Source organism: Sciurus vulgaris, assembly GCF_902686455.1.
Source record: "Sciurus vulgaris genome assembly, chromosome: 1".
Taxonomy (NCBI): Eukaryota; Metazoa; Chordata; class Mammalia; order Rodentia; family Sciuridae; genus Sciurus; species Sciurus vulgaris.
Window position 1 is genome coordinate 47,222,293 of NC_136461.1, and position 144,179 is coordinate 47,366,471.

At 36.2% G+C, this 144,179-nt stretch overlaps 2 protein-coding genes and 3 pseudogenes across 9 annotated transcripts; 3 read left to right on the forward strand and 2 right to left on the reverse strand.

The window, feature by feature from the left end:
* Positions 1 to 4,979: 4,979 nt before the first annotated feature.
* On the reverse strand, positions 4,980 to 47,708 carry LOC306664703 (deubiquitinase MYSM1-like; the record flags this gene model as incomplete). Its single annotated transcript, XM_079145740.1, is given in 28 exon segments — positions 4,980 to 11,008; positions 11,011 to 11,145; positions 12,505 to 12,562; positions 12,741 to 12,846; positions 16,638 to 16,770; positions 17,436 to 17,624; positions 18,220 to 18,294; positions 18,989 to 19,039; positions 19,377 to 19,431; positions 22,168 to 22,256; positions 26,357 to 26,434; positions 27,704 to 27,807; positions 29,032 to 29,149; positions 29,155 to 29,161; positions 32,170 to 32,383; positions 32,386 to 32,784; positions 32,787 to 32,919; positions 34,871 to 34,969; positions 37,705 to 37,749; positions 37,751 to 37,784; positions 39,068 to 39,091; positions 39,182 to 39,259; positions 41,028 to 41,098; positions 42,725 to 42,803; positions 46,827 to 46,906; positions 46,909 to 46,937; positions 46,940 to 47,020; positions 47,696 to 47,708. Coding segments are annotated over 28 exon segments (2,598 nt in total). The 3' UTR covers positions 4,980 to 10,987.
* On the forward strand, positions 22,486 to 24,202 carry LOC306638765 (S-adenosylmethionine decarboxylase proenzyme-like; annotated as a pseudogene). The gene has a single exon. The product of its transcript is annotated as an S-adenosylmethionine decarboxylase proenzyme-like (transcript).
* A 12,005-nt stretch (positions 47,709 to 59,713) lies between the features above and the next one.
* Positions 59,714 to 100,852, reverse strand: LOC306638554 (deubiquitinase MYSM1-like). Of its 5 annotated transcripts, none has more exons than XM_079101777.1 (20): positions 100,729 to 100,852; positions 96,625 to 96,724; positions 94,919 to 94,989; positions 93,069 to 93,146; positions 92,955 to 92,978; positions 91,589 to 91,667; positions 88,746 to 88,844; positions 86,045 to 86,796; positions 82,906 to 83,036; positions 81,574 to 81,677; positions 80,234 to 80,311; positions 76,043 to 76,131; positions 73,255 to 73,309; positions 72,867 to 72,917; positions 72,098 to 72,172; positions 71,316 to 71,504; positions 70,524 to 70,656; positions 66,639 to 66,744; positions 66,406 to 66,463; positions 59,714 to 65,053 (listed from the first exon to the last, which is right to left on the reverse strand). In XM_079101777.1, the coding sequence occupies exons 1-20, from the start codon at positions 100,800 to 100,802 to the stop codon at positions 64,901 to 64,903; spliced, it is 2,499 nt and encodes an 832-aa protein (XP_078957903.1). In that variant the 5' UTR covers positions 100,803 to 100,852; the 3' UTR covers positions 59,714 to 64,900. The 5 variants fall into 5 exon arrangements, 4 of the variants coding, with proteins under 4 accessions (XP_078957903.1, XP_078957900.1, XP_078957902.1 ...); XM_079101774.1 differs by having other exon boundaries at positions 96,625 to 96,703; positions 100,729 to 100,834; XM_079101776.1 differs by lacking the exon at positions 92,955 to 92,978 and having other exon boundaries at positions 96,625 to 96,703; positions 100,729 to 100,834.
* LOC306638736 (S-adenosylmethionine decarboxylase proenzyme-like) lies at positions 76,548 to 77,549 on the forward strand (annotated as a pseudogene). The gene has a single exon. The product of its transcript is annotated as an S-adenosylmethionine decarboxylase proenzyme-like (transcript).
* Positions 100,853 to 113,024: 12,172 nt separating the features above from the next.
* LOC306664709 (serine/threonine-protein kinase Nek3-like) lies at positions 113,025 to 114,189 on the forward strand (annotated as a pseudogene). Its single transcript has one exon. The product of its transcript is annotated as a serine/threonine-protein kinase Nek3-like (transcript).
* Positions 114,190 to 144,179: the final 29,990 nt, after the last annotated feature.

The window sequence follows — 144,179 nt, forward strand, 5'->3', positions numbered from 1 at the left end:
TCAATTATACGCTTGTTTTCTTATGCATGATTTTCTTTAATTTAACCAGACGTCTCTGGCTAAATTAATGTCTAAGCAGCACTTGGTTAGAGGACCCTCCCATTTTTAGCTGTTGATTGCCTGAATGGCTTTTCACAAGAAACACAAAGATACCCATCTCTAAAGTGGCACCTGACACCCTCGAGGATCTTACCCCACTTCTGCATCTCATTCTGTGGCTCCTGATTAAGTCACGCACGATCACCTCATGGGAATCTTCGTTTCTTGGCTGCCACTGCTCCACTGGACCTTTGGCCTAGTATGCCCCTTCCTCGCTCTGCTTGTCTAGATCCTGTTTTCCATTTTTCTGAGATTCTGGCTAGAAATCCAGGGCTCCCGCTGCATGGCCCTGCCTCTCTGCAAGACCAAAATAAAAGTACATGCTCCTTGCAAGACTCCTGGTTGGACTCTGGGTGCACAGAGCAGGAGGTGGGGCTGCTGTACTTCTAAACCACAAGCAGATTTCTTTTCCTTCTGCAGCAGTAAAAAAGCCCCCATCCTTTCAGCCTTGTTTTTATGTTGTTATTTTATTGTTCTCTCTCCTAAGGAGGAGGGGAAACTCCATTCTGGGTACAGAGAGCTAGATCTGCCCTTTTGATGGCTATTGAACCCCATTGGCTGAAGGCCGACAGGCCCTGGGTGAAAAGGAAGTACAGTCCAAAGGACTCTTTCCAGGTGGAGAAAGGGTGGGGCCTGAGCTGGACCTGCAGCTGCTCCCCCTCCTGTGTTCAACCAGGTCTGAGGCAGATGCTCTTTCTAGTCCTCACATGCCCCCAATAAACACACTTGCCCCAAGAATGCAAAGTCTGCTTCTTATTTGTCCAAACTCAAGTCATCTAGGCACTTGTGCCATCTTAGAAGGGATGCCACCCCACTGCCCGTTTTTCCATTTCGTTTGTCTTGTTTTATATGGTCTTGTTTTATATGGTTACCTTCTATTGTCAAGGTAAGAGACATGGTTTCATGTCACATTGGGGTAAAACATGGCACAGAATTTACAATCACAGGATTTCTTTGGTTGTTCAGGGAAGGCAGGGATTGCTATGAGGTATGATTCAGGAGACCTCAACTTCACAACCTGGACTTGACTGGGTCTGTGACTTGGACAAGTTACTTCTCGTCTCTGGGTATCATTTCTTCCATCGCAAAATGAGGAGATTGAACTAAATCATTCCTTAGGTTCCTTCTAGCTCTGAAATCAGTAACATGATGGTTTAGTCAGCTGGTTTTAGAATCATGTGACTCAGTTTGAATTCTGCCTCTGCCTTCTGGCTGCATGACTTGGATTAGTTACTTAAATCCTCTAAGGCTAAGTTTAAAATGGTGATAAAAAAACTATTCTTGCAAGGTTGCTGTGGGGATTAGATATGATACTGCATGGAAAGCTCTTAGCACTGTATGTATAAATGGGTGGGTATTATAATAAATGAACTTATAAAATGAAGTTGGCTAACCTAAAGAGATTAGGGAACAAGGAAATGCACTCCTAGATCACAGGACGACAAGGAATTAGAGAAGTGAATATATAACACCATTTACAAATTCAGCCACACACATGTGCAATCTTTTCTGACTCAGACCAACATTCAGGGCCTAAGACTACCATGCTAACACTGTGATGGGGCGCCTTCTAGTGGTTACATGTAGACATTAACATTTTCATTAAAATGATTGAACAAGTGTGGCTTTGTGGACATATAGGAAAACAGGGAGAATTTGGGGGCTCTTTAATCTTAGATAAAGCTAATAAAGCTAATCTTAGAAAAAGCTAGTAAAGTCTCATTAATTATATCATTTCTAAGACTAATTCCTTAGTCAACTTTTCCATAAAAAGACATGTTCTTCACTTTTATAAGAAAAATATTGCAGTTCTAAAAGAGAAAATTACATTTTAAATTAAAACATAAATTATCTTGAACATTTGAATTGCACATAAAATTTTTAGGGTAGTTCTTTTGTCATAAAATTGAAAATAATTTGTAATCACCCAAAAGGACCATGCAATAGCATTTGGGTTAAATGGAGGAACTCGGGTCTTGTTCCAGAGGTGACCCTGCAACAAACTTGACTACTTGACTTTGGTCAAGTGACTTCATTTCCATGGACCTCAACCTTCTCACATTAAAATATAGAACTCTACACCCAAACATTTCTAAGGTCATTCCTAGCTTTAACATTTCTTTGATTCGAGGGGAATGTTAATCTGTTTAAATATTAGGGTTCAGGCTTTCAAGAAAGTTGATGTCAACTTTCCTTTTTGAACACTGAGTCCCAATTATAGTAATTTAAGGCCTTTTAGAGAAGTGTTTTAACATTTTATAAAATCAACAAAGGCCATCTGGAGTAGAGGTGGCGTTTCCAAACTAGAGTGTCAGGTGATTTTCTGTTCTTCTTTTACCTTGTCCTTAAATGGGGAACTTGCATTACTTATTCATGAAAGGGAGATGAGCTGCCCATGAGAGCCACCCAATCAGGAGCACCTGCACTGGATTTTGTGAGTGATGGCACCAAACATCAAGGGTGGTGTGTTACAGCAGCCAGTTGAAACTGCCCTGAGACACTGTCCAACTTCATGATGCTGGAGTCCAGTTTAAGGCCCAGTATAAAAGCAATCAGATCTCTCAACTGATTGCATTAAAGCAAATTCTGAGGAGGATAAAAGTGAGGGAGAACTGGGGAAAAAAATGAAAAGTAGGGAAAGATTAGTCTGGTCTTTATTTTGTGATCAGGGAAACAACTCTGTTCTGAGAAAGGTCTTGTCAAAGGATTATTTTTTTTCATTACAGCTTTGCATTAGTGACCAAAATATCCAACAAGAACAACTTAGAGGAGGAAAGTTTATTATTTGTTTGGGGCTCATGGATTTATTGGTCAGCTGACTCCACTGCTCCACTGCTCTGGGTGAGGCAGAACATAATGGCAGAAAGATGTGGCAGAGGAAAACTGCTCAGTTCATGGCAGAAGGGAAGCAGAGAGAGAGCATGGGGACAAGGACAATCATTCCCGAAGCCACACCTCCAAGATACTTCCATCTGTCTACAGTTAACCACTCAACACTTTATTCCAAGTTTTAAATGGATTCATCCACTGATGAGTTTACAGTTCTTGTCATTGCCTACAAACTCTACCTTCTTTCTGCACTGGGGATCATAATTTAAAAACACGAGGTTTTGGGGAGACATTTTTAGATCCAAACTGTAACAGTTACACAAAGGGAGTCTGACATACACCACCTTCTACTTAGTTACCAGTGAGTATAGAAGGCACAACTATTGCTGATTATACCAGGAATGATAGAAGAAATTTCAGTAATCATTATCCAGATAACACAAGCTAAGCAGTTAACTTGTTTTCCAAAAATTTCCAATTCTTCTGCATTTGGGGGTGACCCTGTTAATGGGGGGGGGTGGATGGGAGAATCTTTGATTACACCCAATAACAGATACTAGATAACTGATGTCTCGTTTTTGACAATAGGAAAAATATGGAAATATGGAGGACAAAAAAGGAGTATTTTATTTAGTTACATCTTTCTGAAAATGGAAGACACTAAATAAGTATATATAGCATTCAATGGAAAGATTGATTTGAGAATCAGTGATGTAAATATAAGCAAGAGTAAAAAAAACATCATAGTATAAACAGGACTTGCAACTGATGCTGGGAGATGGGAATATCTGACCCAGTTGCAGAAATGAAACCAAAAAGCAGGAACACAAAAAGCTTTAGTTGGCAGCTTTGCCTCAAGGAGACGGGCCACAGCACTGATAAGAGATCACGTTGCTCACATAACAGAGGAAGCGGGGCAAACTTTCAATCATTAGTAGGGGCTTGCAGAGGTGAGCTAGCATTAGAATTTTTTCCCTGGTCAAACATCCTGGCCAAAAGGAATGGGCGGTCAGTTTATTCCTGGAACTGCTGTATTTCCTCTATTGGTGTTGCCAGCCTGCACAAACGTCCTGGCTTTGTGGTAAGGTTGGGTTTTTGTAGCTGTTAAAAGCACACAGGTGTGGGTGGTTCATGTTTTTAACGACAGACAGGTTAAGGGCCCACGAGTTTGTTTGCCCTTTGTAGTGATCGTCAGCGGTCTCATTCTCCCATGTGGCTTTTTTTGGAGGTGTTACAGCAAAGACATCCTATCTTTTATGATGTACCTGGTCCCTGTGGGTGATAAAATTGTTTGGGAGAGTGAGTTGGCAAGGAAGAACACATCCCATACTTTTAATGGATAACAGGTCATGAGTTAAGGCCTGGGAGTACACCTCCCTTTTGTCCCCATGATGGTCCCTGACTCAGGACAATACTGACCTCTGATGTCATAGGCGGAGTACAATGCTGGCCACGATCAGAAAATTACAACAAATGCTTAATGAGCGAGAACCCACAACAACTCCATAGAAGAATGAACTTCTAATGAAATAAATGCCTCATGGAATTTAAACTCTCAGGATTTCACTGTAATTTGCAACCTAATTTATTATTTTTAGTTAGGTACCTGAGTTTAAATTGGTTCTGTAAGTAAAATGAAATGTCTATACTACTATGAGAAAAATCAGTTTATAGGAATTAAGACTTTTTCTGATATTAACAAAGGGTACCAAGCTCTTGATCCAGCAACTAAGCTTCCAGGAATCTATTTACAAAGTACTGATAGTGGGTAAAACTTTTTTTTTTTTTTTTAAATAGAAAAATAGAACAACCTTAAGTTCTTTTGTAAACTGATCAAATATGACAAATTTGTACTGTAGAATGCTATGCACCTACTACAAAGAATGAATAGATCTTTGTGTGCATATGGAAAGATGTTCCTGAGAAGAGAAATATTTATTTTTATTTATTTTTTGGGGAACTAGGGATTGAACTCAGGGGTACTTGACCACTGAGCCACATCCCCAGTCCTATTTTTTTTATCTTTATTTAGCGACAGGGTCTCACTGAGTTGCTTAGCACCTCACTTTTTGTTGAGGCTGGCTTTGAACTCATGACCCTCCTGCCTCAGCCTCCTTAGATGCTGGGATTACAGGCATGTGCCACCACACCCAGCCTGATGAGAGAAATATTGATGTTAAAGATGTGATCTTGTTTTTCATATATTTCTTATAAGCTAGAAATAAAAACTGAAAAGTTCAAAATCAGAGTTAATGTTGATTTTAAGGTGAGGTCTGTCCTTTGTACTTTCTATAGCTTAATTTAATTGGTTGCATGTGTGCTGCTTTCATATATCCTATTCTGATCAAAACATTTTCCTGTTCTAACATGTGCACACCTACACTAAGATAAGGTCAAGCCTCTCAGTAACATCATCCCTCAAATGCCATTTAACCAAATCCTGCCAGGTACCTCTTCTAGGAGACTGATCTCACTGCTCACATTCTACAGCATTCTCTTGTCTAACCACCCAATACCCTCAAGGCATTTATAATCAGTTCCAGCTTGTATCTGAGCTCTTAGCTATTGGTGTTCTTTTACCTGTTCTCTCCCTTGTTAGGCAATAGACTTCTTATGGGAAGAAACCAAGATTTACTCATCTTTGAGTCCCCTGCAGAGTTCAACCTACCAGATGCTCAACAAATGGTTACTGAATTAATGTTTTTCTTTTTGTAATTCACGATGCATAATATTGCTAATAATTTAGAGACCAAATGATTACCACATTGTTTTCAAAATTTTATTTACACTGAATCCTCAGTATCTTCCCTTAGTTTTTTTTTTATCAGAACATAAAATTCCAAAGCTTAAAATCAGATATCTTATAGTATGTCACAAATGATTATGGAAAGAACAGTCTGATCATTTTTGAAGAAAATCTTTTGTAATTCTACAAACACTGATATTTACAATATTCTTTAATATAGATATGTACAATATGTCATATTTTAATTTGTAAAATATTTAAATCATTAATTTTGTTACAGAACATTCCAAAATTCAAACTAATGAAAAGAATCCAATGACACTGATAATATTTCGAAAAAATGATACCAAGAGATTTGTCAAGTCATGCAATACATATAGTAAACTTACACACAATACATACTATACATGTCAAATTCAGAAATTTAAAGGTATATGATTTAAATCATGCTAGAATCCAAATACAAGTGTATAACTCATAGACTGAAACAAGTGCTTTGTGGTAACCTATGAAACAGGAATACAAACTGAAAGCACTTGAACAGACTTCATAATTCCAAAGAGACTATCCTAGGAAACCTCAATGATAGCAAATCAGGCATTTCCTCCTAAAGTTAAAGTTTTTAGGGGTACATTCATAAACACTAACAGAAGAAAATAAAAACAAACTCAGGTTTTATGAACTAATTTTACCTATTCAAATTTAGTTCCACATAGAGCCCTAATCATAATCACAGCTTCTCTGGGAATTTTCCTTTTCTCCTGATGTAGCAGGAACATATTTATTATCTCCCCTGTTCCAGGAAGAATTTAAGGTAGAAGACAGATCCAGAAATACCAAAAAGTATAATTATAGGTTAAAGAAAAAAACAAAAACAGAGTTTGGGGGAATGGCACACACAAAAACATTTAAGAAAAGGTCAGGAAATAACCTAATAAGTATGTTATTCTATATATTCCCACAGTGATATTCTAGCTATATTGAAAATTAATCTGTGAGAAAACAAAGTATTGGTGAATTAGAGATGTGGATCAAATCTCTTTGTTCAGGTTTTGTTAATCTTGACGGAGCACATGATTATCAAAATGTGTGTGCTGCATTGGGTGCTTCACTGAAAGAAGTTTTTCTTACTGCCATACTGTGTGACACTAGATTTAGTCTCTAGTTATTATTGGTAGAGGAGAATGTTGGTGAAAAACAAAATGTGGGTACACTGCCTTGATTCATTCCCACTGAGAAGGCCATCAGCTGGATGCCGCTGATGACTTGAGGATAGGAAGCTACAAATTAGGCCAGATGACATGGCTCTTTTTTGGGCACAGGACAGAGCACCGATTCTAGGTTTTCTAACTGTAGCAGCTCATCCTTCAGCTCCCTTTTTAGGACGCAGCAAGGTAAGTGGGAAGAAGTTAAAGAACAGGAGGCTGGCTCAGCTGGATATGTTGAGGCCATAGTCTCCTCTGCTGCCCAAAGAGCTGCAGAGATTCTGATGGGGCTTAGAGTGCGTGTCACAGACATTCCTGTGGTTGGGGAAGGAAGAACATTCTGGAGAGAAGGCTGAGGCAGCACTAAAACAATTTCAGGGAAATATGAATACATCTATTCATCTTTATTGTATAGGAGTAGCTTTCAATAAAAGATCTTGTTCATATAAGAGGTAATTGGTAGAGGAAGCAAGGATAAAGGAAAGGACTTGGGAGAAGTGAGGCAAAAAAAAAGGCAGTAGGATGCTCTCCTTAGGTGTGGCACAAGTCTTAAAACTAGACTAAGGACCAACGAAAAACCATCGATCTAATGACTAAAATTAACTACTTGCCTTCTTTTTTTTTGAAGATCAGTGTTCTCAAGTAGTACTGCTGAGTTTTGGTTAGGCTGGGATTCTTCATAACCCAACTCCATTCCTATGAAGTTCAAGTCTATCAACCTTTAACAATGGGAACTGCAGTGCTCTTGGGTGGGGTGGCAATGACTACTCTAGCACAGTGATACCTTCAGAACATAGACAGGGTCAACCTATCCAATGCAATGCCTCAGGTTCACAATATTTTGAAAGGCCCACAAAAATGTTTTAATATTTTTTTTAACTTCATGAGAAAAAAAAAAAAAAGCGGAGCTTTAAGACTAAAAGAAACATTTTAAATCTAAATATAAATAAATTCATTTTATACAAACATAGCTTTAAAATAGTTTTAAATTTTGTATGGAAGAAGGGATGCAAGAAGGCAAAGTATCTGGGGCCAAGAAAAATCACCAGATAGCTCTGATTATAGGGTCTAACCAACTGTAGAAATGGAAACTGAAGATCATTTAAAAAGATTAGAGACGAATGGTTTAAGGTTAAAATAATGGAGGGGAGAAGAGAAAGAGAGTTTGATCTTCCTGATCTTTCACTGATTTTTCTTGTTTTGACTATTTCTTTGGAATTAAATTTTTAAGGAAAGCTGTCTAATAGAAGTATTTACAGCCAAGCCAGAACAAGAAACAAAGTTAAGCTCATTATGTTATAATCATGTGCAATAATATTAAATAACAGACTCAGGATGAAGAGACTGGGATATTTTTGAGTTCTGTCTCTACTTCTGCAAACATTATTAGGGGCAGGTTTTTCTTTTGGAGTCTGTCTCCTGAATTTCCTATATTACATGCTCTCTCAATTCTAGATTTCCTCTTTGATTCTCCAAATCCATGGCTGCAACTGCATAAAGTTGGCAGTGTGTTAAGAATATGAGAAGAGAATAAAAGAAGCAAGCAGAATGACTAGCAAAGGAGAGGAGAAAAACAGTAAATTTTCTGTATATTTCTCTGTATTTAAAAAAATATTTTATAAGATAAAAGTACTCAATATAAATACTAATGCTATAAATATTGTTTTAAAATTATTTTTTAAATTGTTCTTTCAAGGCTCTAAACTATGCCAATTACCATCCTTGAGTTCCTTATAGTATGGCTTGATTAGTAAATATGGTTAACCACTGACATTTAGGAGGCCCAGAATTGAGAACAGTACTTTTAACATTTTCTATCATCCAACTTCATCAGTATTATAGGGATATATATCAAACAAGGGAGCTAAAAATTACCACTTTCTAGTGTCCATTCCTCCATGTGTAATGGGGAAACGGATCCAAAGGAAGATGAGCACAAACTAATTATTGCCTTTCACAGAATCATATACTTCTTGTGCTTGAAGGGAAAATCAAAGTCATTTAAAATTCATACCCTTAATTTACAACTGAAGAGACTGGGGCTCAGAAAGGGATGTGATTTAAGTCACATGGCAAATCTGCTAGAAGAATTAGGGTGAGAATCAGATTTTGTGATTTTTAGTCTAGCATTCTTACATTTCTAACCCTTAATGTATTTATCTTTGTAAGTTTTGTCTTATCATTTATCCTAAATGCACAGAGAAAAACTACCACTCTTCTTTTAAAATGTTAATTTGAAAACTGCACAATTTCAAAATATAAAATTAAAAATAAGTAGTCCAATAAAATAAATCATAAAATTTTAGACCTGGAAGGATACCAGGAAGTTAATTTGGACCTTGGCTACACAAAAGAAGTTAGGCCAAGAGAAGATTAACTATACTTCCCTAAAATCACAAGGTTGAGACAAGACTCAGACAACCTAAAACTGCAAAGCTGCTTCTTTCAATACTGCCTTATTATTCCTTGGCTAATGATTACAACCAAATAAAGCAAAAATACAGAATCACATCCACTCTAGATAATAACTGTTAATATGCCTGGAAAATAGGTATAAATCAATTCTCTGCTCAATGGAAATAAACTAAAATCTATTAAATTTCAATAAATGAGGCAGAATGCTTGTTTCATTTGAAAACTTAAGTGTGGATAAAAATTCTAAGTTTTGTGGTTGTTCAAAGATGAAGCAGACTGAATGGTGTCTTAGACTCAAGAATCTAACACTAAATTTGAAAGTTTGCAGTTCTCTAGATCAGCAGCCTGTTTTTTGTGAAAGATATGACCTAAGAATGGTTTACATTTTAAAAATGTTATTAAAAAATATGAAGAAAGTCTGACAGAGACCACACGTAGCCAAAGAGCTGAAATTATATACTAACTAGTCCTTCACATTATAAAAGTTTGCTGAATTTTGACTGTTCTCTGAGTCAGGGCTATCTCTTTCACCTTGAAGTGAAGACCCTCTCCCCCTTTTCTTTTCAATTAAAGCTTTGCCTATAAATTCATAAAAAAGAAAAGACAAAGGTTTGCTGGGCTCCATTCAGAAAGGACATGAAACTGGGGTGGAATATGTAAAGATACTTGAAGGCTTTTTTGCTTGTTTTGCTTCTAAAAGCTAAATCTCTACTTAGACTTTATTGTAATTTATCTTCTCACAGTAGACAGTGGAGGAAAAAAGTCTTGTTTGAGGGTTATTAAAATGACTAGATCTAGTAAGATGTTTTATCACAGACTAATGGAAAGTGAACATATAATTGGAGCTAATTATTTTATGCATGTGAAATCCATAAACATTTCAGAAAACTGAGAAAACTATATATTCTAAAGTATGGTTGGCTTTTATAAAACACAATGGAAGCAAATATCTATGATTAAAAACCGGCAATTTAGGACTGAGGATACAGCACAGTGGTAGAGCACTGACCTAACATGCATTAAGCCTTGGGTTTGAGCCCTAGTACCAAAGGGAGGGAAAAATTGAACAAAACAAAACAAAACAAAACACCAAAACCAAACCCTGGTAATTTAATTCTCTTTCTCTGGTTTCTTCTGTTGGTTTTTAAGGTTTTCTCCTCATGCCTCTCCTGGTTCCCTTACAGCATGTTGTTATTTATTAATCATAGTTCTCCACTATGTTAATTATCTCAGTGACCACCCATCCATATCTCATTTGCAATCCCAATAACAAATACTCAAATCTCACCAGAACATATGCAAAGAATGGAAGTGCTTCTAATGAGATATGAAATGCCCAAGTGAAAAAAAGTGACTAGTTCAGGGAAAAAGCAAAAAGTAGGGATATTCCACTTATCAATATGAATATTTAACAGTAAAGCAGACCACCTGCATAAGTTTTCATAGTCTACTGCACTGCTTGATAAAGGACAGGAACACTGTGGTAAGCCCTGGTTTATGCAACACTCTAATAACCACTATATGAAAACAAGTCCATATCTCTTCCTTTTCATAAATTTATGTGGAAAAGTGTAGATTTTTGTCCACTAGAGAAAAATATCAGTCATGCCACAGTTAAATTACAATCATGTCAAGGTTATAACTTTAAAAGTAGGACCTATTTTGTAGCGATTAAAATGTCTTACTTTAATAATTACATTAAAAATTGCTTTGCACAGTCTCTTCAGTCACTCCATTTTCTTGCTTGCTTTTGTAATTGGAAAGGAACAAATTTTCTATTTGAGTCAAGAATTCCTCAGCAATGAAGCAATTAGTTACTTTGCTCAGAGTTTTCCTCAGACACTCCAAAAGCTAGTTGAAAAAAAAATTTTTAACAAGTTAAGAAGAGGATCTACCTTAAATATCACTATTTTATCTCTTTCCAAACCTCACATTTCTTAATGATCAAATGAGAAACTCTCCTAAGTATGGCTGAAGACTGATTTATGTTCAACTGCCTGCTGAAGTACTAGAAACCAGTGAGGAATGCTTAGTTTGGTTCCCTTGCAACTTTACCAAGATAAACCCATGATTGTATATGTGATGATCTCTACTTTGGAAAAATTCGTGATTTTTGCTACATTTTTTTAATTATTACATTTACAGAGTAAAATAATACTGGGATATTAAAAGAAAAGCTATGAATCTAGTGATTTGGTAAAGTGCCTGATTAATCCATTTTGTCTCAAATGTAGAACACTTAAGAAAACTTAAATTGAACAACAAATAAACTAAGATAACTTTGAAATAATTACATTTTAGGGTCTATTCTTTTGATAAAATAGGTGAATGATTAGTGTTTGAAAAACCATTTTCACACACACACACACACACACACACACAGGATATCTAAGCTCTAGATTATACCTTTCAATTTATCTTAATGCTTATGTACCAATTTCATTGAAAGATTTGCAAAATTGAAAACTTGGGACTTAATGGGCTAATGTGCAAGGCCCCAGGTTCAATCCCCAGCACCACAAAGAAACAAAACAAAGCAAAACAAAAAATCATGTAGATAAAAATGTTTAAGTCTCTACTTTTCAAAATTTTAGAATGTTAGGATCTATTTTCTGGGAAATGTGTATATTAGTCTTTCAGTAGCATGTGGAAAAATGTGGATATAAAATTAAGAAGTAAAAAGATATTGAAAATTAATGCTTAAAAATTTTCTATTCCCAAATTGCTACCAAAAAAGATTCCAAGACAAAGGTTGCCAGTCTACTCATTATAAAAGCAAAATTAGAAGTGAGATAAAATAATTCAAGGCTCTTATTTCCTACTAAAAATTTAAATAAAAAGATCATTTAAATTTGTTAGGTTTACACTATCATTCTTAAAAATGGTCAATTGTTAAGGCTAGAGGGAAAACATGGTGCTTTTGAATTTAATAAAAATATTCTCCATTGTGCACAATAATAATCTGCTAAGAAATTCATCAGTCAACACTGACAAATTTATTCTAAAATAGTATTATTTCTATGTGTAAGTTTGGGCAACAAAACACATGACTAATTATCTTCTAGAAATTAATTTTAGAAAGGAAAAAGCAATAAAGAAACTACATAGAAAATGTATCCACAAAGCATTAGGCATCAAGGGAAAACACATCTAGATGAATAGCTTTGGAATCTGTGAACAACAGAATCAATTAAAACAAAGGCAGCTTACTTTCTGCAAACAAGTCAGGTCAGAATCCCGGCGAAAGATTTTATCCATGGGGACACTGCTATAGGAAGAAATACGAAAACAAACTGATGAAACAAATACTATAAGGTAATCAGTTGTGTAATAAACTATCACTGATATCATACATCACAATTTTATATTTAACTTGGGTTTTCTCTAAAATATAATTTAATGAGAAACACTGCAGATGTGCAACCATCTCAAACCACAGCACATACCTATGGGAGAGCCTGTATTTTTCTATTATCCATCTTGTCTTTTCAAACACTAATCCCCACCGAGGTTCTTCTAACATCTGCTGTACTTCAAATTTGTAAGGTAAACCTAGAAAACCATAAAGAAGCATATTTTTAACTATTTCTTAAATCTCCAGTCTCCTTTCAATTACTTAAAATTCCCTTCAGTGTTTTAACAACCACAGCTTGGCAGACCAGCTGAACAGCACTTTAAACATAAAGGACAGTCATTAAATATTTGTTGCCTGACTGTACTTGGTCCACCAAGCATATTAATGCCAAGCTATTAATAATAATGAAGAAAAGTAAAAGTGACACTTTCTTGACAATTCTACAAAAGGCACTGTGAGAAGTGGAGTGATCACATAATTTATCATCCAAATCAAAAGACTATTATAATGAAAGGGGACAAAAGTAATAACTATGCCTGAACCGCAGGCTTAAACTGGGACTGTCCTAGGCAAGCCAAGACATATGGCCATCCTAGTGATAATTTGTTTTTTCTTTTTTTACACGTTATCAAGCTTACAACAATGCTATAAGTTAGGCAGCATTATTCCTATTTATCAGAGGAGAAAAAATGAAGTTAAGCTAGGTTAAATACAGTCTTCAGGTCAGCAATGTTGGAACTTAGATTTCAAATCACCTCTATATAGGTGCTAGTCTAAGACTAGACATGGAATGGGATCAACCTTGGGTAGGCAGCAACTGCAGATGAGTCACAGTTATCACACCAAACTCTGGAGGAGGGGAGCCCAAAGGGTGGACATCACCACATGGTGAGCCATCTAAGCAATCTGTCACATATCCTTCAAGACTGTCATGTAAATCTATCTACAGTATACTGAAAGAACAGCTATAGTTATTTATTACCAAAGGTTTACCATGTGCCAGGCATTAGGTGCTTCAAATATGTGAAGTCACTGAAATGAAATAGTTACTATTATTGTCCCCATTTTTCAATGAGGACACTGAGCCAGGAAAAGGTTATAAACTTATTTATGGTCATCTATAAGAAGGACTTGAACCCCCAGGTAGTCAGGCTTGATGATTTATGTTTCTAACTTTTACATTGTATGACCTCTCAATTGAGGTTTTTTGCTATAAGAAGGCTTTTCAAGTTAACAAAAATCCAGCAAATCAGAAGGCAAAAGAATGAGAGGCGAAGGGAAGAAAAAAAAAAAAAATGATATTCTTCACAATGAAACAAAAGACGCTCCAAAAAAGGCTCCTCCAACGCCACTCCCAGCTGAGTTTGGAAAGAAGGAAGAGGACAGCAAGTCTACTGATGACTTTTATTTTTTCCCTTTTCCATTTCTCAATTGCCCTACCCTCCATTTTATTTCTCCCCTGCAGAAACTTAAGAAGACTGATATGTTATAGTACAGGAGTTATTAAGCAAATTCTTCTGGTGATAACAACAGTTTACTGACATGTTCTGATTACCAACTAAGCAGATACCAGCTATAATTGTAACCACTTATTGAAAACCTATTATTTGCTAAACACTTCACATACATTACCAACAATCCCTCAGCTATCTACCCTGTAAGCAAGGTAATATTTTTTTCTCATTTTACAGAAGTGGCAAAAAAGAATGAGAGGGCCTAAGTAATCTGCCCAAGGTAAAATAACTAGTCAATGTCAAAAGCTGATATCTGATTATAGATGAGTGATGTCTACTCCTAATGAAAATTGAAAATGGGAATAAAGAAAGGTAAATAATGCATTTCCAATCAGGGCTGATGGAAAAATACACACACACACACATATACACACAAACTATACAGAGATCTATTTGGCATCAAGAAAATTTTTCTAAGTTAAAGGCACTAACGTAAAAATTTCCTTTTGTATAGAATATTTTTATCCACTGAAATATTAGAAAAAAACTAATCAGTAGATATATTTCCTGACTGATACAAGTACAAAAAACACTTAACCAGTAGACATTTTAAAGATAGGAACAGAGTTAAAAGCACTGTAGCACAAGGTATCCCATGACTTCTGTAAAACCTTAATTCTTGTACCAAAGGATTACCAAGAGAAACAAAGCAAAGAACCTAAGATTAATCTTGCATGCAGTTCTAACAATGGACAAGTCACTAACCAGGCAGCTCTATTCAACAGAACTTTCTGTAATGATGAGTGCTGAATTCGTATGCTGTCCAAGGAGAGCTTATCAAGTGGTTCCTGCCCTTCCTGAGCTAGTTCCTTCACACACACTGATCTGTATTTTGCTAAATACCTGAGGGGCCCTTCCATAAATCTTCAAAATTCACTCTCAAATTATTTGGCTTTCTGTTTGTTCTCTAGGAACTTAGCTGCCTTGGACTTCTTCTAACCTCCATCACCTCAACTCAGTGAGCTAAGTTCTGGTGGCTTTCTACTCCTGTGCCATATCTAGAAACTCTTTTAAGTCAGTAAGTCATGGTAATTGGGGCTCAATTCCTTCCTTTCCTATCTCTAGGAATCATCTTTCTTTGGTGCCTGAAGTTGCGTCCTAAATACCATTGTTTGATATATTTGTCTAGTGTTTTGGTTGTTTCAGACAGGTCTCTGTTACTTCATTTTGGCTAGAAGCAGAATTACATGAAGTGAATTTTAAACTTCATTTAATTCTAATGAAGTTTAAAGTCACATGTATCCAATATTTATTGTATTAAATGGCATCAGAATAAAGGCTCTTAAGCAAAATCTAGCCAATTATAATAGGAAGTGGTTTAAATTGAGAACAAGTTGAAGGTGTTTCTTTTGTAAATCTTTGTAAAATTATACTAAGCCAAAGAATGACATATATCATGTGTTTTGCTCAAATGGGCATTTTAGACTAAAGTTAAAATCAATGTTATCCATTCAATAAAACCCAACAGTGTTGCCCACCTCCTAGATGCAAGACAATTGATCAGGTGCTACTGGGGATGCAAAGACAATTAAGACAATAGTCCCTGCTCTTTAAAGAAAGTAAAATTTTAACAAGACTCACAAAACAGAGAGTATCTAATGGTAAATGACATGGGGATAGTGCTGGGAAGTCTAACAAATATAGGACATCCAAGTGAGATGATTAAAAATGAAATGATTCAACTAATATTCATTTAGTTTAAATGCCAGGTCTTGTACTAGTAACAGGATAGAAAAATGAGTGCAATATACTACATACCCATAATGATACTCATGATTTAATCTCAGTATTCAGAGAAAACCTGAACTTGAACAGTGGTAGTAAGAACAAAGAGACAAAAACATCCTAGAAGAGCCAACTGCTTCCTCCAACCATTTCATTTCCATATATGTTCCCTTCCTTTTCTAGTCTGGTATACTAATTCCCTATCCAGCTAAGGATGGCTAGATCACAAGTAGACATAAAATCCAGAGGAAACTAGATGTCTGATGGGATAAGCCAACAAAATTCTTTCATGAGACAGAATGGGAATTAAAAGATATTAAAAGAGTTAGTCATTGGTAAACCTTTATCACTACAAGATGATGGAGAGCGAGGGTTTTTTTACCCCTTTTCCATTTCCGATACAGAGAAAGCCAGTCCGCATTTATAAACATACTTTCATGAGATCAGGGACTTTGTCTGTTTTATTGATTGCAGTTTCTCCAGCATATATAGCATTCTCCTACCACATATACTGCTTGCCCATAACTTTTCTCCACATTTTAAACCTTGTACCCAGTTGTCATGGTAACACAAGGGGCTATTATATAAAGAAGAAAGTGGTTACACTAGATGGGACAAAAACAGTGATTCCCTAGTTAATGGACAAATTTTCCATAAGATAGTTTTGCATAGCTGTAAATTCTTTGATTTGCAGAATTCAAAGAAATGAGAACAGAAATAGTAGGAAGCTGTTATTGTTGAAAACTTACGATATGAGCCATCTGGACTAATTTCCTCACTTATAACCAGGCAGGTAATCTGGGAATATGGTAAAGGATTATTTCGATTATAGGGACTAATAATCATCCCAATGAACTTTGCACCTCCTCTGGAGAAGTAACTCTATAAAAAAAGTAAAATTAGTTTCAACTACATAAATTTTAAAAAGTCAGTATTTATCCACACTAACATCTAATGGGGGGAAGGAAACAAAAAGGTATATTACGAACCTCATATCCAAACATCGACTAAATGAAATTCTATATGTATTCATTTCACACTGTAAAATTTTTAGGCTAAAATGTGTTGAACCCAATCTGAAATGACCCTTTTTTAAAAAAAAATCACATAGCCTACAAAAATTTACATTGGCCATTAATATGTTTACTAATTATAATGAGTATTTTTCAACTACAATCTACAAATAACTGTCCACAGCTAAAACACTCATACAACAAACATAAAATTACAGAAAAAAAAAACAAAAAAAAACTTGTTTTCTTCAGATGGGTAAATTATATGAATGTTTCTACTTTTTTCCTATTGTTTTTAGAAGGCTCTGGGAATATCAGTGTTACTTTTGTGTCTTGTCTATACTAAAGAAAACTGCTGACTTTCCAAATGCTTATACGAACAAGTATTACTCTAACAATCAGAGAAAAAAAATCCAAGTTACTTCAAAATCCCAGATGTAAAGACTATAAAAACAATATATTTATTTAAATAAAAAACAATGGGGGATGTGTAATCATGTACAGCAGACAAATATACAATACCTATAAACACACCTGGTATTTGGCTTGTGTGTCAATATCTCGTAAGGAAGGATTAGGATCAAATGCAGGATGAGAATGATACCACCCAATAACACTGTAACCTCTTACAGCCAAGGTTTCTGAGGCCTGTGTTTGTGATACAGGATCCATCTCACATTGCAGTCCTGTACTCAGACTGTTACATGGTTCTGCTGCACAGACCTATAAAAGATTGAGCTTCATATGATTTACTGAAATCATCTTAATTCTATTACTTGCAAATGAATTACACTCCCAAAGTGTGATTGTACACTACAAACTTACCATGCATTTTTCTATTGTAACAAGATCATGATAACGACTAGTTTTCAGGATCACACCATATAATACCTGTGCAAAGGTATTCTTTCAACAGTGCCTGTTATTTATAATAACAATTTCAACTTGATATGCAACAGAATAATATATATTGACTTTGAACTAAAAGTATCAATACATATTTTTGGCCTCTTAAAAGTTATAGCTTTTTATTGATAAAGGTAGTGAGAGGCCAAGGTTTGGCAGTACTCTTTCTTGATGAAAAAAACAAACAGGAGCTCATTATATGAACTGTAAGTCACTTCTGGGAATAAATAACTTCTACATTTGCATAATCTCACAATACAATAAGGAAAGTCTATTTTAAGATAAATACTCCATAAAAATATTTAGTGTGGCAGCAAGATTAAATAGTAATTAAAACACTTGAAATTTTTAAAAATTTGATCTAATTAGTTGCACATGACAGAACTTTTTTTTTTAAAAAGAAAGAACTTACTTCAACTATCTTATCAACTTCTGAGTATCTTCCTCCTAACAGACCAATTACTTCTGCCATAGAAACATGAGCATGCTAAAAGAAATACAACATAGACTTAGTTCAAACGCACAAACCATTTGATGAAAATCAGAATTAAACTCACTATTACAGGATAGTCACTTGTAAGTATTACTATGCTTTTCTAAAATAAGGTTCACACAGGTTAACTAGATGTGAGGCCCAGCAGAGATTTCAGCTCGCTCTTCACTGCTGACTGAGAAGTTTTGAAGCAAACAATTTAACATCCCAAGATGCCACTTTTTCACTTAAAAATGAAGACATTATTTGTTCTCCCTATTCAAGAAAAGCATTACAAGGATACAAAGTAAAATTTACTCTGGGTCCTTCTATAGAAAAACACCACAAACTTACACAACTGTTAGAGGTATTGGTAGTTTAGTGCAAACAAGGAACCTCCAAATTACAGAAGTTGTGCTTTGTTTCAGTAATCCAAAAGGCAGCAGACATGAGATATTAGGAAATGAAAATAGGGTTAATGATGGCAAACAGTCTGCAAAACTCACATTAATTTATTTTTCTCTAAAATAGGGAAACATGCAATTGTCTGGCTTTTCTTCAAAAGAAAAGACTTATTTTTAGATTCCTTGTCTTAAAAGAGGATAGTTAAGATCCAAAATACACGTCTTCCATACTCTCTCTTATGCCTGCAATAAAAATACAACAAGAACAGAAATCAGAATAAGTCAAGACAATAGATTATCCTTACCAAATCCATTATTAAAAGTGCTTCTGAAGCCACTTTCACCTGAAATGGCTCCTGAAATATAAAAAAAAAAAGGGGGGGAGCATAAAAATAAGAGACTGTGTTCTCCCCAACTCAAATGTCCACCCTTTTCTCCTTTACCTCTCCCACCAAATTCTCACCACTAATCAAAGCTCAATGCAAGCTAGACTTTTTAAGAAAATTACCCTACAAAACTCCAGCAGGAAGATATTTCCTCTCATTTTCCATCTGTACCAATCATCTGACCTTAATATATCTCACCTTGTCTGATCTTTTATATACATATTCCTTGTATATACAGAATAAGAAAAAACATTTCTTGTCAGACAGGGGCATTACCTATGGTTAGTCAATGATATATAAATAGTACCTGCTTTTCTTCACTGAAAAAATTACAAGGTATCAGCTGGAAGGGATCAAATGAGCTGAAAAGAAAAAAAATATTCATTTTTAATGTAATCTCAATAAGATTAGGAAAATTATAAAATTATTTACAAATTTGAAAATGTATATCAATAATCTAAACTCGAATTGTCTGAGAAAAATATTAAACTAGAAAAAATTTCTTAGGACATTCCATACAACCCTTTTTAAAGAAATCATAAGCAACTTAATTTTCTAATACCCAAAGAGAACAAGATAAACGGTCAAAAATGTTTCCTATACTGAAAGCAGAATTTTTAAAAGTTCCATGAAAGGTAACTAATTTCCTGACGTTAAGACATCAAAGTTTGTGGATGTTTCTCAAAAACACTTCTGTCAGTACAGTGTGCCTGCCACAGAGCAAATTCAAAGAATATTTTTAAAATAAATGAGTAACAAATAGTTCTGTTAAAGAAATTAACGTACATAGGAAGTTCTACAATAAGCTCTTATTTTATCATATAAAGAGATTAAAAGGGGGAACCTAAGCAAATCTAAATAAAAAGCCATGTGTAAACCTGAAGGACGTGTCAAAACTACGTTGACCAGTAAAAAATTTGAGGTTTGAGAAAAAAACTGAACACATTACAAGGTTATTTTAGGCTATGCTCACAGAAAGAAAGATGTTCAAGATGAAAAAGATTTAGACTATTATGTTTCCATTCTACCAAAGAGACTATTAGTATCAAAAGGACATTGTATATTGCTTAATACTGTATCCCAAGGGCCTAGGACAGTGCCTGAAACACAGAAGGCATTAAAAAATATATGTTGAGTAAATAAGAACTTTAAATTAACTGAATAAAAAGGAACTCAAGGACAAGACAGATGAGAAAAATAAAAAGAACAGAGGAAGAATGTCCCAGAACACTTAAGAACCTTGAATATGGAGCCTCTGTCAATGCTTCTTGATGATTAGAGGACTATAGATTGGCATTGGGCTAAAATATTAGAAAGCAGACATCAGAATTGAGAATTAGATGCTGACTACTGGGAAAACTCTAGAAATGATTTTTAAACAGCTGATTTGTGAGGCTTTACTGCATGAAGGGGTAAATTAATGGGTTTAGGAAAACTGAAGTCATGATAAAGAGATTTTTCATTGATGTGTCTGATAGGAATAACTGGGTAGAAACCAGCAGACTACATAAAGGTTCAAATTATTTTATCCAAATTTAAGCAAGACACATGCTATCATTACTTTTCTGAATAAGATGAAGAAATACGGGTTAATTATGGTAATAGATGTATCTGACTGAACAATGATGTCTGACATTTATTTGTATTCCATTTAAACATTTTATGTGGCAATTAACACCAGAAAAGGCAAACTTATTGAAATGTTGATGATTCAGTGGCACAAAGACTAAAATGTGAAAAGTAGATCTGAATTTGAAAAAGTCCTGACACACTGGAATGACTTGAAAATCAAAATAAGCCTTAAGTTTCATAGATTCAGAAAATCAAATGTTTGAAACTCAGTGAAGACGCCTGGCTTACAGATGACTGTATCTTTTTTACGTAGCCTAATATATGTTCTTAACAGTTAAGTTTTAATTTCTACTTCACAAAAGCAATATATAATGTAGTGAATTATATATTACTAGAAATATGGATTCTTTTTTTTTAATTTTTTTTTTTTTAGTTGTAGATGGACACAATACCTGTATTTATTTATTTTTATGTGGTGCTGAGGATCAAACCCAGTGCCTCACATGTGCTAGGCTAGGTGAGTGCCCTGCCACTGAGCCACAGTCCCAGCCCCAGGAATATGGATTTTTAAGCCTTACTGTCTGGGCTTAAATCCAGCTCCAACACTAAGCATCAGCAAGTTACTAAATTGTCCTTTGTCTCTCAGTTGTTGATTTGTAATATGAGAGTGATAATATTAACTATTGCAGAGGTTATTATAAGGATTAAATGGTTTAATATATGTGAACAGCTTAAAACACTAACCCTGTTAGCTATTAATTATTACTTCATAAATGAGGAGATGAGGTCTACCCAAGGGCATATAACTTCCAAGAAAATAACCTAGTAGCATTCCTGGATATCTTGTTTTAAAAGGGACAGTGATGAAACTATGGTTTATTCAGTGAGGAATCTGTAGGAAGTGAGAGGTCTTCTAGAAAATCAAGGCATTTAACTTACTTGGAGACCCTTAAATTTTACTAATTAGTCTCTCTATATATGTATGTGTGTGTATATATATATATATATATATATATATATATATATATGAAGATTGAACCCCGGGGCACTTAACCACTAAACCACATCCCTGGCCTTTTTTACTTTTTATTTTGAGACAGGTTCTTGCTGAATTGCTTATGGCCTTGCTAAGTTACTAAGTCTGGTTCTGAACTTGAGATCTTCCTGACTCAGCCTTCTGAGCTACTGGGATTACAGGCATGCACTACTGCACCCAGCCAGTTCATGTGTATTTTGAGAGAACTAGTCACTTCCTGAGGTTACTTGACCATTTCTGGAGGAGTTGAAAGACCGCATGTCAAAAACAAGGTCCTTTTGTAACATGTGTTGGATCCTATGTTCACTCAACCTGAAGGTTAAAAAATTTGATTATCAGTGGAAAAAAAATTCTAAAATTTTATGATTCTTTTAATTAAAAATCTTTTAACTGATCAATCTTAGTGAATAGCATAATGCGGGTATTAGACATTTGCCCATACATTTTCTGTGTGGTAGGTTAAAACAATTACAATTACATAATACTGTACCTTTTTGTTGATCTTGACACTTTTGAAGATTTAACAGGTTTGCCCTTTTCCTCTTCTCTTCTTTTTGCCAACTCTTCAGCAGAGAGATGCTAAAACAAAACACCAGTTGTTATCATATTCCACCAACTACACAGATGGAGAAGTAACAAAACAAGGTCCTTTAAAACCAAATTCAAGCTTATACAGTATGGCCAGTGACATTAGCTAGCACTCACTCTATTCTCTGTAATGGGAAAGCAGCATACTACAAGAGACTGAACTGTAACTGCCTCTATTTCCAACAGACGCAACGTTCAACTTTTGCCCCCCCCCCACAAAGCTGGGAAATTTTTATTAATCCTTTTTTAAAAAAATGTAACATAAAATTACAACAAATTAAAAAAAAAAAAAGGAACCTGAATTTTAGTAACAATTTGGAACAATCTGCAGAAGTGGCAGCAGCAGGAGAAAAGATTTAATTTAGTTGATTTTCTGTGGTGGATGGTTGTTCACAGTCTCACAGTAATGGAAGCTGCACATTTTTTTCGAAGGGACTGAGAAGCTGTTGGAGGTTTGCTTCTCCAGGCAGCAAACGACACAAACCAAGGGTCTGGGGATCTTCACACTATCCCAAGATCTGAGTGGGATGTACTTTTGAAGGATGTGCAATGCTCAATCTTAAGTGTGACAAAAACTGACAAGTAGGATGTTTATGTACTCAGGAAGAGCAGCATTATTATCTCCAAGAGATTTTTCATTTTGAATACCTGAGGCACCACCCTCTTGCTGAAAGCACTGGTTCCCCTGTTGAAGCTTGCTAGGGCTTAGAGTGGGTCTGACTCAATTCAAAGCTTCTTTTATTCTCTTAAGAATTTCATGAAGCCTTCTCATCAAGGATACCCACACCAGAATTTCCAGGAAGAAACGATTTCTTAATGCATTTTTCCAAATGGAGCAGCATATTGTATGGGATGTACAAATTCTGACTATTGGTACTAGAAGACTGAATTTCCCAGAAAGTCAGGTAATAAGTCAACCAGCTCAAACCCTGGAAATTTTAATGAGTGAACTTGACCCAACAGTTATGGACCAGTTCTATATGAAAGATGAAAGATGAAGGATGTCACTCATCAGAGTGGAACTTGTAACCTGATACCAGGTTCTGTCATTGATGCCACATCGTTCAATCCTTTTGAGTATTAAATGAATGGAATAAAAATCAGATGGAATTTACTGAGTATTCATATCACTCCATAACCAGAATTTTCTTATGTTAGCTTTGAAACAAACTTAAGTCAGATCTCTTATGATGACCTGATCAACAAAGTTGTGGAAGTATTCAAACCAGGAAAATCTGTGACCACCTTGTTCGTTAATCAGAGTTCTAAATGTCACACAGTACTTTCTTCACCCCAGAAGATTGAAAGTTTTAAACATCTTGATTCTCAGAGTGCTATGTTCAATGATTACAATTTTGTTTTTACCAGTTTTGCCAAGAGACAACAGCAACAGCAGAGTTGATATTATTAAGGAAAATGAAGAAAAAAACACACAAAAAAGAACACACATAGAAGATGGTGCCTGTTTTCTAGATTTTGATACTGGGAGCCATGCTTTCCATAACCACCACCCTGTAGCTACAGAAAGCCCTAGATATAATGATAGTGTAATCATTGTGAAGTGTATGCATTATTATATAAAGGAGTCAGATATCTTGTGTGAATGCTCTCTTCTGTGTTTAGGTATTCTATTCCACTCTTGCTGTCAAACTGAAGTGCATGTAGAAAAAAACTCTTACTATATGAAACTTTACAACACTTGTGAAAACACTCAATTTGGTTTATGCACAGTGTATTATTGCTGCAGGTACTGTCCAAAACTTCCCACAGACAAGGACTTCATCCTCATTAGGTGTTGGCATCAGCATAACCATCTGGAACTGTTCTATAAAACTGCTGCCAGAATTTTATATTCAGTTCTTTCACTTTCTAGAACATATTCTCTTCTGTTATTGAAACCAGTTTCTACTTCATATAATGCTTTTTTGCAATAGCAATTAAATTTTCTTTTACAAGTCCTTCAGAAAATGATACCAATTACTCATTTTGTATATTATTATTTTAGTAATTATTTCTGTGTTTGTAGTCCTTTGATTTTTTTTTCCCTCAACCTGGTGTCTTCCCCTCCAGTTCCATAAATGAAGCAATACACTTATACTGTGGTTTTATATGCTAATCTTATGGGGAAATGGGGAAAAGTCTCTGGGCTTAATTTTCTTTTAAGGGCATATTAATTTGGCCTCCTTTTTATTGGCAAGGGCTCTTTTGGAAGGTAAATGACAAAATTAAATGCTTCCCACAAAAGAATTTTAAGCATCTCCAATGTTTACTGGCAGGGAGGACACATAGTTATAGATTGAGATTAGTGTGTGCTGACTGACTTGTATACCCTAAGCTATGCTGTGCTCTTTAATAAATAAGATTAGCTTCTAATGGAGTACCCTGTATTTACTAACTTGCTAAATAGTGGTATAAAAGGATTTTTATCACTAAGTAGATAAGTAGGGAGATTTAGCATATAGATTGTCCTAGATTCATTAAGACCTGTCAGCTTGGATCGTCCACTTTAACTTTTACTTTTAGTAGCCATTGCCACTAATTTCCTTTAATAGTGTACTGTAAATTTTGGTTCAAAGCAGAATCAGTGGTTGTCCACTTTAAGACTTGAGAAATTCTGTGATTCAGTGATACATACATGTTCAGACTTCATATATTCCTATTATCATCTTCCTTCCACCAAGGTATTCACAGGATCAAATGAATGACTGCCCAGAAGGAAAACTGTCCAGGTTATTCATATATTATTATGTAGCAGAATGTATGGATAGATTTAAAAAGCATTAAAATTCTACAAATATTCAGTGGGAAATGACAATATAGGCTTTCAAGAGTTGCGATCTTTTTAGCTTTATTTGCGAATACTGTGGTAGTTAAGCAACTGAGAGAACAGCAAAAGTGACCACATTTTGTGTCTCTTGAACTTCAAATATTTCTTGATAATTTCTGGATTGATGCAGTGAAGCTTTGTTCCTTCCGTAATTATAAACAAAACACATTTTTCAGTGTTACTAAACATAAAATCTACTTGGTTTGAAATCAAGTGGTTGGAACACTGTTTGACTTACATCTCAAGCATGCTGATGATGGAATGTTTCATTGAGGAAGCTTTCAATCACCTTGATCTGTTTGATTCTGTATTGAGCACAGCACCTAATGCTTTGACTTCTCTGTGAGGACCAAGGTGGATTTTGTTTTGGAGCAGTATCCCAGTAGACTGGTCATGTTTGTGGGCCTTAAAATTTTTGGACCAACCCTATGGAATTTGGCATAGGTTTTGTCTTTCCTAACAGAAATATAAGTTCCTTATGGTAAGAAACCATGTATTACTTATTATTATGCCTATAAGAGTGTTCAAGTGCTAAGGTTGGGGGCAGGAAATGGAAAGGGACAACATTTATCTAGTACCTTATGCATGTCGTCTTAGTGAGTACCTAACAGTAAGACCTTTATATATTTCATCTCATGTATTTCTTACAAAAAATCCTTTCAGGGAAGTACTTTTAATCAAGTATCATAAATTAAAAAAACACAAGATTTAGTGAGGTTAAATAGTTGCTCAAGGTAAGAGCCATTGAAAACACATTCGTGCATTCCTTCCATTCTATTGTACTGGCTATTTACAACAAAGTATATATTTAGAACAGGTGTGTGCATGTGTGTACACACAAACACATTCATTGCCTGCATTTTCATTTAAGAATTATTAGAAAAACATTTCAATATTTGTATTTCAATGTGTAACGTTTAGAACAACATTTTAACATTTTAAATCAGAACATCATTCAATAAGTATTTAATGAAATAGGCATACCAACTCTTTGGCTTGGCATATATTTTTGAGCTAGAAACAAGACATGTACAGAGAGAGAACCGAAGTGCTAAAAATAAGTCAAAACTCCTAACTAACTGCACAAACAAAGCTTTCCATTTTTGTGGCTTCCTGAAAACTTCTAGACAAACAAATTAACATGTGACTAAAGATGTCTATGTGTAAACACATGAAACAATTGTAATACATATGACATTAAAATATACAAATGTATATTGACAAAAAGTATTCAGGGATAAGCCATGTAAAAGGTCAAAATTACCTCAAATGTTTGTCCTTCTAAGTCCTTCGCATCACACCAGTTTCCCCATGGATCTCGAACCCTTCGTCTCCTTGTACGCTATGATGAGAATACAATAAAGCAAAAGGTAACCAGATTAACTTGGAGAAATTACTGCACATTAATACACAAAACCAAAACAATAAATATCAAAACTCCATTTATCAATTTAAATATTATGATCTCTGATCACCAATGACTCACTAAACTTTATTTATGTTCAGTTGGTACTCTACTTAGAAATACATCAGTAATTGTGAGCTAAAGGTGAAAGCACTGGCAGCAGGTGAGGAGAGTGTGGGCTAAGTGATGAGACAGAGGCATTGTTTAAAAAAAAAAATTAGTGATGATTTTCTGTACTTTACTTGTATTTCTTAATTTTCATTTCCGTTCACCATTTAGAAGCTAAAAACCTAGGATTGAAAATATTTTAAGACCAGAAAGAACCGCCCAGGAATGGCTTCCCTTTGTATTGCAGCTTTAGAAGAGACTATGAAGTTAATACAGTGAAAAATTACAGAATTTGACATTACTAATATCCAGTTTTCAAACCTCAACACTGAGACCTTTAAGATGGATCAGCTATGAAAGGGCAGTATGACATATATTTCCAGAAAGAAAAACATTCTATCTTAAGAATGAACCTAGGTAGAAAGTAGTTTGCAGCCTCAATACTGAGAAAAATAGCACTGAATAATACTTTTTTTTTTCCATTATTTTACCTATTACCAACTTTACCTACTGTCTTATAGGAGACTTTATGGAAAACTTATTTTTAAATCAAGATTCACAAACTTTTACATATTATAAAATTCACTGATTCTAAGAATTAAAAAAAAAAAGGTTATTTCAAAAAGCTGATTCTTAAGGTAAGAATTTTTAAAGACACAAAAATAACAAAATGAAAGAGAAAAATAGAACTGAACTGTAGTTTTTTGTTATTGTTTTTGGTGGTGCTAGGGATTGAGCCCATAGTCTCCTGCATACTAGGCAAGTACTCTACTACTGAGTCACATCAGTAGCCCCCTGAACTGTGAAATTTTAAAAAGACACATTTCTAAATCAAAATTAAACAGTCCCAAACCACTTTAACAAAACATTATGGTTTTGCATAATGTTTATCAATGCATTTTAAGGCTTTTATAGTTTGACTCATAAATCACCATGAAATTGAACAGAAGCTAAAAAAATATATGTCTAAGGTAAAGTGCAAGAGAAAACATGTGCTTCCACTAAGTGGCCATTTGTTAAGAGTTAGAGAAGTAGGCATACTTTACTAAACTGATAAGGAGTAATGTAGAGGAATTATTTAGAAAAATGGTTGTTTACCATAGACTGCAGACGCTGGGCAAGCTGGTATGCTTCTACTGCATCTTTTCTGTCTCTGATTCGTACTTTATCAACTGGTTGTGGTCTATTATATACAGCCTGTTCTATTGGAGTTCAGGAAAGATAAAACAATATATTATTTTGGGAAATTCACTCGTTAAAGAGGAAGACACATTTATAAAGACTTTTTAGCTGAGCACCTATGATTTTTATTCCATAATCATACATTTGATGTATGTACTATGCTGTAGTTCCCAGATAAAAGTAATGCTAATTATTAAAAGGGAATTTCAGTAAAACAGATTTAGGAATCAGTAATCTATTTAATTTTTGATTCCTGAACTTACTTTGCTCACTTTGGCAGTCTAATACAGATCATTTTTCTTTTAATAGCTAAGGAAGCTAAAATGTCTTCATTTTCCTGAAAAGCTGATTTCTAAATATAGGGCTTTGGGGCAAACTGAGCTACTGCAATGAAAACAGGCCCCCAGACTATAAATTCTCTGCCTATATAAAATGAAATAAAATTACTATGAGTTTTCTGGTGAGTTGTCTCACTTTCAACAGATAAAAACAGATATACTCCTCTTAAATAAACCATGGGTTTTAAAAATCTAGTTATCTTATGCAACTGTGGCTATAAGCTTTCTTCAGAAAGTTTTGTTGTGTCAGCTCAATGAAAGGATGGAATACATTTTGAAATACACATATACCTCAACTTTAAATATTAAAAAAAAAAAAAAAAAAAAACTGGGCAAAAGAACTTTCTTCCATTAAAATATTTGGCACTTTTAATACATTTAAGGATTGAGGCTCTTAAATTATTTCCTTTATTTAATCATTACTATCATAATGCAGTACAGGTAGAATAACCCTAATCCCAAATGCTCAAGGCCAGAAGTACTTTAGATTTCATACTTTTTTCAGATTTTGGAATATCTGCATAGAAATGCTTCCAATGTCTTTAACTTTTTAAGCCATGTTGGCCTCAACCTGTATGTATAAATTTAGTGAACCATTAATAGACTTTTCGTAAAATTATTTACTTTTGTGTGACAAAGGACAACATTCTTAAATATTTCTATTATATTATTTTTCCTCTAAAATTATACCTTCAGTGTTCATTGTAGATCAAAAAGAAACACAGTTTAATCAACAAAAAATCTGTTTTACAGCAAAATCTTAATTATTTATCTATTCCATAATGTTATCTCTTTGAATTCTATATACTTAAATCTACTTGAATTCTAATCATCATAGGAAATTAATGGGTACTATAAGGATAAAAAAATGTTGAGTAAAAGATGTTGTTGGGTTTTTATTTTTACCACATCCAAAATTGATTGCTCCTATCAACTCGAGGTATGTATGAATCCGTCCAATACAATTAACATCCCCACAGTTCTTCAGGCCAGGACGTACTGAGGTCTTATTTAAGTATTTCGGTTGCATATCTCCCTAATTAAGAGATGGAAGTACAATTATTTTGGATAATAAAAACATGAAAAAAGATTTCTGGGGAAAACTTTATTATATGAAATATCTTAAAATTTTACCCGTCTCAATGTATAAATGTGTATAGCAAATATAATACATAACCCAAGTGCACTTTTTTCTGAAATCTTTAAAAATCTTTAAATGATACAATAATTTACAGGTACCTGTACTATGTGAGCTTTACAAGTACTATTCTTTTCCCAATAAAAAAGTCAATAGATTCCAGTTACCCAGGACCTTTAATTTAGAAGCTTATTTATGTACTGATCCAAATTCAAGTATAAATCTTTAAATAAAAGGGCACTTTGACAATATATTAAAAAGATTTAGTATTAACCCTATCCCCCTTTTTTTTCAGTGCTAGAGAACGAACTAAAGTCTCATACATGCTAGGCAAACATTCTACTACTGAGTTATATCTTCCCCTACACCTTTTCCAATTTTTAACTTAACATATTACTTACTAACTTCACCTTTTTGTTAGATCTCTTCATTATTAGTTATCTTATATTTATTTTTTTATATTCATTTTTAATAATGAATGCAATAAGTATATTATTCTTACTCTCAGTGGAAACAGAAATCGATATTATAGGGGATTCCAAGGAATCAAGATAATCCCCAAACTCCAAACACTCCCTTCCCTGAACTTCACAGAATTTATCTTAAATTTGTGTATTTATTTGCATTAAGGTCTATAAAGTAAATAAAACCCAAGGTAAGAGAATGAAGAGTAACAGGCAAAGACATATCTGGGTGGTCAGAAGCCTCTCATTCCCTATGCAGACCTGAACTGAGATGAGAAAGCAAGATACTCCACGAGCTGGAGGAAAGCAAGATCTAAGACAGAGTGGTCAGGTTCTGAGCCGGAACTGTGCAATCGTGAGTCAAGACTCCAGACACTGAAATCATTTCCCCTAGTTGGACCTGGAAACAAGTTCCTTGTCCTTTGTAAACCTAATTGTTCTCATATGCAAAATAAGGACAAAGATGTCAAGAGGACTACAGAGGACTTAAATATAATGCCTGGCATTTGGTAGAAATTCAGTAACTATATTGGTTACTGCTTTAATAAAAAATCCTGTAAGCAGGGAGGGAGACAATTAAATCTATTTTATGGAAAGGATTTATCTAAAACAAATTTGACAGACTTCTTTTTATTTTGAAAACATTAAGTCTTCCTTTTTTTTTTTTAGCACCACCTCCAGTCACTAACCAAAATTTCAGTTCTGCTGAAAACAATTCATTTAGCTTACACACTGTACTGCTAAATTACCATATTTAAACAGCATTACCAAATTGGTTTCAAGAACTAAGGTAAATGACTTAGCAAACTATTGTCATATCATTTATATATCTACATAATTATTCTGCCTTACTTAGAATCCAAAATTCAAAGTAACTATTTGATTAAACTAATATTAATTATATATTGATCATTCGTATAGACATTTGAGGTAATTATTGTTCTGAAGTCCTTCAATTTTGGTTATCCATCCTCTTACTTCCAAAAAACAAAGGTAGAGACCAACAGAAAACTAATTTCATTGGTCTTTTAAAATATAAGGGCAGAAATGTAGCTCAGTGGTAGAATGCTTGCTTAGTATGGAGCCCTGGATTCAATCCCTAATACTACAAAAATAATTCAATAAGTAAATTCACTTAAAAAAATAGTGTCAATTAGGTAATGTAGAATAACAAAAAGAGTGATTTAGAGTTAAGACTTGCACTGACATCTTTCCTAGTCACTGATTGGTTATGTAATCAAAGACAAGCCCCTTAATGCTCTCCTGATCTCAGAATTGTTCTCTATCAAGTAAGATTATACCATCTGTCTGTTTCAAAGTATTACTCTGATGAAATCAAATGAAATGATGTAGGAAAGCTTTCTGTAAAATGCAAAGCACCACATAAATGCCAGGAGTTATTCTTCAAAGTATTCTTTACTATGATAGCAATCTTATCCAGAAGTTGTACTTTTAACACTTTAACCAATGGAAGATAATCATGAGGCAAGAACAAGAACAAAAATCCTCCTGTTGGAATATGTCTGTCTTTACAAGCCAAAAAATGTAATACTGTCTGAGTAAAATGAAGCTATCTGATTCAAGTTATGTGTTTTCTTTTGAAAACATTCCCAGGTTACAGCAGAAAATTACTGCAATAGGATGGAAAAACCTGATAAAATGGAAGAGAAAAACAAGGGACACAGCCAAATCCCCACCCAAGGAACCTAATTGGGGTGCTCTCTGTGAAGCTGGCCCTACACAATTCAGTGTTCTTGAAACAATAATAGTAATTTTGAATATTTAGTGATGACTTAACTGATAAGCCACTAACAAAAATTCAAAAAGGTTTTCAGTATTTAGGCTAATAAGATGATAAGTATTTTGGCTTGTTCCCTATTCCACATTAAGTAATTCAATTAAAATATACTGACAATTTAGAAGGTAACTCCATATGTTGTTAGAAAATTCCTGTATCCAAAATGAAGGTGGATGAAGAAAGCTTTACCTTTTTATGTCACAAGTTCAAGCTGGAAACATTTAGGACTGCTATTTAGGAGAACAGTTTATGCTATCTAGCTACATTTAATGACACTATATTCCTCTGTCATCTAATTTTTCCTTCTTTATACTCAAGGTACATAAGATTTCTGGAAAGAAATTCTCTATGTACATCTTCCAACACTGTACCAAGAAGTTGCTTCTTAAAGGAATCATCAGTCCCTTTCTTTCCAGGCTCCAACACTATGAAGAATAGATGGGTCATGAGAGCCATAGGTTACAGTGTTTAGCAATGCTTTTAAAAAGATTCACTATGAGAAATATTCAGTCTTGCCTCCTGAAATGATAACACATGTGAAAACTTTTGGATCACTAGCACAATTTTCAATTCTACATAGGTCTAACTAAAATACTTCACAGAGTATCAGGTTTTCAAAGCAGCATCTAAAATGTAATTCTTACCACTGATCCAAAATGTAATTTCTAATTTTCAAATAGCGTTCTGGTGTTTTTAGCTTGGCGCCCCTCAAAAACTCAGGAATTGCTTGTTTTTCTTCTTCCTGTATGACATTTCTATCTATTTCTACTTCTTGTTCTGGTGGCTTAAGCTCTTCTTCCTCATGGTTTTCCTCTGCCATTTGGCAAGAATGAAAAAGCGTATCATTATTACTAAATCTTTCTGAATTTCACAAGGCTCTGGAAAAGCACACTGCCTGGCATCATCTATTCCATTTCCACCTTGCTTGTCACAATTTTTAATCAGTTCATTGCATTTCTGATCATTTATGTCAACTGAGTTATTGTCAATGTTGCTCTGTTTTTTGGTCCACAATGTAATTTCTGAGCTTGAAAGTGTTTTCATCTCTTCTTGTTTTCTATTCTGAAGATATTCCCTGGAAGAATGACAAAAGGGAACTTCCTGGCTTCTGACTTCTTGACTGAATTCATGTGTTTTATTATTAGGAATGTCTAATGAGGTACCACTGCTACAATTCTTATGTGATGTCTGAGAAGCCCACTCATCCAACTCATCTGTGATGTCTACTTCTTCGTCATCAGATAACTTTTCAATTTTACAGCATTCAGGTTGGGATCAGCACGTCCCCTTAAAAAGGACTGTGTCCATGCCTTTGTCCCTTTATCTTCAGTTTTAACCTGATGATCACTGCTGCTCTTCTGATTTGGTGGTTCTTTCTCCGGACTCCACTTTACCTTATTAAAAATCAGAGTAAGACACTCATATTAAGGTTTTAAAATTTAATCAACTGATACAATAAATAAGATATAATATTATTAAACTTCATACATGTTAATGGTACATTAGACCTTCCCTGTGCTTCTCCTTAATGGGTTTAAAGTTGCTTTTTAAATATAAAACATCACCATTTTAAATTCCCATATACAACTCATCATCTGGTACTTTTAAAATAATCATGATCTATATAGAACTACCACTTATTTATTTTCCCATATTAAGTTTAAAATAGGTATCTGGTTTGGACTAACCAGAGGAAAAAAACCAATAACTTTCACATTAAGGTGTTCTGTAAGATAGTAAAAATTATTTATAAAAGCTTATTTTCAAAAATATCTGATAATCTCTGCTAATCATTTCTTACAATGTTAAAATAATCCTTTATTGGGAATTTATATCACATATTTTCACTCAATAAATTAAATCTATCTTTCATTTAACTACAGAAACCTATTTTTTTGCAAGTTAACTTAATGCAGCTTCAACATTAGAGTTTATGTTAAGCCATGATATTATCTTCTATACCTGCTAATACCTGATAACATAAGAAAAGGATGAGAGTCAATGAGTAAATATGAAGTGAAATATAAATTTATATATTTTTTTAAAAATCCTATAAATGACTAACATATCAAAGAGCTATGATAGTTCTAAGCAAGAGATTATTTATAGCTCCACAAAAGAATCCCAGGATCCTGTATTTAAAGTTAACTGGCTTACTATGTAGAGAACAAAAGGGTAGCAGGGGGAAGAAGAGATTTGGATACATGACCTCAAATACCATTAACAATCTTCTTATTATTTGCAGCCTATATTTTGGGGTTTTCTGTTTGTTTTGCAATTCTGGCGATCAAACGTAGGACCTCATGCATGCTAGACTGAACTTTACAACTTGATTCCTAGCCTCCAGCCTCCTGTTTTTAATCTCAAAATTTCAGATGAAATTTTGCATTAGAGTTCATAAAATTCTAATGTCTGTTGTAATATAAACGTATACTTCCACGCCACAATTGTAAGTACAACTTATACTACAACATACACCACATTTTCTAGTTTGAGAAGCATGGTGTAAGAATAATCAAGTTAAGCTTTTATTCTGTTCCTTATTACCTCAAAGTTGATGAACTACTTACTTCAAATTGCTTTGGTTAGGCTGAAAGAGGAAGCAGGTAATTACTATATAATGAATCCATTCCATTACTTACTACCTATTCCCAGCTAACACTGACAAATCTTGTATACAAGGTAGAACACATTAGTTACATTAAAAGAAAACATCAAATTTCACTTAAGACAGTTCCAAGTTTTTATACTTGCATAGCTCAAGCACCACATGTTCAAAAATTCTAAGTGTCAAACTAAATAGCTGAATACAGCACACATTACTTGAAAGATTAAGGAATTCTAACTATATCTTTCTGAATATAATTTATTAAAGTTTTCAGAAAATTCTCCATAAGAATTATAAAAACTTCATTACTATTAAACAGATTTCAGAATCATGTTAGCATTTATGTCCCCTAACCTGTAATAATAGTTAAAAGTCTATGTAATACAAATGCTTAAAAAAGAAAAGATACTGTTTAGAGGAAAATAAGACCTCTAAGTTTTTCTCTTAGGAATATAATTTGCTTTATAGAATGTTTTTGAGTAGTTAATATTTTGTCCCTCAACTATAGGAAATTAAGTAGTATAATATCTAAATACTATTCAATAGCAACACTTGAAAAAATAGAGATATGCTCTACAGTGTTTAAAGACAAAGGTGTGTAGTGTTTTATGAAGTTAAAGTACTTTCAACATGAAACTTTAAACAATAAGACTTTAATGCTTACATCAGATAATTCTGCTTACTAATTTTGTTCTGAATATTATTATTATTAACTAGGACGTTTACATTCTGCTTACCTTATTTTTAAAGTACTGTCTGGCATAACTCTTCACTTGTAAAACACTGCGACTTCCAATTAGCTTTGCAATTTTGGTCCACCTTCGACCAAATTTAGCCTGTTATTAAAATGGAAAAAAAATTGCTTTCGATTAGCTTACTTATCAACATTTCAAGCAATGGTAAATTTGAAAAACAAGTAAAACTATCTATATTCTAAACCACACAATGAAATACTCTATAGACTATGCTTTTTAAAATCAAAACTCAGGCTCTCCCTTGAACCTGGACTTCTGAAAACAATCCAAAATGACTTAAAAATTATTTTCTTATAATATATATGAAGATCCATCACTTGTATTATCTAACTATATGCATTTGCACTGCACATTATGATGTTCCAAAATCTAAGATGTCCTTTAAAAGGAAATAAGTGCACAAAAAGGAGGTAGGTGACACTGGCCCTTTAAAGGATCAACTGATTATGTTCTGCACTAATCACAGAGTTTTCAGAACATCCATTGGACCCCACACAGACACTTTACACAGACAAGACTGAATCACAAATGAAGCAGACCTGCAACTAATGCCTCCCTCCTAGTGCCAAGGTTGTGCACCTGCTAACACTGAAGCTGCGTTAAGAAAAATCTGGGAACCTGAGGGCGCTCCCATGTTTTGAAGTAAGAAAAAAAAAAAGAACACACACAATTTTACATAAAAGGGATTTTTAAGTATCAAGTCTAATTCTCACTTAATACATAAATCCTCTTTGTAATATCACCAACACAAAATACTCTATTTCTCAAAGTAGCTCAACTATTCCAATTTTCAAGAATGCTTATAAGAACATACAAACAAAAAAAGAAAAACTACCCACAACTGAGGGAAGCAGACCCCAGGGAAGATCTACAAGTCAAACAGTTAAATCTCATGGCAACAAATCATCTTCAAAGATCTGACCTGAATGGCAAATCTTAATTTATACACTTACTTCTGATATTCATTAGAAAATCTGACATATGGACAATTTCTTAAAACTGAAAGTACTTCTGAGAAAAATGTTAGTAATTATAAATTAATTATTGAAGATCAGCACCTAGCAAGGAGCAGTGGCACAAGCCTGTAATCCCAGCAACTTGGGAGAATGAGGCAGGAGGACCACAAGTTCAAAGGTCTGCCTTAACAATTTAGCAAGGCTCTAAGCAACTGAGTGAGATCCTGTCTCAAAATTAAAACCTAAAAAGGGCTAAGGTGGTAAAGTGCCCCTGGGTTCACTCCCCAGTACAAAAACAGAAAAAAAGATTAGCACCTAATTGAGACTAACTTAATGAAGAATTAGTTCTCTTTTGACGGGAGGTAAAGGCAATTAAATAACTTGATAGCACAGAACACTTTTGCAGATAGGAGAGATTTAGATAAAAGTATAATCACTGGGGACATTAGAGATTTGGACACCCAAAAAACTGGAGAAAGGACACTAACAAGAGTAGCAAAGAAAACATCCAACTTCAAAATAAAGGGATAGTCTGTTACCAGAGAAAAATAAGGAAAAACCTTCCTTAGTCATTCAGTATCACATAATTCCCTTTTCTTATGCCTGAGAAAATTCAGTGTGTATTCAAATTCTGTGGGTTAAAAAGGCAGGGAATACAACCAATAATTCAATGCTTTTTGTTTGTGAAAGCTTTCTAATTTCAAATATCTCTTAATGTAAATAGGTATGTTTCTATATAATGCTATATAAATGAATACATATTTGCTTAAAATGGACAAAATAACTCAGGAAAGATATACGAAAGAGATGATGCTGATTACCTCGGAAGTGAGATGGAGCCTTAACACCCAATAACTAGACTGCACTTGACTTTTGAGCGTGCAAGTGCAGACCCCAAAAAATGGTTGAAAACAAACCATTTCATATATATGGATATCTGGTCTTTGTAAGGGGTAAAATATAAAAGCTGTCAGTGATCTAAAATAAATTACTGGTTAATTAAAGTTAGATTATGATGCAACAGACTGAAATCCCAATATAAAAAAATCACCAGTACAGGAAAAAAAACCCTCAACATCATTTGGTATTCACAGAATTTATAGACATCATGGCTTTAACTAGAAAAACAGAAACACACTTCATTTCTCATCATCTGTAGAAACGTAAATATTTTAATTTGAACTTACAACTATTACATAATTACACAAATATTCTCTCTATATATCTAATTTCTTAAGTAATTTGTACAAAAGAGTAACATGTAACTTAAAAGAAAATATATAACCTACTCTTGATAGTTTAAAGACAAATTTCCTGAACATTTTGTTAAAAATTTCTTCATATTAAGGAATGTTTTCAGAAATAGAAACAAGCATACATCTTGTCCCCATTACATAACTTGTGCACATTTAATATATTTCAGTGAAACATTCATACAAAAAAAGTCTTCATATGTATGCGTGAAACACTTAAACAGTGTATATAATGCCAAATAGTTGAATTAAAAAAACTCAGCTGATCACCTAGTTTCACACATATGAAGCTTTGTTTTGAGAGAAAACATTAGACAACTAAATATTTTACCTTTTAATCCACAGTTGGTGTCATGTATTCAGATAACAGCATAATTTCTTGGATTTTACTAATACCCGAAAAATGTTATATCAAAATACTGATTCGAATCTATTTTAGTTGTTAGTTAAAAGAAATTCTCTTGTACTACACTATAAACATCATTACAGAAAAACTCATGCTTACATATGTAGTTAAAAACTCTGATCTCTACAAATTTATCTTATAACTCTATCAATATTTGCTTTTAGAATCATTTTACTATAAATTAAAAATTGCTCTATTTACCAGCCCTTGTTCAAACAGCTCTTTTTCTTCTACCGTCCACTTTACGAGAGTAACTGGCTGGTTTTGTAGGAGAGTGTACCCTGAGGGGAAAAAGAGGAATTGCAAAAAAATTTCTGAAATGGAACATTCCATATGTATGCAACTAAAGATTATAGATAGCCATGGGCTAAAATGAGTCAAAAGAATTAAAAAATAAAACAAAAGTAGAAGGCTGCAGCCCCTACCTGGGGGGCTGTTGTCTATCTCTACTAAGGATGATAGGAGTCCCAGAAGATAAAATCCCTGAATCTGAGTGAGGATAAAACTAAAGACATCAAAAGAAGTCAATGTAATAACTAACAAAACAGGCCTCTTAGGCGAAATACAAAGCAGCAGGTGTTAATACATCCCCCAGTCCTAATGGCATGTGAGAGTTTAAAATAGTTCCAGAAATATCTCTGGTTTACTACTGTGTAAAACTATATAAATATTGAGCCAGAAAAGAAGTTGCAAAACCATGGCATTACACTTACTGCTTTTAAAACCATCTTAAGAAATTAAAAATAAAATGCTGATGAAGCTAATTCAACCAAGTCATTAATCCTTCTATTAATTTCACTTTGTTGTTGTTTATTCAGCAAAATACAAAAGTCAAAGGATGCTCAGTGGTCAAGTTCTTGCACAATTACCACTATGTAAATCCACTTTTTTTTTGATACTGGGGGTTGGACCCAGGGGCATTTTACCACAGAGCCACATTCCCAGTCCTTATTTTTTTTTTTGATTTGGCTTTTTAAATTTTGAGACAGGGTCTCACTAAGCCGAAGGTCTCACTATGTTGCTAAGTCTGGCTTCAAACTTGCAATTCTGCCTCAGCCTCCCAAGTTGCTGGGATTACAGGCCTGTGCCATCGGGCTCAGTAATCAATCCACATTTTAATAACTACACACTTAACAAGCTTATAAATGCTAAGTAATGTCAATTTTTTTTTTTACAATTATCAGGAAAAGATATTTGTAAGATAAAGTTTCTAGATAATGCTTAAAAGCCATAAATTCAAATTAAATTTCTGCTGAAAATTGGCTAACACAACAATAGAAATCAAGTTAATTCATAATGTATTAGGTAACAGCCTTCTTAAAATTTCCCCATAAATCTCTATGAATTCATCCTTCCCATAATTTGATGAGTTGCCTCTATAGGGTCATAAAATAAATTCTAGCTAATAACATACTTATGGCATTCCTACATCTGTACAAGAAACTCTGTTTTAATATTTATTTTATTTTTGCTTTTCCTCAAGAGAGCTGTAATTTTTGAAAACTATCCCATAATTTTTTAAATGATCAAAAAGGTTTTAAAAATATAAGCCAGAAGTACATACATGATTTTTGCTGTTTTCTGCGGACTGCACCACATGAAAAAAGAAAATAAGGAAGCTTGAGAAGAAATTTCTAAAAATGCATTGAGATGTTTAACAGTTATAAATTGATTTTACCTGTTCATTTGTTTTTTATTATCTTCCTTTTTATCAAGCCAGAATTTTCCTGGAAATGATTTTTTAGATAAATAATACCTGAGTGATTATTAAGGACACTTTTTAAAAAAGGTTAATATCATAAAACTTTTGTGTGACATATAAAATAGGCATTTATAGATTCATAGAAGTCATACTTGATTTCAGGCAAAACCAATTCCTCTCAAAGACTTTTTCCAAGTCTGCAAAAATTATGATAAAAATATTCATACCTCAGTGCTGTTACCTGTATAAGTTACATGTAATATCACACAATACAATGGCAGCACAAAATGTGCTATATATGCTAATTTCTCTTATCTTCCCTATTAAAAGTGAGAAGAAATATCCTTACTGTTTACATAATATTTTCTAAATTATATGGAGAACATAATAAATGAATTTAATTGATTGCCTAAGGTAATATGGGAATATTTGTTTCCATATTTCTAAAGATAACAGAGAAGAGTTCAGCATTCTTCTCTACCTTAAGAAAAAGAACACCAAGATCAAATCTACCAAGGATCTCCCTCCTCAAGTTCTTGAAAGTAGCCTATTGCAATACTGTTATAAGTCCAAAATATTCTTTACTTAACAATATTTGTTGATTATACACTATACAAGATACTATGTGAAGTATTATGAGTTAAAGACAAAAAAAGGTAAGAAAACATTATCCCTATCTTCTAAATACTTACATATAACTCTTACTCTCATTATTTGTTTCCATATCTGGAAGTGAACAAGTAACTACTTAAGTGTTCATTAATCTAGAATTGTACTGTTCAATTCAGTGGTCACTAGCCATGTGACTCTTGAGTACTTGAACCATGCCTCTCACAAACAAATGTTTTCTCAGTATACACAGCACAAGATTTCAAACACTGAGTATGAAACAAAGAATGTAAAACATTTCATTAATGTTTTCAAAATAATATTTTAAATGAAATACATTACTAATATTAGATATATATATAAATGATACATTATCAAAATTAATTTTATCTGTTTTAGTTTTAAATGAGTCTACTAAGAAATTTTACATTATATGTGCCTCTCACTGAATTGCAATAATTTAGGCTATAACTGCAATGTTTGGGAAATGTTAAAAAATAAGAAAGCCCATAAGAAATTAACCTGATAAATCAACACAGCAGTAATTGGGATGAATTAATAATAATTATTAACGTAATAATCTTTATAAGTAATAATATCAGAAGACATTTTGTTTAACCTTCCCATTTAACATGTAAGAAAACTAAGTCCCAAAGTGAAATTACCAATATCACACACAGATGAAAACAATGAGGAAAAAAGGCTAGTGGCTGGACCATGGATAAGAATCCACAACTTTGGGGGAAAAATATTCATTCTACAGCATTTGTTTTGTGTTTTGTACTTAAGATTCTTCCCACATAACACCTGTCAATTATAGAGTAAAAGTGAGAACTTTTACATATTCTAATTTTGAGTCCTTAGAAAAATGAATGTCTCTTAGTTTTAGCTTACGTAACTTTGTAAAATGGAAAATGGAAACTTGGACTTCAGGTTTTAATTGACTTAAATATTGTATAAGTTCAGTTCAATACTCACATACCACACAGAGTTAGCTGACAAAACTCAAAAATAGGAAGTTGGATGTCAGACTAAGCAATAAAACAGAACTTGAAGAATAAAATGATGCTTTTTCATAGCTAGGAAACATGGTATTACATGATATCTGTCTATGACCAAGTAATACCCATCTAGGAATTAGAGTGACCTCTTGTCATTTTTACATTGATTTTTTAAAAAAATCTTTAATTCCCTCATAATCACTAAAGGATACTCTTCTTCCAACAACATTTTCTCAATGACAGCTCTGTTCTCTTCACTGATGGTGCTATCCAGAGTCCAAGGCTATTAAAAAAAAAAAAAAAAAAAGAACATATATGTATATTTCTATTATGTTTTGAAATTATTTTGTTTTGGTAAATAAATACATAATATTATAATTACAAATAATAAGAGCTACTATTTACTGAGTGCAGACATCTTTGATTCTCACAATAACCATGAGATAATACTTTACGCTCCCCCATAGCACTGCGGCCTTTTAGGTGGAAGACAAGAGACCTCAAACCATGTCAAATTCAAAGGCTCATGCTCCTCGCCACAATGAGAAAACAATGGCTATTATATACGAGGAGTTATTAGGCATCAGATATAATTGCTAGACATTTAACCTATTTCCAAAACTCACAATTCTTTTTCCCCCTCAGCCATAATCTCTCTGTTGATGATTGTGCTTATTTTCAACTCCAAAGTTAAAAACCAGCTATATCTTCTCCAAACTTAAATCCAACTGTTCACTCAAGACTTCCTCTTGGATATAACTGGCTTCTCAAATCTAACATATTCAAAATAAAACTTACCATCACATATCGCCACCTGCTTCTTCCACTGCTTTTCCAACATCATAAAACGAATTACTAGTCACTAAGTTCCTCCATCTAAAAACCCAGTAATTATTGTGGATTCTTTCTTTTCCTCAATATCCAAACAGCTCTACCTCAAAAATATGATTCAAATCTGTTTCATGTCTATTTCTCTTATTACCAGTAGAGCCAAGCCACCATCATCAAACCTTGCTTAGATTACTTTAAGTGTTCCTAACTGGTCCCTTTGCTTCCGCTCTTGCTTCCCCTCCAATCTAATCTTCACCCTAGCGCCCCAAATTAATTGTATCAAAATGAACTTACCCATCTGTATAAAATCTATATAAAGTGGTTCAGTGATGATTCGGTAAAATTTAAGTCCTTTAGCATACATATAACTCACAGCTCTAAATGACAAGAATTCTTACCTGCTTCTCCAACACTGTCATACCTCTCTTCCCACTATATTCCAGATATAGAATAGGGCCTCTTCCTTCAACCAGAGCTTCTGCAATTGCTGTTCCTTTTGCCTAGAATTCTTTTCTCAACTTTTCACCTATCTCCCCATTCTTCCCATTACTTTTCAGCTTTAAATGTCCACCTCCTTGGTTTCCCTATTGACGATTTATCTCAAGAAGGCTCCCCACCCTGGTATTCTCAGTAGCACTTTATTTCCTTCATAATCTACATATGGTTCCTCTACTTATCCCCTAACCTCCTATTGAATATAAAGCTCCTTGAGAGTAGGACCATGTCTGTCTTGATTACAGTTGTATTTCCCAAACCCAGCCTAGTGTCTGACCATATAGCTGGTATTTCAATAAATACTGATAAGCAAAGAAATGAAAGTGTACTTGAAGAAACAAAAGTTCACAAATCTGAGAAGTGGTAATTTGTACCTAAACCAGCTGGCTCCAAAGTTGTTTCTCAATAGGCCATTTTTCAGTCAAAAGAAAAATGATGTTTCTTCTATTTTTAAAGTAAGAAAAATGTTTTTACATATTACCTGTATTATTTGTGAAAACTAATCCTCTGTTAAAAATTAGAAAGAGGCACTCCAGGCAATGATAACAGTTTAAATCACCTGATATTTTCATAGAATACTTACAATAAGGCCATTCTCATTTCTCCAGGATGAATCCAGATAGTGATCTGTGTTGTAAATCAATGCTTTATTTTCATCATTTCTGTAATAATTAAGAAAACGGCTATAAAAGAGAGTATCAGTTAATGGTTATAGCACATGCTCAGGGACTAGCCAAGTGTAGATGTTAAGCAATAGTTTCCTTCTCCCCTTAAAAGATTTAACATGGCAAAAATGCCCACTCTAGCTCTTTGGCCTATAAGGAAAAAAATACAGCAACCACCACATATTCTGTGGCCATCAACTTCACTTCAGTTTTGGTTCATGAGTATTCATGTGTACAAGAACTCAACTTTGCAATTAAACTGTTTAGCTATATCTAAACCATAAAAACCTCCATTGATAGCACCAACCTCAAAAGGAAAGGAAAAAACTAGACGGAAGAATCAAAATAGAAAGCAGTAAATGAAGTTTTAATAACACCTCATATACTTTCCTCTTTTTTGTACTGGGCATTGAACCAAGGGACACCTTACCATGAGCTACATCCCCAGTCCTTGTTATGTTTTAAGACAGAGTCTCACTAAATTGCTGAGGCTGGCCTAAAACTTGCAATCCTCCTGCCTCAGTGACCCAAATCACTGGGATTACAGTAATGCACCAACACTCCTGGTCCAACTCATATAATTTTTAAAATTAATTTGGGTTATCTGGGGGATAACCCTGAATCCATCAGGGAATCAAACCGTTAATGTCTCTCACTCCTTTCATTGTTATAACAAGTTACAATGTATACCATATAAGCAAAAAGGCTAAGTTCTGAGGACCGTTCTGAGGACCACAAACTGTGATATAATTAAATGTAAAGTTTTGCTTTTGTACACCTGAAGTTACAAAGTTTTCTAGTAATTGATTTTTCCCAGACCAAAATTTTCCCCAGGTTTAAATTCAAGGACCAACTCTGATCTGGAAGAGGCTAAATAAAGGATTCTGACACTTGTATCAGCAAAAGGAAGTCTCTACTCAAAAACTAGGTGTACCAAGAGTGTGGGAGGTGGGACTGGTATCATTTCAAGTGCATTGCAGGAATCTCTTCAGAGGGTATTCCTTAACCAGGAAGGATGAGCAATATCACACTCTGGTGTATGCATATGGACACTACCCAAATCTCCATAAGTAACACAAATCAACATGTGTAAGTCTAAAATCACTTTTTCCTCCCAAATCTGCTATTCCTTCCATTGTTCTTTACCCCAGTGAATTGCACCTTCACCTCCATGGTTTATCCAAACCAGAAATCTGAATCCGCCTTCTTTCTTAAAAATCATATTCAATCTGCTGCCAATTTTACTGTTTCCCCTTTTTCAAACCTAGTCTTTCCACTGTATTGATACCCAGCTCTGAAATCCCAGTTTCAGACCTGTCAGTTTTCCTGAATAAGAGAGAAAGCTGATAAGCTATTCATCTTCTCTCATCTTTCTTCATTTTCTCCATCTGACACCATATACGGTTTTATTGTCTGTTCTTATCCAACAAGAATATAGTTCTGTGTGAGCAGGGACTTGGGTTTTTATAACTGTTATTTACCCAGGGTTTGGCATGTAAAAAGGTGCTCAATCCATATTTGTTAAAGGATTAAACAAGGGTAGATGGGTCACAAATCACACAGGTCTCTAGCAGTTAGGGAATGAAGATTTATCACAAAACCAAATGGGGATTGAAGGGAATAATATGGTCACATTGGTAAGAAAGACTAACTTTAGAAAGAATAAAGGGGTCAAGGAGACAAGGACCAGCACAGAAATGATTATAAAAAACACAAAAGAAAGGTGTCAGCAACTTATACCTAAGGAATTAACAGTGTGACCAAAATTGAATACATTTGAGAGGATATTTAGACAGCATGAACTGTTCCTTAATAAATAATAGAATGGGAGAAGTAGAAGGAGGTAAGGAAAAGGGATAAAATTTACATTTGTGCCTTTTATGATTGGATGGATGGATGTTGTTGCCACTTAGTGAACTAGGGAACATCAGAGAGGCAGGTTTAGTGCAGAAAGTTTATAAAGATTGAAGTACTTGTGGGACATACAAGTGCTGATAGATTAAGAGTTGGGTAAATTAATCTGAAGCTCAGGAGAAAGATTTGGGTTGGTGACAGATTTGGGAAATATTTGAATATATTAGGTTCAACTTGAACTTCCATTTAAAAAAAAAATGGAAGAATACTGGCAATATTTCAAATGGGTCAATCTAACAAAAATTAAGACTTGAGAGATGGTATCACCAGTGATTATGAAGAAGCAGAAGACCAATGACAAAACCCCTTTTAACATCGTGATTTGAAGAACAAGCAGAAGAAAAGAAAGATAAGAAGGAATGGGAAGAGTAGAAGGAAAACGAAAATGTCATCTTTTAACTTTGGTACCTAACACTCAGCAAGTGGTTAAAGGCAGTATGCTTTAAATTTATGTCCAAGGGTTCCACAAATGCTATCAACAGCTGTTATTACACACTTCGGGGGGCACCAGTCATACTAAATTCTAGATTATTTTAGCCCCATTCACAAGAACATAATGTCAATAAGGCTCCTTGGAGTCCATCAGAAACTAATCTTTATAATTCTGCTTATATAAGACATACTGAAGAGCCACCACTACACCTAAGGCTGAAAAAATAGGAAGAAAGAGAAAAGGGAGAAAAATTAAACACAATCAGAAAAATTAAGATAAAACCATGGGAATAGGCCATAAAGCCAAAGCCCTCAGATGATCTTTAGGGTTTCCAAGGCAAATTCATTTCTTTATGGACTGCAGATAAGTATACCTGTCCACTTAGTTCACTGACTTGTTATGAAACATAAATTATAGCAAACACTCAAAACACTTATTTAAACCCCACACAAATGTGGACAATTGTTATTACAGACTTCCTACTTATCTGAATAGCTTTAGACTGCTCCGCCTTAAAGATCAGTAGGAGAATAACTATATAAATTTAACTACTCTCACATTTTTATAGTTCTTCAGAGTTCACACCTAAAATTCCCAATCTTAGTGCCTCATGGTCCGGGTGGGTACTTTTTTCCTCAATTCTGAGTCCTGATATCAAAAGGAATTACATGAATTGCCACCTTATATCTCAAAAATGGCCTAATGCTAGTAATTTCATATGATTCAATTTAATACAGTTGTAGACAGATATCTCAAAAATGACCTAATGCTAGTATTTCATATGGTTCAATTTATACAGTTGTAGACAGTTTTAAGTAATGTAATTGGATGCAATTAGAACAGGTCTGATTCCTTCCCAGTCTAGGCACTTGCCATTACTAAAAGGCGGCACATTTCTTACTCAGAAAGCAAAGCCACAAAAGAGGTTGTTTCAAACCAAACCATCCCATTCTGCTGAAATGGGTACTAAATGATTCCTTACTAGGTGCTTAAAATATCAGCCCTGAGGATGAGGACTTATTTAATCCTCACAACAACCTTATGAGATACATGTCGTGAGCCCCACTTTACACATGAGCGGCCTGAGGCTCAGACAATTTAAGCATCTTGCCCAAGGTCACAATGCTAGTTACTGGTTGAACCTGCATATGCAGAAGGAAACCTAGAACTGTCCAACTCCAAAATCTGGTCGCTTTCCTTAAGTCATTCTGCCTCCCAATTACCTCTATGCAGAAAAAGGAACGAAACGACTCGACCAAGATCGCACTGATAGCAAGCGATGGAAGAGGGGTCCCTGAGCTCAGTCCCATCTACTAGATGCACCTCGTTCTAGTAACTGTCGGACAGACTGAAGCAGAGGGAATGCAAGAAGGCATCCGAATTGTTGTAGCAAGTGCAAATAAGCTAAAAGAAAACTGCTCCCTCACAGCATCTCTGTAAAAGTTAAAGAGCCATGCGGATACTTGAATACCGGAGCTCAAGTACCACTGGGCTAGGCTCAGGATAAGCTAGCGGGCCGGAACCCGCAAGTGGACTTCCGGGATGAGAGTAGACTCTGGTCCAACCCAGTCTTCTCTTTCCCTGTCCCTTGCCGGACCCGCAGCCTTCCAAGGTCCTCTCCTCGCATCTGTGCCCGCCCCCATCCCGGTAGAGACCCTGTCTCTGCGCCTCACCCTGACAATGTCGCCGCTGCCGCCGCCGCCACCACGTCCCCTTCGATATCCACCTCTGCCTCCTCAGCAAGCCATGATGGGCACCTGACCCCGTCAGTCTTCCCGAGAATACCGCGAGAGGTGGCGCACCGGGGGCGGGGCCGAGACCGATGCGTCACGGGGCGGAGTTAAAACCTCGCCCAGCCCCACCCGTGCTAGGGAGGCGGGGCTGCCACAGAAACTGCGCCTCCAAAAGTTAGGGCAGGTTCGTTTAAAATGTTTTGACGTGTGAAAGAGCTAGGAAAAGTGACCCAGGCAGGACTTCTTGTGTCCTAGGACAGATTCTTTGACGCCTCACTTCTCTCATATGTACAGTGGGGTTAAGAGCAAGTATCTTTCTAGTAGATGAAAAAGTCAAATCGGCCCTACTTTGTGAACTGTATGTATGTGGCAAACATGAAGGACACTTATCGCTGGCTAAATTTCTCTGTCTCTCTTTCTCTGGAAAACTTCACTTGTGTAAAGTGCAGAAGACTATATTTCAAAATGCAACAAAAAATATATGATAATAACTTATGGCTGTGCTTTGTTATAGAGATCTCTACAATTCTAAAATCACTCCTCATGACTGTTAATCCTTATAATAACCCAGCGAGGCAAGCAAAGCCCATATCATCAGTTGTACTTCACAGATGAAGAACTGAAGGTTCGGAAAGTTAACATGATTGCATAAGACAGCACTAGGAATTCAGACCTTTTTGACTCTTAGTGTTCCCTGCCTATAAATCACCATTATTAGGAGCTCTTGAGGATAGACTCCATTTCTGCCAAAACTTACAACTTTCAAGAACATAGACATTTACCTTACACATTCCTTTACCTTACTTTACCAAGGATTCCCATGGTTGTAATCATTGACTCATTTGTCCTGCGCACCGCCCACCCCCCACCAGGATTATGAATACTTAAAGGACCAAGACTGTCTGGTAGTATTATACTGCCAACGTTCAGCCTGGTATCATAAATGTAGTAGGTACTCAATAAGTATTGAAGAGGTGAATGGAATCAGCAAAATGAGCTTATTTCCCACATTATTCTTTATTTGCTTCATCTCACTTTTGTTTGTTCTCAGAGCATAAGGTGGGCTGCACTATGAATGTGATGGCAAGAAGATAGAGAAGAAGATTTGTAAGATGAGAGCTCAGTGCTCAAAACTACTGTAACATTTCATCCCATTCAAGTCAGAATGGCAATTATCAAGAATACAAGCAACAATGTGTGGCGAGGATGTGGGGAAAAAGATACAACTCATACCTTGCTGGTGGAAGCGCAAACTGGTGCAACTACTCTGGAAAGCAGTATGGAGTTCCTTAGAAAACTTGAATGGAACCACCGTTTGACCCAACTATACCCTACGGACTTAAAATCAGCATACTACAGTGATGCAGCCACATCAATGTATATAGCAGTGTCAATTCACAATAGCTAAACTATGGAACCAACCTAGATGCCCTTAAACAGAGAATGGATAAATAAAATGTGGTATATATACACAATGGAATATTACTCAGCCATAAAGAAGAATGAAATTATGGCATTTGCGGGTAAATAGATGGAGTTGGAAAATATCATGCTAAGTGAAATAAGGCAATCCCCCCAAACCAAAGGCCAAATGTTTTTCTGATGCTGGTCCATAATGGGTGGGGTGGTCAGGGAAAAATTGAGGAACTTTGGTTTGGGCAGAGGGGATTGAGGGGAGGAGAGAGGGAAAGGATGGTGGAATGAGACGGATATTATTACCCTATGTACATGTCTGATTGCATGAATGGTGTGACTCTGCATTGTGTACAGCCAGAGGAAAGAGACTTGTGCTCCATTTGTGTATAATGAGTTGAAAAGCATTCTTCTGTCATGTATAATTAGTTAGAACGAATTAAAAATTTTTTTAAAACGTACTGAACACTGTGAAGTCCCATTCTCAAGCCACCTTGGGGGTGCCTTCTGTTGTCAAAGGGCTTATTCAGTGACCAGCCCCCATGATAACACCATGTCTGCATAGAGTATGCATTTTAAGGTGTCTGTTGAATTTAATTTAGAGTAGATTTAGGATTTATTGTACATGGGCTAGACAGCAAAAGAAATATAGAATAGATCTGTGCGTGGTGGTGCACACCTGTAATCCCAGCAGTTCTGGAGACTAAGGCAGAAAAATCTCGAGTTCAAATCCAACCTCAGAAACTTAGTGAGACCCTAAGCAACTCAGTGAGATCTTGTCTTTAAATAAAATATTAAAAAAACCTGGAAATGTTGTTCAGTTGTTTAGCGCCCCTGGGTTCAAATCCTGGTGCCAATGAACAACAAGAACAACAAAAGCCCTGAAATGTAGAATATAGAATAATAGATGTGCCTTGCCTTTAACTGACATTTACACAGGTAGGAATGAGGATCCTGGCAACACTGGATATTCGTTGTATCAATTTAGAAAGACACCTCCCAGAGCATAATGCAGAATACTATGTGAACATTGTCTCTGCAGGCTTTCCTACTCCAGGATCCTACACTGGTAGGCATTGAAATATATGGAAGGAAGGAAAAGGTGCACAGATTCAGACACACCCCAAGTCATCTCAATGCCTCCCTCAACAGAATCCTTAGTTGAAACCCTACTGCTTAAATGCCCCACACTATGTACTGGGTAGCTGGCTTTAATGAAACCAGCTCCATAAGGATCTCAATCCCAACCCCACCAGCCAGTACTGTGCTACAACCTCCCATGCAGGTGAACTCTAGAGACTTGATCTGCTTTATTAAATTCCCCATTCTAGAGGCTTGCAACTGGGGGACTTTGTGAGAGATCTGTTTTTTAACCAAGTAATCTGAAAGTGAAATGAAGAATTCAAAATTAATATTTACAAAGTTTTAGAGTTCCTACTGTGCTCAGTAATAGGGAAATGACATTGGATAATACTGACTCAGGTTACTTCCCTAATAAAGTCAATTGAACATGTGACATCAAGACAACAAAATAAACTATGATGGAGCATTTACAGCTTGTCTTAGTCCATTGCTGCTGTTATAACAGAACACCACCAACTGCGATAAATTATAAACACAGAAGTTTATTCAGCTCATGGTCCTGAAGGTTGGGAAATACAAGCACATGACACTAGCAACTGGGTGAGGGTCTTGTGCTTTGTTAAACATAGCAGAGATGCAAGCAAATACGCATGAGATGGAGAGAGAAGTCAAGTCGACTTGCCTTTAGGTCAAATCTACTCACAATAACTAACCCACCTCTGCCATAAGGACAGTAATTCCTTCGTGACAGCAAAGCACATATGACCTAATCATCTCTTGACGATTCCCACTTCTGAATGCTGGGACAATGGAAATTAAATTTCAACACAAATTTGGAGGGGACAGTCTAATCATAGGGCAGGCTGATGTGAGATCATGGAAGAGGACCACTTGGCCCAGAATGAAGCTTTTTCTTGTACCATATTTTTGAGAAGAATACTCATCAGTCAAAACTTGAAAGCAATGCTCTAGACTCTATGAGATAAAAATAGAGACTGTCTATAACCTAAAGATTTAAGAGCCAGGGGAAACAATTAGAGGAAATTCTGTAGTGCCTACTACTCATACAGAGCCCGGAATAGTGCCTACTTCCATTAGTCAGATTGGAACTCCTTATGGTTCACAGAGCCTTACACAGATGATGTGAAGGATGTTACCTAAGTAGTAGAGAATAATTAGCTCTAGGTAGAGCATTACTCTGGTGCTGTCTAGCAAATCTTTTAAAGACAAGACTTGAAATGATCAAACTGTTTCCAGATAATCTAACCACACCACTCCCCAGAAAAAACCCCAAGAATATTTATATGAATAAAAAAATCCAGCCCTTAGAAAGGTAAAATTTATAATATTTGGCATCCAAGTATTAGGCATGCAAATCATTAAGAAAATATGAGCCTTAATTAGGAAAAAAAATCATTTGAAATCCTCCAGTACTGACATGGCTGTTAGACTCTTAACTGTATCCTGTATGTTCAATAAGTTGACAGAGACATGGAAAATAGTAAAAGGATGAAATTGAACTTCTGGCATGAACACTACAATGTGTGAGATGAAAAATACACTAGTCAAAATTGATGACAGACATTGACAAAGAAAGGATTAGCAAAACTGAATACAAAATAAAAAGAGACCAACAGAAAGGAACACACAGAGAAATAAAAAAAAAAAATTAAGAATGAACAGAATCCCTGAGCTGTAAGGAAACTTCAAGCATCCCAGTAGGTATGCAATTGGATTCTCTAAAAAGCAGGGGCGAGGGGTCACAGAAAATATCTGAAAAAAAAAAAAAAACAACTGAAAAAAATGTCCAAATTTGAGGAAAACTCTAAACTCATAGATTCTAGAAACTGAAGAAACTCTAAACAGAAAAAAATAAATAAAAAATATACTAAAACCCATTATAATCAAATTACTCAACACCAAGATCTTGGTTTTTTTACCAAGTAATCTGAAAGTGAAATGAAGAATTCAAAATTAATATTTTACAAGTTTTTAGAGTTCCTACTGTGCTCAGTAATAGGGAAATGACGTTGGATAATACTAACTCAGTTACTTCCCTAATAAAGAGGAAATCTTGCCAAAGGAAAAAAGTCATGTTACCTATGTAGGGACAAAGAATGATACCAAATTTCTTGTTGAGAACAATGAAAGCAAGAAAACCTAAAAGCAAAGTAGAGAAGGAGTGGGGGAAATCAGCTAACTTAAAATTCTATACCGAGTAAAAATATTTTTCAAGAAATGAAGGCAACATAAAGAGTTTCATAAGGTACAAACTCTGAAAGAACAAGAAACATTAGAGGACACCTAATTGGGCAGAGGGAAATTATATGAGATGGAAATATGGGTCTATATAGAAGAATGGAGAGCAGGGAATAACAACTGCATGGGTAAGTATGCAAGATTTTTTCTTAGCATTTAAATTTCTTTAAAAGAATATTAGCTATTTAAAAATAATACCAATATAGTATGAGATTTGTAACATATATGCAAATAAAATGTGTGACAACAATGTAAAAGTCCAGGAAAAAAAATGCAAGCACAATATTGTAAGGTTCTATGCTATACAAGAAGTGCCATAATGGCCCTTGAATATGCTATTACTGTGATATGTTAAAGATTGTAGTACAAATCCTTGCACAATTACTAAAATAACAAAACCACATTTGAATGTTAAAAATTTAAAACTGCATTAATAAATGACTTGTAATTTTTTAAATAATAAAAGAGGGTGATTATTAACTTGCTAAAAGACACAGATCTAGGAAGTAATGGGGCAGGAATCCAAAGTAACAAAGAGATTATTTTTTCTACCCCAGACTTTTTCGTGTGTGTGTTGTGTGTGTGTACGTGTGTGTATGTGTACACACTATATATCTTCACAGTTAAGTGGGAGACCACCTCATCAATGTAGAGATGGTCAAGTAAATATAAAGAAATGGAAGGACATTCAGGCCTTAATGAATTTTCACATCTAAATTCACAGTGATTGATGCTGTCAGTGCCTTTCCAAACAATGTCTAAGAAAAAGGAAGCTGAATGGGCTGGGGTTGTAGCTCAGTGGCAGAGTACTTGCCTAGCACTTGTAAGGCACTGGGTTTGATCTCAGTACCACATAAAAATAAATAAAATAAAAGTATTGTGTCCCTCTACAATTAAAAAAGTAAAAAAGAAAAAGAGAAAAAGGAAGGTGGAGTGTTACAGGTTTCTGGTTGAATATGGAGGAAGAGCCAATATTTTCTGTCCCCTTAGCCTAATCATATGTGCTTTGATAACCTCTATGAGAGGATGGATTTTTTTCTTTTATTGCTTTATTCCTATGGACTACATCAGTGTTAGTTTCATAGCAAGTGCTCAATAAATATCTGTTGAATAAATGAACAAAAAAGAGCCAAACCAAAATGAACACACAGAGAAATTTTGAAAATTTGAAAATGAATAGAGAATCACTGAGTGGTAAGGCAAATTTGAGCACCCACTAGTATGGATGCATTTGGAGTCTCTGAAAAGCAAGGATGGGTGGTTTCACCCCTGCATGGAGCCCTTACATGGAAACACAGCTAACTCTCCTTGTTCTAACTCCAGATTCAGAAAGCAACCAACTTATATATATTGTGATTTATCTTTTCACGAAACAAGAGAATGGATAGATCATACTGATATGAGCTTTACAGACACTTGGCAGCTACAATTCTCAATGCAAAGAGCAACTTGGCAGGCTTATGGCCACATCAGTCTTGTGAGCCTTTCAAGTAGTGTGAGTCACTGAGGTCAGACCACTCTGCTCACAAAGAGAACAAGCCAGTCCATAGGCTCTTCAGGTGTGTTCCAAGCATCCCTTCCACTATCTGACCTTGTCACATCACTTTTACTATTTATTCTTGTTTGTTTACAAAAAAACAGAGAGCAAAATGGTCAAATTCAAGCTAGTTATCTCTGAAATTTAATAATTTACTTCCTTTGAACAATGTTAAAAGTAAGTCTTCAGGGAGACCATATATTTAGATTTTTATTCTTGAAATTAGCTTTTATTTTTACTCCTAATCCTCTTAAAATGTCATTATATATTTAAAAATGCATAACGCTTATGTAGAAATGAATATTTTTATTCATTATAGTTTTCTGTTTTCCTGCAAACTGAATGAATATTGGGGTAATTTTAGACTGGAAGGGGAGAAACATGAATTATGGGTAGAGAGGATGTGTCGGGGCCAATATGACCACATATCATATGCCAGGTATCATGTAAGGTAGAATCTTCTTTGACCTTCCCAGGATTCCTGCCAAGAAAGTATTATTATCCTCATTTGAGAGGTAACTTAAGATTAACTTAAAATTCAGAGAGTTTTGAGTACACAGCTAGTGAGTACCAACCATGACTATCTGACTCTATACCGGTTCAAGTGTACTTTCATATTTTTTACAGTTTGGATTTGAAATGTCCCCGAAAGGCTCATGTATTGAAAGTTTGCATTTCCTCAATGCAGCAATGTTCAGAGATGGGGCTTTGGGGATGTGATTGGATCATGAGGGCTCTAATCTCTTCAAAGGAATAATTCACTAATAGAGTCATAACTAAGTAGCCTACTGGAAGGTGGGGGAAACTGTAGGAGGTGGACACAGTTGAAGGAGCTGGGTTCCTGATAATGTGTCCTGGAAGGTTATGTCTCATTCCCAGAACCTTCCTCTCTTTCTCAACTTCCTGGCTGCCATGAGTTAAGCAGTTTTGTTCCACCATGTCCTCTGTCATGATGTCCTGCTTCACCAGAGGCTCAGAAGCAATGGAGCCAGCTGATCTTGGATTGAAACCATAAACCAAAATAAATCTTTCCTCCTGTAAGTTGTTTTTCTCATGCATTTTGTCACAGTGATAGAAAGCTGACTAATACAGTATGATAATAGAAACAATGGGGTGTTTGCAATATGATGTGAGCTGGTATTTTCTCATTTGGTTTAAGAATGACACAGAAGTAGAAGATTTTCTTGTTTCTTTGAGGTATTTAAGTCTAAAGATAAGTAGAAAGTATATTTGAAGGGTTAAAACCTGGTCATGGGTTTACAAATTCTTTTCATCTAATCATCAATACCCTCTATTTCCTTTGTTGATCTTAAAACAAAGTTAGAAGGAAGTACCATACTTGTAAATCCTTGTGGATGTTGTTAGAGGAACATTCAGCCAAGAAGGTGCCTGTGTTATATATCAGCTACATTGCATTTGAATGCATTGAGGAGACAGCTTATTTACTTCTTGTTTTTCCACATTTCACTGCATTTTTATTGGAAAAGCAAAGTATAATTGTAATATTAATCTATAAAAATCTGGCATGTTATGCTTCTTGTTAATTAGCTCAAATTTGTAAAATGCTTTAAAAGCAGGAAGTGTCATGAAACTGCTCCCAAAGTTATTATTACCTTACTAGCTGAACTGTCAGCTAAATGATTGCCAGGGATTCAAAAGAGTTCCCACTTAAAAATACAATAGCTAGTGAGTGGGGAGAAAAACCACTTTATCTATATAGAGGTGAGATAATAGATGAATGCAGACATAGACTTATGGTCTTCACTTGGCAGGCACTGGATATGGCTTGAATTGTTCCAGGAAATCAAGCTGCATTTTATTTTCTTTTTCCTCTCCCATTCCCTGAAATCACATAAGGTAGCTACTGAAAAAGCTGTTCTCAATATGTTGTAAAGAAAGTCTGCCAATGCACTTCTTACATTTTAATTACAATAATGCTACATCCATCTGACATTTTTTGGAAGAAAAAAAAAAGGATGTCAGCATTAATGAGCTCCTACTGTGTGCCAGGAATTTTGCATACATTATTTATTTACAGCCAGACAACAGATCTTTGAGGTAGGAAGTGCTATTTCTGTTTACAGATGTGGTAACTGAGGCTCAGAATAGCTAAGCAACTTACCCAAAGAAATGTAGCCTATCATCTTTTTATTACATCATTCTGTCTTAAGTTAGGTACAAATATCATCATTTAGTCTTAAATCTTTTCTTATCAGCAAACCCTGGTGGCTGGATTTTACCTTTTTCCTGAGAGTTCCAGGTGGATGGGCATGGCCAGGCCTGGGTCACATGCCAACCTTGAAGCCAGCAGGACTTTGTGTCATCAGGACCATATGGAATAGAGAGGAACAGGGTTCCCCAAGCAAAATAAGATTTATTTTTCAGAAAGCAGAAAAAGAATTTGGGGCTGACAGAACAACAGGTACCCACTATGCCATTCTGTGTTGTTATTCCTCTCTGTTGCCCCAAAACTTTAGTCCAGTCTTTTACCATGACAGACACATTAGTGTTACTCAACCTCTGTAGACTCCTATTTATTTATTTGTAGGGTTAAATGTTGATGGTTAAATGACTTATAAAATAACCTCTCCCACAGCCATAAAGAGGAATAAAATTATGGCATTTGCAGGTAAATGGATGGAGTCAGAAAATATCATGCTAAGTGAAATAAGTCAAGCCCCCAAAACCAAAGGTTGAATGTTTTCTTTGATAAGTGGATGATGATACATAATGGAGGGTGGGGGGGTGAGGGAAGAATGGAGGAGCATTGGATGGTGTAGAGGGAAATAAGAGGAGTGGAGGGACTGGGGGAAGGAAAGATGGTGTAATGAGACAACCATCGTTACCCTATGTACATGTATGAGTATATGAATGATGTGAATCTACATCATGTACAACCATAGAAATGAAAACTTGTACCCCATTTGTGTACAATGAATCAAAATGCAGTCTGTGAAAATAAAAACAAAAATGAAAAAAATTAAAAAAAAATCTTTCCCAGGGTAAAATTCTTTTGACTCTTATGTACCTCATTGATACCTACTGAACATCATAATGGGTATAAAAGGCTAGGGGAGTGTTGGAGTTTACACAGGTTTATAGCTTAAAGTATGGAGCACAATAAAAATATTCCCTCTGCCTGAAGTCCACACCTGTCTCCCACTCCCAGCCCATCCACATTTTCAGAGGTTCTGGCTGCCTCCCTACCTCTTAAAGGGCAGTGAATTCTGACTCAACTCTGACCCACTATTGCCATGCTGGAAGTCTGGCTTGAAGTTGCTAGATTTTCTGATTTTTCTTTTTAGGGAAGCCAGAAATCAAGATTAATCTGTAAAAATCAATTCAAGATTGAAAAAATAAAAAAGATTAAATCAAACAAATGCTTATGTGGACTGTATATCCCCCATAGTTGCTGACTGTTGGCCTACTTCCTTCTCTTCTACCATATGTAGTGTGTCACTATTCTTACTGGCTGACAGGTCTGTCTGTCCCACTATTATGAGCATCCTAAGATTGGGGAACATGCCTCTTCTCTTCTTGGAATCCACAATCTCTAGCATAATATCTGGCATTTAAGAATTGTCATTAAAAGTGTGAATCAACAGGCTAGGATCAATATGGCTAGGATTTTTTCAAACTGGAAAGGTAAAACTTATTTTATAAACACATAAGTGATACTGAGAGGGTCATAGTATGATACATGCAATGTTATTTTCATCAGGTTTCTTTAGGGAAAAAATATCCCACCAAGTATAACTGATAATTTGGTTACAATGAGAACTTGTCCCCCAATCATGGATGATTGCATCTTTGTGTCAACTTTGGTTTTCGTACTGCATTTCTTCCCGTCATCTGTTTTCCCTTGAATAGTCAATTAACTCCTTGAGAAATAGAGTGGCTGCCATAAAGTTATCCATTAATTTAAAGTGTGTGTTTTTACTCTAGTGAGAGGTCCTAAGACTACATGCTGATGCTGATTACTGTGCTGGATACAGTAACCACTGATGTGAGCAAGATATTGTCACTACTGCTAAGAAGTTCATACTCAATATAAATTTATAAATCATTCCAAAAGAACAGGACAGATGCCATGCAGTATAGTGCTGTGCCTGGCCCCATAGAAGTCTGATAAAGCAAGGTTAACTCTGCATGTTAGGAAAGTAAGCTCTGTGTACTGCCTCCCATCCTCTCAGTCCACCTCTTACTATAACTATTGCCATGGCAACCACTTTGCATAAGTATAACCTGACAGCACTATATATCTTTCACTTTCTATACTAGGACATCCTTAACTCATGCACAATCTGGAAAAGCGAGAGTGTTAACATCCCACAAGGCAACCTATGACCTATAGGGAGCAGGAGGTGATGAATAAATCATAATCCTATGGGTAAGAACTCTGAAATTCATCCCACCAGATCCTCAAATGGTCCCTATAGGATGCGACCCAGTTGCCCACAGAAAGGAGCCGTGCAATATTTCCTCTTACTATTGTGCAATATTTTCCTCCTTCTCTATTTTTCACACTTTCCAGTTATCCATTCTAATCCTCGTGTTCACTTCCCCAATAAATTACTATCTTAAATTCTGTCTCAGGCTCTGCTGCCCTAGGGAAGTCCAAACTAAGTGGCCGATGTTAGACCTGGGTTTTTTAAGCTGAACATGAGTTTTCTAAGAGGAGATATAGAGGAAGAGCATTTAAGGCAAGGGGAGAGCATGAGCAAAGGCAGGAGGCATGAACTACACAGAAATGTCTGCTGTCACTGAAGAATGGGTAAGTGGAAGGCATGAGGAGGAGGGAATCACTGGAAAGATGTACCAAAAACACTGAGCTGAGAATGCTGAGAAAGTGTTCACCCAAAGTTTTGCTTCTTGTTTTTCATCTCAAACTTCTATATTGTTCTTCTCCTCTGGGAAATCAGGGGCCTGTGGACTGAACAATAGCTTGAGGCCATGCAATCAAGACAAAATGAAATATTTGGGTGAAAGATCAAATGCTAGAGAATAAAACTGCTATTAGTGTGCATATTATCTTCAAAAGAGTAGATGAATGTATGATCATCTTATTGTGACAAATATTTTAAGTAAAGAAAATGGAAATGAAATTTATAATACCTATTATTATCAATTAAAATTATGAAAGATAGCAGCACATTTCCATCATTTTCTCATTATGCACAAAAATTGTATAAGTGCTTTTGTGTAATCATTCCTTATTTTACTACTTAATTTTCCCATCAGGACTTAAGTTCTTCCACTACAAATACTCTTCTCAGGAAAGTTGACACTTGTAGGTTTGAGAGAGAATGGTGAACTCTTTATTTTATTCTCTTTTATGTAATAACCACCATGTTTAATCAAATAGAAACTTCGTTGTAATGGATATTAAGCTATTCTATTATTATGTGCCACTATAAAAGAAAAAGCTGTCGATTACACTTTCACACAGTGTCAGTTGCAAGATGCATCCTGGTTTCAGAGCTTTGAGAAAATATGAAACTTAAAGTTGATGGCTACTATTTCATTTTCCCCACCTGAATGAATTCTGGAAGGCAGGGATCTAATTTGTTTAACTTTGACTCTTTCTAATACTTAGTACAATTTTGGATACATGTTGGTTCACAAGTGTTCAAATATTTGTTGAATTAAAATGAGCAGATCTCTATCTTTACCCACTTTGACATAACTCCTAATATCTTACCTCATACAGGACATTTCATAGGATGAGAATTTTGTCACCCATCTCAGAATCCTGTGTAGTATAAGGAAATACCATTAATCGTCAGAACAAAAAATCAACAATCAACAAAAATCTCACATTACTGCCCTCCTGGCAGAAGTGTGCCAGTCACCTGGGCGGCAGTTTGGGAGAGCCTGTGGTTACTGTATGACTGGAGCCCAGCTGTGGGTGCTCAGCATGGATGACTACACCATCCTGGGAGTGACCAAGGAGGGCTTCTTTGACAGAGCTCTTTGGTTCAGCAGGAAAGCAGCAATCAGATGTTTGCCATTAAGGAAAAGGCTTCCTCAGTCTCTCTCTGATACACAGAATTCTAGGAAAGAGGCTGTCCTGTTATCCAAAATGAAACACTCCAATATTGTCACCTTTAAAGAATCTTCGGAGGTTGAAGGTCATCTGTATATTGTGATGGAATATTGTGATGGAGGAGAGCTAATGCAAAAGATTAAACAGCAAAGAGGACAGTCATTTCCTAAAGATACAATACTTAATTGGTTTACACAAATGTGTCTGGAGTAAACCATAGCAATAGACTTCTTATGGGAAGAAACCAAGATTTACTCATCTTTGAGTCCCCTGCAGAGTTCAACCTACCAGATGCTCAACAAATGGTTACTGAATTAATGTTTTTCTTTTTGTAATTCACGATGCATAATATTGCTAATAATTTAGAGACCAAATGATTACCACATTGTTTTCAAAATTTTATTTACACTGAATCCTCAGTATCTTCCCTTAGTTTTTTTTTTATCAGAACATAAATTCCAAAGCTTAAAATCAGATATCTTATAGTATGTCACAAATGATTATGGAAAGAACAGTCTGATCATTTTTGAAGAAAATCTTTTGTAATTCTACAAACACTGATATTTACAATATTCTTTAATATAGATATGTACAATATGTCATATTTTAATTTGTAAAATATTTTAAATCATTAATTTTGTTACAGAACATTCCAAAATTCAAACTAATGAAAAGAATCCAATGACACTGATAATATTTCGAAAAAATGATACCAAGAATTTGTCAAGTCATGCAATACATATAGTAAACTTACACACAATACATACTATACATGTCAAATTCAGAAATTTAAAGGTATATGATTAAAATCATGCTAGAATCCAAATACAAGTGTATAACTCATAGACTGAAACAAGTGCTTTGTGGTAACCTATGAAACAGGAATACAAACTGAAAGCACTTGAACAGACTTCATAATTCCAAAGAGACTATCCTAGGAAACCTCAATGATAGCAAATCAGGCATTTCCTCCTAAAGTTAAAGTTTTTAGGGGTACATTCATAAACACTAACAGAAGAAAATAAAAACAAACTCAGGTTTTATGAACTAATTTTACCTATTCAAATTTAGTTCCACATAGAGCCCTAATCATCAATCACGCTTCTCTGGGAATTTTCCTTTTCTCCTGATGTAGCAGGAACATATTTATTATCTCCCCTGTTCCAGGAAGAATTTAAGGTAGAAGACAGATCCAGAAATACCAAAAAGTATAATTATAGGTTAAAGAAAAAACAAAAACAGAGTTTGGGGGAATGGCACACACAAAAACATTTAAGAAAAGGTCAGGAAATAACCTAATAAGTATGTTATTCTATATATTCCCACAGTGATATTCTAGCTATATTGAAAATTAATCTGTGAGAAACAAAGTATTGGTGAATTAGAGATGTGGATCAAATCTCTTTGTTCAGGTTTTGTTAATCTTGACGGAGCACATGATTATCAAAATGTGTGTGCTGCATTGGGTGCTTCACTGAAAGAAGTTTTTCTTACTGCCATACTGTGTGACACTAGATTTAGTCTCTAGTTATTATTGGTAGAGGAGAATGTTGGTGAAAAACAAAATGTGGGTACACTGCCTTGATTCATTCCCACTGAGAAGGCCATCAGCTGGATGCCGCTGATGACTTGAGGATAGGAAGCTACAAATTAGGCCAGATGACATGGCTCTTTTTTGGGCACAGGACAGAGCACCGATTCTAGGTTTTCTAACTGTAGCAGCTCATCCTTCAGCTCCCTTTTTAGGACGCAGCAAGGTAAGTGGGAAGAAGTTAAAGAACAGGAGGCTGGCTCAGCTGGATATGTTGAGGCCATAGTCTCCTCTGCTGCCCAAAGAGCTGCAGAGATTCTGATGGGGCTTAGAGTGCGTGTCACAGACATTCCTGTGGTTGGGGAAGGAAGAACATTCTGGAGAGAAGGCTGAGGCAGCACTAAAACAATTTCAGGGAAATATGAATACATCTATTCATCTTTATTGTATAGGAGTAGCTTTCAATAAAAGATCTTGTTCATATAAGAGGTAATTGGTAGAGGAAGCAAGGATAAAGGAAAGGACTTGGGAGAAGTGAGGCAAAAAAAAAGGCAGTAGGATGCTCTCCTTAGGTGTGGCACAAGTCTTAAAACTAGACTAAGGACCAACGAAAAACCATCGATCTAATGACTAAAATTAACTACTTGCCTTCTTTTTTTTTGAAGATCAGTGTTCTCAAGTAGTACTGCTGAGTTTTGGTTAGGCTGGGATTCTTCATAACCCAACTCCATTCCTATGAAGTTCAAGTCTATCAACCTTTAACAATGGGAACTGCAGTGCTCTTGGGTGGGGTGGCAATGACTACTCTAGCACAGTGATACCTTCAGAACATAGACAGGGTCAACCTATCCAATGCAATGCCTCAGGTTCACAATATTTTGAAAGGCCCACAAAATGTTTTAATATTTTTTTTAACTTCATGAGAAAAAAAAAAAAACGGAGCTTTAAGACTAAAAGAAACATTTTAAATCTAAATATAATAAATTCATTTTATACAAACATAGCTTTAAAATAGTTTTAAATTTTGTATGGAAGAAGGGATGCAAGAAGGCAAAGTATCTGGGCCAAGAAAAATCACCAGATAGCTCTGATTATAGGGTCTAACCAACTGTAGAAATGGAAACTGAAGATCATTTAAAAAGATTAGAGACGAATGGTTTAAGGTTAAAATAATGGAGGGGAGAAGAGAAAGAGAGTTTGATCTTCCTGATCTTTCACTGATTTTTCTTGTTTTGACTATTTCTTTGGAATTAAATTTTTAAGGAAAGCTGTCTAATAGAAGTATTTACAGCCAAGCCAGAACAAGAAACAAAGTTAAGCTCATTATGTTATAATCATGTGCAATAATATTAAATAACAGACTCAGGATGAAGAGACTGGGATATTTTTGAGTTCTGTCTCTACTTCTGCAAACATTATTAGGGGCAGGTTTTTCTTTTGGAGTCTGTCTCCTGAATTTCCTATATTACATGCTCTCTCAATTCTAGATTTCCTCTTTGATTCTCCAAATCCATGGCTGCAACTGCATAAAGTTGGCAGTGTGTTAAGAATATGAGAAGAGAATAAAAGAAGCAAGCAGAATGACTAGCAAAGGAGAGGAGAAAAACAGTAAATTTTCTGTATATTTCTCTGTATTTAAAAAAATATTTTATAAGATAAAAGTACTCAATATAAATACTAATGCTATAAATATTGTTTTAAAATTATTTTTTAAATTGTTCTTTCAAGGCTCTAAACTATGCCAATTACCATCCTTGAGTTCCTTATAGTATGGCTTGATTAGTAAATATGGTTAACCACTGACATTTAGGAGGCCCAGAATTGAGAACAGTACTTTTAACATTTTCTATCATCCAACTTCATCAGTATTATAGGGATATATATCAAACAAGGGAGCTAAAAATTACCACTTTCTAGTGTCCATTCCTCCATGTGTAATGGGGAAACGGATCCAAAGGAAGATGAGCACAAACTAATTATTGCCTTTCACAGAATCATATACTTCTTGTGCTTGAAGGGAAAATCAAAGTCATTTAAAATTCATACCCTTAATTTACAACTGAAGAGACTGGGGCTCAGAAAGGGATGTGATTTAAGTCACATGGCAAATCTGCTAGAAGAATTAGGGTGAGAATCAGATTTTGTGATTTTTAGTCTAGCATTCTTACATTTCTAACCCTTAATGTATTTATCTTTGTAAGTTTTGTCTTATCATTTATCCTAAATGCACAGAGAAAAACTACCACTCTTCTTTTAAAATGTTAATTTGAAAACTGCACAATTTCAAAATATAAAATTAAAAATAAGTAGTCCAATAAAATAAATCATAAAATTTTAGACCTGGAAGGATACCAGGAAGTTAATTTGGACCTTGGCTACACAAAAGAAGTTAGGCCAAGAGAAGATTAACTATACTTCCCTAAAATCACAAGGTTGAGACAAGACTCAGACAACCTAAAACTGCAAAGCTGCTTCTTTCAATACTGCCTTATTATTCCTTGGCTAATGATTACAACCAAATAAAGCAAAAATACAGAATCACATCCACTCTAGATAATAACTGTTAATATGCCTGGAAAATAGGTATAAATCAATTCTCTGCTCAATGGAAATAAACTAAAATCTATTAAATTTCAATAAATGAGGCAGAATGCTTGTTTCATTTGAAAACTTAAGTGTGGATAAAAATTCTAAGTTTGTGGTTGTTCAAAGATGAAGCAGACTGAATGGTGTCTTAGACTCAAGAATCTAACACTAAATTTGAAAGTTTGCAGTTCTCTAGATCAGCAGCCTGTTTTTTGTGAAAGATATGACCTAAGAATGGTTTTACATTTTAAAAATGTTATTAAAAAATATGAAGAAAGTCTGACAGAGACCACACGTAGCCAAAGAGCTGAAATTATATACTAACTAGTCCTTCACATTATAAAAGTTTGCTGAATTTTGACTGTTCTCTGAGTCAGGGCTATCTCTTTCACCTTGAAGTGAAGACCCTCTCCCCCTTTTCTTTTCAATTAAAGCTTTGCCTATAAATTCATAAAAAAGAAAAGACAAAGGTTTGCTGGGCTCCATTCAGAAAGGACATGAAACTGGGGTGGAATATGTAAAGATACTTGAAGGCTTTTTTGCTTGTTTTGCTTCTAAAAGCTAAATCTCTACTTAGACTTTATTGTAATTTATCTTCTCACAGTAGACAGTGGAGGAAAAAAGTCTTGTTTGAGGGTTATTAAAATGACTAGATCTAGTAAGATGTTTTATCACAGACTAATGGAAAGTGAACATATAATTGGAGCTAATTATTTTATGCATGTGAAATCCATAAACATTTCAGAAAACTGAGAAAACTATATATTCTAAAGTATGGTTGGCTTTTATAAAACACAATGGAAGCAAATATCTATGATTAAAAACCGGCAATTTAGGACTGAGGATACAGCACAGTGGTAGAGCACTGACCTAACATGCATTAAGCCTTGGGTTTGAGCCCTAGTACCAAAGGGAGGGAAAAATTGAACAAAACAAAACAAAACAAAACACCAAAACCAAACCCTGGTAATTTAATTCTCTTTCTCTGGTTTCTTCTGTTGGTTTTTAAGGTTTTCTCCTCATGCCTCTCCTGGTTCCCTTACAGCATGTTGTTATTTATTAATCATAGTTCTCCACTATGTTAATTATCTCAGTGACCACCCATCCATATCTCATTTGCAATCCCAATAACAAATACTCAAATCTCACCAGAACATATGCAAAGAATGGAAGTGCTTCTAATGAGATATGAAATGCCCAAGTGAAAAAAAGTGACTAGTTCAGGGAAAAAGCAAAAAGTAGGGATATTCCACTTATCAATATGAATATTTAACAGTAAAGCAGACCACCTGCATAAGTTTTCATAGTCTACTGCACTGCTTGATAAAGGACAGGAACACTGTGGTAAGCCCTGGTTTATGCAACACTCTAATAACCACTATATGAAAACAAGTCCATATCTCTTCCTTTTCATAAATTTATGTGGAAAAGTGTAGATTTTTGTCCACTAGAGAAAAATATCAGTCATGCCACAGTTAAATTACAATCATGTCAAGGTTATAACTTTAAAAGTAGGACCTATTTTGTAGCGATTAAAATGTCTTACTTTAATAATTACATTAAAAATTGCTTTGCACAGTCTCTTCAGTCACTCCATTTTCTTGCTTGCTTTTGTAATTGGAAAGGAACAAATTTTCTATTTGAGTCAAGAATTCCTCAGCAATGAAGCAATTAGTTACTTTGCTCAGAGTTTTCCTCAGACACTCCAAAAGCTAGTTGAAAAAAAATTTTTAACAAGTTAAGAAGAGGATCTACCTTAAATATCACTATTTTATCTCTTTCCAAACCTCACATTTCTTAATGATCAAATGAGAAACTCTCCTAAGTATGGCTGAAGACTGATTTATGTTCAACTGCCTGCTGAAGTACTAGAAACCAGTGAGGAATGCTTAGTTTGGTTCCCTTGCAACTTTACCAAGATAAACCCATGATTGTATATGTGATGATCTCTACTTTGGAAAAATTCGTGATTTTTGCTACATTTTTTTAATTATTACATTTACAGAGTAAAATAATACTGGGATATTAAAAGAAAAGCTATGAATCTAGTGATTTGGTAAAGTGCCTGATTAATCCATTTTGTCTCAAATGTAGAACACTTAAGAAAACTTAAATTGAACAACAAATAAACTAAGATAACTTTGAAATAATTACATTTTAGGGTCTATTCTTTTGATAAAATAGGTGAATGATTAGTGTTTGAAAAACCATTTTCACACACACACACACACACACACACAGGATATCTAAGCTCTAGATTATACCTTTCAATTTATCTTAATGCTTATGTACCAATTTCATTGAAAGATTTGCAAAATTGAAAACTTGGGACTTAATGGGCTAATGTGCAAGGCCCCAGGTTCAATCCCCAGCACCACAAAGAAACAAAACAAAGCAAAACAAAAAATCATGTAGATAAAAATGTTTAAGTCTCTACTTTTCAAAATTTTAGAATGTTAGGATCTATTTTCTGGGAAATGTGTATATTAGTCTTTCAGTAGCATGTGGAAAAATGTGGATATAAAATTAAGAAGTAAAAAGATATTGAAAATTAATGCTTAAAAATTTTCTATTCCCAAATTGCTACCAAAAAATTCCAAGACAAAGGTTGCCAGTCTACTCATTATAAAAGCAAAATTAGAAGTGAGATAAAATAATTCAAGGCTCTTATTTCCTACTAAAATTTAAATAAAAAGATCATTTAAATTTGTAGGTTTACACTATCATTCTTAAAAATGGTCAATTGTTAAGGCTAGAGGGAAAACATGGTGCTTTTGAATTTAATAAAAATATTCTCCATTGTGCACAATAATAATCTGCTAAGAAATTCATCAGTCAACACTGACAAATTTATTCTAAAATAGTATTATTTCTATGTGTAAGTTTGGGCAACAAAACACATGACTAATTATCTTCTAGAAATTAATTTTAGAAAGGAAAAAGCAATAAAGAAACTACATAGAAAATGTATCCACAAAGCATTAGGCATCAAGGGAAAACACATCTAGATGAATAGCTTTGGAATCTGTGAACAACAGAATCAATTAAAACAAAGGCAGCTTACTTTCTGCAAACAAGTCAGGTCAGAATCCCGGCGAAAGATTTTATCCATGGGGACACTGCTATAGGAAGAAATACGAAAACAAACTGATGAAACAAATACTATAAGGTAATCAGTTGTGTAATAAACTATCACTGATATCATACATCACAATTTTATTTTAACTTGGGTTTTCTCTAAAATAATTTAATGAGAAACACTGCAGATGTGCAACCATCTCAAACCACAGCACATACCTATGGGAGAGCCTGTATTTTTCTATTATCCATCTTGTCTTTTCAAACACTAATCCCCACCGAGGTTCTTCTAACATCTGCTGTACTTCAAATTTGTAAGGTAAACCTAGAAAACCATAAAGAAGCATATTTTTAACTATTTCTTAAATCTCCAGTCTCCTTTCAATTACTTAAAATTCCCTTCAGTGTTTTAACAACCACAGCTTGGCAGACCAGCTGAACAGCACTTTAAACATAAAGGACAGTCATTAAATATTTGTTGCCTGACTGTACTTGGTCCACCAAGCATATTAATGCCAAGCTATTAATAATAATGAAGAAAAGTAAAAGTGACACTTTCTTGACAATTCTACAAAAGGCACTGTGAGAAGTGGAGTGATCACATAATTTATCATCCAAATCAAAAGACTATTATAATGAAAGGGGACAAAAGTAATAACTATGCCTGAACCGCAGGCTTAAACTGGGACTGTCCTAGGCAAGCCAAGACATATGGCCATCCTAGTGATAATTTGTTTTTTCTTTTTTTACACGTTATCAAGCTTACAACAATGCTATAAGTTAGGCAGCATTATTCCTATTTATCAGAGGAGAAAAAATGAAGTTAAGCTAGGTTAAATACAGTCTTCAGGTCAGCAATGTTGGAACTTAGATTTCAAATCACCTCTATTAGGTGCTAGTCTAAGACTCATGGAATGGGATCAACCTTGGGTAGGCAGCAACTGCAGATGAGTCACAGTTATCACACCAAACTCTGGAGGAGGGGAGCCCAAAGGGTGGACATCACCACATGGTGAGCCATCTAAGCAATCTGTCACATATCCTTCAAGACTGTCATGTAAATCTATCTACAGTATACTGAAAGAACAGCTATAGTTATTTATTACCAAAGGTTTACCATGTGCCAGGCATTAGGTGCTTCAAATATGTGAAGTCACTGAAATGAAATAGTTACTATTATTGTCCCCATTTTTCAATGAGGACACTGAGCCAGGAAAAGGTTATAAACTTATTTATGGTCATCTATAAGAAGGACTTGAACCCCCAGGTAGTCAGGCTTGATGATTTATGTTTCTAACTTTTACATTGTATGACCTCTCAATTGAGGTTTTTTGCTATAAGAAGGCTTTTCAAGTTAACAAAAATCCAGCAAATCAGAAGGCAAAAGAATGAGAGGCGAAGGGAAGAAAAAAAAAAAAAATTATTCTTCACAATGAAACAAAAGACGCTCCAAAAAAGGCTCCTCCAACGCCACTCCCAGCTGAGTTTGGAAAGAAGGAAGAGGACAGCAAGTCTATGATGACTTTTATTTTTTCCCTTTTCCATTTCTCAATTGCCCTACCCTCCATTTTATTTCTCCCCTGCAGAAACTTAAGAAGACTGATATGTTATAGTACAGGAGTTATTAAGCAAATTCTTCTGGTGATAACAACAGTTTACTGACATGTTCTGATTACCAACTAAGCAGATACCAGCTATAATTGTAACCACTTATTGAAAACCTATTATTTGCTAAACACTTCACATACATTACCAACAATCCCTCAGCTATCTACCCTGTAAGCAAGGTAATATTTTTTTCTCATTTTACAGAAGTGGCAAAAAAGAATGAGAGGGCCTAAGTAATCTGCCCAAGGTAAAATAACTAGTCAATGTCAAAAGCTGATATCTGATTATAGATGAGTGATGTCTACTCCTAATGAAAATTGAAAATGGGAATAAAGAAAGGTAAATAATGCATTTCCAATCAGGGCTGATGGAAAAATACACACACACACATATACACACAAACTATACAGAGATCTATTTGGCATCAAGAAAATTTTTCTAAGTTAAAGGCACTAACGTAAAAATTTCCTTTTGTATAGAATATTTTTATCCACTGAAATATTAGAAAAAAACTAATCAGTAGATATATTTCCTGACTGATACAAGTACAAAAAACACTTAACCAGTAGACATTTTAAAGATAGGAACAGAGTTAAAAGCACTGTAGCACAAGGTATCCCATGACTTCTGTAAAACCTTAATTCTTGTACCAAAGGATTACCAAGAGAAACAAAGCAAAGAACCTAAGATTAATCTTGCATGCAGTTCTAACAATGGACAAGTCACTAACCAGGCAGCTCTATTCAACAGAACTTTCTGTAATGATGAGTGCTGAATTCGTATGCTGTCCAAGGAGAGCTTATCAAGTGGTTCCTGCCCTTCCTGAGCTAGTTCCTTCACACACACTGATCTGTATTTTGCTAAATACCTGAGGGGCCCTTCCATAAATCTTCAAAATTCACTCTCAAATTATTTGGCTTTCTGTTTGTTCTCTAGGAACTTAGCTGCCTTGGACTTCTTCTAACCTCCATCACCTCAACTCAGTGAGCTAAGTTCTGGTGGCTTTCTACTCCTGTGCCATATCTAGAAACTCTTTTAAGTCAGTAAGTCATGGTAATTGGGGCTCAATTCCTTCCTTTCCTATCTCTAGGAATCATCTTTCTTTGGTGCCTGAAGTTGCGTCCTAAATACCATTGTTTGATATATTTGTCTAGTGTTTTGGTTGTTTCAGACAGGTCTCTGTTACTTCATTTTGGCTAGAAGCAGAATTACATGAAGTGAATTTTAAACTTCATTTAATTCTAATGAAGTTTAAAGTCACATGTATCCAATATTTATTGTATTAAATGGCATCAGAATAAAGGCTCTTAAGCAAAATCTAGCCAATTATAGGAAGTGGTTTAAATTGAGAACAAGTTGAAGGTGTTTCTTTTGTAAATCTTTGTAAAATTATACTAAGCCAAAGAATGACTATATCATGTGTTTTGCTCAAATGGGCATTTTAGACTAAAGTTAAAATCAATGTTATCCATTCAATAAAACCCAACAGTGTTGCCCACCTCCTAGATGCAAGACAATTGATCAGGTGCTACTGGGGATGCAAAGACAATTAAGACAATAGTCCCTGCTCTTTAAAGAAAGTAAAATTTTAACAAGACTCACAAAACAGAGAGTATCTAATGGTAAATGACATGGGGATAGTGCTGGGAAGTCTAACAAATATAGGACATCCAAGTGAGATGATTAAAAATGAAATGATTCAACTAATATTCATTTAGTTTAAATGCCAGGTCTTGTACTAGTAACAGGATAGAAAAATGAGTGCAATATACACATACCCATAATGATACTCATGATTTAATCTCAGTATTCAGAGAAAACCTGAACTTGAACAGTGGTAGTAAGAACAAAGAGACAAAAACATCCTAGAAGAGCCAACTGCTTCTCCTCCAACCATTTCATTTCCATATATGTTCCCTTCCTTTTCTAGTCTGGTATACTAATTCCCTATCCAGCTAAGGATGGCTAGATCACAAGTAGACATAAAATCCAGAGGAAACTAGATGTCTGATGGGATAAGCCAACAAAATTCTTTCATGAGACAGAATGGGAATTAAAAGATATTAAAAGAGTTAGTCATTGGTAAACCTTTATCACTACAAGATGATGGAGAGCGAGGGTTTTTTTACCCCTTTTCCATTTCCGATACAGAGAAAGCCAGTCCGCATTTATAAACATACTTTCATGAGATCAGGGACTTTGTCTGTTTTATTGATTGCAGTTTCTCCAGCATATATAGCATTCTCCTACCACATATACTGCTTGCCCATAACTTTTCTCCACATTTTAAACCTTGTACCCAGTTGTCATGGTAACACAAGGGGCTATTATATAAAGAAGAAAGTGGTTACACTAGATGGGACAAAAACAGTGATTCCCTAGTTAATGGACAAATTTTCCATAAGATAGTTTTGCATAGCTGTAAATTCTTTGATTTGCAGAATTCAAAGAAATGAGAACAGAAATAGTAGGAAGCTGTTATTGTTGAAAACTTACGATATGAGCCATCTGGACTAATTTCCTCACTTATAACCAGGCAGGTAATCTGGGAATATGGTAAAGGATTATTTCGATTATAGGGACTAATAATCATCCCAATGAACTTTGCACCTCCTCTGGAGAAGTAACTCTATAAAAAAAGTAAAATTAGTTTCAACTACATAAATTTTAAAAAGTCAGTATTTATCCACACTAACATCTAATGGGGGGAAGGAAACAAAAAGGTATATTACGAACCTCATATCCAAACCGACTAAATGAAATTCTATATGTATTCATTTCACACTGTAAAATTTTTAGGCTAAAATGTGTTGAACCCAATCTGAAATGACCCTTTTTTAAAAAAAAATCACATAGCCTACAAAAATTTACATTGGCCATTAATATGTTTACTAATTATAGATATTTTTCAACTACAATCTACAAATAACTGTCCACAGCTAAAACACTCATACAACAAACATAAAATTACAGAAAAAAAAACAAAAAAAACTTGTTTTCTTCAGATGGGTAAATTATATGAATGTTTCTACTTTTTTCCTATTGTTTTTAGAAGGCTCTGGGAATATCAGTGTTACTTTTGTGTCTTGTCTATACTAAAGAAAACTGCTGACTTTCCAAATGCTTATACGAACAAGTATTACTCTAACAATCAGAGAAAAAAAATCCAAGTTACTTCAAAATCCCAGATGTAAAGACTATAAAAAACAATATATTTATTTAAATAAAAAACAATGGGGGATGTGTAATCATGTACAGCAGACAAATATACAATACCTATAAACACACCTGGTATTTGGCTTGTGTGTCAATATCTCGTAAGGAAGGATTAGGATCAAATGCAGGATGAGAATGATACCACCCAATAACACTGTAACCTCTTACAGCCAAGGTTTCTGAGGCCTGTGTTTGTGATACAGGATCCATCTCACATTGCAGTCCTGTACTCAGACTGTTACATGGTTCTGCTGCACAGACCTATAAAAGATTGAGCTTCATATGATTTACTGAAATCATCTTAATTCTATTACTTGCAAATGAATTACACTCCCAAAGTGTGATTGTACACTACAAACTTACCATGCATTTTTCTATTGTAACAAGATCATGATAACGACTAGTTTTCAGGATCACACCATATAATACCTGTGCAAAGGTATTCTTTCAACAGTGCCTGTTATTTATAATAACAATTTCAACTTGATATGCAACAGAATAATATATATTGACTTTGAACTAAAAGTATCAATACATATTTTTGGCCTCTTAAAAGTTATAGCTTTTTATTGATAAAGGTAGTGAGAGGCCAAGGTTTGGCAGTACTCTTTCTTGATGAAAAAAACAAACAGGAGCTCATTATATGAACTGTAAGTCACTTCTGGGAATAAATAACTTCTACATTTGCATAATCTCACAATACAATAAGGAAAGTCTATTTTAAGATAAATACTCCATAAAAATATTTAGTGCGGCAGCAAGATTAATAGTAATTAAAACACTTGAAATTTTTAAAAATTTGATCTAATTAGTTGCACATGACAGAACTTTTTTTTTAAAAAGAAAGAACTTACTTCAACTATCTTATCAACTTCTGAGTATCTTCCTCCTAACAGACCAATTACTTCTGCCATAGAAACATGAGCATGCTAAAAGAAATACAACATAGACTTAGTTCAAACGCACAAACCATTTGATGAAAATCAGAATTAAACTCACTATTACAGGATAGTCACTTGTAAGTATTACTATGCTTTTCTAAAATAAGGTTCACACAGGTTAACTAGATGTGAGGCCCAGCAGAGATTTCAGCTCGCTCTTCACTGCTGACTGAGAAGTTTTGAAGCAAACAATTTAACATCCCAAGATGCCACTTTTTCACTTAAAAATGAAGACATTATTTGTTCTCCCTATTCAAGAAAAGCATTACAAGGATACAAAGTAAAATTTACTCTGGGTCCTTCTATAGAAAAACACCACAAACTTACACAACTGTTAGAGGTATTGGTAGTTTAGTGCAAACAAGGAACCTCCAAATTACAGAAGTTGTGCTTTGTTTCAGTAATCCAAAAGGCAGCAGACATGAGATATTAGGAAATGAAAATAGGGTTAATGATGGCAAACAGTCTGCAAAACTCACATTAATTTATTTTTCTCTAAAATAGGGAAACATGCAATTGTCTGGCTTTTCTTCAAAAGAAAAGACTTATTTTTAGATTCCTTGTCTTAAAAGAGGATAGTTAAGATCCAAAATACACGTCTTCCATACTCTCTCTTATGCCTGCAATAAAAATACAACAAGAACAGAAATCAGAATAAGTCAAGACAATAGATTATCCTTACCAAATCCATTATTAAAAGTGCTTCTGAAGCCACTTTCACCTGAAATGGCTCCTGAAATATAAAAAAAAAAAAGGGGGGGAGCATAAAAATAAGAGACTGTGTTCTCCCCAACTCAAATGTCCACCCTTTTCTCCTTTACCTCTCCCACCAAATTCTCACCACTAATCAAAGCTCAATGCAAGCTAGACTTTTTAAGAAAATTACCCTACAAACTCCAGCAGGAAGATATTTCCTCTCATTTTCCATCTGTACCAATCATCTGACCTTAATATATCTCACCTTGTCTGATCTTTTATATACATATTCCTTGTATATACAGAATAAGAAAAAACATTTCTTGTCAGACAGGGGCATTACCTATGGTTAGTCAATGATATATAAATAGTACCTGCTTTTCTTCACTGAAAAAATTACAAGGTATCAGCTGGAAGGGATCAAATGAGCTGAAAAGAAAAAAAATATTCATTTTTAATGTAATCTCAATAAGATTAGGAAAATTATAAAATTATTTACAAATTTGAAAATGTATATCAATAATCTAAACTCGAATTGTCTGAGAAAAATATTAAACTAGAAAAATTTCTTAGGACATTCCATACAACCCTTTTTAAAGAAATCATAAGCAACTTAATTTTCTAATACCCAAAGAGAACAAGATAAACGGTCAAAAATGTTTCCTATACTGAAAGCAGAATTTTTAAAAGTTCCATGAAAGGTAACTAATTTCCTGACGTTAAGACATCAAAGTTTGTGGATGTTTCTCAAAAACACTTCGTCAGTACAGTGTGCCTGCCACAGAGCAAATTCAAAGAATATTTTTAAAATAAATGAGTAACAAATAGTTCTGTTAAAGAAATTAACGTACATAGGAAGTTCTACAATAAGCTCTTATTTTATCATATAAAGAGATTAAAATGGGGAACCTAAGCAAATCTAAATAAAAGCCATGTGTAAACCTGAAGGACGTGTCAAAACTACGTTGACCAGTAAAAAATTTGAGGTTTGAGAAAAAAACTGAAACACATTACAAGTTATTTTAGGCTATGCTCACAGAAAGAAAGATGTTCAAGATGAAAAAGATTTAGACTATTATGTTTCCATTCTACCAAAGAGACTATTAGTATCAAAAGGACATTGTATATTGCTTAATACTGTATCCCAAGGGCCTAGGACAGTGCCTGAAACACAGAAGGCATTAAAAAATATATGTTGAGTAATAAGAACTTTAAATTACCTGAATAAAAAGGAACTCAAGGACAAGACAGATGAGAAAAATAAAAAGAACAGAGGAGAATGTCCCAGAACACTTAAGAACCTTGAATATGGAGCCTCTGTCAATGCTTCTTGATGATTAGAGGACTATAGATTGGCATTGGGCTAAAATATTAGAAAGCAGACATCAGACTTGAGAATTAGATGCTGACTACTGGGAAAACTCTAGAAATGATTTTTAAACAGCTGATTTGTGAGGCTTTACTGCATGAAGGGGTAAATTAATGGGTTTAGGAAAACTGAAGTCATGATAAAGAGATTTTTCATTGATGTGTCTGATAGGAATAACTGGGTAAAACCAGCAGACTACATAAGGTTCAAATTATTTTATATCCAAATTTAAGCCAAGACACATGCTATCATTACTTTTCTGAATAGATGAAGAAATACGGGTTAATTATGGTAATAGATGTATCTGACTGAACAATGATGTCTGACATTTATTTGTATTCCATTTAAACATTTTATGTGGCAATTAACACCAGAAAAGGCAAACTTATTGAAATGTTGATGATTCAGTGGCACAAAGACTAAAATGTGAAAAGTAGATCTGAATTTGAAAAAGTCCTGACACACTGGAATGACTTGAAAATCAAAATAAGCCTTAAGTTTCATAGATTCAGAAATCAAATGTTTGAAAACTCAGTGAAGACGCCTGGCTTACAGATGACTGTATCTTTTTTACGTAGCCTAATATATGTTCTTAACAGTTAAGTTTTAATTTCTACTTCACAAAAGCAATATATAATGGTAGTGAATTATATATTACTAGAAAATATGGGATTCTTTTTTTTTTAATTTTTTTTTTTTTAGTTGTAGATGGACACAATACCTGTATTTATTTATTTTTATGTGGTGCTGAGGATCAAACCCAGTGCCTCACATGTGCTAGGCTAGGTGAGTGCCCTGCCACTGAGCCACAGTCCCAGCCCCAGGAATATGGATTTTTAAGCCTTACTGTCTGGGCTTAAATCCAGCTCCAACACTAAGCATCAGCAAGTTACTAAATTGTCCTTTGTCTCTCAGTTGTTGATTTGTAATATGAGAGTGATAATATTAACTATTGCAGAGGTTATTATAAGGATTAAATGGTTTAATATATGTGAACAGCTTAAAACACTAACCCTGTTAGCTATTAATTATTACTTCATAAATGAGGAGATGAGGTCTATACCAAGGGCATATAACTTCCAAGAAAATAACCTAGTAGCATTCCTGGATATCTTGTTTTAAAAGGGACAGTGATGAAACTATGGTTTATTCAGTGAGGAATCTGTAGGAAGTGAGAGGTCTTCTAGAAAATCAAGGCATTTAACTTACTTGGAGACCCTTAAATTTTACTAATTAGTCTCTCTATATATGTATGTGTGTGTATATATATATATATATATATATATATATATATATGAAGATTGAACCCCGGGGCACTTAACCACTAAACCACATCCCTGGCCTTTTTTACTTTTTATTTTGAGACAGGTTCTTGCTGAATTGCTTATGGCCTTGCTAAGTTACTAAGTCTGGTTCTGAACTTGAGATCTTCCTGACTCAGCCTTCTGAGCTACTGGGATTACAGGCATGCACTACTGCACCAGCCAGTTCATGTGTATTTTGAGAGAACTAGTCACTTCCTGAGGTTACTTGACCATTTCTGGAGGAGTTGAAAGACCGCATGTCAAAAACAAGGTCCTTTTGTAACATGTGTTGGATCCTATGTTCACTCAACCTGAAGGTTAAAAAATTTGATTATCAGTGGAAAAAAAATTCTAAAATTTTATGATTCTTTTAATTAAAAATCTTTTAACTGATCAATCTTAGTGAATAGCATAATGCGGGTATTAGACATTTGCCCATACATTTTCTGTGTGGTAGGTTAAAACAATTACAATTACATAATACTGTACCTTTTTGTTGATCTTGACACTTTTGAAGATTTAACAGGTTTGCCCTTTTCCTCTTCTCTTCTTTTTGCCAACTCTTCAGCAGAGAGATGCTAAAACAAAACACCAGTTGTTATCATATTCCACCAACTACACAGATGGAGAAGTAACAAAACAAGGTCCTTTAAAAACCAAATTCAAGCTTATACAGTATGGCCAGTGACATTAGCTAGCACTCACTCTATTCTCTGTAATGGGAAAGCAGCATACTACAAGAGACTGAACTGTAACTGCCTCTATTTCCAACAGACGCACGTTCAACTTTTGCCCCCCCCCCCACAAAGCTGGGAAATTTTTATTAATCCTTTTTTAAAAAAATGTAACATAAAATTACAACAAATTAAAAAAAAAAAAAGGAACCTGAATTTTAGTAACAATTTGGAACAATCTGCAGAAGTGGCAGCAGCAGGAGAAAAGATTTAATTAGGTTGATTTTCTGTGGTGGATGGTTGTTCACAGTCTCACAGTAATGGAAGCTGCACATTTTTTTCGAAGGGACTGGAGAAGCTGTTGGAGGTTTGCTTCTCCAGGCAGCAAACGACACAAACCAAGGGTCTGGGGATCTTCACACTATCCCAAGATCTGAGTGGGATGTACTTTTGAAGGATGTGCAATGCTCAATCTTAAGTGTGACAAAAACTGACAAGTAGGATGTTTATGTACTCAGGAAGAGCAGCATTATTATCTCCAAGAGATTTTTCATTTTGAATACCTGAGGCACCACCCTCTTGCTGAAAGCACTGGTTCCCCTGTTGAAGCTTGCTAGGGCTTAGAGTGGGTCTGACTCAATTCAAAGCTTCTTTTATTCTCTTAAGAATTTCATGAAGCCTTCTCATCAAGGATACCACACCAGAATTTCCAGGAAGAAACGATTTCTTAATGCATTTTTCCAAATGGAGCAGCATATTGGTATGGGATGTACAAATTCTGACTATTGGTACTAGAAGACTGAATTTCCCAGAAAGTCCAGGTAATAAGTCAACCAGCTCAAACCCTGGAAATTTTAATGAGTGAACTTGACCCAACAGTTATGGACCAGTTCTATATGAAAGATGAAAGATGAAGGATGTCACTCATCAGAGTGGAACTTGTAACCTGATACCAGGTTCTGTCATTGATGCCACATTCGTCAATCCTTTTGAGTATTAATGAATGGAATAAAATCAGATGGAATTTACTGAGTATTCATATCACTCTCATAACCAGAATTTTCTATGTTAGCTTTGAAACAAACTGAAGTCAGATCTCTTATGATGACCTGATCAACAAAGTTGGGAAGTATTCAAACCAGGAAAATCTGTGGACCACCTTGTTCGTTAATCAGAGTTCTAAATGTCCACACAGTACTTTTCTTCACCCCAGAAGATGTTGAAAGTTTTAAAACATCTTGATTCTCAGAGTGCTATGGTTCAATGATTACATTTTGTTTTTACCCAGTTTTGCCAAGAGACAACAGCAACAGCAGAGTTGATATTATTAAGGAAATGAAGAAAAAAAACACACAAAAAAGAACACACATAGAAGATGGTGCCTGTTTTCTAGATTTTGATACTGGGAGCCATGCTTTCCATAACCACCACCCTGTAGCTACAGAAAGCCTAGATATAATGATAGTGTAATCATTGTGAAGTGTATGCATTATTATATAAAGGAGTCAGATATCTTGTGTGAATGCTCTCTTCTGTGTTTAGGTATTCTATTCCACTCTTGCTGTCAAACTGAAGTGCATGTAGAAAAAAACTCTTACTATATGAAACTTTACAACACACTTGTGAAAACACTCAATTTGGTTTATGCACAGTGTATTATTGCTGCAGGTACTGTCCAAAACTTCCCACAGACAAGGACTTCATCCTCATTAGGTGTTGGCATCAGCATAACCATCTGGAACTGTTCTATAAAACTGCTGCCAGAATTTTATATTCAGTTCTTTCACTTTCTAGAACATATTCTCTTCTGTTATTGAAACCAGTTTCTACTTCATATAATGCTTTTTTGCATAGCAATTAAATTTTCTTTTACAAGTCCTTCAGAAAATGATACCAATTACTCATTTTGTATATTATTATTTTAGTAATTATTTCTGTGTTTGTAGTCCTTTGATTTTTTTTTCCCTCAACCTGGTGTCTTCCCTCCAGTTCCATAAATGAGCAATACACTTATACTGTGGTTTTATATGCTAATCTTATGGGGAAATGGGAAAAGTCTCTGGGCTTAATTTTCTTTTAAGGGCATATTAATTTGGCCTCCTTTTTATTGGCAAGGGCTCTTTTGGAAGGTAAATGACAAAATTAAATGCTTCCCACAAAAAATGTTAAGCATCTCCAATGTTTACTGGCAGGGAGGACACATAGTTATAGATTGAGATTAGTGTGTGCTGACTGACTTGTATACCCTAAAGCTAGTGCTGTGCTCTTAATAAATAAGATTAGCTTCTAATGGAGTACCCTGTATTTACGAAACTTGCTAAATAGTGGTATAAAAGGATTTTTATCACTAGTAGATAGTAGGGAGATTTAGCATATAGATTGTCCTAGATTCATTAAGACCTGTCAGCTTGGATCGTCCACTTTAACTTTTACTTTTAGTACCATTGCCACTAATTTCCTTTAATAGTGTACTGTAAAATTTTGGTTCAAAGCAGAATCAGTGGTTGTCCACTTTAAGACTTGAGAAATTCTGTGATTCAGTGATACATACATGTTCAGACTTCATATATTCCTATTATCATCTTCCTTCCACCAAGGTATTCACAGGATCAAATGAATGACTGCCCAGAAGGAAAACTGTCCAGGTTATTCATATATTATTATGTAGGCAGAATGTATGGATAGATTAAAAAGCATTAAAATTCTACAAATATTCAGTGGGAAATGACAATATAGGCTTTCAAGAGTGCGATCTTTTTAGCTTTATTTGCGAATACTGTGGTAGTTAAGCAACTGAGAGAAACAGCAAAAGTGACCACATTTGTGTCTCTTGAACTTCAAATATTTCTTGATAATTTCTGGATTGATGCAGTGAAGCTTTGTTCCTTCCGTAATTATAAACAAAACACATTTTTCAGTGTTACTAAACATAAAATCTACTTGGTTTGAAATCAAGTGGTTGGAACACTGTTTGACTTACATCTCAAGCATGCTGATGATGGAATGTTTCATTGAGGAAGCTTTCAATCACCTTGATCTGTTTGATTCTGTATTGAGCACAGCACCTAATGCTTTGACTTCTCTGTGAGGACCAAGGTGGATTTTGTTTTGGAGCAGTATCCCAGTAGACTGGTCATGTTTGTGGGCCTTAAAATTTTTGGACCAACCCTATGGAATTTGGCATAGGTTTTGTCTTTCCTAACAGAAATATAAGTTCCTTATGGTAAGAAACCATGTATTACTTATTATTAATGCCTATAAGAGTGTTCAAGTGCTAAGGTTGGGGGCAGGAAATGGAAAGGGACAACATTTATCTAGTACCTTATGCATGTCGTCTTAGTGAGTACCTAACAGTAAGACCTTTATATATTTCATCTCATGTATTTCTTACAAAAATCCTTTCAGGGAAGTACTTTTAATCAAGTATCATAAATTAAAAAAACACAAGATTTAGTGAGGTTAAATAGTTGCTCAAGGTAAGAGCCATTGAAACACATTCGTGCATTCCTTCCATTCTATTGTACTGGCTATTTACACAACAAAGTATATATTTAGAACAGGTGTGTGCATGTGTGTACACACAAACACATTCATTGCCTGCATTTTCATTTAAGAATTATTAGAAAAACATTTCAATATTTGTATTTCAATGTGTAACGTTTAGAACAACATTTTAAACATTTTAAATCAGAACATCATTCAATAAGTATTTAATGAAATAGGCATACCAACTCTTTGGCTTGGCATATATTTTTGAGCTAGAAACAAGACATGTACAGAGAGAGAACCGAAGTGCTAAAAATAAGTCAAAACTCCTAACTAACTGCACAACAAAGCTTTCCATTTTTGTGGCTTCCTGAAAACTTCTAGACAAACAAATTAACATGTGACTAAAGATGTCTATGTGTAAACACATGAAACAATTGTAATACATATGACATTAAAATATACAAATGTATATTGACAAAAAGTATCAGGGATAAGCCATGTAAAAGGTCAAAATTACCTCAAATGTTTGTCCTTCTAAGTCCTTCGCATCACACCAGTTTCCCCAGGGATCTCGAACCCTTCGTCTCCTTGTACGCTATGATGAGAATACAATAAAGCAAAAGGTAACCAGATTAACTTGGAGAAATTACTGCACATTAATACACAAAACCAAAACAATAAATATCAAAACTCCATTATCAATTTAAATATTATGATCTCTGATCACCAATGACTCACTAAACTTTATTTATGTTCAGTTGGTACTCTACTTAGAAATACATCAGTAATTGTGAGCTAAAGGTGAAAGCACTGGCAGCAGGTGAGGAGAGTGTGGGCTAAGTGATGAGACAGAGGCATTGTTTAAAAAAAAAAATTAGTGATGATTTTCTGTACTTTACTTGTATTTCTTAATTTTCATTTCCGTTCACCATTTAGAAGCTAAAAACCTAGGATGAAAATATTTTTAAGACCAGAAAGAACCGCCCAGGAATGGCTTCCCTTTGTATTGCAGCTTTAGAAGAGACTATGAAGTTATACAGTGAAAAATTACAGAATTTGACATTACTAATATCCAGTTTTCAAACCTCAACACTGAGACCTTTAAGATGGATCAGCTATGAAAGGGCAGTATGACATATATTTCCAGAAAGAAAACATTCTATCTTAAGAATGAACCTAGGTAGAAGTAGTTTGCAGCCTCAATACTGAGAAAAATAGCACTGAATAATACTTTTTTTTTCCATTTATTTTACCTATTACCAACTTTACCTACTGTCTTATAGGAGACTTTATGGAAAACTTATTTTTAAATCAAGATTCACAAACTTTACATATTATAAAATTCACTGATTCTAAGAATTAAAAAAAAAAAAGGTTATTTCAAAAAGCTGATTCTTAAGGTAAGAATTTTTAAAGACACAAAAATAACAAAATGAAAGAGAAAAATAGAACTGAACTGTAGTTTTTTGTTATTGTTTTTGGTGGTGCTAGGGATTGAGCCCATAGTCTCCTGCATACTAGGCAAGTACTCTACTACTGAGTCAACATCAGTAGCCCCCTGAACTGTGAAATTTAAAAAGACACATTCTAAATCAAAATTAAACAGTCCCAAACCACTTTAACAAAACATTATGGTTTTGCATAATGTTTATCAATGCATTTTAAGGCTTTTATAGTTTGACTCATAAATCACCATGAATTGAACAGAAGCTAAAAAAATATATGTCTAAGGTAAAGTGCAAGAGAAAACATGTGCTTCCACTAAGTGGCCATTTGTTAAGAGTTAGAGAAGTAGGCATACTTTACTAAACTGATAAGGAGTAATGTAGAGGAATTATTAGAAAAATGGTTGTTTACCATAGACTGCAGACGCTGGGCAAGCTGGTATGCTTCTACTGCATCTTTTCTGTCTCTGATTCGTACTTTATCAACTGGTTGTGGTCTATTATATACAGCCTGTTCTATTGGAGTTCAGGAAAGATAAAACAATATATTATTTGGGAAATTCACTCGTTAAAGAGGAAGACACATTTATAAAGACCTTTTTAGCTGAGCACCTATGATTTTTATTCCATAATCATACATTTGATGTATGTACTATGCTGTAGTTCCCAGATAAAAGTAATGCTAATTATTAAAAGGGAATTTCAGTAAAACAGATTTAGGAATCAGTAATCTATTTAATTTTTGATTCCTGAACTTACTTTGCTCACTTTGGCAGTCTAATACAGATCATTTTTCTTTTAATAGCTAAGGAAGCTAAAATGTCTTCATTTTCCTGAAAAGCTGATTTCTAAATATAGGGCTTTGGGGCAAACTGAGCTACTGCAATGAAAAACAGGCCCCCAGACTATAAATTCTCTGCCTATATAAAATGAAATAAAATTACTATGAGTTTTCTGGTGAGTTGTCTCACTTTCACAGATAAAAACAGAATATACTCCTCTTAAATAAACCATGGGTTTTAAAAATCTAGTTATCTTATGCAACTGTGGCTATAAGCTTTCTTCAGAAAGTTTTGTTGTGTCAGCTCAATGAAAGGATGGAATACATTTTGAAATACACATATACCTCAACTTTAAATATTAAAAAAAAAAAAAAAAAAAAAAAACTGGGCAAAAGAACTTTCTTCCATTAAAATATTTTGGCACTTTTAATACATTTAAGGATTGAGGCTCTTAAATTATTTCCTTTATTTAATCATTACTATCATAATGCAGTACAGGTAGAATAACCCTAATCCCAATGCTCAAGGCCAGAAGTACTTTAGATTTCATACTTTTTTCAGATTTTGGAATATCTGCATAGAAATGCTTCCAATGTCTTTAACTTTTAAGCCATGTTGCCTCACCTGTATGTATAAATTTAGGTGAACCATTAATAGACTTTTCGTAAAATTATTTTACTTTTGTGTGACAAAGGACAACATTCTTAAATTATTTCTATTATAGTATTTTTCCTCTAAAATTATACCTTCAGTGTTCATTGTAGATCAAAAGAAACACAGTTTAATCAACAAAAAAAATCTGTTTTACAGCAAAATCTTAATTATTTATCTATTCCATAATGTTATCTCTTTGAATTCTATATACTTAAATCTACTTGAATTCTAATCATCATAGAAATTAATGGGTACTATAAGGATAAAAAAATGTTGAGTAAAAGATGTTGTTGGGTTTTTATTTTTACCACATCCAAAATTGATTGCTCCTATCAACTCGAGGTATGTATGAATCCGTCCAATACAATTAACATCCCCACAGTTCTTCAGGCCAGGACGTACTGAGGTCTTATTTAAGTATTTCGGTTTGCATATCTCCCTAATTAAGAGATGGAAGTACAATTATTTTGGATAAATAAAAACATGAAAAAAGATTTCTGGGGAAAACTTTTATTATATGAAATATCTTAAAATTTTACCCGTCTCAATGTATAAATGTGTATAGCAAATATAATACATAACCCAAGTGTACTTTTTTCTGAAATCTTTAAAAATCTTTAAATGATACAATAATTTACAGGTACCTGTACTATGTGAGCTTTACAAGTACTATTCTTTTCCCAATAAAAAAGTCAATAGATTCCAGTTACCCAGGACCTTTAATTTAGAAGCTTATTTATGTACTGATCCAAATTCAAGTATAAATCTTTAAATAAAAGGGCACTTTGACAATATATTAAAAAGATTTAGTATTAACCCTATCCCCCTTTTTTTTCAGTGCTAGAGAACGAACTAAAGTCTCATACATGCTAGGCAAACATTCTACTACTGAGTTATATCTTCCCCTACACCTTTTCCAATTTTTAACTTAACATATTACTTAACTTCACCTTTTTGTTAGATCTCTTCATTATTAGTTATCTTATATTTATTTTTTTATATTCATTTTTAATAATGAATGCAATAAGTATTATTATTCTTACTCTCAGTGGAAACAGAAATCGATATTATAGGGGATTCCAAAGGAATCAAGATAATCCCCAAACTCCAAACTCCCTTCCCTGAACTTCACAGAATTTATCTTAAATTTGTGTATTTATTTGCATTAAGGTCTATAAAGTAAATAAAACCCAAGGTAAGAGAATGAAGAGTAACAGGCAAAGACATATCTGGGTGGTCAGAAGCCTCTCATTTCCCTATGCAGACCTGAACTGAGATGAGAAAGCAAGATACTCCACGAGCTGGAGGAAAGCAAGATCTAAGACAGAGTGGTCAGGTTCTGAGCCGGAACTGTGCAAATCGTGAGTCAAGACTCCAGACACTGAAATCATTTTCCCCTAGTTGGACCTGGAACAAGTTCCTTGTCCTTTGTAAACCTAATTGTTCTCATATGCAAAATAAGGACAAAGATGTCAAGAGGACTACAGAGGACTTAAATATAATGCCTGGCATTTGGTAGAAATTCAGTAACTATATTGGTTACTGCTTTAATAAAAAATCCTGTAAGCAGGGAGGGAGACAATTAAATCTATTTTATGGAAAGGATTTATCTAAAACAAATTTGACAGACTTCTTTTTATTTTGAAAACATTAAGTCTTCCTTTTTTTTTTTTTAGCACCACCTCCAGTCACTAACCAAAATTTCAGTTCTGCTGAAAACAATTCATTTAGCTTACACACTGTACTGCTAAATTACCATATTTAAACAGCATTACCAATTGGTTTCAAGAACTAAGGTAAATGACTTAGCAAACTATTGTCATATCATTTATATATCTACATAATTATTCTGCCTTACTTAGAATCCAAAATTCAAAGTAACTATTTGATTAAACTAATATTAATTATATATTGATCATTCGTATAGACATTTGAGGTAATTATTGTTCTGAAGTCCTTCAATTTTGGTTATCCATCCTCTTACTTCCAAAAAACAAAGGTAGAGACCAACAGAAAACTAATTTCATTGGTCTTTTAAAATATAAGGGCAGAAATGTAGCTCAGTGGTAGAATGCTTGCTTAGTATGGAGCCCTGGATTCAATCCCTAATACTACAAAAATAATTCAATAAGTAAATTCACTTAAAAAAATAGTGTCAATTAGGTAATGTAGAATAACAAAAAGAGTGATTTAGAGTTAAGACTTGCACTGACATCTTTCCTAGTCACTGATTGGTTATGTAATCAAAGACAAGCCCCTTAATGCTCTCCTGATCTCAGAATTGTTCTCTATCAAGTAAGATTATACCATCTGTCTGTTTCAAAGTATTACTCTGATGAAATCAAATGAAATGATGTAGGAAAGCTTTCTGTAAATGCAAAGCACCACATAAATGCCAGGAGTTATTCTTCAAAGTATTCTTTACTATGATAGCAATCTTATCCAGAAGTTGTACTTTTAACACTTTAACCAATGGAAGATAATCATGAGGCAAGAACAAGAACAAAAATCCTCCTGTTGGAATATGTCTGTCTTTACAAGCCAAAAAATGTAATACTGTCTGAGTAAAATGAAGCTATCTGATTCAAGTTATGTGTTTTCTTTTGAAAACATTCCCAGGTTACAGCAGAAAATTACTGCAATAGGATGGAAAACCCTGATAAAATGGAAGAGAAAAACAAGGGACACAGCCAAATCCCCACCCAAGGAACCTAATTGGGGTGCTCTCTGTGAAGCTGGCCCTACACAATTCAGTGTTCTTGAAACAATAATAGTAATTTTGAATATTTAGTGATGACTTAACTGATAAGCCACTAACAAAAATTCAAAAAGGTTTTCAGTATTTAGGCTAATAAGATGATAAGTATTTGGCTTGTTCCCTATTCCACATTAAGTAATTCAATTAAAATATACTGACAATTTAGAAGGTAACTCCATATGTTGTTAGAAAATTCCTGTATCCAAAATGAAGGTGGATGAAGAAAGCTTACCTTTTTATGTCACAAGTTCAAGCTGGAAACATTTAGGACTGCTATTTAGGAGAACAGTTTTATGCTATCTAGCTACATTTAATGACACTATATTCCTCTGTCATCTAATTTTTCCTTCTTTATACTCAAGGTACATAAGATTTCTGGAAAGAAATTCTCTATGTACATCTTCCCAACACTGTACCAAGAAGTTGCTTCTTAAAGGAATCATCAGTCCCTTTCTTTCCAGGCTCCAACACTATGAAGAATAGATGGGTCATGAGAGCCATAGGTTACAGTGTTTAGCAATGCTTTTAAAAAGATTCACTATGAGAAATATTCAGTCTTGCCTCCTGAAATGATAACACATGTGAAAACTTTTGGATCACTAGCACAATTTTCAATTCTACATAGGTCTAACTAAAATACTTCACAGAGTATCAGGTTTTCAAAGCAGCATCTAAAATGTAATTCTTACCACTGATCCAAAATGTAATTTCTAATTTTCAAATAGCGTTCTGGTGTTTTAGCTTGGCGCCCCTCAAAAAACTCAGGAATTGCTTGTTTTTCTTCTTCCTGTATGACATTTCTATCTATTTCTACTTCTTGTTCTGGTGGCTTAAGCTCTTCTTCCTCATGGTTTTCCTCTGCCATTTGGCAAGAATGAAAAAGCGTATCATTATTACTAAAATCTTTCTGAATTTCACAAGGCTCTGGAAAAGCACACTGCCTGGCATCATCTATTCCATTTCCACCTTGCTTGTCACAATTTTTAATCAGTTCATTGCATTTCTGATCATTTATGTCAACTGAGTTATTGTCAATGTTGCTCTGTTTTTTGGTCCACAATGTAATTTCTGAGCTTGAAAGTGTTTTCATCTCTTCTTGTTTTCTATTCTGAAGATATTCCCTGGAAGAATGACAAAAGGGAACTTCCTGGCTTCTGACTTCTTGACTGAATTCATGTGTTTTATTATTAGGAATGTCTAATGAGGTACCACTGCTACAATTCTTATGTGATGTCTGAGAAGCCCACTCATCCAACTCATCTGTGATGTCTACTTCTTCGTCATCAGATAACTTTTCAATTTTTACAGCATTCAGGTTGGGATCAGCACGTCCCCTTAAAAAGGACTGTGTCCATGCCTTTGTCCCTTTATCTTCAGTTTTAACCTGATGATCACTGCTGCTCTTCTGATTTGGTGGTTCTTTCTCCGGACTCCACTTTACCTTATTAAAAATCAGAGTAAGACACTCATATTAAGGTTTTAAAATTTAATCAACTGATACAATAAATAAGATATAATATTATTAAACTTCATACATGTTAATGGTACATTAGACCTTCCCTGTGCTTCTCCTTAATGGGTTTAAAGTTGCTTTTTAAATATAAAACATCACCATTTTAAATTCCCATATACAACTCATGATCTGGTACTTTTAAAATAATCATGATCTATATAGAACTACCACTTATTTATTTTCCCATATTAAGTTTAAAATAGGTATCTGGTTTGGACTAACCAGAGGAAAAAAACCAATAACTTTCACATTAAGGTGTTCTGTAAGATAGTAAAATTATTTATAAAAGCTTATTTTCAAAAATATCTGATAATCTCTGCTAATCATTTCTTACAATGTTAAAATAATCCTTTATTGGGAATTTATATCACATATTTTCACTCAATAAATTAAATCTATCTTTCATTTAACTACAGAAACTATTTTTTTGCAAGTTAACTTAATGCAGCTTCAACATTAGAGTTTATGTTAAGCCATGATATTATCTTCTATACCTGCTAATACCTGATAACATAAGAAAAGGATGAGAGTCAATGAGTAAATATGAAGTGAAATATAAATTTATATATTTTTTTAAAAATCCTATAAATGACTAACATATCAAAGAGCTATGATAGTTCTAAGCAAGAGATTATTTATAGCTCCACAAAAGAATCCCAGGATCCTGTATTTAAAGTTAACTGGCTTACTATGTAGAGAACAAAAGGGTAGCAGGGGGAAGAAGAGATTTGGATACATGACCTCAAATACCATTAACAATCTTCTTATTTATTTGCAGCCTATATTTTGGGGTTTTCTGTTTGTTTTGCAATTCTGGCGATCAAACGTAGGACCTCATGCATGCTAGACTGAACTTTACAACTTGATTCCTAGCCTCCAGCCTCCTGTTTTTAATCTCAAAATTTCAGATGAAATTTTGCATTAGAGTTCATAAAATTCTAATGTCTGTTGTAATATAAACGTATACTTCCACGCCACAATTGTAAGTACAACTTATACTACAACATACACCACATTTTCTAGTTTGAGAAGCATGGTGTAAGAATAATCAAGTTAAGCTTTTATTCTGTTCCTTATTACCTCAAAGTTGATGAACTACTTACTTCAAATTGCTTTGGTTAGGCTGAAAGAGGAAGCAGGTAATTACTATATAATGAATCCATTCCATTACTTACTACCTATTCCCAGCTAACACTGACAAATCTTGTATACAAGGTAGAACACATTAGTTACATTAAAAGAAAACATCAAATTTCACTTAAGACAGTTCCAAGTTTTTATACTTGCATAGCTCAAGCACCACATGTTCAAAAATTCTAAGTGTCAAACTAAATAGCTGAATACAGCACACATTACTTGAAAGATTAAGGAATTCTAACTATATCTTTCTGAATATAATTTATTAAAGTTTTCAGAAAATTCTCCATAGAATTATAAAAACTTCATTACTATTAAACAGATTTCAGAATCATGTTAGCATTTATGTCCCCTAACCTGTAATAATAGTTAAAAGTCTATGTAATACAAATGCTTAAAAAAGAAAAGATACTGTTTAGAGGAAAATAAGACCTCTAAGTTTTTCTCTTAGGAATATAATTTGCTTTATAGAATGTTTTTGAGTAGTTAATATTTTGTCCCTCAACTATAGGAAATTAAGTAGTATAATATCTAAATACTATTCAATAGCAACACTTGAAAAAATAGAGATATGCTCTACAGTGTTTAAAGACAAAGGTGTGTAGTGTTTTATGAAGTTAAAGTACTTTCAACATGAAACTTTAAACAATAAGACTTTAATGCTTACATCAGATAATTCTGCTTACTAATTTTGTTCTGAATATTATTATTATTAACTAGGACGTTTACATTCTGCTTACCTTATTTTTAAAGTACTGTCTGGCATAACTCTTCACTTGTAAAACACTGCGACTTCCAATTAGCTTTGCAATTTTGGTCCACCTTCGACCAAATTTAGCCTGTTATTAAAATGGAAAAAAAATTGCTTTCGATTAGCTTACTTATCAACATTTCAAGCAATGGTAAATTTGAAAAACAAGTAAAACTATCTATATTCTAAACCACACAATGAAATACTCTATAGACTATGCTTTTTAAAATCAAAACTCAGGCTCTCCCTTGAACCTGGACTTCTGAAAACAATCCAAAATGACTTAAAAAATTATTTTCTTATAATAATATATATGAAGATCCATCACTTGTATTATCTAACTATATGCATTTGCACTGCACATTATGATGTTCCAAAATCTAAGATGTCCTTTAAAAGGAAATAAGTGCACAAAAAGGAGGTAGGTGACACTGGCCCTTTAAAGGATCAACTGATTATGTTCTGCACTAATCACAGAGTTTTCAGAACATCCATTGGACCCCACACAGACACTTTACACAGACAAGACTGAATCACAAATGAAGCAGACCTGCAACTAATGCCTCCCTCCTAGTGCCAAGGTTGTGCACCTGCTAACACTGAAGCTGCGTTAAGAAAAATCTGGGAACCTGAGGGCGCTCCCATGTTTTGAAGTAAGAAAAAAAAAAAGAACACACACAATTTTACATAAAAGGGATTTTTAAGTATCAAGTCTAATTCTCACTTAATACATAAATCCTCTTTGTAATATCACCAACACAAAATACTCTATTTCTCAAAGTAGCTCAACTATTCCAATTTTCAAGAATGCTTATAAGAACATACAAACAAAAAAAGAAAAACTACCCACAACTGAGGGAAGCAGACCCCAGGGAAGATCTACAAGTCAAACAGTTAAATCTCATGGCAACAAATCATCTTCAAAGATCTGACCTGAATGGCAAATCTTAATTTATACACTTACTTCTGATATTCATTAGAAAATCTGACATATGGACAATTTCTTAAAACTGAAAGTACTTCTGAGAAAAATGTTAGTAATTATAAATTAATTATTGAAGATCAGCACCTAGCAAGGAGCAGTGGCACAAGCCTGTAATCCCAGCAACTTGGGAGAATGAGGCAGGAGGACCACAAGTCCAAAGGTCTGCCTTAACAATTTAGCAAGGCTCTAAGCAACTGAGTGAGATCCTGTCTCAAAATTAAAACCTAAAAAGGGCTAAGGTGGTAAAGTGCCCCTGGGTTCACTCCCCAGTACAAAAACAGAAAAAAAGATTAGCACCTAATTGAGACTAACTTAATGAAGAATTAGTTCTCTTTTGACGGGAGGTAAAGGCAATTAAATAACTTGATAGCACAGAACACTTTTGCAGATAGGAGAGATTTAGATAAAAGTATAATCACTGGGGACATTAGAGATTTGGACACCCAAAAAACTGGAGAAAGGACACTAACAAGAGTAGCAAAGAAAACATCCAACTTCAAAATAAAGGGATAGTCTGTTACCAGAGAAAAAATAAGGAAAAACCTTCCTTAGTCATTCAGTATCACATAATTCCCTTTTCTTATGCCTGAGAAAATTCAGTGTGTATTCAAATTCTGTGGGTTAAAAAGGCAGGGAATACAACCAATAATTCAATGCTTTTTGTTTGTGAAAGCTTTCTAATTTCAAATATCTCTTAATGTAAATAGGTATGTTTCTATATAATGCTATATAAATGAATACATATTTGCTTAAAATGGACAAATAACTCAGGAAAGATATACGAAAGAGATGATGCTGATTACCTCGGAAGTGAGATGGAGCCTTAACACCCAATAACTAGACTGCACTTGACTTTTGAGCGTGCAAGTGCAGACCCCAAAAAATGGTTGAAAACAAACCATTTCATATATATGGATATCTGGTCTTTGTAAGGGGTAAAATATAAAAGCTGTCAGTGATCTAAAATAAATTACTGGTTAATTAAAGTTAGATTATGATGCAACAGACTGAAATCCCAATATAAAAAAAATCACCAGTACAGGAAAAAAAACCCTCAACATCATTTGGTATTCACAGAATTTATAGACATCATGGCTTTAACTAGAAAAACAGAAACACACTTCATTTCTCATCATCTGTAGAAACGTAAATATTTTAATTTGAACTTACAACTATTACATAATTACACAAATATTCTCTCTATATATCTAATTTCTTAAGTAATTTGTACAAAAGAGTAACATGTAACTTAAAAGAAAATATATAACCTACTCTTGATAGTTTAAAGACAAATTTCCTGAACATTTTGTTAAAAATTTCTTCATATTAAGGAATGTTTTCAGAAATAGAAACAAGCATACATCTTGTCCCCATTACATAACTTGTGCACATTTAAATATATTTCAGTGAAACATTCATACAAAAAAAAGTCTTCATATGTATGCGTGAAACACTTAAACAGTGTATATAATGCCAAATAGTTGAATTAAAAAAACTCAGCTGATCACCTAGTTTCACACATATGAAGCTTTGTTTTGAGAGAAAACATTAGACAACTAAATATTTTACCTTTTAATCCACAGTTGGTGTCATGTATTCAGATAACAGCATAATTTCTTGGATTTTACTAATACCCGAAAAATGTTATATCAAAATACTGATTCGAATCTATTTTAGTTGTTAGTTAAAAGAAATTCTCTTGTACTACACTATAAACATCATTACAGAAAAACTCATGTTGCTACATATGTAGTTAAAAACTCTGATCTCTACAAATTTATCTTATAACTCTATCAATATTTGCTTTTAGAATCATTTTACTATAAATTAAAAATTGCTCTATTTACCAGCCCTTGTTCAAACAGCTCTTTTTCTTCTACCGTCCACTTTACTGAGTAACTGGCTGGTTTTGTAGGAGAGTGTACCCTGAGGGGAAAAAGAGGAATTGCAAAAAAATTTCTGAAATGGAACATTCCATATGTATGCAACTAAAGATTATAGATAGCCATGGGCTAAAATGAGTCAAAAGAATTAAAAAATAAAACAAAAGTAGAAGGCTGCAGCCCCTACCTGGGGGGCTGTTGTCTATCTCTACTAAGGATGATAGGAGTCCCAGAAGATAAAATCCCTGAATCTGAGTGAGGATAAAACTAAAGACATCAAAAGAAGTCAATGTAATAACTAACAAAACAGGCCTCTTAGGCGAAATACAAAGCAGCAGGTGTTAATACATCCCCCAGTCCTAATGGCATGTGAGAGTTTAAAATAGTTCCAGAAATATCTCTGGTTTACTACTGTGTAAAACTATATAAATATTGAGCCAGAAAAGAAGTTGCAAAACCATGGCATTACACTTACTGCTTTTAAAACCATCTTAAGAAATTAAAAATAAAATGCTGATGAAGCTAATTCAACCAAGTCATTAATCCTTCTATTAATTTCACTTTGTTGTTGTTTATTCAGCAAAATACAAAAGTCAAAGGATGCTCAGTGGTCAAGTTCTTGCACAATTACCACTATGTAAATCCACTTTTTTTTTTGATACTGGGGGTTGGACCCAGGGGCATTTTACCACAGAGCCACATTCCCAGTCCTTATTTTTTTTTTTTGATTTGGCTTTTTAAATTTTGAGACAGGGTCTCACTAAGCCGAAGGTCTCACTATGTTGCTAAGTCTGGCTTCAAACTTGCAATTCTGCCTCAGCCTCCCAAGTTGCTGGGATTACAGGCCTGTGCCATCGGGCTCAGTAATCAATCCACATTTTAATAACTACACACTTAACAAGCTTATAAATGCTAAGAAATGTCAATTTTTTTTTTTTACAATTATCAGGAAAAGATATTTGTAAGATAAAGTTTCTAGATAATGCTTAAAAGCCATAAATTCAAATTAAATTTCTGCTGAAAATTGGCTAACACAACAATAGAAATCAAGTTAATTCATAATGTATTAGGTAACAGCCTTCTTAAAATTTCCCCATAAATCTCTATGAATTCATCCTTCCCATAATTTGATGAGTTGCCTCTATAGGGTCATAAAATAAATTCTAGCTAATAACATACTTATGGCATTCCTACATCTGTACAAGAAACTCTGTTTTAATATTTATTTTATTTTTTGCTTTTCCTCAAGAGAGCTGTAATTTTTGAAAACTATCCCATAATTTTTTAAATGATCAAAAAGGTTTTAAAAATATAAGCCAGAAGTACATACATGATTTTTGCTGTTTTCTGCGGACTGCACCACATGAAAAAAGAAAATAAGGAAGCTTGAGAAGAAATTTCTAAAAATGCATTGAGATGTTTAACAGTTATAAATTGATTTTACCTGTTCATTTGTTTTTTATTATCTTCCTTTTTATCAAGCCAGAATTTTCCTGGAAATGATTTTTTAGATAAATAATACCTGAGTGATTATTAAGGACACTTTTTAAAAAAGGTTAATATCATAAAACTTTTGTGTGACATATAAAATAGGCATTTATAGATTCATAGAAGTCATACTTGATTTCAGGCAAAACCAATTCCTCTCAAAGACTTTTTCCAAGTCTGCAAAAATTATGATAAAAATATTCATACCTCAGTGCTGTTACCTGTATAAGTTACATGTAATATCACACAATACAATGGCAGCACAAAATGTGCTATATATATGCTAGTTTCTCTTATCTTCCCTATTAAAAGTGAGAAGAAATATCCTTACTGTTTACATAATATTTTCTAAATTATATGGAGAACATAATAAATGAATTTAATTGATTGCCTAAGGTAATATGGGAATATTTGTTTCCATATTTCTAAAGATAACAGAGAAGAGTTCAGCATTCTTCTCTACCTTAAGAAAAAGAACACCAAGATCAAATCTACCAAGGATCTCCCTCCTCAAGTTCTTGAAAGTAGCCTATTGCAATACTGTTATAAGTCCAAAATATTCTTTACTTAACAAATATTTGTTGATTATACACTATACAAGATACTATGTGAAGTATTATGAGTTAAAGACAAAAAAAGGTAAGAAAACATTATCCCTATCTTCTAAATACTTACATATAACTCTTACTCTCATTATTTGTTTCCATATCTGGAAGTGAACAAGTAACTACTTAAGTGTTCATTAATCTAGAATTGTACTGTTCAATTCAGTGGTCACTAGCCATGTGACTCTTGAGTACTTGAACCATGCCTCGCACAAACAAATGTTTTCTCAGTATACACAGCACAAGATTTCAAACACTGAGTATGAAACAAAGAATGTAAAACATTTCATTAATGTTTTCAAAATAATATTTTAAATGAAATACATTACTAATATTAGATATATATATAAATGATACATTATCAAAATTAATTTTATCTGTTTTAGTTTTAAATGAGTCTACTAAGAAATTTTACATTATATGTGCCTCTCACTGAATTGCAATAATTTAGGCTATAACTGCAATGTTTGGGAAATGTTAAAAAATAAGAAAGCCCATAAGAAATTAACCTGATAAATCAACACAGCAGTAATTGGGATGAATTAATAATAATTATTAACATAATAATCTTTATAAGTAATAATATCAGAAGACATTTTGTTTAACCTTCCCATTTAACATGTAAGAAAACTAAGTCCCAAAGTGAAATTACCAATATCACACACAGATGAAAACAATGAGGAAAAAAGGCTAGTGGCTGGACCATGGATAAGAATCCACAACTTTGGGGGAAAAATATTCATTCTACAGCATTTGTTTTGTGTTTTGTACTTAAGATTCTTCCCACATAACACCTGTCAATTATAGAGTAAAAAGTGAGAACTTTTACATATTCTAATTTTGAGTCCTTAGAAAAATGAATGTCTCTTAGTTTTAGCTTACGTAACTTTGTAAAATGGAAAATGGAAACTTGGACTTCAGGTTTTAATTGACTTAAATATTGTATAAGTTCAGTTCAATACTCACATACCACACAGAGTTAGCTGACAAAACTCAAAAATAGGAAGTTGGATGTCAGACTAAGCAATAAAACAGAACTTGAAGAATAAAATGATGCTTTTTCATAGCTAGGAAACATGGTATTACATGATATCTGTCTATGACCAAGTAATACCCATCTAGGAATTAGAGTGACCTCTTGTCATTTTTACATTGATTTTTTAAAAAAATCTTTAATTCCCTCATAATCACTAAAGGATACTCTTCTTCCAACAACATTTTCTCAATGACAGCTCTGTTCTCTTCACTGATGGTGCTATCCAGAGTCCAAGGCTATTAAAAAAAAAAAAAAAAAAAAGAACATATATGTATATTTCTATTATGTTTTGAAATTATTTTGTTTTGGTAAATAAAAATACATAATATTATAATTACAAATAATAAGAGCTACTATTTACTGAGTGCAGACATCTTTGATTCTCACAATAATCATGAGATAATACTTTACGCTCCCCCATAGCACTGCGGCCTTTTAGGTGGAAGACAAGAGACCTCAAACCATGTCAAATTCAAAGGCTCATGCTCCTCGCCACAATGAGAAAACAATGGCTATTATATACGAGGAGTTATTAGGCATCAGATATAATTGCTAGACATTTAACCTATTTCCAAAACTCACAATTCTTTTTCCCCCTCAGCCATAATCTCTCTGTTGATGATTGTGCTTATTTTCAACTCCAAAGTTAAAAATTACCAGCTCATATATCTTCTCCAAACTTAAATCCAACTGTTCACTCAAGACTTCCTCTTGGATATAACTGGCTTCTCAAATCTAACATATTCAAAATAAAACTTACCATCACATATCGCCACCTGCTTCTTCCACTGCTTTTCCAACATCATAAAACGAATTACTAGTCACTAAGTTCCTCCATCTAAAAACCCAGTAATTATTGTGGATTCTTTCTTTTCCTCAATATCCAAACAGCTCTACCTCAAAAATATGATTCAAATCTGTTCATGTCTATTTCTCTTATTACCAGTAGAGCCAAGCCACCATCATCAAACCTTGCTTAGATTACTTTAAGTGTTTCCTAACTGGTCCCTTTGCTTCCGCTCTTGCTTCCCCTCCAATCTAATCTTCACCCTAGCGCCCCAAATTAATTGTATCAAAATGAACTTACCCATCTGTATAAAATCTATATAAAGTGGTTCAGTGATGATTCGGTAAAATTTAAGTCCTTTAGCATACATATAACTCACAGCTCTAAATGACAAGAATTCTTACCTGCTTCTCCAACACTGTCATACCTCTCTTTCCCACTATATTCCAGATATAGAATAGGGCTCCTTCCTTCAACCAGAGCTTCTGCAATTGCTGTTCCTTTTGCCTAGAATTCTTTTCTCAACTTTTCACCTATCTCCCCATTCTTCCCATTACTTTTCAGCTTAAATGTCACCTCCTTGGTTTCCCTAATTGACGATTTATCTCAAGAAGGCTCCCCACCCTGGTATTCTCAGTTAGCACTTTATTTCCTTCATAATCTACATATGGTTCCTCTACTTATCCCCTAACTCTCCTATTGAATATAAGCTCCTTGAGAGTAGGACCATGTCTGTCTTGATTACAGTTGTATTTCCCAAACCCAGCCTAGTGTCTGACATATAGCTGGTATTCAATAAATAACTGATAAGCAAAGAAATGAAAGTGTACTTGAAGAAACAAAAGTTCACAAATCTGAGAAGTGGTAATTTGTACCTAAACCAGCTGGCTCCAAAGTTGTTTCTCAATAGGCCATTTTTCAGTCAAAAGAAAAATGATGTTTCTTCTATTTTTAAAGTAAGAAAAATGTTTTTACATATTACCTGTATTATTTGTGAAAACTAATCCTCTGTTAAAAATTAGAAAGAGGCACTCCAGGCAATGATAACAGTTTAAATCACCTGATATTTTCATAGAATACTTACAATAAGGCCATTCTCATTTCTCCAGGATGAATCCAGATAGTGATCTTGTTGTAAATGCAATGCTTTATTTTCATCATTTCTGTAATAATTAAGAAAACGGCTATAAAAGAGAAGTATCAGTTAATGGTTATAGCACATGCTCAGGGACTAGCCAAGTGTAGATGTTAAGCAAATAGTTTCCTTCTCCCCTTAAAAAGATTTAACATGGCAAAAATGCCCACTCTAGCTCTTTGGCCTATAAGGAAAAAAATACAGCAACCACCACATATTCTGTGGCCATCAACTTCACTTCAGTTTTGGTTCATGAGTATTCATGTGTACAAGAACTCAACTTTGCAATTAAACTGTTTAGCTATATCTAAACCATAAAAACCTCCATTGATAGCACCAACCTCAAAAGGAAAGGAAAAAACTAGACGGAAGAATCAAAATAGAAAGCAGTAAATGAAGTTTTAATAACACCTCATATACTTTCTCTTTTTTGTACTGGGCATTGAACCAAGGGACACCTTACCATGAGCTACATCCCCAGTCCTTGTTATGTTTTAAGACAGAGTCTCACTAAATTGCTGAGGCTGGCCTAAAACTTGCAATCCTCCTGCCTCAGTGACCCAAATCACTGGGATTACAGTAATGCACCAACACTCCTGGTCCAACTCATATAATTTTTAAAAATTAATTTGGGTTATCTGGGGGATAACCCTGAATCCATCAGGGAATCAAACCGTTAATTCTCTCACTCCTTTCATTGTTATAACAAGTTACAATGTATACCATATAAGCAAAAAGGCTAAGTTCTGAGGACCGTTCTGAGGACCACAAACTGTGATATAATTAAATGTAAAGTTTTGCTTTTGTACACCTGAAGTTACAAAGTTTTCTAGTAATTGATTTTTCCCAGACCAAAATTTTCCCCAGGTTTAAATTCAAGGACCAACTCTGATCTGGAAGAGGCTAAATAAAGGATTCTGACACTTGTATCAGCAAAAGGAAGTCTCTACTCAAAAACTAGGTGTACCAAGAGTGTGGGAGGTGGGACTGGTATCATTTCAAGTGCATTGCAGGAATCTCTTCAGAGGGTATTCCTTAACCAGGAAGGATGAGCAATATCCACACTCTGGTGTATGCATATGGACACTACCCAAATCTCCATAAGTAACACAAATCAACATGTGTAAGTCTAAAATCACTTTTTCTCCCAAATCTGCTATTCTTCCATTGTTCTTTACCCCAGTGAATTGCACCTTCACCTCCATGGTTATCCAAACCAGAAATCTGAATCCGCCTTCTTTCTTTAAAAATCATATTCAATCTGCTGCCAATTTTACTGTTTCTCCCTTTTTCAAACCTAGTCTTTCCACTGTATTGATACCCAGCTCTGAAATCCCAGTTTCAGACCTGTCAGTTTTCCTGAATAAGAGAGAAAGCTGATAAGCTATTCATCTTCTCTCATCTTTCTTCACTTTTCTCCATCTGACACCATATACGGTTTATTGTCTGTCTTATCCAACAAGAATATTAGTTCTGTGTGAGCAGGGACTTGGTTTTTATAACTGTTATTTACCCAGGGTTTGGCATGTAAAAGGTGCTCAATCCATATTTGTTAAAGGATTAAACAAGGTAGATGGGTCACAAATCACACAGGTCTCTAGCAGTTAGGGAATGAAGATTTATCACAAAACCAAATGGGGATTGAAGGGAATAATATGGTCACATTTGGTAAGAAAGACTAACTTTAGAAAGAATAAAGGGGGTCAAGGAGACAAGGACCAGCACAGAAATGATTATAAAAACACAAAAGAAAGGTGTCAGCAACTTATACCTAAGGAATTAACAGTGTGACCAAAATTGAATACATTTGAGAGGATATTTAGACAGCATGAACTGTTCCTTAATAAATAATAGAATGGGAGAAGTAGAAGGAGGTAAGGAAAAGGGATAAAATTTACATTTGTGCCTTTTATGATTGGATGGATGGATGTTGTTGCCACTTAGTGAACTAGGGAACATCAGAGAGGCAGGTTTAGTGCAGAAAGTTTATAAAGATTGAAGTACTTGTGGGACATACAAGTGCTGATAGATTAAGAGTTGGGTAAATTAATCTGAAGCTCAGGAGAAAGATTTGGGTTGGTGACAGATTTGGGAAATATTTGAATATATTAGGTTCAACTTGAACTTCCATTTAAAAAAAAATGGAAGAATACTGGCAATATTTCAAATGGGTCAATCTAACAAAAATTAAGACTTGAGAGATGGTATCACCAGTGATTATGAAGAAGCAGAAGACCAATGACAAAACCCCTTTTAACATGGTGATTTGAAGAACAAGCAGAAGAAAAGAAAGATAAGAAGGAATGGGAAGAGTAGAAGGAAAACGAAAATGTCATCTTTTAACTTTGGTACCTAACACTCAGCAAGTGGTTAAAGGCAGTATGCTTTAAATTTATGTCCAAGGGTTCCACAAATGCTATCAACAGCTGTTATTACACACTTCGGGGGGCACCAGTCATACTAAATTCTAGATTATTTTAGCCCCATTCACAAGAACATAATGTCAATAAGGCTCCTTGGAGTCCATCACAAACTAATCTTTATAATTCTGCTTATATAAGACATACTGAAGAGCCACCACTACACCTAAGGCTGAAAAAATAGGAAGAAAGAGAAAAGGGAGAAAAATTAAACACAATCAGAAAAATTAAGATAAAACCATGGAATAGGCATAAAGCCAAAGCCCTCAGATGATCTTTAGGGTTTCCAAGGCAAATTCATTTCTTTATGGACTGCAGATAAGTATACCTGTCCACTTAGTTCACTGACTTGTTATGAAACATAAATTATAGCAAACACTCAAAAACACTTATTTAAACCCCACACAAATGTGGACAATTGTTATTACAGACTTCCTACTTATCTGAATAGCTTTAGACTGCTCCGCCTTAAAGATCAGTAGGAGAATAACTATATAAATTTAACTACTCTCACATTTTTATAGTTCTTCAGAGTTCACACCTAAAATTCCCAATCTTAGTGCCTCATGGTCCGGGTGGGTACTTTTTTCCTCAATTCTGAGTCCTGATATCAAAAGGAATTACATGAAATTGCCACCTTATATCTCAAAAATGGCCTAATGCTAGTAATTTCATATGATTCAATTTAATACAGTTGTAGACAGATATCTCAAAAATGACCTAATGCTAGTAATTTCATATGGTTCAATTTAATACAGTTGTAGACAGTTTTAAGTAATGTAATTGGATGCAATTAGAACAGGTCTGATTCCTTCCCAGTCTAGGCACTTGCCATTACTAAAAGGCGGCACATTTCTTACTCAGAAAGCAAAGCCACAAAAGAGGTTGTTTCAAACCACACCATCCCATTCTGCTGAAATGGGTACTAAATGATTCCTTACTAGGTGCTTAAAATATCAGCCCTGAGGATGAGGACTTATTTAATCCTCACAACAACCTTATGAGATACATGTCGTGAGCCCCACTTTACACATGAGCGGCCTGAGGCTCAGACAATTTAAGCATCTTGCCCAAGGTCACAATGCTAGTTACTGGTTGAACCTGCATATGCAGAAGGAAAACCTAGAACTGTCCAACTCCAAAATCTGGTCGCTTTCCTTTAAGTCATTCTGCCTCCCAATTACCTCTATGCAGAAAAAGGAACGAAACGACTCGACCAAGATCGCACTGATAGCAAGCGATGGAAGAGGGGTCCCTGAGCTCAGGTCCCATCTACTAGATGCACTCGTTCTAGTAACTGTCGGACAGACTGAAGCAGAGGGAATGCAAGAAGGCATCCGAATTGTTGTAGCAAGTGCAATAAGCTAAAAGAAAACTGCTCCCTCACAGCATCTCTGTAAAAAGTTAAAGAGCCATGCGGATACTTGAATACCGGAGCTCAAGTACCACTGGGCTAGGCTCAGGATAAGCTAGCGGGCGGAACCCGCAAGTGGACTTCCGGGATGAGAGTAGACTCTGGTCCAACCCAGTCTTCTCTTTCCCTGTCCCTTGCCGGACCCGCAGCCTTTCCAAGGTCCTCTCCTCGCATCTGTGCCCGCCCCCATCCCGGTGAGACCCTGTCTCTGCGCCTCACCCTGACAATGTCGCCGCTGCCGCCGCCGCCACCACGTCCCCTTCGATATCCACCTCTGCCTCCTCAGCAGCCATGATGGCACCTGACCCCGTCAGTCTTCCCGAGAGATACCGCGAGAGGTGGCGCACCGGGGGCGGGGCCGAGACCGATGCGTCACGGGGCGGAGTTAAAACCTCGCCCAGCCCCACCCGTGCTAGGGAGGCGGGGCTGCCACAGAAACTGCGCCTCCAAAAGTTAGGGCAGGTTCGTTTAAAATGTTTTGACGTGTGAAGAGCTAGGAAAGTGACCCAGGCAGGACTTCTTGTGTCCTAGGACAGATTCTTTGACGCCTCACTTCTCTCATATGTACAGTGGGGTTAAGAGCAAGTATCTTTCTAGTAAGATGAAAAAGTCAAATCGGCCCTACTTTGTGAACTGTATGTATGTGGCAAACATGAAGGACACTTATCTGCTGGCTAAATTTCTCTGTCTCTCTTTCTCTGGAAAACTTCACTTGTGTAAAGTGCAGAAAGACTTATATTTCAAAATGCAACAAAAAATATATGAATATAACTTATGGCTGTGCTTTTTTATAGAGATCTCTACAATTCTAAAATCACTCTCATGACTGTTAATCCTTATAATAACCCAGCGAGGCAAGCAAGCCCATATCATCAGTTGTACTTCACAGATGAAGAACTGAAGGTCGGAAAGTTAACATGATTGCATAAGGACAGCACTAGGAATTCAGACCTTTTTGACTCTTAGTGTTCCCTGCCTATAAATCACCATTATTAGGAGCTCTTGAGGATAGACTCCATTTCTGCCAAAACTTTACAACTTTTCAAGAACATAGACATTTACCTTACACATTCCTTTACCTTACTTTACCAAGGATTCCCATGGTTGTAATCATTGACTCATTTGTCTGCGCACCGCCCCACCCCCCACCAGGATTATGAATACTTAAAGGACCAAGACTGTCTGGTAGTATTTATACTGCCAACGTTCAGCCTGGTATCATAAATGTAGTAGGTACTCAATAAGTATTGAAGAGGTGAATGAATCAGCAAAATGAGCTTATTTCCCACATTATTCTTTATTTGCTTCATCTCACTTTTGTTTGTTCTCAGAGCATAAGGTGGGCTGCACTATGAATGTGATGGCAAGAAGATAGAGAAGAAGATTTGTAAAGATGAGAGCTCAGTGCTCAAAAACTACTGTAACATTTCATCCCATTCAAGTCAGAATGGCAATTATCAAGAATACAAGCAACAATGTGTTGGCGAGGATGTGGGGAAAAAGATACAACTCATACCTTGCTGGTGGAAGCGCAAACTGGTGCAACTACTCTGGAAAGCAGTATGGAGTTTCCTTAGAAAACTTGAATGGAACCACCGTTTGACCCAACTATACCCTACGGACTTAAAATCAGCATACTACAGTGATGCAGCCACATCAATGTATATAGCAGTTCAATTCACAATAGCTAAACTATGGAACCAACCTAGATGCCCTTAAACAGATGAATGGATAAATAAAATGTGGTATATATACACAATGGAATATTACTCAGCCATAAAGAAGAATGAAATTATGGCATTTGCGGGTAAATAGATGGAGTTGGAAAATATCATGCTAAGTGAAATAAGGCAATCCCCCCAAACCAAAGGCCAAATGTTTTTCTGATGCTGGTCCATAATGGGTGGGGTGGTCAGGGAAAAATTGAGGAACTTTGGTTTGGGCAGAGGGGATTGAGGGGAGGAGAGAGGGAAAGGATGGTGGAATGAGACGGATATTATTACCCTATGTACATGTCTGATTGCATGAATGGTGTGACTCTGCATTGTGTACAGCCAGAGGAAAGAGACTTGTGCTCCATTTGTGTATAATGAGTTGAAAAGCATTCTTCTGTCATGTATAATTAGTTAGAACGAATTAAAAATTTTTTTAAAACGTACTGAACACTGTGAAGTCCCATTCTCAAGCCACCTTGGGGGTGCCTTCTGTTGTCAAAGGGCTTATTCAGTGACCAGCCCCCATGATAACACCATGTCTGCATAGAGTATGCATTTTAAGGTGTCTGTTGAATTTAATTTAGAGTAGATTTAGGATTTATTGTACATGGGCTAGACAGCAAAAGAAATATAGAATAGATCTGTGCGTGGTGGTGCACACCTGTAATCCAGCAGTTCTGGAGACTAAGGCAGAAAAATCTCGAGTTCAAATCCAACCTCAGAAACTTAGTGAGACCCTAAGCAACTCAGTGAGATCTTGTCTTTAAATAAAATATTAAAAAAACCTGGAAATGTTGTTCAGTTGTTTAGCGCCCCTGGGTTCAAATCCTGGTGCCAATGAACAACAAGAACAACAACAAAAGCCCTGAAATGTAGAATATAGAATAATAGATGTGCCTTGCCTTTAACTGACATTTACACAGGTAGGAATGAGGATCCTGGCAACACTGGATATTCGTTGTATCAATTTAGAAAGACACCTCCCAGAGCATAATGCAGAATACTATGTGAACATTGTCTCTGCAGGCTTTCCTACTCCAGGATCCTACACTGGTAGGCATTGAAATATATATGGAAGGAAGGAAAAGGTGCACAGAATTCAGACACACCCCAAGTCATCTCAATGCCTCCCTCAACAGAATCCTTAGTTTGAAACCCTACTGCTTAAATGCCCCACACTATGTACTGGGTTAGCTGGCTTTAATGAAACCAGCTCCATAAGGATCTCAATCCCAACCCCACCAGCCAGTACTGTGCTACAACCTCCCATGCAGGTGAACTCTAGAGACTTGATCTGCTTTATTAAATTCCCCATTCTAGAGGCTTGCAACTGTGGGACTTTGTGAGAGATCTGTTTTTTTAACCAAGTAATCTGAAAGTGAAATGAAGAATTCAAAATTAATATTTTACAAGTTTTTAGAGTTCCTACTGTGCTCAGTAATAGGGAAATGACATTGGATAATACTGACTCAGTTACTTCCCTAATAAAGTCAATTGAACATGTGACATCAAGACAACAAAATAAACTATGATGGAGCATTTACAGCTTGTCTTAGTCCATTTGCTGCTGTTATAACAGAACACCACCAACTGCGTAAATTATAAACACAGAAGTTTATTCAGCTCATGGTCCTGAAGGTTGGGAAATACAAGCACATGACACTAGCAACTGGTGAGGGTCTTTGTGCTTTGTTAAAACATAGCAGAGATGCAAGCAAATACGCATGAGATGGAGAGAGAAGTCAAGTCGACTTGCCTTTAGGTCAAATCTACTCACAATAACTAACCCACTCCTGCCATAAGGACAGTAATTCCTTCGTGACAGCAAAGCACATATGACCTAATCATCTCTTGACGATCCCACTTCTGAATGCTGGGACAATGGAAATTAAATTTCAACACAAATTTTGGAGGGGACAGTCTAATCATAGGGCAGGCTGATGTGAGATCATGGAAGAGGACCACTTGGCCCAGAATGAAGCTTTTTCTTGTACCATATTTTTGAGAAGAATACTCATCAGTCAAAACTTGAAAGCAATGCTCTAGACTCTATGAGATAAAAATAGAGACTGTCTATAACCTAAAGATTTAAGAGCCAGGGGAAACAATTAGAGGAAATTCTGTAGTGCCTACTACTCATACAGAGCCCGGAATAGTGCCTACTTCCATTAGTCAGATTGGAACTCCTTATGGTTCACAGAGCCTTACACAGATGATGTGAAGGATGTTACCTAAGTAGTAGAGAATAATTAGCTCTAGGTAGAGCATTACTCTGGTGCTGTCTAGCAAATCTTTTAAAGACAAGACTTGAAATGATCAAACTGTTTCCAGATAATCTAACCACACCACTCCCCAGAAAAAACCCCAAGAATATTTATATGAATAAAAAAATCCAGCCCTTAGAAAGGTAAAATTTATAATATTTGGCATCCAAGTATTAGGCATGCAAATCATTAAGAAAATATGAGCCTTAATTAGGAAAAAAAATCATTTGAAATCCTCCAGTACTGACATGGCTGTTAGACTCTTAACTGTATCCTGTATGTTCAATAAGTTGACAGAGACATGGAAAATAGTAAAAGGATGAAATTGAACTTCTGGCATGAACACTACAATGTGTGAGATGAAAAATACACTAGTCAAAATTGATGACAGACATTGACAAAGAAAGGATTAGCAAAACTGAATACAAAATAAAAAGAGACCAACAGAAAGGAACACACAGAGAAATAAAAAAAAAAAAATTAAGAATGAACAGAATCCCTGAGCTGTAAGGAAACTTCAAGCATCCCAGTAGGTATGCAATTGGATTCTCTAAAAGCAGGGGCGAGGGGGTCACAGAAAATATCTGAAAAAAAAAAAAAAACAACTGAAAAAAATGTCCAAATTTGAGGAAAACTCTAAACTCATAGATTCTAGAAACTGAAGAAACTCTAAACAGAAAAAAATAAATAAAAAATATACTAAAACCCATTATAATCAAATTACTCAACGCCAAGATCTTGGTTTTTTTACCAAGTAATCTGAAAGTGAAATGAAGAATTCAAAATTAATATTTTACAAGTTTTTAGAGTTCCTACTGTGCTCAGTAATAGGGAAATGACGTTGGATAATACTAACTCAGTTACTTCCCTAATAAAGAGGAAATCTTGCCAAAGGAAAAAAGTCATGTTACCTATGTAGGGACAAAGAATGATACCAAATTTCTTGTTGAGAACAATGAAAGCAAGAAAACCTAAAAGCAAAGTAGAGAAGGAGTGGGGGAAATCAGCTAACTTAAAATTCTATACCGAGTAAAAATATTTTTCAAGAAATGAAGGCAACATAAAGAGTTTCATAAGGTACAAACTCTGAAAGAACAAGAAACATTAGAGGACACCTAATTGGGCAGAGGGAAATTATATGAGATGGAAATATGGGTCTATATAGAAGAATGGAGAGCAGGGAATAACAACTGCATGGGTAAGTATGCAAGATTTTTTCTTAGCATTTAAATTTCTTTAAAAGAATATTAGCTATTTAAAAATAATACCAATATAGTATGAGATTTGTAACATATATGCAAATAAAATGTGTGACAACAATGTAAAAGTCCAGGAAAAAAAATGCAAGCACAATATTGTAAGGTTCTATGCTATACAAGAAGTGCCATAATGGCCCTTGAATATGCTATTACTGTGATATGTTAAAGATTGTAGTACAAATCCTTGCACAATTACTAAAATAACAAAACCACATTTGAATGTTAAAAATTTAAAACTGCATTAATAAATGACTTGTAATTTTTTAAATAATAAAAGAGGGTGATTATTAACTTGCTAAAAGACACAGATCTAGGAAGTAATAGGGCAGGAATCCAAAGTAACAAAGAGATTATTTTTTCTACCCCAGACTTTTTCGTGTGTGTGTGTGTGTGTGTGTGTACGTGTGTGTATGTGTACACACATATATATCTTCACAGTTAAGTGGGAGACCACCTCATCAATGTAGAGATGGTCAAGTAAATATAAAGAAATGGAAGGACATTCAGGCCTTAATGAATTTTCACATCTAAATTCACAGTGATTGATGCTGTCAGTGCCTTTCCAAACAATGTCTAAGAAAAAGGAAGCTGAATGGGCTGGGGTTGTAGCTCAGTGGCAGAGTACTTGCCTAGCACTTGTAAGGCACTGGGTTTGATCCTCAGTACCACATAAAAATAAATAAAATAAAAGTATTGTGTCCCTCTACAATTAAAAAAGTAAAAAAGAAAAAGAGAAAAAGGAAGGTGGAGTGTTACAGGTTTCTGGTTGAATATGGAGGAAGAGCCAAATATTTTCTGTCCCCTTAGCCTAATCATATGTGCTTTGATAACCTCTATGAGAGGATGGATTTTTTTCTTTTTATTGCTTTATTCCTATGGACTACATCAGTGTTAGTTTCATAGCAAGTGCTCAATAAATATCTGTTGAATAAATGAACAAAAAAGAGCCAAACCAAAATGAACACACAGAGAAATTTTGAAAATTTGAAAATGAATAGAGAATCACTGAGTGGTAAGGCAAATTTGAGCACCCACTAGTATGGATGCATTTGGAGTCTCTGAAAAGCAAGGATGGGTGGTTTCACCCCTGCATGGAGCCCTTACATGGAAACACAGCTAACTCTCCTTGTTCTAACTCCAGATTCAGAAAGCAACCAACTTATATATATTGTGATTTATCTTTTCACGAAACAAGAGAATGGATAGATCATACTGATATGAGCTTTACAGACACTTGGCAGCTACAATTCTCAATGCAAAGAGCAACTTGGCAGGCTTATGGCCACATCAGTCTTGTGAGCCTTTCAAGTAGTGTGAGTCACTGAGGTCTGACCACTCTGCTCACGAAGAGAACAAGCCAGTCCATAGGCTCTTCAGGTGTGTTCCAAGCATCCCTTCCACTATCTGACCTTGTCACATCACTTTTACTATTTATTCTTGTTTGTTTACAAAAAAACAGAGAGCAAAATGGTCAAATTCAAGCTAGTTATCTCTGAAATTTAATAATTTACTTCCTTTGAACAATGTTAAAAGTAAGTCTTCAGGGAGACCATATATTTAGATTTTTATTCTTGAAATTAGCTTTTATTTTTACTCCTAATCCTCTTAAAATGTCATTATATATTTAAAAATGCATAACGCTTATGTAGAAATGAATATTTTTATTCATTATAGTTTTCTGTTTTCCTGCAAACTGAATGAATATTGGGGTAATTTTAGACTGGAAGGGGAGAAACATGAATTATGGGTAGAGAGGATGTGTCGGGGCCAATATGACCACATATCATATGCCAGGTATCATGTAAGGTAGAATCTTCTTTGACCTTCCCAGGATTCCTGCCAAGAAAGTATTATTATCCTCATTTGAGAGGTAACTTAAGATTAACTTAAAATTCAGAGAGTTTTGAGTACACAGCTAGTGAGTACCAACCATGACTATCTGACTCTATACCGGTTCAAGTGTACTTTCATATTTTTTACAGTTTGGATTTGAAATGTCCCCGAAAGGCTCATGTATTGAAAGTTTGCATTTCCTCAATGCAGCAATGTTCAGAGATGGGGCTTTGGGGATGTGATTGGATCATGAGGGCTCTAATCTCTTCAAAGGAATAATTCACTAATAGAGTCATAACTAAGTAGCCTACTGGAAGGTGGGGGAAACTGTAGGAGGTGGACACAGTTGAAGGAGCTGGGTTCCTGATAATGTGTCCTGGAAGGTTATGTCTCATTCCCAGAACCTTCCTCTCTTTCTCAACTTCCTGGCTGCCATGAGTTAAGCAGTTTTGTTCCACCATGTCCTCTGTCATGATGTCCTGCTTCACCAGAGGCTCAGAAGCAATGGAGCCAGCTGATCTTGGATTGAAACCATAAACCAAAATAAATCTTTCCTCCTGTAAGTTGTTTTTCTCATGCATTTTGTCACAGTGATAGAAAGCTGACTAATACAGTATGATAATAGAAACAATGGGGTGTTTGCAATATGATGTGAGCTGGTATTTTCTCATTTGGTTTAAGAATGACACAGAAGTAGAAGATTTTCTTGTTTCTTTGAGGTATTTAAGTCTAAAGATAAGTAGAAAGTATATTTGAAGGGTTAAAACCTGGTCATGGGTTTACAAATTCTTTTCATCTAATCATCAATACCCTCTATTTCCTTTGTTGATCTTAAAACAAAGTTAGAAGGAAGTACCATACTTGTAAATCCTTGTGGATGTTGTTAGAGGAACATTCAGCCAAGAAGGTGCCTGTGTTATATATCAGCTACATTGCATTTGAATGCATTGAGGAGACAGCTTATTTACTTCTTGTTTTTCCACATTTCACTGCATTTTTATTGGAAAAGCAAAGTATAATTGTAATATTAATCTATAAAATCTGGCATGTTATTCTTCTTGTTAATTAGCTCAAATTTGTAAAATGCTTTAAAAGCAGGAAGTGTCATGAAACTGCTCCCAAAGTTATTATTACCTTACTAGCTGAACTGTCAGCTAAATGATTGCCAGGGATTCAAAAGAGTTCCCACTTAAAAATACAATAGCTAGTGAGTGGGGAGAAAAACCACTTTATCTATATAGAGGTGAGATAATAGATGAATGCAGACATAGACTTATGGTCTTCACTTGGCAGGCACTGGATATGGCTTGAATTGTTCCAGGAAATCAAGCTGCATTTTATTTTCTTTTTCCTCTCCCATTCCCTGAAATCACATAAGGTAGCTACTGAAAAAGCTGTTCTCAATATGTTGTAAAGAAAGTCTGCCAATGCACTTCTTACATTTTAATTACAATAATGCTACATCCATCTGACATTTTTTGGAAGAAAAAAAAAAGGATGTCAGCATTAATGAGCTCCTACTGTGTGCCAGGAATTTTGCATACATTATTTATTTACAGCCAGACAACAGATCTTTGAGGTAGGAAGTGCTATTTCTGTTTACAGATGTGGTAACTGAGGCTCAGAATAGCTAAGCAACTTACCCAAAGAAATGTAGCCTATCATCTTTTTATTACATCATTCTGTCTTAAGTTAGGTACAAATATCATCATTTAGTCTTAAATCTTTTCTTATCAGCAAACCCTGGTGGCTGGATTTTACCTTTTTCCTGAGAGTTCCAGGTGGATGGGCATGGCCAGGCCTGGGTCACATGCCAACCTTGAAGCCAGCAGGACTTTGTGTCATCAGGACCATATGGAATAGAGAGGAACAGGGTTCCCCAAGCAAAATAAGATTTATTTTTCAGAAAGCAGAAAAAGAATTTGGGGCTGACAGAACAACAGGTACCCACTATGCCATTCTGTGTTGTTATTCCTCTCTGTTGCCCCAAAACTTTAGTCCAGTCTTTTACCATGACAGACACATTAGTGTTACTCAACCTCTGTAGACTCCTATTTATTTATTTGTAGGGTTAAATGTTGATGGTTAAATGACTTATAAAATAACCTCTCCCACAGCCATAAAGAGGAATAAAATTATGGCATTTGCAGGTAAATGGATGGAGTCAGAAAATATCATGCTAAGTGAAATAAGTCAAGCCCCCAAAACCAAAGGTTGAATGTTTTCTTTGATAAGTGGATGATGATACATAATGGAGGGTGGGGGGGTGAGGGAAGAATGGAGGAGCATTGGATGGTGTAGAGGGAAATAAGAGGAGTGGAGGGACTGGGGGAAGGAAAGATGGTGTAATGAGACAACCATCGTTACCCTATGTACATGTATGAGTATATGAATGATGTGAATCTACATCATGTACAACCATAGAAATGAAAACTTGTACCCCATTTGTGTACAATGAATCAAAATGCAGTCTGTGAAAATAAAAACAAAAATGAAAAAAATTTAAAAAAAAATCTTTCCCAGGGTAAAATTCTTTTGACTCTTATGTACCTCATTGATACCTACTGAACATCATAATGGGTATAAAAGGCTAGGGGAGTGTTGGAGTTTACACAGGTTTATAGCTTAAAGTATGGAGCACAATAAAAATATTCCCTCTGCCTGAAGTCCACACCTGTCTCCCACTCCCAGCCCATCCACATTTTCAGAGGTTCTGGCTGCCTCCCTACCTCTTAAAGGGCAGTGAATTCTGACTCAACTCTGACCCACTATTGCCATGCTGGAAGTCTGGCTTGAAGTTGCTAGATTTTCTGATTTTTCTTTTTAGGGAAGCCAGAAATCAAGATTAATCTGTAAAAATCAATTCAAGATTGAAAAAATAAAAAAGATTAAATCAAACAATGCTTATGTGGACTGTATATCCCCCATAGTTGCTGACTGTTGGCCTACTTCCTTCTCTTCTACCATATGTAGTGTGTCACTATTCTTACTGGCTGACAGGTCTGTCTGTCCCACTATTATGAGCATCCTAAGATTGGGGAACATGCCTCTTCTCTTCTTGGAATCCACAATCTCTAGCATAATATCTGGCATTTAAGAATTGTCATTAAAAGTGTGAATCAACAGGCTAGGATCAATATGGCTAGGATTTTTTCAAACTGGAAAGGTAAAACTTATTTTATAAACACATAAGTGATACTGAGAGGGTCATAGTATGATACATGCAATGTTTATTTTCATCAGGTTTCTTTAGGGAAAAAATATCCCACCAAGTATAACTGATAATTTGGTTACAATGAGAACTTGTCCCCCAATCATGGATGATTGCATCTTTGTGTCAACTTTGGTTTTCGTACTGCATTTCTTCCCGTCATCTGTTTTCCCTTGAATAGTCAATTAACTCCTTGAGAAATAGAGTGGCTGCCATAAAGTTATCCATTAATTTAAAGTGTGTGTTTTTACTCTAGTGAGAGGTCCTAAGACTACATGCTGATGCTGATTACTGTGCTGGATACAGTAACCACTGATGTGAGCAAGATATTGTCACTACTGCTAAGAAGTTCATACTCAATATAAATTTATAAATCATTCCAAAAGAACAGGACAGATGCCATGCAGTATAGTGCTGTGCCTGGCCCCATAGAAGTCTGATAAAGCAAGGTTAACTCTGCATGTTAGGAAAGTAAGCTCTGTGTACTGCCTCCCATCCTCTCAGTCCACCTCTTACTATAACTATTGCCATGGCAACCACTTTGCATAAGTATAACCTGACAGCACTATATATCTTTCACTTTCTATACTAGGACATCCTTAACTCATGCACAATCTGGAAAAGCGAGAGTGTTAACATCCCACAAGGCAACCTATGACCTATAGGGAGCAGGAGGTGATGAATAAATCATAATCCTATGGGTAAGAACTCTGAAATTCATCCCACCAGATCCTCAAATGGTCCCTATAGGATGCGACCCAGTTGCCCACAGAAAGGAGCCGTGCAATATTTCCTCTTACTATTGTGCAATATTTTCCTCCTTCTCTATTTTTCACACTTTCCAGTTATCCATTCTAATCCTCGTGTTCACTTCCCCAATAAATTACTATCTTAAATTCTGTCTCAGGCTCTGCTGCCCTAGGGAAGTCCAAACTAAGTGGCCGATGTTAGACCTGGGTTTTTTAAGCTGAACATGAGTTTTCTAAGAGGAGATATAGAGGAAGAGCATTTAAGGCAAGGGGAGAGCATGAGCAAAGGCAGGAGGCATGAACTACACAGAAATGTCTGCTGTCACTGAAGAATGGGTAAGTGGAAGGCATGAGGAGGAGGGAATCACTGGAAAGATGTACCAAAAACACTGAGCTGAGAATGCTGAGAAAGTGTTCACCCAAAGTTTTGCTTCTTGTTTTTCATCTCAAACTTCTATATTGTTCTTCTCCTCTGGGAAATCAGGGGCCTGTGGACTGAACAATAGCTTGAGGCCATGCAATCAAGACAAAATGAAATATTTGGGTGAAAGATCAAATGCTAGAGAATAAAACTGCTATTAGTGTGCATATTATCTTCAAAAGAGTAGATGAATGTATGATCATCTTATTGTGACAAATATTTTAAGTAAAGAAAATGGAAATGAAATTTATAATACCTATTATTATCAATTAAAATTATGAAAGATAGCAGCACATTTCCATCATTTTCTCATTATGCACAAAAATTGTATAAGTGCTTTTGTGTAATCATTCCTTATTTTACTACTTAATTTTCCCATCAGGACTTAAGTTCTTCCACTACAAATACTCTTCTCAGGAAAGTTGACACTTGTAGGTTTGAGAGAGAATGGTGAACTCTTTATTTTATTCTCTTTTATGTAATAACCACCATGTTTAATCAAATAGAAACTTCGTTGTAATGGATATTAAGCTATTCTATTATTTATGTGCCACTATAAAAGAAAAAGCTGTCGATTACACTTTCACACAGTGTCAGTTGCAAGATGCATCCTGGTTTCAGAGCTTTGAGAAAATATGAAACTTAAAGTTGATGGCTACTATTTCATTTTCCCCACCTGAATGAATTCTGGAAGGCAGGGATCTAATTTGTTTAACTTTGACTCTTTCTAATACTTAGTACAATTTTGGATACATGTATGGTTCACAAGTGTTCAAATATTTGTTGAATTAAAATGAGCAGATCTCTATCTTTACCCACTTTGACATAACTCCTAATATCTTACCTCATACAGGACATTTCATAGGATGAGAATTTTGTCACCCATCTCAGAATCCTGTGTAGTATAAGGAAATATACCCATTAATCGTCAGAACAAAAAATCAACAATCAACAAAAATCTCACATTACTGCCCTCCTGGCAGAAGTGTGCCAGTCACCTGGGCGGCAGTTTGGGAGAGCCTGTGGTTACTGTATGACTGGAGCCCAGCTGTGGGTGCTCAGCATGGATGACTACACCATCCTGGGAGTGACCAAGGAGGGCTTCTTTGACAGAGCTCTTTGGTTCAGCAGGAAAGCAGCAATCAGATGTTTGCCATTAAGGAAAAAGGCTTCCTCAGTCTCTCTCTGATACACAGAATTCTAGGAAAGAGGCTGTCCTGTTATCCAAAATGAAACACTCCAATATTGTCACCTTTAAAGAATCTTCGGAGGTTGAAGGTCATCTGTATATTGTGATGGAATATTGTGATGGAGGAGAGCTAATGCAAAAGATTAAACAGCAAAGAGGACAGTCATTTCCTAAAGATACAATACTTAATTGGTTTACACAAATGTGTCTTGGAGTAAACCATATTCACAAGAAATATGTGCTATACAGAGATATCAAGTCCAAGAATATCTCCCTCACCCAAAATGGAAAAGTAAAATCGGGAGATTTTGGATCTGCACATCCCTTCTCCAATCTCATGGCATTTGCTTGTACGTATGTGGAAAGACCTTACTATGTGCCTCCAGAAATTTGGGAAAACCTGCCTTATAACAATAAAAGTGACATCTGGTCCTTGGGATGCATTCTGTATGAACTCTGTACCTTTAAGCATCCATTTCAGGCAAACAGTTGGAAAAGTCTTGTCCTCAAATATGTCAAAGATCCATCAGCTCACTGCCATCTCATTATTCTTTTGAACTTTAATACCTTGTCAAGCAGATGTTTAAAAGGAATCCCTCATAGTGCCCTTCAGCTACTACCCTGCTTTCCAGAGGCAGTTTAGCTCAGCTAGTCCAGAAGCACTTACCCCCTGAGATCATCATGGAATATGGAGAACAAATATTAGATGAAACCAAGATGTGTAAGCATAATACACCAAGAAAAAAGGACCCCAGCAGAATCATGATAGCTTTGGGAAATAAAATGAGCATGATGCAACAGGGAGAAAAAGAAAGTGTGACCATCCCAGGTTGGAAAACACTAATACAAATTTGGGTGAAAGGGCATTGAGGAGACTAACCAGAGGAAAAAATGAATCAGGTAATCCGTCAGTCCTTTCCATGAACACTAGTTCACCAAGTCTTCAGAGGCAGCAGTGGGAGAAAAATGTACCCAGTACAACTCTTAGAGCTTTGGGAAATGCACCCATACTTACCTCCATTTAACTGCAGAGGGTTGATAGAGGTGGTTCTATAATAAAGTGCAGTGAAAATAATATCCATAAGCTGTGACTCCCTGCAAAGTTCATACTCATTTTATTTCCAAACATGAATTCCTGCTAATACTTAAAATTGCTCCTACCTAGCATCACAGTTTTAAAAAAGCTAGAACCCCTATGTGTGAGCACAAGTGAGAAGGTATAACAAATGAGTATGATCTTTACAGTCTGATAGAATAGAGATTGGATATTAATTGGACCACTAATTGTGTGATTGATTGTAGGAAATTACTTCTTTGAGTCCCAATTTTCTTAATTATAATATGAAGATAATGATGCCTACCCCATAGGAATACTAACCATAGCTCATATGTTTATTCCTATTGCTACAACTTCTGTTTATTACTATGTAACAATTTTTACTTTTCCTAAAGGTTGTAGATCTAAATACATTTAATTACAGTATAAAAAAAACTCACATTGCTATTTTTGTTTATACCAACTTGAGAACTCAAAGTGTGCAAGATTTTTCACAATGTATTTTATATGCATTTGTCTCCATGCCATGGATTGTATTCTTATCACATATATAAGAAAAGGATTCCTTTGAAAAAAATCATTGTTGAGGTAAATGTGGTAGTAAAGATAGTTTTGAAAGTATAGATTTTGTATTAATTATTTACATAAGAGGGTGTGTTTGGAAGATCACAAGATGTCCCTCATTGTTCTAATCCTTTGAAAGGATTTACTGTGGAAGAAAATCACTGGACATCAAGGAATTATTCATAAACATTGTCTGTAGTATTCACTTAGGATGGGAAGGGAGTTTTCAAAAGTTTTCCATGCCTTTATTTGATTTAATTTCATGCTCACTGAAGCCCATTTCCATCAGAGTCACCGGCACCTTGAACTTGCTGTGATTTTCCTCTGCTTAGTAGGCAGATGATATTTGGTAAGATTCTTGGCTTCTAAGCTCCATGTCTTGGAAACAGCCCATACTGCATTAGTGAAGATTCTGGGGCATTCTTCTTACTGATCCAAGTAAGCCTTTCAAAATATACTATGACCACTAGGAAATTTCAGTCTTAGTCTGAACTTGGCATAAAAGGATCCAGAGATGCGGAAGGCTCCAGCGCCTGGGGTGCAGTGGTTACACCTCATTAGCCCCAGAGCAGGGCCCCCCTCCTCCTTTCCTTTGGGTCTCTGTGTCTTCCCATCCTGGCCTGGGGCCAAGGCTGCTTGGGCCATGGGAACATAGCACAAAGTCATCTGAGATGCCTCCCAGGAGAGGCTGTTAGACACACACCACCTCCTCATACTCTGCTACAGGAATGTCATCTTTGTTTCAGTTTTGTCTACTCAGGGCTTGTTCTAACTTTAGAGTTTAGGCAGATTCTCAGAATGGAAAAGGTGATGTTTGCTGGAGTGAACAGTGAGTGGTGGTGGAGTGGGAGTGAATGGTCTAGAATCTGGCTGTGCCATTTACTGTTGGTGTGTCTTTAGAAGTACAGTAGTCCTTCCCTATCAGCAGGGAATGTGTTACAAGATCCCCAGTGGATGCCTGGAAGCATGGATCGCACTGAACCCTATATATACAGTGTTTTTTGCTGTATGTATACCTATGATAAAGTCTTCCCTTTTCCTTAAAGGAAGCACTTTACAGCTTTCCTTTACTGTATCTGAATTGCCAGGAACATTGTTCTTAGACTTTGGGGTTATGGTTTGAATATGAGGAGTCCCCCAAAAGCTTATGTGTGAGACAATGCAAGAAGGTTCAGAGGAGAAATGATTGGGTTGTGAGAGTCTAAACCTAATCAGTGAATTAATCCCTAATGGAATCAACTAAGTGGTAACTGAAGTGGTAGGGTGTGACTGGAGGAGAATGGAATTGGGGCATGTCTTTGGGGGATATATTTTGTACCTGGAGAGTGAGGTCTCTCTCTCTCTCTCTCTCTCTCTCTCTCTCTCTCTCTCTCTCTCTCTCTCTCTCTCTCTCTCTTTCTCTCTCTCTCTGATCCCTGATGTTGCAAGCTGCTTCCCTCTGCCACTTTCTTCCTCCATGATGTTTGGCCTCACTTGGAGCCCTGAGGAATGGAGCTGGCCTTCTATTAGGCCTCTGAAGCCATGAGCCCTCAAATAACCCTTCCTCCTCTTTAATTGCGCTGGTCAGATCATTTAGTCACAGCAGTGAAAAAGCTGACTAAAACAGGGGTTATCACTAAGTAAAATAAAGGTTATTTGAACACAAGCACTACAATACCACCACAGTTGACACGAAAATCAAGGTAGTCACTAAGTGTGACTGATGGGTGGGTACCCATACACAGCATGGATACGCTGGACAAAGGTATGATTCCTCCAGGAGGAACACAGCAGAATGGCAGGAGATCTCACCGTGGTACTCAGAACTATATGTAATTTAAAACTTATGAATTGTTCATTTCTGGATTTTATCATTCAGCATTTTTAAACATCTGTTAACTGCTAACCACTGATTCAGATGTCTGCTCTGCTGGGTGCTGGCTTGTGGAGTAGGGTGGGCTTCTAAGACCTGCTGCACAGTGTTGACCATGCTCCACCCCAGGGAGTCAGGGGTGGGGAGATTCTGTGTGCACACGTTTCCTTCCCCTCCAACAAATATACCCTGGAAAAATGGTAGGATTGCTGCTTATTATTGCTGTTCTTTGCTTTAATTTCCCTTGGTTCTCTCTCCTCATCTTTCATCTTTTTCCTCCTTCCCTTCACTCTTGGAAAACTCTAAAAGCACAGTTTCAACCCAGAAGATAACTGTGTTACCTGGTAACTGTGTTAACTGGATCAAGTCACTGTACTTTTCACTTATCCAAGCATTTGCTAATTCACTTAGTAATCAAATCAGACTTTTGGTTGCCAGACCCTGAATGAGAGATACAGACATGTGGATAGAAGGATGGTTAAAATATGGTCACCACCCCCAGGATGGTCAGAGAAGAGTAGAGAATTGTACTTAGCTCACAATGTTGTTTCAAGGATTAAGTAAAGTATTGAAGGTAAAAACATTTTGTGAAAAAAAATGCAGTATTATGAAAAGTAAAATATTAACACTTTTGACTCTCTTCTCCTCTAACTTCTGAAATGACTTAATTTCTGCCATCAAAATGTCCTTGTTGGGTTGGCTCAGTTTGCTAAGTTGCATGATAAAATCCTGTTGGAACTAATGAGATGAATGTCACCACACAACCATTATTTTAAGTATGATGTACATTTGACTTCGTTTAAAAAAACCTAAAGGAACAGGTCCTAATATGGTAGATGTGTCTTATTTTAACAAGCCATGGATTAGCAAAGCAGGGCTGGTGTGGCAGTTCCTCCTTGGGCCACTTGGTGGCTCCCTTAGGTGTTGCCCTGCCTTATAATTCAAATGGCTGCCAGAGTTGCAGCCTGGCATCAGCCTGCAAGACAGAGGGGAGAGAAAAGACGAGGGCATGCTTTTTCACTTTGAGAAGTCGCCTACTTCTTTCTGCTTATGTCCCACGAGTCCAAATTTAGAATTAGATGACTGCACTTCAGGGAAGGCCAGGAAGTGTTATCGTGGACATTCTGTCTGCCAAAACACATCCAGAACCCAGCCCCTTCTCACCACCCTTCCTCATTTCATGATCATTAGCGCCACTGTCACTCTTCCCTGGATGACTGCAATGGCCACTTAACTGGCTCCCCTGCTTCTACGCTTGCTCTTGACGTCTTTGCTTAACATGCCCGTAGAATGGTTCTTCTGGAATTGAAGTCAGATGTTTTTTCTCCTCTGCTCAAAGCCCTCCAAGGGGCTATGAGGATCTCTGGGATTGGGCCTTCCTTCTCTCCCCTCTCCCTCCCTGGAGTCAGTCACTCTTGCTCCTCAGGATGATGGACACATTCATGTAAAACCTTTGACTTGCCACCCCATCAGCCTGGAAGATTCTCCATAGTTGCTGGTCCCACTAACCTTGCTTCCTTCAAATCTTGACTTAAATATCACTTTCTTATAGAGGTCTACCCCAGCTGCCCTATTTAAAATTGCCAGTCTAACCCCTCATCTCTCATTTTCATACCAGATACATTTTCTAATATAGTCATCCCTCAGTAACCATGGGGGATACTAATATCTGTGAATGATGAAGTCGCTTATATAAAATGGTGTAGAATTTGCATATAACCTACAAATATCCTTCTGTGTTCTTTAATTAATCTTTACATGATTTAGAATACCTAATACAATGTAAATGCTATGTAAGTAGCTGTTACACTGTGTTGTGTAGGGATGGTGACCAGAACACAACACCTACATGTATTCAGTACAGACACAACCTTCTTATCCCAGTTATTGTTTTTTATCATGGTGGGTTAAGTCTGTGAATGTAGAACCTGCAAATATGGAGGATCAACTCTATATGGTATACTTATTTACTCTCTTTATTGATTTGCATATGTGTGTGTGTGTGGGTCTGTGTATCTTCCCTTGTGAGAATGACAGTCTCTCAAAGGCAAATATTTTATATATTTCTTTCTTCACTGATTATCCCCAGCACTTAGAACAGTGCTTACTTGGTGTGTAATAGAGGATAACTATTTGTGAAATCTTTTGAGTGCTGGATCCATTGTGTCTAAAGAAAGGCTAATTCTAGACTTTTCAGTTTCAGGAGCCAATACATTTCCTTTTGTTTATTCAATGAAGAAGCTACTTAACGAAATCAACTAGATCTGGGTTTCTGATATATGAAGGAAAACAACCCTAGCTTCCTCAGGAAGCTAAGGTCGACTGGGAAGTCATAGAAGACCTTGCTGAGGAAGTGGTATTTACGTGGACATGTGAATTATGAATAGAAACTGGTCAAATAAGATGAGAAGGAGGAGAGGCAGTGCAGGGGGAATATTCCAGGTTGGTGGATGATGGGAACTCCACTGTGGGCAATATCTGAAAGCTGGCCACTGAGGCTTCAATACAATGAATGAGGTAGAGATTGGTGTCAAATGAAGCCAATAGGTCGTAGGCTGAGGCCAGATCATGGAGCCCTTGGAAACATTAGGGAAGATTTCTAGGCTCTTTTGCCAGCAATGGAAAGCCATCTGTGGGTTTCAAGCAAGATGGTGGCATGATCTAGTATACTTTTCTAAAGTATTACTCTGAGTTCTGGATGGTTAATGTATTGTGGAGTTTGTGTGTGTGTGTGTGTGTGTGTGTGTGTGTGTGTGTGTGTCTGTGATTTAGTGGAATTGTTGTGAAAGTGGGGGAGAAGGAGTCCAGATGGGAAATGATAGTGTTTGAATATGGTTAATGGTATTGGAGCAAACAGATGAAATAGAAATGTATTTTTGAGGTATAATCAACAGGATTTGGTGACAGATTGGCTGTGGGGGTGAGGAAGAGGGAGGCAGCAAGAATAACTCCTAGGTTTTTGGCTTGGGCAACGTGAGGGATGCAGGTGCTGCTTGCTGAGATATGGAAGACTGGAACAGGAGCAGATTGAGAAGAAGCCCCTGGTCAGAGCAGCCTGGCCTGGTGCAGTATGCTTTTTGGCTGAGCGTTGGAGACATAGTCTAAGTTAGACACTGAAATGTCTTGACTATATTGGAGAAGCAATTTGGTGTAAAATTCATTTTCCATGAGAAAAAAATAAGGACAGCATCCTGCTTGCTCTGTTTTTCTCTGCACATAATTTTGTTGTAGTATATTCTCACAAAGCAAAGACACAGCCCAGCTAAAAGTGGTGCCTTGCTGGGATTGTGATGTTGAGGGTAGCTATTGCTACTGGAGAAGTAATAAGGATTGTTTAGAGCACCCTTGCTGGAGAGTTCCAAAAGGTAATATCATGTGGACATTGGCCTAGCTAACTAGTCTATGTGGTCCTTTCTACATTGCAGTTCAACAGTTCAGTTAGTGGGAAGGTGTAGTTAGAAGAAAGAAAAACTGGAAAGAATGAAGGAGGACTCAGGATACAACAAGTTATGAAGTGGTCTCTAAGAATTTATTTGTGTTCTCAATGTGAGAATTTACTCTTTCAGGCATTCTGGGATTTTTAAGCCATCTCAGTAGCCTTATTGTCTGCCCATTAGTATCAAAATGTGAATACACAAATGAAGGTTAAAATTTTGAAGTAGCATAATATTTTTGGAGTGTAAATTTGGGGTGAAAAGAATATGAAGTTTATTGCTTTTGGCACTAAAAAAGCATGATTCATGGAGTCAGACAGACTGAAGGTTGAATGCTTATTCTGTCACGCACTAGCTGTATGATCATTAACAGATTACTCAGTCTCCCTGAATCTCACTTTTCCCAAATGCAAAGTGCAGGAATTCATGGTGCCCCACAGGAATGTTGTGTTCCTTCACAGGGTTACTGTGGGGATTAACCAAGCTAATGTTTATTGTAATCACTACTTTAATACATTTTGTTAGAGGCCTGTTCTTCATCTTGGCAATCCTGTTTCCTATTTGTAAATAAGGTGATTGAGGGATACCAAACATGATGGTGAACTCACCCATTAAATGAGCCACACGGGATTTTCAAAGTTAGCACTCAAACTGGAACACTGAAAGGTGATAGGCATCAGAACACAATGTCCTTGGAGGGTCTGCCTTTTGCTCCCAGAGTCCTCTGTATATCTTGGTTGTGGCCCTTATCACACAGTATTGTAATTGCCTGCTCAATATCTGCTCCCATTCCCCATGAGGGAAGGGCCCAAGATTACTTTTCTCATAGTTTAATGCCTACGACCTACTATAGGTCCTGGCTCTGTGAAGTCTCCCAATAAAGATTCATTCAGTGATGTTTGGATGAATGAATTACATGATTAATTAATATAATTAACTATCGCAGAAAATGCCATATTTGTCACCTTAACAGAATTTCCATTTTATTTGTATGTTCTAAGCAGCAAGAATGATTGAAATCTGTACACTAATAACTAAAATAATAATAAGGCCCAACAGAATTCAATAAAGCAGATGCACATGTTGGCTTCACAGAGATTGAGGAAATTGGAAGTCATGTTTGAGTCTTGTACAGGATATGATGGCAGTCTCTGGGGTTTTGTTTACTAGTTTGGCTTTGGTGAGAAATTTTTGTCTTGCTCTTTGCAAACAGTAATGTAGGCAACCTATCAATGGTGTCAAGAGAAAATAAGCAAACTTAGAAATTATGATTATACTTGCTTTAGCTCACGTATGGGTTTGGGGAAATTAAACACGTTATTAGCAATATGAGCCAAGAATTTCATAGAAAGAAAGGGCACAGGGAAAGTCAGGAAGCTGTCTAACAGCTGACCATTCACTCTGCTGTATGCTAGAGCTCTAAGGGAGCTTAGGTTCTGGTTTCATCCCTGAAATGGAAATCATATTACCCAACTATTGGTTTTGAACCAATTCAATCAAAGAGAAGGAGATGAAAACATCAGATTTGGGCTGGAAGAAGTACCCTCAACCTAAAACAAAACTGGCTTCGTTAGATCTACCTGCCAAATCACTAGGCCAGCCAGGCAAGCAGCCCCCTCCAGAGGAGCAGCTGCTCACCTTGCAGAGGAGAAAGAGAAAGCTCACAGTCATGCAAAGGGAGGGAATGGTGGGCTGCATGGAAACAAGTCTCAGATACCTTAACCCTGGCAAATACAGGATTGTAGACCAATGAAGGTTACACTATGGCCAGACCACCTTTCACTAATAAGTTAGTAAGGGCTAGCAACACCAAAACTTTTACTCTAGTAGAATGTTCTGGATATCTACTACTGTTTAACAAAATATCACCAAAACATCCCAAAACACAGTGGCTAAAACAAATTATATATATATGCAAAATATATATGGTATGGTATATACTATATCACTGTATTTTGGAAAGTTTGAATTAGTTACTTAAAATAATCATTGGAAAATGCCACATTTTTCACCTTAACAGAATTTCCTCTCCTTTTATGTCCCAAGCAGCAAGAAAAAATGGAAGCAGTACAGTAGTAACTTTAATAAGTAAACAAATAAATATCCAGAAGAATTCAGTAAAGCAGATGAAAATTTGACTCAACCATATGTCATGTTCTTGATTTAAATATACATAAAGTTTTCTTTCACAGTGTCTTCTAGCTGGGTGTCTCTCACTCAGGATCTTTCATGTAGTAATGGAGATGATAGCTGATTCTGGAGTCTTCTGAAGACTTTTGCTTGTGTCTGGCACCTAGCATGGGATGCCTGGTGTACCTGGACTGAATGGGCATCTCTCCTCCCATTGACTCCTCTGATTTTCAGCTGGGTTACCTCACAGCATGAAGAGCTTTAGTGTAGCTGGATTTCTTACAAGGCAGCTGGCTTCCCTGTGGGAAGCCCAGATGAAAGTTGCGAGGTATCTTATGGCCTAGCTTTGCAAGTCTCAAAATTTTCTGTTACATTATATTAATTTTCTGTTACACATATTGTTACATTATATTTCTGTTACATTATATTGGTCATGTAAGTCACTAACACTAACTCAGATTCAAGGGGAGGAAAACTAGGCTCTACTTCTCAATGAAAGGGATAAACAATTTTTTAACCTAACAGAAGAAAAAATAGGCCTAAATCTTCATCATGTCAACTTAGGACCTGACTTCCTTAACAAGGCTCCAAAAGCACAAGAAATAAAATTAAGAATCAATAAATGGGATGGATTCAAACTAAAAAGCTTCTTCTCACCAAAGGAAACAGTCAATAACGTGAAGAGAGAGCCTACAGAATGGGGAAAAACTTTTACCACACGCACCTCAGATAGAGCACTAATCTCTAGGATTTATAAAGTACTCAAACAACTTAACACCAGAAAACCAAATAACCCAATCAATAAATGGGCTAAGGAACTGAACAGACACTTTACAGAAGAAGACATACAATCAATCAACAAATATATGAAAAAATGTTCATCATCTCTTGCAATTAGAGAAATGCAAATCAAAACTGCTCTAAGATTTCCTTTCATTCTCGTCAGAATAGCAATTATCAAGAATACAAGAAACAATAGGTATTGGTGAGGATGTGGGGAAAAAGGTACACCCATACATTGTTGGTGGTACTGCAGATTGGTGCAGCCACTCTCAAAAGCAATATGGAGATTCCTAAGAAAACTTGGAATGGAACCACCATTTGACCCAATTATCTCAGTTCTTGGTTTATACCCAAAGAACTTAAAATCAGCATACTACAGTGATGCAGCTACATCAATGTTTATAGCAGCTCAATTCACAATAGCAGAACTATGGAACCAACCTAGATGCCCTTCAACAGATGAATGGATAAATAAACACACACACACACACACACACACACACACACACACACACAATGGACTATTTCTCAGCCATAAACAAAAATAAAATTATGGCATTTGCAGGTAAATGAATGGAGCTGGAGAATATCATGCTAAGTGAAATAAGCCAATCCCCAAAAAACAAAGGCCAAATTTTCTCTGATAAGTTGATGCTGATAAATAATGGAGGCAGAGGGGAAGAGGGTAAGGGAAAAATAAAGGAATGATGGATTATGTAGAGGGAAATGAGGGGAGGGTAGCAGGAAGGGGGAAGGAAAGATGGTGAAATGAGACAAACATCATTACCCTATGTACATGTATGATTAACACAAATGGTGTGACCCTACATCATGTGCTACAGGAGAAATGAAAAATTGTACTACATTTGTGTACAATGAATCAAAATGCATTCTGCTAGCACGTATAACTAAAGAGAACAAACAATAACAAAAAGAGTGGAAAAAATGCACTATTATACTATTCAGATGTAATTAGATCCCTGAGTCATCGAATTGCTAATTGTCCTTTCCTGTTATGAATATTTTGTCTTTAGCTGGTTCACATCCACAACATAAAATGTCCACCTAAAAAATAAATAAATGAATAAATAAATCACTTTTTATTTTAGAAGTTTCATCATGAAACATGGAAACAAGGAATAGTGGTTAATAATTTTTGAGACACTATATCAAAAGCACATTTTAAACATCATGTGATTCCCACAAGAACTCAGAAAAGCTAAGCGTTATTATTCCCATTTTAGGTGAAGAATCTGAGACCCAGAGATGATATGCCTTGCTTGTCAATAGGTGGTAGGGTGAGAAAAACAAAACAAAAAAACAAAAAAAAACCCCAGTTATGTCTGATTCTAAGATCTTTGTTCTTTCTACTTATTACACCATCCTGCATCTACTATAAAACTTTCATTTTTACAAAAGGCAAATTTGAAGCTCTCTAAAAAGGCCTGTGAACTACTGGACTTAAAAATATTTTCATGACAGTTTTTCTGGTCCAATATTTGCTCTGGTTCAATGTGTAATGATTTTATCTTGAGCAGAACTCATCCTCTGCCTCATGCGATGCCCCACTAGGTGAGAAAGGCTGTTTTCAACCAAGACCCCGTCAAGGGAGCTTTTCCTACAGGGGAGCCCAGGAGAACATGCCACCTGCCACATGGTTGGAGGTTGGAATTGTTTCCCCACCTAGTGCCTTGAGGTGTTCTCACTCCCTCCTGGAATCTAACCCAAACTCCTCCTGTCTAAAACATCCTACATTTGTGGTTCACAATTCTACAACACCCACTCTTAATGGTAAACTCTTTAAACACCTCCTGGAAATTCTGAAAGGGAAATCACACTACTGATATACTAAGCTCTAACACTTGGAAGAAATAAGAGCCAGACGCGGTGGTGCACACCTGTAATCCCAGCGACTTGGGAGGCTGAGGCAGGAGGATCTTGAGTTCAAAGCCAGCCTCAGCAAAAGTGAGGTGCTGAGCAACTCAGTGAGACCCTGTCTCTGAATAAAATATGAAATAGGGCTGGGAAAGTGGCTCAGTGGTGGAGTGCTCCTGAGTTCAATTCCTGGTACCTCCCTCCCCAAAATAAAGAAGAAATAAGAGCAAGGTGTTTTTAATAAAACAGTATGCATTTTAGTAAGTAGAGGCTGACACACAACTATATCAGATGACATATTATTAGTGATTCTCAAACTGTGATGAAGCAACAGTAGTAAGTTTTTTTTTTTTTTTAATTTACTATAGATTGATAACTTTTGTAAAACATAATAAAACTGTTGTGGTGAAGTGAAGTTGCTGTAAACGTTATGTTCCTAAAAAAATCCCTACACTTTCAGTGGGTGACTGATAATGGGCTGGTAACCAGTGTGTAGACCAGCTCTGATCTCAGATCCCACTTTCAGTAGCATTGCATTACATAAGGTAATGATCACAACCTCCCCATCAGGCAGGTATTATTTGATGTCTCCAGGTTATATGTGAGAAAATTGAGGCACAGGGAGGTTAAATAACTTCTGGAAAGTTCAGATTCAGACCCATGCATTTTGGACATCACCCACACCAGACTTAACCTGTTATAGATACAGAATTAGATTTAGTACCTCCAAGGTGTGCACAGTCTGTTAGAAGAAACAGGCAAAATAGGTTAATCTTTTTATATTGATAAAATATTTATCTTCAAGTAAAAATTTAGGTTCAAATTACTCCACTGAAATTACCCTAGGCTCCCAAATACCCCAACAGTCAGTTTCTTTCATTCTGACCTCAACGTGAAGAGCACAACTATAAGAACCGGTCACATCTCATTTTGTCTTCTAACCAGTTCCCCCACCAAAGGCCTGGAGGACAGAAGTGGCACATCCCATCCCCAAGGACAACATCTTTTCAAGCAAAATCTGTACCTCTCTTGAAGGAGTGTGTAGGGGACATGATGAGAAATTAACTGCCACATCTGTTCTGCTGTCTGCTCGTGAGCAGCCTGTGATCACAAACAACTCATTTAGGGCCATCGTCAATCTCTCCCCAAGAGGGACCACCCCCACACCATTTGTGGACAGCACACTCTGGTGTGTGAGTCACCTCCTACGATGAGTGCCTGTTGACTCACAGCTTCAGAGAGCTTCCTACTGAGCCAGCAGTTGCCCTAAAGCCTTGGAAAGAGAACAAAACAACTTTTGAAGGAAATGAACACCATTCCTGTGTCAACCATGAGACTGTTATGGCTGGAAATGGTTCTTGTGTCCCAGCGGCAACAGAATTCAAGCTTCTGCAGGTTCCCAAGGCTCAGCCTCACCGTGGCTGGAGGGACAGCTTCCCCAGGCTCCAGCAGTACTACCAGGGGCTGTGAGGGCCAATTATTCTGGAGTGATAATCATTGAGCACTTCTTCTATATTAGGCACTACACAAAATAAACATATATAGCAGTCCCCTTTATCTAAGGGAATATGTCCCCAGACCCTCATAACTGAAATAATGGATTGTACTGAATACTATATATATACTATGCTTTTTCCTATACCTATATAACAATGATAAAGTTTAATTTATAAATTAGGCACAGACAGAGGTTAACAGCAATAACTAATAATAAAATAGAACAATTATAAAAATGTACTGTAATAAAGCTATTTAAAACTTGTGGAATTTTTCATATAATATTTTCAGACTGTGGCTGAGTGCAGGTAACAGGAAGGGAAGCCTTGGCTAAGGAGGTACTGTGGTGGCAGGCAGATGCACAGTTGTTTTAAACTGAGGCACAGAGTGTTTAAGAACCTGTCAAAAGTCAGAGAGCTGGTAGGTGGCACAGCAAAGGGCCTTTGGCTCAGGGGAGTTTGCTCTCAAGCACTGAGACTTCAGGAACATTGTTGTCGGGTTGGGGCCTCGACTGTCCAGGGGGGCCTTCTCCATTCAGTGAACACGTGCATTGGCTTCAGTTCTGCTGCGGTGCACAGAACGTGGAGCAAAGAACACAGCATCACACCAAGGTCAAAGTCCTTGACCTTGTACCATCCCATGATGGGGATATAGTGTCTCCTGGGTTTGGAGAGGGACCCAAGGAAATGATATTGGTAATGTGCCTCAAAAGTTATTCTTTTTATTAAGGAATGGTCTTTTGATAATGAATTTATAATATGGAAGCTCAGGCACCTCATGCCAGCCTGGTCTGTGGTAGATACCCAACACATGTTTTCTCCCATCTTCCCCAAAACACATGAGAGAGACATAATGCACATATACAAAGTAATTCAAATTTGAATGGATTCATGTTAGGTTTTAGGATAATGCACATAAAGAATGTGATGAAATGTGATAGCGCTTTTTTATTTTTAGAGAACTCTTAATGCTCAGCACCATTCTAAAAAAATAATGTCATCTAATTTAGTCCTAAAGATTATATGAATTTGGTATTATTTTGCCCACTGAATAAATGAAGCCGTTTTTATATGCATCACACTGGGTAAGAACATACATGCTCTGAGAGGTAGAGTTTTGAGGCATAATTATAGACAATGTTTAATGGGCATCTGCTGTGTGCCAGGTATATGATATATTATTCTTGTTACAGATTAATATACTCTATGAAGGTCTCACAATAGGTCTTATTATTACCAAGTTACCCTGAGAAAACCGAAACAGAGTTTAGGAAACTTGCCTAAGAACTGAAATCTAATGTGTCTCAAAAGTCATTTTTTAGTAAGGGATGGTCTTTTGATGCTGAATTTGCAAAATGGAAGCTCAGTTGAGTATAAACAGGTTTGATATCACCTTGATGTTTGTTTCAAGCTGCCTATAATTTTATTCCCTTGAAGTACATTTTATTTGTTTAGGTCTCTAGATGCGCGATGACAAAGGTACAATCCAGGTGTGTGTTTCTTTTGGAAAATAGGTGTGTGAATGAAGGTGACAGCTGAACACATGGGTGAATTCCAAGGCCAAGGTGTTATCAATGGGAAAAATACATCCTGAGCCTGGTGGGTTGACCAGAGTATCCAGGCACAACATAGGTATATTTGGTAAAAAGATGAGGGCCACACCCTTCCATAGTTTCCTAAAAGTCCTTCCTTCCATGAATGCCTGCCTGAACTCTGATTAACGGGGTATGAATAATGAGAGTTTTCAAGACTTACTGTCCAGGTTTAGTCAATCCCAAATCTGGGTGCCTCCAGCACAGCAATGCACAAGTTTAGTGAACGTGTTTGACTTAGCCCAAATCCAGAAATTGAATGGAGTGAAAGAGCTGAGATCCTGTGCCATCAGATAGGTTTGCTATCAACTCATGACCACGTTTCTATGTGGGCAGCAGTTTGTGACATTCAGCAAGCCAAATATGAAGCTTGGTGCTGTTACCAGGTTGGCCTGCTTACAGAAATATGCTCCACAACCACGAAAATGATGACTGAATTTGGTGATTTTTTTCATTTTGTTCATCATCTAATAAAACAAAAGTTTAAGAGAAAGAACTCTTGGAATAGCTTTCCACTATATGTAAAAACCTAGGTTTAAACTCATGTCTATGTGAATTTAAATATCTATGTTTATCTTACATAGCTACACTTTTCTCTGACAATGTGAAAGTTAAGTTGAGTTGGGCCAAGGGAGTAGACCTTTCCTCCGTGAGTTAAGAGGCAAAGGATATTGTAAGCAGAGGGACAAGCCTTTGAATTGTGGGTTGAAGGACTGAAGGAAGGCAAGACTGTACAGATGATGTAAGGAAGAAGCACTGGAATGCATTGAAATGTGTAACTCATCATTATTTGTTCATCTGCTAATTCAATAGATATTTATTAAGTGCCTTCTATATTCAGATGACATGTTGTCAGATCAGAACTGGAATTTACTAGAAACTTTTGCCAAAAATCACTGCTCCTTATATCTAGAACTTCCTCTTCTTCTTTTAATTTTTTTATTTGTTCTCATTAGTTGTACATGACAGTAGAATGCATTTATACATTTTGATAGATCATACATAAGTTGAGTGTAATTTCTCATTTTTCTGATTGTATGTATTGTATGATCACATCGGTCATGCAGTCATACATGTATGTGAGGTAATTAAACAAATGAGTCTACAGAATTTTGTCTTATTGGCAAAACCAGCAGCAAAAGTCCCCTTAGTGGGCCTGTAAATGAAATAAACTATGGTTAGTAGTAATAGATTAAGAGTAAGCACAATGTAAAGATAAGCAGAGAGAAATATTTTAGGGCTGAGAAGGATCTCGGCTTTCACCTGTTAATCTTGTTGAATTGAATTCCAGAAGTAAAAGTGAGCTGCCCAGGCTCTATGAATTAATTACCTGTCTTGCCGCCTTTCTTTTTATACTTGCTGACAGGATCTTCTTTCAATGTCTCATAATTTTTCACTTGGATTATTACAATTGCCTCCAAACAGATCTTTCTGCTTCCACACAGCAGCACAGAAATTATCCAGAAAGCAATTTTTTCATTCTGCATTGTTCCTCAGAACCATTCAGCATTTCCATATTGCCTTGAACTGAGCTTCTCAAACTGTAGTTTGTGATCTGGTTTCCAGACAGTAATCAAAGACATAGGATAAAGCTACCATTGCTTTAGAATGCTAAATTAACTTGTTGGCTAGCAATTAAAGCCATTGTTTTATATTAAAATTAATATCTAATTATAATTGAAATTTAAAAATTTGAATGATTTGACAGATTTCAAAGAATTTTTCTAAATTGTAGCAATTGATGTCAGAACACTTAGGAGTACAAGGTTCTTTTCTACTATTAGGGATGCTTCATTGGTAAAAGATGATAATGTCCTGGGCCATGAGATAAATTCCAAGTCCTTGGTTTGTATCCCAGCTTCTCCAGGATTCATGCCTGATTTGCCACAGGCCTCTCTTTGATCATTACTTTGGAACTCCACTTGACAATTGTTATGGTTTGAATCTGGGATGTTCTCCTAACATCTCATGTGCTCAGATGATTTTGGGAAGTGATTGGGTCATGAGGGCTTTGGTTTCATCTGTAGATTAATCCATTGAGGGATGCGTGGACTACTGGGAGGTGGAATCTTATTTGACAAAGAAGGTCATTGGGGTGGGCCCTGAAAGGGTCTATTTTCTCCCTGGTTCTCCCCACACCCTTTCTCTTTCCCTCTGCTTCCCCCAGCTCTATCCGGAGCTCTACACGGAGCTGAACAGCTTTCCTCTGCCACACCCTTCTACCATGATGTTCTGCCTCAGGTCCAAGTTCAGCTCTACCCGGAGCTGAGCAGCTTTCCTCTGCCACACCCTTCTACCATGATGTTCTGCCTCAGGTCCAAGGACATGGAACTAGCCCACATGGATTGAAACTTCTGAAACTGTAAGCCAAAATAAATCTTTACTCTTCTAAGTTGCTTATTTTTAAGGTATTTTGGTCACAGCGATGAAAAGCTGACTAACATACCAACCATCCACACCACTTAGAGAACAGCTACTGTAACCTTCAAGTTTTAGCCACAAACAGAAAATAGAATCTCAAACAGAAATGAATTTTATGTAAGAAAGTCAAAGCTCTTGCAAAGCTGGGAGAACAAAGGTCAGGGGAAATGGCCAGTGTTCTGGAAGTGAGGAATTGCAGGCGGTGCAGGAAAACATGGCTGGTGCTCTAGGCTGTCGGCAGAAGCAAGGCTGGTGGTTTGCAAGAAGATTGCAGCCACTGGATGAACCTTACATCTGCCATGTTCCAAAACCCAAAATGATGTTTTTTGCTTCTCTTCTGCCATTCAAATGTTACATGTATGACTCTAATCCAGAACTCTGTTATGGTCTCAATTGTGGCCCCCTAAATTCCTATGTTGAAGTCCTGACCCCCAGTACATCAGAATGTGATTGTACTTGGAAACAAGGCTTTTTAAAGAGACGATTGAGGTAAAATGAGCTTATGTGGGTGGGTCCTAATCCAGTAAATTGCTGTCCTTTTCTTTTGTGGGGGAGGGTACTGGGGATTAAACACAGGGGCACTCGACCACTGAGCCACATCCCCAGCCCTATTTTGTATCTTATTTAGAGACAGAGTCTCACCGAGTTGCTTAGCACCCCACTTTTGCTGAGGCTGGCTTTGAACTTGTGATCCTCCGGCTCAGCCTCCTGAACAACTGGGATTACAGGCATGTGACACCATGCTCAGCATAAATGGCTGACTGTGCATGTGGATACACGCACACACATGCACAAATGCATGCGTACACACACAAAGGACCTTCTCCATATCTATAACCAAAGATTTTCAGCACTGATGTTGGACAATTTCCTTTCTAGAAATTGGCCAGCAGTGTGATGACTAACTTTCCAACCAACTAACCAAACATTTCATTGTTCTGTCAAACCAGCAATAAGAGAGATGTGTTGTGGAGCAGGGACAAGAGGTCTTGGGGAATGAGAGGGAGGCCTCACCAAACAGATGACATTTGAACTTGACGTTAAAGATGAGTAAGTGTCTTACGGTGGTGGTGGGGACTGTTGGTATGACAGAAAGGACAACAGCAGGGGTCATGTCAAGAGACTTGGGCTAGACAGCAAAGAGAAAGCAGTTAGTTATGGTGTGTGGGGGTGTGTGCACGCTGGGGTAGAGGGTGGATAGGGAAGGAAAAGCCACAAGAAACATCCTTATGTACAAACATAGGCTCATATTTCAGAGAGTGATAGAATGTTTTTGATTTGGGCACTATCTACATTATCAAAAAATTGGAAATGACCAATATGATAGGAGAATGAATAAACTGTGGTATCTTCACTTAATGTATAATACAATAATAACCATAGCCTAACTAAATAATTTGAAGTCTGTAATGAAGATCTTGTAATAACTTTAAAGAAAGGGTTTCTTTTTTCCCTTATAAATTATCCAGAGTGAGAGAGCAAGGTTTGGTGTGATCATATGTATTTTAAAATAAAATTGTAAACAAGAGGAAAAAAAAATGAAAGTAAAAACTGTTAGCAGTGGTTCTCTTTAGGTGATGTCCCTCTTTGCTCCTATTGTTTATTTTATGCTTCTAAGTTATCTAATAAAAAATGAATTTGTTTAATAATGAACTTTTGGAAACTTCATGTCCAATCTGAAGAATTTGCCAACAATACCTTTATATCATGTAAAGGATGCTGTTCACAGGAATTTTCTCTAAACCACCCCCCCCCCCCCCCCCCAAATAAAAGGTGATAGTGTCTAAATCACCAACTACACAGAGGTTCAAGAAAGGAATCCATGGGTCTGGGCCTTGATCCTTGTTCTTCCCCACCCCAGAGACAGGGTAAGTGGCAGTACTAGAGCCCTCCCCAGAGCAGACTGGGCAAAGGTGATATAGCCACAATGCCTAGATCCAAAGGAAACTAAGAAGACCAACTTCCACCAACCCCACCCCACCTTGATTCTCCTAGGAAACTTCCCCTTGGCTTTCTAGGTTCTTCTTGGATATTCCCTGCAATTCATGGTTCAGCCATTAGCTCCAGCCCCCTCCAGCCAGTGTGAATTCTGATAAGTCTGACCCTGCTGGATCCTCTGAAATGAGGCTAATTCTCCACCTGAGACCCCTACTAGTCTTTGACCTTCTCTAGATTGCATCTGCTTTGTTGTATCCTCAGCACATGACAGGTGCCCCACACATAGTAGGCACACCACAAATGTAAATGAGAAAGTGAATGAGTGAATGAAAGACTGTGCTTCCTGAGTCTTTTCTTCTCCAGATCAAGCATCCCCAGTTCTTTTGATCCTCCCTCTTTTATCTGGTTCTTCAACCTTTTGCCACTTTCTTTTGGACATTGTCTAACATGTCGATGTTCCTATTAAAATGTAGAGCTCAGGGATCCATGATAGTCCTTGTATGGTATAGATGGTACAAAATTCACAAGAATTGCAACTTATTAGAATGACCTATTTTTATGATGCAACACAAGATCTTAAGAGTTATTGATAAAGTCAATAATGCTCAAAAATTTGAACTTTAATTTTAACACTTGGGGCCACTGTGACCAATCCCAGAAACACTGTGGTCCCTCTTTTGGCCACTCAAGATACTGCTGCCCAACGTAGTAGGAAAGGCACAACGTGAGAAGTCAAAAGCATGGGACTATCCTCATTACAAAGACAGTAGCTACCCTGGGTACCAGGCACTGTGCTAAGTGCCTCACCCATGTATTCTTGTCCAATCCTTTTTATGAATATAGACACTGTTTTTATCCTTATTTTTAAAAATAGGGAAATTAAGGATTGAGGAGTTAAGAAACTTGCCTCTGTCTCTATCATTTAACAGCTAAGGAATCTTGGTTTGGTCACACAGACTCTCTGGACTTCACTCTCCTTGTCTATCAAATGAAGATGATAACAATACCTGTCTTGGAGGGTTGTTAAAAGAAAGCACTAAAAAGTAACTATTAAAACCTATAAACCTGAAATGCATTATTATAAAGGATTGGATTTTCCAGAACACTGTCTAGAGAACTAGACTCCAGTTTCCTCTCCATGAATGCCCCTTCCAGATTGCTGTCAGTCCATGTAACAAATGTTTTCTTCCTTTCTCTAATCCTGGACTTCTTTTGGTAGATTTAGAATAATGACTCCCAAATGGATACATGAAAGCCTAATTTCTGCCTAACATACATCAAACCATCCATAAATATGCATTTACATTTTATTTATTATTCTTCATTAAATCTATTTCAAGTGAAAACAAACAAATCCATGCCTTCCAAGTATTAAATTTTCTCATGCCAAGTGTGCCATCCTGCTCCACTCTTCCAGCAGAGGGCACTGTTTCCCTACAAAGCAGACAGTTATTAGCCTTCAAAATGGGATCAGATTTTGGAAAGGGGCACATTTTCCCCCAGATCCTAGAAATAAATCTGTACCAAAGTACTAGGAATTAATGATAAGGATGATGTCATTTGGGTTTACTTCCTGAAAAGAATTTTTAGTACAGAAATACTGATTTGTGTGTTCTGCCATATTAAATCTGTTAACTCCCCTCATTTAGGAATCACAGAATGTAAGGCTTAGGGCCTTAGAGGCTATTTAACCCACAGATCTCAAAAAGCAAACTTCAGGCCAAATGGTGTTTCCTACACAAGTTCATTACTATTTTTATCATCAGATTAACATATTAACCAGGAAATTGCACATAAAATATAGATGCATTTGCATTTCTTTAAAAATAAATCAGAAGCTATCACAATCCTAAGCCCACCTGCCTCCATGGTGATAATTTCTGGGATTCAATAAATTCCCACCCTTGCGGACAGGACATGTGCCGGCGAAGTCTCCTGTCCTTGTCTAGCCTGCCCCATTACTGTATGTCTCCCTGGACCTAAGAGCACTTGAGTATTGTGGCCTGTGGATTCTGATCCAGCCTCATCATGCTACAGATGAAGAAACTGGAGTCCAGAAACAGGAAGGGCCTTGCTCTAGGTTCAACCACAGGTGATATGCAGAGACCAGAGGAGCTCCCAGGCCTCCCAATTCACAGGGTCCTGGTCCTTTCCCACCTCTGAGGTTTCTCAGAAATGACTCCTGCTCATGCCTTAGTCAGAAAGCTTCGGTTCTGTCCTTCTCTCTCTCAGGAGGCTGGGATTCCCAGGCAGGTGAGGAGGGCTGTGAGGAGGTCCCAGAAAAACAAGACTCAAGAGGAGGATTCGGAGGGCAGAAAGAGCAGGAGGGGAGGGAGTATGGGAAGAGGGCGCCTGCCCCCGGTTTTTCTAGGGACCTGTTTGTGGAAATTTCCAGCCCAGTTCTGCTTCTCTGAGTTCAACTGATGTTCTCTGAGTTCTCTGAGTTCAACTGATGGACAGGACTTGGAAAGCATGCAGTTGGGACCTTGGTTTCCTCCTCTGTGAAATGGAACACTATTGCTCTGTGGAGGTGGTGGGAAGATGATCTTGAGCGAAGCATCTGTGATTCAGTCAGTTATTGACTGCCTATCTAGATGTCGAGTGTGGGAGTCAGGGGCTCTGCTTTGTCCAGAACAAGGGAAGTCCTCAGTGAATGGGAGTGATTATTGGGGAGAAGAAGGAGGAGGAAGACTCCTTGTTTTCCTGTCAAGACTCTAATCCTTTGGCCTCAATGCCCACCCCCCACCTCTATTTCAACAACTCTTCTTCAAAACCAGTGGTTCTGATGTTGACTGCACATTAAAATGTCATGGAGAACTTTTAAAATATTGATTTCCAGGCTGACCCCAGGTCTAGTAAATAAGGATGATCAGAGGTGAATCTAGTCATCAGTGACTTGCCTGACTCCAAGGCACAGGTGGTAACCACTATTCCAGAGCCCCCCTGCCCCAGCCTGGCCCCAGCCTCTCCCTTGCCTGAGAACCACTTTTACCATACACCTTTCCTGGAGTCCTACCCCTAGTCTTGGAGTCTCCATGTGTTAATTAAATCCCTCTGAGTCTCAGTTTTCATATTTGGAAAGTAAGGGTGTGAGAGACAGTTGGTTACCTACCCAGAATCCAGTACCCCCCTTTTCCCTCCAAGCAAAAGGCAGGAGTAGGTTTTGCGGGCCCAAAGTTTATTCAGCCAATCCCCTTCTGCCATGGTTGCTTTAGGAATGAGACTGTGGTCCAACTCTGTTAAATAAGATATGAGGAAATTTCCAGGAAGAATGTTTTCACTCCTGAGGGAACTAGAAGGTGCTGTGTGGCATCCTGATTTGGCACTTGGAACTGCTGCCACCATGTGGTGACCAGCCTGAGAATGACAGTAGCATGGGGACTGAAGATTCAGGGATGAGTGTTGGTAACTAGAGATTTTCAAAGTTTAGGTCACAAGGATGATGTGTAGAAGAGAATTAGCATTGACTGTGTCCCTGTCCTGTGCCAGACCGCCCCCCCATGAGGTCCAGCAGGATGCATCTCAACAACACTGACTACTGTGGCTGGCATTAGAAAGTAATCAGCTTATAAAGTTTATTTTAAAAGTTAACTTATTTAATTTTAATTTTTAAAGTTAATTTTAGCTTCAACATTTCAGTAAATACTTTTAAGCTCTCTCAAGCTCAGTTTTCTCATCTGTGAATTAGGATTCATAGAATATTCCCACCAGGGGATTGTTGGAAAGATGAAATGAGAAATGAAATGATACGTGTAAATAAATAAGCACATCATTAGGATTCAATGAAAACCAGGAGCCACCTCTTGATTGGCTCTGTGAGGATGCTATTGTTATTGTCATTATCAGCATCCACTTTTCACATATGAATAAAATGAGGATCACAAAACCCAGATGCATTGAGCTAAGATCCCATCATGTCTGAATGACAGAGCTGGGACTTCGCGAATTCTTGCTCATGCTTTTCCCTCCTCTCCTCCTCACCATACTCGTCGAGGACCTCCGAACACCCTCCTGCAGTGCTTGGTGATGGGGAATCCTTCCCCAAATACAGTTTGCAAGCAAACCGAGTGAAAGGAAGAGGCTGAGTTGAGGCAGCAGAATGTCTGTGAAAGGCAAGGGACCCCCTTCTTTTAGGACACATGATAGGTCTGTGAACAGTGAGGGCTCAGAGGATCACAGACCCACGGGATTCACAGAGATAGCACGCCCCAACCCAGACTACCCTGAGAGGGGGCTTCTCATTTTCCAGAGTGGGCAGTTCTGATTGCTATGTCCAGATGACCTTTGACTTCCTTGAACTTCCATCCATTGGTTCTACATGTAGCCTCCAGGGAAAGAGAGAACAGCTCTCCATCCTTTGGCAGGCAGTCCTTTAGAAGCCTGGTGATAACAATTCATTTCACCCCTGAGCCTTCTCCTCCCAGCCGTTCCCTCCCCAGGTGTTCTCAGCTGATCCCCAAACAGTAGCTTCCAGGTCCACTGCCATTCTGGCCCCTCTCTGATACAGACAGACAAAAATGGAATCGATACTGAGGGAAGGGTTTTCTAACAATCAGAGCATCTCTCAAAGGATCTAATGGTCAGTTTGAAACTTTATTGTTGGTATATAAATTATACCTTTAAAAAGTTGAAGGGGAAGAATCATTCCCTAATGTGGGAATATCTGTGTCTTTCGTTTCTTGATCATCCATTCCATTTCCTTTGGGACTCAGGCTAATATCCACAGAGGGAGATAACCAAGGTCCTTTGGGTACAATCTGGCTAGGACAGTTAACAAGGTGCCCTAACTCTGCCCTAGCCATGGACAGAAGCATGACCCCCACAGGACTGATCTCCCTCCTCAATGGCATGGGAATTAGGATGGGTGACTTGAGTTCCCTGGTTGTCACAGGGTACCTGGAGGAACCTATATGCAGCTCCTGCAGAACCCCAGGAACACTTGCTTCCTCTGCCTATCTTTCTAAGCCTTGTTCCTTGCTTTCCCTCTGAATCTGTGAATTCCCCATATTTCCCCAACAGATTTCTTTCTGGTATGTATTAGCCAGATGCAATCTCTGTTGCTTGCAGCCAAAGACCCCTGATTTATTAGGTAACAAAATAAAGGAAAAAAAGTAACAGTATGAAATATCAGTAAAATAGTCTCAAAACAGATAAAGAGAAAAACACACATAGATTCTACTTTAATCTCTACTATTATATTTGTTATAAATGTTATATTTATTTTATGGTGCATATGTATGATGAATATTTTCATTTTAATGTTTTTAAAATTAAGTTTTTATTGTAAAATAGTGTGTGCTCATTATAGAAAATTTGGAAAAAAACAGAAAATAATATATTACATATTAAATAAGTAAAGTTACTGCTTAACTGCCAGAAGTGTGAGTCTATGCCCAGGGCAGAATTTATGCCATTCCATACTAGGCCCAGCTTTGTGGTTACCTTTTGGTCTGTTTTTATTTCACTGGAAATGTGGGCCAGTGCTTATATTCACAGCCAAATTAATTAATGAGAAAATCCTCAGCCTTTCCATTTATCACTTCCAAACACCCACTTTTGATGAGTCAGTTGCCATTTGAACAATATAGGATGATTTTCAAATTAATTAAAACAGAACAACAATACAGCCCATTTCTTCCTCAAGTGTCTCCAAGGGATTCTGACTTCATTAATCTTGGGACCACCACTCTCAAACAGGCAAAGGGCATTAATCACATTTCTCCAGTGGGAGAGGATAGGACCCAGGGCCAGTGAAAGCTTTGCCAGTTATAAAGAAGGGCTGGAGCAATTGGGACCTCATATCTAGTTTGGAATCTTTCTCAAAAATATATTGTTTTGCCACCAGACAATCAATCAGCTGTATTTATATATTTAGTGAATACCTGTTGTGTGCTGTAAGGACTTAGGGGAATGTGAAATAAGAACAAGTAAGGCCCCTTAAAGTTCCTGTAGCAAGCGAGACAGATTTGTAAGGAAAAAAGGAAACAGAGGGAATGCTGTATTGATCATTAAGCATTAGACAGCTCAGTATAAAGTCATTTCTTAGTGTTGGTACCTTTTTTCTGCATCTGCAAGTGTCTGTTGGAGTCTGATGTATAGAAGTCACCTTAACACCCATCTCCTGTCTCAGGGCTCTGAGAGCCCAGGAAGGAGGCACCCTGGCTTTCATCCTGCAGAAGGGGTGTGGAGGCCACCTAACAAGGCCCAATTCCTTCTGCACATTCTTCCTGGTCTCTCTCCTGAGCCACTGTGCTTCGTCACTTCTGTGCTCCTTTGCCTCTCTTAGCCCAGTTCTCTCGCTCTTGCATGTGGAGTCAGAAGTAAGTATCACGAGACAGCTCCACATGGATTTCCTGCAAGCCTGTGGAACTCGGAATGCCTTAGAGCAAAGTCAGTATTTTCTTTGCACCCCCCCCCCCCCCCCCAGAAAACCCTCCAAACCCTTCTTTTATTTCTAATCCTGGAAAATAGTTTTATGTACTGTCACCCCAGCTGGGATCCTGAGAATCAGCCTAGATGATTCCCTCTCCTGGAGATCCCTCTCCCATCAATCAGCCAGTTCATTCCAAACCATCTTTTTCTCCACCTCTGAGTCCGCGGTCCTTGGTGTAACACTTGCGCTTTATCTGCTTTTTACTGCACCTGCCTTCTCTTCTAAATTCACCCCTCTCCACTACATCCTCTAGGTTACAGCCCAAAGGGTCTTCTAAAAATGCACATATGATTATGCTGTTTACCTGGCTTAAAATCACTCAAGGGCTCCTGATGCCCTGGCCACAAACCCAAACTTTTGTCCATGACATGTGAAGTCACTTAGGATCTGTTTCCAGTCCCCTTCTTGCTTTTGCTGTATATATATTTTTTTCCTTCTCGAAATTTTTCTCATTCCTTTCCTCACCTGACTAATTACTATATATCTGTCAAGACCCAGCTCAGCTCCCCTCCTACAGGAGGCCTTCCCTGACTCCTAAGATGAGAAAAATCTCGGTAGGGAAGAAAGCAAGGACAGGTATTATTTCCTTGGCACCTTCCTTCTATGTTTATCCTGGTCAGTCTGTGACCCTCAACTGTTAGTCGCTAAGCCTGTCACAGTGAACTTCTTGACACAGTGTCCTTTCTCAGTGTCTGTAGCCAAGTCCCCCCATTCTTTTAAACCCAGGTAATAGAACCCCTGTGGCTGACCCTGGGTTGCCTCACAGTCCCCGGGTCCCCACATTCCACCCACATCCTTATACACCTCCCTTTGTAAATAAACTGCCTGTGAATTACCCTAATGTGGGTGTCTCGTCTATTTCTTAGCAGGACTCTGAGCCTCCAAATTTTCCTATAGAAATAGAAGTACATTTCCTATTTCACTATTAACATTTTAAAGCTCCATTGTCCTCATTTCTTGTTGATCTTTCCTTGGCCTTGTAACTCTAACCGAAAGCTGGGGACAAAAATAGCTTTTCTATCCTATTTACCAAGATAGTGAAAAACAAAAAAGCAATAAATATCTACTGCTGATAATTCAAGAACATAGATCTTATCACAAGAATCATAAAAGACAATTTATGTTTCTATCTCTCCACTAGACTATGTACACCTTGAAGGCAAAGACTGGCTCTTTTCCACCATTTATCACCAAAACCCAGCCCTGGGCCTGGAATAGAGTTGATAGGCAGTAAATATTTAACTAATGAACACATCACTGGTAAGTCTTAACAAAATATTTGTTGTTTAAATGAATGGGGAAAGAGTTGCTGCCTCCAATCTGAAAGTCTTAGGAACTGCAGTTGTTAACAACTGAGCCTCCTTTTCTGTCCTCATGCCAGGGTACTGGAGTGTTGTTTTGGTAGACACGGTAATTTTCTGGAAGGAGTTGAAAATATGTTTCCCACCCAAAGCACCTTTGGACCACCACATCCTTGGAGAGAGCGCACTGCCAGAGGAGAATCACTAAACCAGCTCTCATTCCAATCTTCTCCCTAGCCTCCCCACCATCCCACCCTTTTAGATTTGACAACTCTGTAGGAAACCAATTTGCTGTTAATCACAAGGGAGTTTTATTTACTCTGTTGAAAGAATTGAAAAGCAGTCATTTTTATTAGTGCCACAGCTGGTTCTTCCATCATGGAAGAAATACAATTATGCGTTTTCCTATGGCTGAATGCAGACAGCTACAACCTCATTATTCATTTGGGTAGGAAGCAAGCTTTCATAATGAACAGGGGGGAAAATGCACCCAGCCCTCATTTGTAAAGGGAACAAATCTTAGTTCCTGGAATGACATTGCCCCTGTCACCATAGAAGAAGGACTTTTTATTTTTTTGGTTACATAATAGGGTACGATAGCTTCAGAAGCAGAACCCAAGGCAGTCATTATAGAGTAATAGAAAGAGTGTGGGCGCTGGCACCAGGCCAGCCTGGTTCAAACCTTGGCCCTGCTTCTTATTAGCTGTGGATGGGGGCATGTCAGTTCTTCTGAGCCTCCAGTTACTTTTTTATTTTTTGGTCTTTTACGTGTTTGGTATGTAATTGTACATATTTCTCGGGAACCATGTGGTGTTTGATCATGTGCAATGTATATTTCTAGCTGTTTTGAAATATACATTTTAGATAACTACAATTATCCTACTATGCAGTAGCACACCAGAACTCAATCCTTTTATTTAATAACCTCCCACCCGTTGGTCACCCTTTCCTGTTTGTCCTTAGGCTTTATTCTCCCCAGCTTTTGGTAGCCATGATTCTTCTCTCTACTTCTATGAGATCAATGTGTTTTTAGATCCCACAGGAGTGAGATCACATGGTATCTGTCTGTCTGAGACTGGCTTATTTCACTTAACATAATGTCCTCTAGGTTCATTTATGTATTTGAAAATGAAAAGATCCCATCCCTTTCCATGGCTGAATAGGATTCCACTGCACATATGCCACATGTTCTTTATCTACTCACCCTTTCACAGATGCTTAATGAAACTTCATTGTCTTATTTGTAAGTTGGATTTACTAAATGGGATAGTTTTTCAGGGTGGTGGTGAAGGATTCAAGATTAAATTTGATGGCTTATCACACCTTTTGTGACATGACCTGACCTCTCTCTGGTGTTCTCTCCCACCCCCAGAGCTGACATCTTTGCTGCAGCCATAGTGAACTATGAATAGTTCTGCAGAACTGGCTACATGTGTCCTTGCTCCCTGACTATGCACATGTTGGTCCCTCTATCCAAGTTTATGCCCTCTTCACTTCCTTTATTCATCTGGAAAACTTATTTTCTTAAACGTAATGGTTCTTATTCAACACCCACCCCCACCATGGTCTTAGAGATCCTCTTTCTTTCCATCACCCTTCAGGTGTACCATTATAAGAAAAGGCCACACAACACAATGGACTTGTTTGCTTACATGTCTATTTCAAGCATCAGGCTGTAAGCTCCTTAAAGAATAAGAGGTGCATGCTTTTTTTTCTCTTGTCTGGTGCTGATACAGAACAGGCAGAACTGGTAGTCAGGAATGATTTACTGAATGAGTGAATGGAGGTGGGTGAAGCTCCTGTTGCCCTTAATGGATATGGCAGGCACGGTTGATTAATCAAGTTAAATCATTCTTAACCCTTGCAAGCTCCCAACAGAGGCATCTCAGCTGTTCAGGAATTGAGAGAATCCTGTTACCCAGTGTTGTTGGTGAAACAAGGGAGGAAGTCTGTTGAGGGGGTACTGGCTTTCTATTATCCGCAGACATCCTAACTGGATCTTAGCACAGAGTATTCAACTGGAAAGGCTGATTTACCTTTATCTAGTCTCATCCCTTCGTACGGTGATCCAGGTATGGCCTTTGGAGAATAAAAAGAGAAAAACCAGGGTTTGGATTTAATCTCTTACCATTTTGTTTCCCATAAGAGTCAATACAATATGGCAGCCAGGAATATTGACCTGGGAGACAGAGTTCAAGTGCTGCCTCTGTTTTGAAGTTATTGATCTCGGGCAAATGACCTAGTCTTCCAATTTCTTAATTTCTTCATATGTAAAATCAGGGTCGTAATACCCCCTGCCTCATCGAGTTAAATAGGCTCATGAATATAAAGCACTTAGAAGAGAGTCTGACACATAGTTAGGGCTGTGTTCATGTCAGCATTATTTTTATTAGTAAGACTAGTTGTGTAACCAGGGTAATTTCATATGCCTTCTGGATTTACTTTGCACATCCATAAAGTGGGATTAGCAATGCCTACCCTTGTAGGACTGTGTTGAGGATGTCAATTCACTTGTGTGGAGGGCACAGGGACAGCACTGGCACAAGGCAACAACTGTACAAAGAGGGGTAAAAATACCCTGTGATCTTGGGAACCCACCATGTCTGAGAGAATCTGAACATACTGCTGTTACCTCTGCTTCTTGCTTACTTCCCTCCCCTCCAACCACAATGGAAAGGGTCTCTTATCACTGGCAGGGCCCATTCCTCTCCCTGAGCTCTGGGCCCTTCCTCTCCTGCCTTCTTAGGAACTTCATGCATTTGAGTCAGCTCCTGTTTCTCCCTTCAGCTCTTCCTCTCCACTCGCCTCTTCATAAAAACATTTAAATGGATTCCCATCTCTTCCACCTTACAACAAACATCATCCCTAAAAACTAAAACAAACAAACAACTCATTCCAGGTCTCCCTTAGTCTCACTCTTTCTCTATCCATCTTTGCATGGCCAAACTCCCTGCAGGGTTGATCTACTCAGTCTGTTTCTAGTTCCTCACCTCCCACTCAATCTTCCTGATGGTGCAGGAAGTCATTCCATGATGACAAAGGTCATTTCATCCTGGAAAGGCAAAGCTGGCAGTGGTTAGAATCCTCCAGGGAGACTCTGCTAACCAGGAAGGGAATTTCCCTGGTTCCTCTTGGCCTTATTGTCTGACGTACAAGCCAGGTTTGTGGCATATTGCATAAAACCCCAAGTCTGGGCTCAAGTCATACAGGCATGCAGTTCCCTCCTAAATTTTGAGCCCTTTATCTGGCAGCACCTGCCTTCTGATCAAGTCTCATGCAGCCAGAGCCAGTCCCTCTGTGCCTTTCCAGTTTCTTATTACATGGTCCTTATTCTGACGTATCTGTCCACCTGGGAAATCTTTAGGAACATCTGACATGCCACACTCGACACAGCCCCAGACGATTATGGGTAGTGTTTGTGAAGCAAAAACTATAAAACTCCACCACATCCAAGAGCTCATTTTATTCTCTTAACATTTATATGAGGAAGAGCCATTGAATGTTGGCCCTATTTACAAAGAGACTGATTCCAGGAAGATCAGTGTCAACAACATCAACCATTAGCAGAGCCTGCCATGCATTCGAGTGAGCATTTTGAGGACACATTTTCTCATTTAATCTTTACAGTCACCAACTTATGATCAGGTGTTTTTTTTTTTTTTTTTCAGATAAAAATAGGATTTGGCATGAGACAAGGTTGATTCTGTTATTCACTGATTAAATGGATGAGTTTGGGTGATCTTAACCTCACTGAGTTTCAGTTTACCATCTATAAAATATTAGGGCTGGACTGAATTGGGATGGCTGAAAAGTTCATCCCAGTTGAACTCCCTTTGACCTGATAATTGCCTAGCATCTCCTCACAGCCCAACTACCTATGTCAGCTCTCTATATTGGAGTAACAGGGAACAAATAATTTCAGTTTTTAGGTGGATAAAGTGGGTGGAGAAAAAACTGGATGGCCTGTAACTGCCATTCCTATCCCTTTTCATGAAGTTGTGTTTGGTAGGTCTTTTAGAACATCTTCCAGACTTTTCTATGTTTTAAAATATTGGATGTTGGAATAAGACTGGCAATCTGGATTTGGTTGTAGTATTTACTACTTATGTGATCTTGAGAAGCACGTCAACTCTTTGGAGTCTCAGTTCCCTCA

Coding starts and splice junctions, on each gene's coding strand:
- LOC306638554 (XM_079101777.1), bottom strand. CDS start 100,802: ATGGCTGCTGAGGAGGCAGAGGTGGATATCGAAGGGGACGTGGTGGCG. Junction 96,725..100,728: donor GCAGCGGCGACATTGTCAGG/GTGAGGCGCAGA, acceptor TCTCTTTTATAG/CCGTTTTCTTAATTATTACA. Junction 92,979..93,068: donor AATAAAAAACAAATGAACAG/GTAAAATCAATT, acceptor CATGTGGTGCAG/TCCGCAGAAAACAGCAAAAA.